Below are 125120 nucleotides of genomic sequence, written 5' to 3'. Positions count from 1 at the left end.
GGGAATGAAAAAGTTTTATTTTAATGATGAAAGCCAAGATTTTGCATTTTCCTCCCTTAGAAAGTATCTGGTCTAATGTTGCTGAAATGTGGCTTAGCTCACTTTAATCCAATGAAATGAATCGTAGCAAAGCCACACCATTCCCTGACTGGCAGCTAATTCCTCCACTGCATACGTGGACTTTCTGTTGGCCTTCTGTTAAGGGAGACTAACAAAATAATTGGATCTGACCGAACATTCTGTTAATGTAACAGGCTGGCGATTCCTCCTCTGGTTTACTTAATTCTGTGTAGAGGAGGTAGGGAGCACACCTCTTCTGTGGTCAGGAGTTCCTTTTTGAAAAGATCTGTCCATTCAACTAAAGTAGTTTGAAACCCAAAGTCGACTGACCTGTGCATCTTGTGGGAAACTTTGTCCTCTATTAATTTAAAATTGTTCACATTGGATAGGACCTCAGAGATTTCCAGAGTTGAAATAGAGTAGTCTTTCTTAAAGGTTCACTTCTTGCAGAACTCATTGGAGGAAGATAGGAGAAAAATAGGAAAAGCCCCCATCCTGAAGGAAAGAAATTAAAAAGTCTAACTAGAAGCAATGGCTGTAGCTACTTACAAAGCCTTTTTTTCCTAAACAGACAAATGTTAAATTATAACTAGTGATACTCAACATGGGTCTCAATGAGGATGAAGAATAGGGCTTATGTCTTGGAGCGGTATCCAACATTCAGCCCATGGGCCCCATGCAACCCAGGATGTCTGTGAATGCAGCCTAACACAAAATTTTAAGTTAAAACATGAGTTCTTTTTGGGGGAGGGGTGGTTATTGTATATAATGTGTGGCCCAAGACAACTTCCCATGTGGTGCAGAGACACCAGAAGTTTTGGGAAAAAGGTAGGCTTTAAAGGAAAGCAAAAACTTGGCATTGACTCCCCTTTTTTATGCATATTTCTTATTGCAACCATTCTCTCCATTTCCTCTTGCCCGTTCTATAAATATATTTGCAGCTGTAGAGCTTTTAATGTCCTAGAAGATGCGTAAGTATGTTGATTGCTATGGGTTGCACTCACCTAAGGGCAAATAGCATCTCTACAAGTATCAATTTCATTTTACGGTGGGGAGTTGGTGATTTATTTGGAAGCAAGCCTTTAGGAAAAAGACTACATTTCAAAGCTCTTGCCTCTCAAACCACGGATAAAGCAACCAGGCAGATTTTAGAAGCTTCGGGTTACTTCTCACCCCTACCCCTCACCAAAAAGGAAAAGTTTTTTGCCTTGTTCTTCATAGGCAGGGGCTAAGTGGTTATTTAGGTCTTAGTCTAATTCTGGAAAGCTCCCATAGGTGCACTCCCTACAATAAAGTTGATTACCAAACGGCTATTTGAAAAAGGCATTACAAATTCAAGGCAATGAGAGAAATGGAAATAGGTCTTGTTTCACATTCTTTTGCCTAAATGAATGCTTGTTCTTTTCAGCTTATAGGAAGGTCCTGAACTGGCAATAGAAGACCAGTCTTCTGTCACACCCAGATTTCCCACTCAGTTTGGATATATCTTATCTTTGGGTGGAAGTGTGGGTTGTGCAGTTTTGAAGACAAGCTGAGGAGACAGCTTCTGCTCCTTTGCGGCTGCTAATGGTTTGAATTTTTCTCCCCAAGTTGGATGCAGCGAGTTTACTTGGTGTTATTGCTGCCACCACATCTACACGATGCCTTAGTTCAGGATCCAAGGAGGCCAGAAAAAAAGTTTTCTGGATCAGGTGTATTTAAGGGATTATTTGCTATAATGAGCAATCATCACCTTTCTGGAGCTGGAAGGAATACAATTTGAGAAGAGGGACAGAGGTGGGAAATGTGCCTAGGTAAAGGCAGGAGCAGTGTAGAAATCCACTGCTGACATTCATAGACAAGTGCAGAAGGCCTAAAAAAAAAAATTCACTCTTCCACCACACCCAGCCTTTGCCCTCTCCCCGTTTCCACTTTGGAAAGTCTGAAGCATGCTGGAAAGCTTTTTTTCTTGCCCCTTCCTGAGCTCCCAATTGCTGGACCTCTTGCATAACAGAGCACTGAGTTTTTGATGTACTCCAGATGTGGAGCAGAAGTGGGGGTAGACTGTGAGGGTGGTGGTAGAGCTATAGTCCCCTGAGTGCTGTAACTGTGGGGACACAGGGAACAGCAGAAGCTAGGACACATTGCACAAAGCCTTTAGCATGGGGTCAGTCATCTGGTACCTGTGCTGGGAGGACAGAGAAAAGCTAAGAGTACTTAGCTTTTCAATAGCTTTCAATTCCTTGCCCCAGCATTCGTTACCTCTGTGACAGGATTGATTCCCAGAAATTCCTCCTAAGACTGTAAAGAGCTGGGAGTTGTGAGTTAAGTGAAAAGTCTGAGGTACCCCAGTCTGAGCTCCTTCCCTCAAATGCTGGGTCTTGGCACATAGGATACAACAGTTTTGGGTTTTTTTCTTTCACCAGAATAGCTTGAAAATTGCAGTTGTGAACTGCCTCATGCAAGGTGTCCAGAGTCAAAATACATTCACGAGGCTCAAACAGTATGAAGACAGGAAGAATAAGAGGCTCTCCACCGACCCCTCATAGCCTAGGGCTTTCTGGTACGCCGCACGCTGGAGCTTGTTCTGTTGGCCACCGCAGGCAGCTTGGAAGCCGATCCTTCCCCTCCCCCTTCGTTTCCATTGCCTAGCTCTGGTGAGCTCCAGCCTGCAGCGAGGGGGCGCCCCTGCTAATGCTAGCCCTGTCAGTAAGTGACCAAAGATTCCTACAGTTCAGCCTCCTGCGGCTCCTCAATTAGGGAGAGAGGGCACAAACTAAAGATACCGAATCTGAACAAGATTTGTCCATCCCAAAGAGGACCAGTTATTTTCTGCTATCTGTGCCAGCTTGGGGTTTTTCTGCTCCTTCCAGTGCGAAAGAGTCTCTGGAATCCCTCTAGAGTGTGTTAAAGAGGTTCAGTCTAGCTGAATTCAGCTCCCTAGGGCCTCCCCAACCAGTCTTCTGGGGCAAGAGCTGGCTTTGCAAGGTAAGAATCCACTGTCAGTGTAGGATTTCAGGGTGGGGGTGAGGGTTGAGATGAAGAATGACTTCAACCAGACTATTTCTAGGCTCCTTTTAGGTTTTTAGTCCCCTCCCCTTTTCTTCCTTATTAACCCCCTACTCATACAGAAACCTCAACTGCTTATAGGATAGTGTGCTCAAGTGTTTCTACAGCTTGCATCCCAATTGTAATCTGGCAGGTTAGGGTTGGGGTGGAACTACATGGAGTTTTCTTGTGCTTTACAATTTTCATGGCACTGTAATATCTTCTTACACCTATCCTTAGAAAAATCCGTGAAGCCTGATGTGCAGGGCTACCAACCCCCATTTGCAGCTCTTCGTGGTGGGGCTTGGAAGAAGGTGAGAAGGGGTGACCGGCCAATCTGGGTACCCGCAGCAAATATTCTGGAGGGGATATTGTATGTTGGAGGGCTGTCACTGTGAGGTTCACTGGGGGCCAACGGAGGATTCAGGAATCGAAGATTAAAAGGGGGTGGGGGGCGCTGGGAGAGAGAAAGACAGAAGAATGTCAAAACCACCTCAGAAGAGCCTTAAAGCCCTGACCGGTGTTGCTCTGTTGGTTGGGCGAGGTCGGGCAAAGCAAAGTGTCGAAGTGTCACTTGTTCGATTCCGGGTTGGGGCACATGCCTGGGTTGCAGTTTCGGTACCTGGACTGGCGCGCACAAGAGGCAACCAATGTGTGTTTCTTCCCCTCTTTCTCCCTCCTTTCCCCTTTCTAAAAATAAAATAAAAAGAAATGGTGTAGGAGGAGGACAGCCTTAAAGCCTACGAGTGGAGGGTGGTCTAAGACTCCGAAGGGGAGGAGGAGGGGGAGGGGAGGAAGAGGGGGAGGGGAGAAGGGGTGTGTGTGTGTGTGTGTGTGTGTGTGTGTGGTGGCGGTAGTTGAGAGTCCAGCTGCAGAAACAAAGCCGTCACTGTACTGGCTGGGTGTGTATGTGTGTGGGACGGGGGCGGGGCTTGCTCCTATGAGAAAGCTCGGGTGGAGAGTGGACCTTAGGCTCCAGCCCAGCAAGGGCGTCTTCTCTGGCTGGCCTGGAAGACCGGACGTGGGGCAGGGGACGGGGGCGGGAACTAACCTGGGCGGGACCTACTCTCTCCACCTACTCAGCGGGCTCCCGGGGAAAAGCAGCAGTATCCTGAATCTGAGGCCGTGGCAGCTAAGCCAGACAGACTAAGGGACCGGTGTCCCCTTCTCCCCCGAGGTAATAATTCTTCCCTCTACGCCTTTGGGTCCCGTTTGCTACGCGGCTGGGACTGGATAAGGAGAAGTTCCAGGCTTGACGAGAACCCTCAGTTAAACTCTGGGTCGGGGGCCCCAGAAGAAACCCTTGGGGGAGGAGGAGGTGCCTTAGGTGAGGGCATGGGTACGAAAGGGACTTGCGGAGAGTGGGCTCAGCTGCTCTCCTGCGAACTGCATGCTTTTGCTATCCCGCGCCGCCGCCAGAGGGAGCCTTCGCGCTCTCCCCCGGGTGGAGTGACGCTGATACGACCCCATCAAGATTCTTCTGAGGGTACCCAGATGAACTGCTGGACACTCGCGGGGTCCCTTCTATCTGAACTCCGAGCCCCCTGTCTCTTGCCGACCATAGGACTGAGAACTCTGCACCCGGCGTGCCGATGGCGGGGTAGCGGATGGGAAGCCCTGGGACATCTCCGCTTCCGTCCCGGGCCCAGCAGCCTTGATGGACCGGGAAGGGGTGAGGAGCTGGGCTTGAAAGCATGGATGTCCGGGAGGGGCTCTTGGGCGCATCTGGAACTGACATGGCCCTCCGAAGCCCCACGTCTTTCGGGAGGCCGGAGGGGTTGTGGGAATAATGATTCCCAGCCCCTTTCCCTGCGCCCACGCTGTCTGTATTGGAATCCCCTGCGGAGTTCCTTGGAGCGCGGCCTCAGCCAGGTCTTCCGGGCTTCTCCCACAGAGGGTATTGAGGGCGGATGGTAGGACGCGGAGGCTGGGTGCTGGGAGGGGCCTCCGGGCCTGGGGTCGCAAGGTTACGGCGGATGTTTCCGCCCAGGTGGTCGTGAGCTGGAGTTTGGCTGGGAGACCGCGGGGCCGGCGGACACTCGGGGCGCCGGGCGGGGCTGCATTCTGGACCCGTTAGCTCAGCGGTCCCGGAGGCTGACTCATCGCAACTGTCACAAACAAACAGCTCCCCACCACGTCAGATGTCCCAAAAAGCAGAGAGGCACAGCGCCAGGCCTGCATCACCCACGCACATGCCACCCGCCCCCAGTCTCATCGCCCTGACTTGTGAGGAACCCTTCCTCACACACACCCAGAATTCAGCACGTTCCACACCCTGTACCCAGAGCAGCCCTCAGCACCTGCTGCTCCTGCGCTCACTCAGTTCCTGCTCACACGCAGCCCCTACGCCACTCACAGTCACTACGCCACTTGGCAGCACCCTTACACACGCAGTTCCTCATACACGCATCTCCCTCACACGCATAGTCCTCCTTCGAGGCTCTCTCTCGCTCTCTCCCTCTCTCTCACACACACACACACACACACACACACACACACACACACACTGCCGCTACACCCGCAGGATCCTGCCCGCAGCTGCTCCGAAGGAAGCGGGCGGTGTGTGGGGCCACCCGTTTCTCCCGCGGCACAAACAAGTGGCTTCTTCTCCTCGCTCCGCCAAAGAAAAGGCCGCTTGTCTAGCGGCAGCGGGGAGTGGGCCGGCCCAACACTGTGGCCTTGTCCCACCTGGCGAACACTCCGCTCCGCCCGCGACTGGGAGACCGGCACTTTCCCCGCCCCGCCTCCACTCCCACCCCCACAAGAATAAAAGTCGGAATCCTAACTATGCTCACGTCTCCCTCTCCGGCTCCACGTCCTCTCAGCTGCACTCGCTCGCCCACTGCGGGGACACTGGCTGCCCTCAGCCTCCTCTGCCTTCAGCGCCCTGGGTCTCGCCCCGGTTTCCCGCCCCGGGTCCCCTCCACTGCTTTCGGTGCCCTCTGGTGCTTCCCCAGGTCCTTGACGATCCCTGTCCTCAGTCGCCCCTTTTCTTTCCCCTCCCCCGCTCTTTTTACCTCATCCCTCAGCCTCCCGCTTCCATTTTCCCTCCAGATACCTCCTCTCCACCTCTTTCTTCCCAACCTCCCGCAGACCTCTCACTTTCCTTGCCCTTCAGTTCTCTCCGCCCCGGGTCTTTCTTCACTCCCTCTGGGCTCCCACCCTGCTCCGACGACCTGTCCCCTGAGCTTCCAGCCTGTTTCTTTCCATTCCGGACTACTACTTCTGTTGGCCACCCTTCCCTGAGGGCGAATGTGTGCTTGGAGGGTGGGGAAGGGGCGGCGGGCCACAGTCGTTTGACGCCCGGGGCGAGACTTCGGCGGGCCTCCGGGCCACAGGTGAGGGCGGAACGTCTTCGCAGTGGCTCCGCGGAGCGCTCTGGCTTGGGTGCCCGGGAAGACCTTACGTCTGCGGCCCGGTTTGGAGCCTGAACCTTCTCCAGTGCCTGTTGGTTCCAGACCTTTTCGGTCTTTTCCCGGGCCTCCTTCCAGCCTCGTTCGGGTGCCGAGACCCTAGAGCGGTGACTCTGGACGCCCCAGTCGGCGGAGACGGCTGGGGACCCGGTGGGGGCTATTCTTTCCGCGGGACGAGGAGGCAGGAGTGGCCAGCCAGGAGCGGGTTCCCCTGCCAGCGCCCCGGCGCCACCCCACACGGGGCCCACCCTGTTGCACGTCAATTCCAGACACCCAGGCCTCTGCCAACGCTCCGCGGAGACTGCTGCGGTGCTTCCCTCCCGCCTGTCTTGCTGAAGAGGTGGACTCACACAGCAAGAGGCTTTTTTTTTTTTTTTTTTTTTTGGCAGGGGGCGGGGCGAAGTTTCCCAGAAAGGCAGCGGAGATGCACGGGGAGAATAAATCCAGCCCGGGCTGATGGGTAGCGGCGTCCGACGGAAGCCGGGCAGCCACAGGGGAACGCCTGGTCGCTGCGCTGCTTCGTCCTGCAGGCAAGGGGTGGGGTCCGGGGACAGGGCGCCCCCAGGTGGCGGCTCTCTAATCCCTTTGTCCAGGTACCCCGTAAGTAGGTTCTCGTGTATCTTTCCACCCTACCTATATTAGGTTTCCGAGCTTGGGCCACAGCCTTGCACATTCCAATCTGTACATCTCTTCTTATCTTCTCTGTCTCTCCGTACACCTCTCCCCACATCTGTCCCTTTCATCTCTTTATTACTTTCTCTACTCTTATCTAATCACTCTCGTTCCCCTCAGCATTATCTCTTTACAGTCTCTATCTTCATTTGAAAAAAAATATTTTTTGGGGGTGTAAATAAATGAATACACCCACAGCTGCATCGCAGGGTATAATGACTTTTGACAGGTGAAGAAACTAAGGCTCTCAAAGGTGAAGTGACTCGTTCAAGGTTACAAAGCTCATAGTAATAACTAGCAGTTTCATTGAGGTGTAATGTATATACCATAAGATTCACTTAATTTAAGTGTACATTCACTTAAAATTCAGTTATTTTCACTATATTTACAGAGTTGTGCAACCATCATCACAATTTAGTTTTAGAACATTCCTGTCAGGCAAAAAAAAAAGAAGAAAGGAAGAAAAATTTTATGCTCATTTATTTGTCACTTTCCATTCCAGGCAAGCACTAAATCCATACAATCTTATTTTAAATAATTATTCCAGCTTTATAGAGAATGACGTGGCAGAGACAAGTTAAGTAACTTGTCCAAGATCTCAAAGCTAATAAATAATAAAGAACAGGGTGGACATTAAATGATGATGGCTTTCCTTCACCATTTTTGTTTTGTTTTCCTTATCCCCTCTTTTACATACACTCCTAATTTTCAACCCGTTGTCCCTTGCTTCTCCTCCATCAGAGAATGCTAAGGGATTTCCCTGAGTGGAAGGAAGCAGTACATCAGTCTTGGTTCCTGGAAAATTTTTCTGTTGCCAGTCCTGAGGAGGTACCAGGTCAGCTTGGTTCTTGGTGTAGGTTAATGGCCTTTGCCTTCTCTATTCTTAGGCAGACTTGGGATGGACCCCAAGCCCTGTTCTTGCTTGGCCTCTCTTCTATGAGCTTGGGTGGAAATGGTGATGGAGGTGATGTAGTACAGACCTGGAAGGGTGGAAGTTGGGTGGGTAAAATTAGTAATTCTGTGACTAAGGCCCTTGGGCCCCACTGCCAGGGTCAGACACTCCTTAGAATGCTGACTCCTGCCTCAACTTCCTCTCAAAGTCAGCTGGTAGTTGGCTGGAAGAGAGAATAGAGGGAAATCTTGCCTTCAGCCATATTTTTCTCAGCTTTCCCCAATAACATTTCTGCAGCAAATTAGAAGTTCTCACATTAGCAAGTTGATCAAGAGATGAACATGTAGGCACACATTAGTACACAAAGGTCCTTCTTCTTATTTCTCGGGTACTAAAAATGTGAGCCAGTGTGAAAGAGTTCAAGTTCTGGCTCTGGAATCTATTTTACTTTTTTTTTTTCTAAGGACCTATGCTTTCTATAGCACTAAATCAGGTTAAGATCCCAAAAGTCCTATATTCCCAGTATTAGTCACCCCAGTGGTTTGTCCACCTGTCCTTCCTTCCCTCCTTCCTTTCTTTCTTGTTCCTGATTGTGTAGGGGCGAGATTGCTTTCTGGAGAAGAGAGAGTGCAGAAGTTGAGCCCTGTAGAGATAGCAGGAATGGTTGAATTTCTCTTTTATTTTTTCCCAGCAAATATTTTTTAATGTTCCGGTTGAGTTTTTCTTTGGTCTATTTTAAGAAAAGATCCTGGCCCTGGCCAGGAAGCTCAGTTGATTAGATGATTGTCTTGATACACCAAGGTTGCAGGTTGGATTCCTTGGTCAAGGCACATACAAGAATCAACCAATGAATGCATAAATAAATGGAACAAAATAAATTGATGTTTCTCTTTCTCTCTAAAATCAATAAATAGCCCTAGGTGGTGTGGCTCAGTGGATTGAGTGCCAGCCTGCGAACTGGGCCTGTTTGCTTCCCAGTCAGGGCACATGCCTGGGTTTTGGGCCCTGTCCCCAGCTGGGGGTGTGTGAGAGGCAACTGATCAATGTATCTTTCACACATTGATGTCTCTGTCCCTCTCTTTCTCCCTCCCTCCCTTCTCTCTAAAAATAAATAAATAAAACTTTTAAAATATATAATCAACAAATAAAATTTTTTAAAAAGAAGAAAAGATCCTATTGAGACCCCCTGGGAAAAGAGACAAAGGGAGAAGAAGAAGAAAAGGAAAGGTTGGGGGCTTCTACCTTGGCCCTGCTACCCACTGGGCAGCCCTCTGACTACTCACGTCCTTGGAGAGGGGTGCCCTGGATTCACCTTTCCCCACTAAGGTAAATTTTTCCCACCCTGCTTACAGTTGCAGATGTCTGAGGATCCTCAGCTAGCTGTTGGGTGTCAGAGGCAGGAAAGCACAGACGTATAGGTTGGGCCTTATAGGGCTTTTTGTGGTTACAGCGGCAAGGGCCAAGAGGGATATGGTGTGGTGTCCATGCTGTGCCTGAAGATATGTCAGTACCTTCTCCCAGAAAACTCCTGAGCCTAAGCATGCTGGAAATGATGATGACTGGTGCTGTCCCTGCCCTGACAGCCCTATCGCAGAGCCTACTCCATTCCCTTTTCTGCCCTGGTCTCCCCACCTCACCTGCTTTCCGCTATGTCCCCAGGAGCTCTAGAGACCCGGGACCATGAACACTCTGAATAGGAACCAGATAGGCCCTGGATGCAAGACCCAAGCCATGTTGCAGGTGAGTTGGGTTGGGGCCATGAGGCAAGAGGGCTGTTAGTGATGATGAGTTTGGTTCCTCTATCCACCCATGATCCTAGTCTGAGAATGAGAGGAGCAGTTCTTCTCTGCTCTTCCCCAGGTCCCAAGCCTATTAACAGCTAAGTCTTTATCTGAATTAGGTGAATTGGTTTACCCAGAAAATACCCTTTGAAAGTCAGAAAGGGTTTACAGATTAACCCTGCACTGTATTTCTCTCCTCAATCCATGCTTCTGCCCTCACTTGTGATTTAGTTAATGGCGACAAGCACTGGCTAAGTGGATTGCCACAGACAAGTCTACAGGACAAGTCTTGATTGGCCCTCCTCTACAGCACCCCCTTCTCTTACCCCGTGCCTTCCCACTTCACTTACTTTCTCCTTGTTTCTGTCTTAATAGACAAAAGGGGTAGTTAAGCCAAGAGTTGAGATAAATCCGGTGGGACAAGTTAGTGGCCTAGATTCAGATATAACTACACTTCAGTGGAATAATGCTCTGCGCAAGATTTTTGCTAAGCCTTTTGACACCTTAAGAGCCCTTTGGAGAGGGCAAGTGCTGGAGAGAGTGCTGGTGTGACTGGAACTAGTGTAAAGTGCTGGTCTGGAGTCTCTAATGGTACTCATCTCCCACCCCCACTGACTACAGAAAGGACCCTTGGACCTGATTGAGACAGGCAAAGGACTTAAAGTGCAAACAGACAAACCCCATCTAGTGAGCCTGGGAAGTGGACGACTCAGTACAGCTATCACCCTTCTGCCGCTGGAGGAAGGTAGGTTGAGGAGTGGTCCACCTGCCACTCCTCCATCCTTATAGACATTCCTGCCCTGGGGTCCAGGCATGCATTGGAGCCCTTCTACTATCTGCTGGCAGTGTTTATCTTCCCCAACTGGGAGGTAGTGCCACCACCAGTTTGCTTCCCTTGTCTATGCCTCTCCAGACTGCCTGCCGTCTTTGGTAGATAATTTGGCTCCATGACTAGGATTAAAGATCAGTGTAGAAATAAGGAGGAGAACACTGAAACAGGAGAACATATTGCTCGTAACAACCAGTATGGCCAAGAAGAGTGGGGGCCTGAGTCCAGGGCAATGCCTGGCATGGGAGAAGATACCAGTGGAAAGTGGAGAGATGGAAGTAGGGGACATACCTCCCAAGCAAGATAAGGCCCTGGCACAGCCCCTTCACTTTGCAGCTTCTACCCTTCCTCTCTTCTGTCCTGGTTGCACTTGTCTGGATAACACTACATTCCTCACATTCTTCAAATACCAGTCCTAGGGTCTGCTAGGGGAGGGTCAGAAGCAGTGAGGGAAGAGGCTGCACTGAAGGGAGAGGGAGTGAGGGAAGGCAAGGGTTGTAGGTGGCAAAAGGGAGGGAAAGAAGAAAGAAAGAGGGAAGAGTACCATGAAGGAGACAAGGGACTTAGGGAGGGAGAGTTAGAGGAACTCAGGGAAGGTTTGCAGAAAAGAAGTTCCCCTTCTTTACTCTATGGAGCCTTCTGTGCCCTCTGGGCCTTTCCATCTTTGGTCCAGAGTTTTCTCTGCCTGAGAAGAGCTTCTACCACCTACTGTTTCCATCAAGCTCAGGGGCCCAAAAGGGGTGGCCAGTGGTGAGAAATGATTCTCCCTGGAGTAGGAGGCAGAAATATATTTCCAGTGTGGCTCTCCTTGCCCTGTTCCTGCCTCCTCAGGCCGGACAAACCCTCTAACTGAGCCTTCCTTTTGTCTTTAGGGAGAACGATGATTGGCTCTGCGGCCAAGGACATCACACTGCAGGGTCCAGGCCTGGCTCCTGAGCACTGCTACATCGAGAATCTGCAGGGCACCCTTACCCTCTACCCTTGTGGCAATGCCTGTGCTATTGATGGGCTCCCTGTCCAGCAGCCCACCCGGCTCACTCAGGGTAAGGTTTGATACCTCCAAACAGAGGGGGCCTCTGTTTAAAAGTTTGTGCATGATAGGTGCTGGGTAAGACTGCTGTGGTGGTTGCCATGGTAACTATCTCAGTGGCCATATTGGAGGTGGGGTGTTTAAGTGCATCTGATATGCCTAAACATCCCAAAACCTTCTGGCATCTAGGCTTGTCTTCATCCTGCTTTTCTTCTCTGATCACTTCCATCTGTCCTCCCTACACCACAGGGAAAGAAGAGGTTCCAATTCCTGGTATCAAAGGGCATAGGGGTGGTGCAGTGCTCATTAGTAGTTGCTAAGGGAGAGGAATTAGAGCACTGGTGAGGTGAACAATGGCATTGTACCGTGATGCCAAGAGGGAGTTGTCGTCTGAAAAGCTATAGGGGTGGGGAGATGAAGACAATACCTCCTGGTGGGGATAGGGAAAGGCAAAATCTGATGGCAATCTCAGGACATACCCACTTTTACTAAAAAACTGTTAACAGTAGTTTTTGGGTCATGAGTATGGTTATCACCCTATTTCCCAAAGCAGTTGGCCATTTCACTGTTGTAAAGGAGCTTTAAAAACTGGGCCCCTTGTTATTATGGTGACCAGGCAGGTAAGGGGTTGGCCCTGGTAGCACTTTGACAGAACAAGTGTGTTTGCCCTGGGCATCAATATATATGGTGAATCATCACATTAGGGAAATGAGAAAAGCAGATTTGGGTTGGGAGGGTAGAGGTGGGATTAACATGAGGATGGAAGCTTTGGGCTAAGCCTCACTCTGAGCAGGAAGACTGGTGTTCTGGAATCATTTTCTGGGGACTCTTATCTCTTATTAGCTGGGAGCTCCTGTGCAGTGGAAATCCCACTCACTGCACTGTTTCCATCTCTCCTTCTGTTCGCATCCCTTAGAGTCTCTTTATTTTTATTTTTCTTAATCCTTAGTTGAGGATAAGTTTATTGATTTTAGAGGGAGAGGAAGACAGAGAGAGAAACATCTATGTGAGAAAGAAACATCAATCAGTTGCCTCCCATACACACTCTGACTGGGAATCAAAGCCATAAACTTTTGGTGTGTGGAAAGATGCTCCAACCAACTGAGCTACCCAACTAGGGCCCCTTGGAGTCTCCTTACATGCCACTCCCTTCATGCATGACTCAGGAGACCCAGCCTTTCTTCCTGCCCTTGGGAGTGTCATGGGGGCGGGAGGGACAACTGATTTCAGGGAGTCAGGCCCACCAGCAGCAGCAGGCAAACCCTTGTTTCCTTCAGGGCTTCAAGGTCTCTGACTCTGAATAAGAGGAGGAACCCCCATATGTCCCCTTGGGACATTGGCTGTGATGCCACCTGGTTGCTGATAGTCTTCTTCAATCTCAAAGAGAGCATCTTCCCCAAGATTTGGGTGCGTGGAAGTGAGACAGAGCATCAATGAGAGGTAGGGGCAGAGTTCAAAGAAAGCTAGAGAAAGCTCAGCCCTTACTCCCCCGGCCCCAAATCCCTCACATTCATGGGCAAGACCATTCTTCTCCTATGTTATGAGCAGGATGGAGAAACCAATGTTCTGTGGCTTCTCTTGACCAGTCTTCCCAGTGCATCATTTAGCTTCCTGAGAAGAGGAACAGCCTGAGCCAAGATGGAATTCTTAGGCATTTCCTGTGACACCCCCTGCCCTGACTCCCAATTCTTCCATAGCCAAAAGCCCACCCTGCCAAGTATGTACCCTCCCACTCTCTTCTGACCCTAACCCTTTCTCACCCTCCCATCCCTATAGCCTTCTTGTCTAGGTTAGCCTGTCCCAGAGGCTTGGCAGCATGGGGAAGGGTAGGCAGAGGCACAAAGGAATGGGTGTTTTTTTCCCTAGCACTCCCCCTCCCCTGGGCTCCAGGAGCTGAGGGTTTCCTTGTCTCATCTCTGGAGCAAGGCATCAAGCCCAGCCCTGCCTGGCCCCACTCCGGACATTCCTGGGAGTGTGTTTCCCTGGAAACTGAATGACTCTGGGGTGTATATGCTATCTCTGTGCATCTGTGTAACTGGAGTTTGTTTATGTATCTCCGGATGTGTTTGTGACTTTGCACTTGTGTATCTCTGTTTGTTTCTTTCCTTGTGTTCAGAGTGTTCCTATAGATCAGAGTGTTCAAGAAGGGGGCAGGAGTGAATTCAGAACTGATGGTACCTAAGTATCCATGTGTGTATTCTTATGTGTATATGAGTACTTGGCCACCTGCCTATCTTTGGGCATATGTGCAAGAGGATCATTTTCCCTGTCTTGTTCCCCTGATACAGCCTTGTAGAGAGGACCCTCATCTTTGAAAAACAGAGGGCTAACCTAGAAATAATAAGGAGCCCACTCTGGCTGGGCCAGGCCTTAGATGGATCATTCTGGGCACTGTGCTCAGCCCTTGGCAACTTAGTGAGGCACACAACATGACTGGCAAATAGTGATGGGCTCTTCCAGCAGGAATATGCCTGGGTCATGGGAGAGACAGGCAGAAAGCAGATGCCAACCTTTAGCTAGAGCTATGGACATGGGAGCCTGAAGTGAGAGAGCCAGGGAGCTCTTGATTCCACTCCTGTACCTGGGTTTTTTGGCACATCCTGTGCTGCCTTCTCTACAGAGCAAGAGGTTGATCTGGGAATAGGACCAAGGAAATGAGGAGGAACTTCAATCTGCTCTAGGCTGCCCTACCCTGGGACCACAGGGCCAGGCCACATGAAAGATCCTGGAGGGAACTGAGTAGGGGAGGGCCCAGAAAGCCACACACTCAGGGCCCAGGCTGTCTAGACAATAGGTCCTCATCTACTGCAGCATTTGTTGCCAGACCTTGTCTCCATGTTTCCTTCACTCCCTGAGCCTCTCATTGGTGGGTAGAGGCTTGTGTGAGGGCCATCATGGGAAGCTCCCTGGAACATGGCTGGGGAGCCAGAATTCCTGGGTTATCTAGCTGCCTCCCTCTGGAATCCAAGACACTGAACCTTTTCCCCTCCCACCCACAGTTATTTCTTCTGTAAAATGGGAGAGAAGTCTCCAACTGTTCTCTAATACTGATAAAGATCTTGACTAATAAAGCTCAGAGGAAGGAGAAAAAAAAAGCAAAAGCTTTGAGCTCCCCACTTCTTGTACCTGCCTCCTGCCCTATATCTCGCTGGTGAGCATCTTCTGTGTCTGTCTGGGTCTGTCTAGCTGGCCATCACAGTTTTTAGACTGATGAATCACTCTTCCTGAGGAGATTTTCTTTTTAAAGGCTTCCCCTGTTTTGCATTTGCCTATATATGGTCCTTCATTTTTCCTTCAAAAGGGGAATAAGATGCACATGCATATGTGAGCGTGTGAGCCTGTGTATGGCAGTGTGGGTAGGTGTTCAGTAAGGGTAGAAAGATCACTTGATTATTCCTCTAAGGAGGCTGACTTTTGATTTCAACCTGGAGTCTCTCCAGGGACTGAGTGAAAGGATATTTGTGCCTGAGTGAGTATGTAATAAGAGGGGGGTTGGTGCCCATGGGGTTGTATGTGTGAGAATAAATGTGTGTGAGAGACAGGGCATGTTTAACTGGAATGTTTGTGTGACTCAGAGTGTGTGTATCTTAAGTGGTGTCTGTGTGAGCAATTGTTGATGTATTTCTGAGAGCAAGTATGTGGGGCTGTGTGAGCTCTGAGCATATCAAGTGTGTCTGAGATGTCTGAGAAAACACAATGTGTCCCTTATAGTTCTGTTGTCCAGAGGTCAGGTCCCTGGAATAAGAGGTACTCTGGGCCCAGGCTGGGTGGTAGGTGCTTGCCTGGCCCAGAACCTCAGCCTGCCCCCAGGGGTTCCAGAGGCAGGTAGCACTGTATTTCCCAGATGGAAAGGGCTATGGACATGGGAGCCTGAAGTGAGAAAGCCGGGGAGAACTCTGCTGGGGCTAGCACAACTGGTGGCTGTGGTTGGGAGGACCCAAGAAAGTGGGCTGGCTTAGAAGGGGCAGTGTTTTGATATCACTTGGGTTGTAGGGATTGGTGAGCTGCTGGGAGTATGGGGAGCTGGGATGGCAGAAGTGTTTAGGATGGGACAGGAGCTGGACTTAGTGCTGTCACATTGCCCAGAGCACTGCCTTGGCCTGAACTCCCAGCCCAGGAAGGACCTTGTCACACAGCAGACAGGGACAGAGCTAGACCTTGTGACTTAACTGGATCCCTCTGAGTTCTGTTCTCCTCTCTGACATATGGACCCATGGAATGTCAGAGCTTATACATTCTGCAGTTACGGAAGCCAACCTCCTCATTCTGTAGATGAGGTCAGAGGGTGTGACTGGCCCAAGGTGACCAGCCATGCAGGGGCTGATTTGGCCCTATCCCAGTCCTCTGGGAACTTCTTATCATAGAGGGCTCTCAGTGAGATCCCGTTTATTCTCATTCTTGCCTTCTGGCTCCTTACCCTCTGGTCTCTGTACCTACCTCTCACCTTTTCTTCTGTGGCTCCCCTTAAACCTTTCCACCCTGCCCTACTTCTTCTACTCTTGCTCCTGGCGCCAGAATCTGGAGCCCACACCCTCCCTGCATCTTCCCGCCCCGCCCTCTCCATCTTACTCCCCTCTTTTCTCCTCCATCACTTCCTCTTCCCCTCCTCCGCTCTTTGTCCCTCCCCCTGGCTCCCTTCCCCCAACGCTGGTGGCCTGTCTGCACCTCCCCGGGCATTGGTGGCGGCTCGCTGCCTGGCGGCTAACTGCTCCGATCCTGGAGCTGCTGGCGCGGGAGGTCCGCACCCCCTCTGAAAGGCCCCGGTCGGGCCGGGACCTGGAGGGTTCCAGCTAGTGGGAGCCAGCGGTCCCGAGGGCCTGCTTCGGCGGTGAGTCCTCAGCCTGGGCCAGCCGCAGACAGACGTGGAATAGCTCGGGCTGGGAGGGGGTTGAGCAGGAGCAGTGGGGCCTTGGAGCCCCTCTTTGGGAGCTTGATTGAGCCCTGGCATTTCTGAGTGCGAGGTCTGGGTGTGGGGCCACTCCTCAGTGGGGCAGACCTTATCTTCCCCAGCACTGGGTATATGGGACCTGCCTCTGGATGGGGGTGAAGGGTCCTGGTTAGGATGAGGGGAACCTGTGTTATGGGCTAAGAGGGGTCTCTGATGGAAAGAGCTAAGACCCTTCCTTCCATCTTCCCTTTATCCCAGTCTCCCTTTGGCCAGTCCATTCTATTTATGCAGCCAGCAGGGCAGTGACTGTGGCTCTGTGAGTGTGTGAGCAGGTCTGCCTGTGCCTGTGTGCCTGTTTCTGTGAGTGTGTGTGAACCTGTGTGAGAGTGTGTTTGTGTGTGTTGTTTCCCCTCTGCATTTCAAGAGAGAGGATGCACCCTCTCCTTTGCCCTGTTTTTTTTTTTCTTTTCCCTCTCCAGATGTGCAGCCGTACCACCCATCTGCACAGCACTGGGCCCTGAGCCCCTTTAGAGATGGGAGGCACTGACCAAACTTTGCCTGGATGAGAAGGGATTCTTGGGTTTCCTGAATAGGCTGACTTTTGGAAATGTGGGGCAGGAGAGAGTTGAGAGGAGGGTGTTTCCCAGAAATAGGCTGGCCAAGCCCCTGAGGGCATAGGACTAGAGTTGGGGCAATTACCAGGGCCCCTGAGTGCAAATAGAAAGTTAATTTGGGCAGGAGCTGGGCTACTCTCAGTCCTGTTGCCCTCCTGCCCCCTCTATTAATACAGATCCAGTTTTGCAGCCTGGCATCACCTATTTATAGGCCAGAGGCAGCATAGCCACACCTTCTGTATGGAGGAGGGTGAGGGACAGAGAAGGGGGCAGGGAACTCACAGCTGTAGGAGCTACAGCTAAGGGTCCCTAGGTGCCCACAGCTTCCTTGGGTGGGCCTGGCACTGATGGGCTGGAATCTGTTCAGACTTCCCACCTCCTTCCCAGATTGGACTGTGTGATCAGGCTCCTGATTCCCCTCCTTGGGTCGCCCCTCCCCCCCAACCGCCTGATTCCCCAATCAATCTAGGATTGAGTGGGTATGTGTAGACCCTGCAAACTGGCTGAAAAGAGGGGGAAGGGCCTGGCAGGGCTCTTTTTAAAACAGCTGTGGTTGTAATTAGGTGGATGGATGGTTAGCTACTATTTATTCTGGTTATGATTACTCTGGGGTCAGCTCCTCTGACTGGTGGCTTGTCAAGGAAGGCTCTCCCTCTCCTAACCAGCCATTAGCCATTAGAATTGCTGCTGGTGCCTCCCTGCCTGGGAGGGCCTGTGGGTGTGCCAAAGAAGTAGGTGGCTTTGTCCACTGTGGTTATCTGCTAGGGGCTTTGCAGTCTGCTAGGTTTCCCCACCCCCGTGGCAATGCCCTGGGTTCCAGCCACAGGCTTCTCAGTGGGGGGCCTGCTAAGGTATCCAGGTGGCCTGGGATGCCCCATGCCCTTGCGGCCTGAACTGTCTCAGCGTCTAGGAATGTAGATTTCCCTGCCAGTCTTAGCTTAGACTGACATGAAGCTTGGGGTGCCAGGTGGTACCAGATTGGACAGATAGAAGGAGGCTGGGGTTAGGGGATAGAGGTGTGAACAAATTGGAAGGGTGGGTTGTAGGGGTCTCTGGCTTCTCCAAAACTAGTGTCTTTCGAAGGAGTCTGCTAGCACCTGTGTGGCCAGGAGGAGGAGCTCTGCCAGCTACGCTTCGGTGTCTCTGGGCACACTTGCTGCTGTGCATGCTTCAGGTGCCCCTGGCTACATTTTCTGGCTCCTGCATACCCTCCCCCTTCCATGCACTCCCACTTCCTGGGCAGGACTGGACTTGTGTCTATTGCCTGGGAATGTGCTTGGCTTAAGCTGGGCCCATTGGCTACATTCCAGGGGAGAAGTAGGAGCAGGAGGATGTCAGGCCAGAGGGTACATTGTCAGAGTAAAAGGGTGGTAGCCACTCCCACTGTTGGAGTCAGGAAGCAAATTTTGTACCCTGGGGGCACCATGGTTTTTCTCTGTGTCCTATCTCAGAGTCTTTTTGTGATCCTAGAAATTACTGCCTCTCAAGCTTACCCTTCCATCCAAGAGGCACAAGTACATGTCAGGTTGGGGGACAAGAGTATCTATGTTCTCTGAAGAATTTTGTCCACTTGCAGAGCACTTTCATATGCACTGTCTTAGCTGCAATGTCAGTGGTATTGTCCTCATTTCTCTAAAGACAAAACTGAGCCCTGACTGGCATAGCTCAGTGGATTGAGCGTGGGCTGCAAACCAAAGTGTTGCAGGTTCGATTCCCAGTCAGGACGCATGCCTGGGTTGCAGGCCACGGCCCCCAGCAACCACACATTGATGTTTCTCTCTCTGCCTCTCTTTCTCCCTCCCTTGCCTCTCTAAAAATAAATAAATAAAATCTTTAAAAAAGAGAGAGAGAGAAATGGACTCAGGGGGTGAAGTGACTTCACTTGAAGGCACTTTTTCACAGCTAGTAAGAAGAGTTAGGACTGGTACTTGGATCTTGGGACTCCTGAACCAGTGCCCTTTCCACTCTGGTCTGTGTTCTTGAGCCCTGCCAGTGCCTTTCTTAACTACAGGTAGGGTCAGGTGTGGATGGTGTGGACACTGAGTGTAGGTGGGGATGGCTCTTTGGAATTTGGGATGAACCTGCTAGTGGGATGAGGGCTGCCTTAGCCCTGCCTGCCCTTCCAAGCGTTTTCTTTCTCTGAAGGCTGCATGTTGTGCCTGGGTCAGTCCACCTTCCTCCGCTTTAATCACCCAGCCGAAGCCAAGTGGATGAAAAGCATGATTCCAGCAGGGGGCCGGGCTCCTGGGCCCCCCTACAGTTTTGGCCCAGGTAGGTACCCAGTTGGGGCAGGAGGCTGGGTTGCTGGTACCCCCTCAATTGTCTTCCTCCTTGCCCACTCCAGCCATGCTTGTAGTGTCAGGGCAGGACAACACTCATGATCTGGGCTTTCTGCCACCTGCCATGGGCCACTGGTGGAGAATGCCAGGCACTTTGGCCACTGGGAGAGATCCAAGAAGTGCCGCTCAGCTGGAATTGGGGAATCACAAGTCTGAGAGATGGAGGACTCTGCCAGCTCGTGTCCCACTGCTCTGGAAGATGTTGCCTCAGTGTCTGGGACCTTGGTCCTCGTGTGTCACCACAATGGAGCCTTGCACTTGCATGTGGCCTGAGGTTGGCAGAAGGAAGCATTAGGTTGAATCTGGGAAAGCTCTGGTGGTTCCTACCTGTTGGTGATCATGTCCTTGGGCCCTGTCCCACCCACTGCCCTGATATGCCAGTTGATGACTCAGTGGAGCAGCCTGTTTAGGTTCGAATTATTGACCCCCATAGGAGAGTTGGTGATTATCTCAGGGAACCGGCACAGTTCCCCTCAGCCCAGCTGCCTAGGATTTGGGATACAGACCAGGAGGCTGCCAGTGGGTCTACCATCCCAGACTTTGCATAGGCATTCAGATGGCTGTGGGATGGCAGGTATCAACATGGTATTGGAACAGGTGGACATGTATGGCAGAACACCTAGCAGGGTGATGTCAGTGGCTTAATTGGATAGTCTGGGGATCTGAGGAAAGATGGGTGGTCACTGGGATCACCAGTGTCCATGGTAACCCCTCTGACTGTTGTCCTACACAGTCCTTACAATTTTGGACCCAAACTCAGTCTTGTAAAGGTTTTTCTGTCTATTTCTCTACCCCCCAGTTTGTCTCGTGGGGGCTATGCCTGAGTTCCCAGTCCACTCCCTGGTTAGCTTTACCCTGCCCCACCCTAGCCTTGTCATGCCAACCCCTCATCTATTTGGGGCAGTGGTTCCAGCTACTCTGTTGGTTGACCAGGGCTGAGACAGGGCACAGGGAGGCTCTTGCTGGCGTGGCTTAATAGGTTAATTGGAGGCACTGAGCTGCACCTAGCTGCTGGTCAGCCTGGCTTCCAGGAACTAGCCATCAGTGCCAGACCCCTCACTTGCTTCTGATTAGACAAAGTGGTGCAGCACATGCCCCTCACTCATTCAGTCAGCCTTGGAGGCTTTGTGTGTGTTTTTTCATGGGTCTTGGCTACTGTGTTGGTAGCCCCTAATATCCTATTAGGTTGGGACCCCTCCTGGGGCTTTTTTAAAAAAAAAGATTTTATATATTTATTTTTAGAGAGAGGGGAAAGAAGGGAGAAATAGAGGGAGAGAAAAAACATCAATGTGTGGTTGTCTCTCTCACGCCTCCTACTGGGGACCTGGCCTACAACCCAGGAATGTGCCCTGATGGGGTTGAACTGGTGACCCTTTGGTTCATAGGTCGGCACTCAATCCACTGAGCCACACCAGCCAGGGCCCCTCCTGGAACATGACAGCTCCATAGCATGCCCCCCTCCGTTTTATAAAAGGTTCACCTGCCCTTCCTGAAGGAGAGATATAGGATGTTGGGGAAACCAAGGCAGGGAAGAACCTAGTCTTGGGGTGAGTACCTGGCATTATTGCTAACTCTGTCCTAAGTCATAAAATGTTAGAGCCAGAAGATTCCTACCCATCCTCTTCCTTTACATAAGGGAAAACTGAGGGCAAGTGACTAGGGTAAGTTTACACAGCAGGTCAGTGGCAGAGTTGGCACTGGAACCCAGGTCTCCTGGCTTCTCCAGAGCCTTTGCAGCCCAGCTTGGCTAAGAAAAGGTTGGGGAGGGCCTTTGCTTTTGTGTATATGGACCTCCCCAAAGTCAAAGACCAGGACCTGAGGCATCTTTGCATTTTCTTTTAGCAGAATCAGAAAGCTTGGTGAATGGGAACCACACTCCACAGCCTGCAAACCAGGGGCCTTTGGCCTATGCCAGCCATAGTTCCCTGGTGAGCTCTATTGAGAAGGACCTGCAGGAAATCATGGATTCACTGGTGCTAGAGGAACCTGGAGCTACTGGCAAGAAGCCTGCTGTAACTTCCCCACTTTTGCCTATGGCTAATGGTGGTCGTTACCTGCTGTCCCCCGCAACCAGCCCCGGCACCATGTCTGTGGGCTCCAGCTATGAGAACACCTCTCCAGCCTTCTCTCCACTCTCCTCACCAGCCAGCAGTGGAAGCTGTGCCAGCCACTCACCTAGTGGCCATGAGCCAGTACCTTCCATACCTCCGCTGATACCTGCTCGTTCCTCAAGTTACCATTTGGTTCTGCAGCCCCTACAGTCCCCACCTAGTGGTGGCCACTCCTCTGAGAGCCCTTGGCTGGGCAGGAAGGCAGGTAATGAGAGGCCTCTGAGCCCTGGCCTCCGGGGTCTGCTGACAGACAGCCCTGCATCTACTGTCTTGGCAGAGACCTGCAGAACCACTGAGAAACCCTGGCTGGGTGGGCAGCTGCCTATGGTGGCTATCAGCCTGAGTGAATACCCAGCTTCCAGTGCCCACAGCCAATCCCCCAGCATTCCTGGCAGCCCTAAGTTCCAGCCTCCAGTCCCTGTTCCCCAAAACAAAATTGGCACACTTCAGGACTGCCCTCCCAGCCCTCTCCGTGAGCTGCCAGGCACTGAGCGGGTGTTGACGACTAGCCCCTCACGCCAGTTGGTGGGCCGAACATTTTCTGATGGGTCAGCCACGCGCACCTTGCAGCCTCCTGAGAGTCCCCGCCTGAGCCGGCGGGGCCTGGACAGTATGCGAGAACTCCCTCCTTTGAGCCCATCTCTGTCCAGACGGGCTGTCTCCCCCATGCCCTCTCGGACCACCCCAGACCCCAAACGAACCAGGGAAGTGGCAGAGAGTCCCCGGCTCCGGCGCTGGGCAGCCCATGGGGCTTCACCAGAGGACTTTTCACTGACACTGGGGGCACGTGGCCGTAGGACACGGAGCCCCTCGCCCACACTTGGGGAGTCACTGGCACCTCGCAAGGGCAGCTTCAGTGGCAGGCTGAGCCCAGCCTACAGTTTGGGCTCTTTGACTGGGGCATTGCCCCGGCAGAGCCCCCGTGCCCGGAGGAAGCTCTCCAGTGGAGACTTACAGGTGCCTGTCACTCGAGAACGGAAAAATAGCATCACAGAGATCAGTGACAATGAGGATGACCTTCTGGAGTACCACCGGCGGCAGCGCCAAGAGCGGCTTCGGGAGCAGGAGATGGAGAGGCTGGTGAGTGGGTGCCAGGGAGGTTGTTGACCTCCAGTGCAAAGTCTCTACCAGCATGTGAGCAGCCAGCTGGCAGAATAGGAGGGGCCCAGGGACAGGCCTGGGCTTCTCAAGCTTCCCCCAGGATACACGGTAGTGACTGGCATCTCAAGATTCTGATGCCCTGAAGAACTTCCTTTGAAGTCTGTAAGGCTTTTATTTTAAATTCATACTAATTACACATTTAGTCTATAACACAGCTTTTGTTTTCATGTGTATACTTTCATGTTATTTACCTGAATACCTTGAAGCTGTAGGGAAACACATCATGTATATGGTTGAGGCCTTGCACTCTTCAGTTTGAGAAGCAGGTCTGAGGCCCAGAGAGCAGAGTGGGTTTTTCCTAGGCCACACAACAAATTACACAGCTGGGATTCAAACCCAAGTTTCCTGTCTTTCCAAGTTTTGTTCTTTGGAAAAGCCCCTGGTCCTTCTTTCTTGCTTCACTGTGGCATCTATAAATAGCTAGGAGCTGTTTACCTTGGCCTGTGCAGGATCATCTGGGAGTGTAGGTGGCAGAAAAGAGGAAGAGAACAGTATGGGCAGCCCCTGGCCTGATCTGGGCAGCCTGTGTGATTGTATGTGTTGTGGGCATTTGGGGCACAGGTGTGGCTCTGTCCTAGAGAGAGCATCTGAGCTGGGTGAGGGTTGGATTCCCAGAGAGCACAGGGAACTCAAGGGACTCTGCTGGTGTGTCCACACTTGAGCACATATACAACAGAATGAATTCTGCCCATTCTCTCTTGTGAGCAGAAGAATGAAGTTCCTGGGCAGGGCTTAGGAGCCCTGAGATTAGTTAGAGGAGGAGAATGAGAATTGAGGAGGTTTGTCTGGAGACCCTTTCGGAAGAGGTTGGGACAACTTTGAGTGAGGTAAAAATGTCAGGCAGTGTGTTTGTGTTGGGTGGGGAGAGATGAGTCAGGATCCCCAGTTTTCTTTTACTACATCTTCTCTTCACTGCCTAGATAATAAGGCTTGGCCCACTGTAGGGGCTCATTCTGGCGAGGGACCAGTGAGCCTGGCAGAAGCAGAGTGGTGGCTCAGCTTCTTCCAACTCCTCCATTCAGTTTCCCTACCCCCTCACATGAGCACACACCTCATCACTAGCCCTGACCTGCCCCACCTGCCACTTTAAACCTTGGAGGCTGCCCGCCTTGCCCCTCCCACCTCAACCAGGCTGCTTATCTGGGCACTGAGGTAGGGGTGGGGGCACTGGCCCAGCCTCCTGGGTGCTGAGGGTGTTCCTGTTTTAATTTTTATTTTTGCCATGGAATTGGGCAAACAACAGCAGGGAAGCTGGGTAAGTGTCTAGCGGGTCATGGCCAAATTGTACATGGTGGGATACAGCTGAGGTTGAGGGACCCTGGTGAGCCATGGGGGAGGCTGGGGTGTTATGAATGGGAAAGGAGGACACAGACCTGGAACATGATTTTACCTTCCTTCCTTTATATCCTAGGCCCTGAGAAATATATCTTGGGTGGGCTGTGTGTGGGGAGGGGCCAGACTAAGTGTCAGGGCCATGGAGCACTCACATGGGCCAGAGCATTTAAGCAGTCCACCCTGCTGAGAAGGAGCCAGGAGTTGAGGGCTGCCTGAGTGACTTGGAGTGGAGGTAGAGATGAGGAGGACCATGTCCCAGGTCTGCCTGGCAGGTGTATGCATGCTGAGTACTTCTTTGTGTGAGCTTTGTCAAGTCCCTATGGGCTCAGGGGTCTGTTTTCCAGCTCTGTGTCAGTGCCCACCTGTCTTTATGCTGGGCTGTGTTTACTGTGTAAGTGTGAATCAGTGTGCATTGTGCATGTCAGGGCTGATGTTTTTGTGTTTACCTGCCTGTTAACACAGGCCCAGGGCACATATTTTGTCCTCTGTCAGTGGTGTGTGGAGTGTCTCTAATATCTCCTTGTGTCGTGGATCGTCATGTATCCGTGTCAGCATGAATGCTTGAGTGTTTATCTGTGTCTCATTGTGGTCTTCAATCTGCTTACCAGTGTGTGTTCCCAGGTGCATCTGGGTGTGTCCTACACTGGGATGAGAAGGGAAAGGAAAATGGAAGACAGGAAGGGCTAGCCATGTGAGCAGATGACACAATAGCCTGCTTTCTCCTGCTCATTTCTGGGCAGTCTCATTCCCTCTGCCTCTTTAAACCTTGTGTGGGGTGGGGGGTGACTTTCCTGGCCTGATTCTGAGCCTCATGCCCCTAGTGTCCTAGTTCTCTCTCCTGGCAGGACACTGTGCTTGGCCCTAGCCCTGCTTCCTCCTCTTCATGCCCTGCTCTGTCTGTTTACACTTCCCAGGAACGGCAGCGCCTGGAGACCATCCTCAACCTGTGTGCAGAGTACAGCCGGGCTGATGGGGGACCTGAGGCTGGGGAGCTCCCCAGCATCGGGGAGGCCACTGTAGCATTGGCATTGGCAGGCCGGAGGCCCTCACAAGGCCTCTCAGGGGCCATTGTAACCTGTGGGCGGAGCAATGAGGAGCCTGGAGGTACCACCCAACGCCTGTGGGAGAGTGTGGAACGCTCAGATGAGGAAAATCTCAAGGAGGAGTGCAGTAGCACTGAGAGCACCCAGCAGGAGGTGGGATGTTAGTGGGTGGGCTGGGTGAGGGCTGTGGTTGGACCTTTCCAGGAGGCAGAGTAGGCAGGCATTTGTGGTGGTGTTAAGCCCAGTGATGGGAAGTGATTGAAGGATTCAGTTTGGGATGGGATCAGGTATGAGAAGTGTAGAAATGGGGCAAGGAAGTGAGGGAGGTATTGGTTAGTTTGCCAAGCTATAAATATGCTTTATTCCTGCCTTTCCTTGGACCCCACCCAGGTCTGGCCCTCAGCAGTAAACCTTTTTTCAATCCTCACTGGAGGATATATTTATCGATATGAGAGAGAGAGGAAGGGGGCAGGGCGGGGGGAGAGAGAAACATGGATGTGAAAAACATTGATCAGTTGCCTCTCGTTTGTGCCCCAACCAGGGGTTGAACACCCAACCTAGGTATGTGCCCTGACCCAGAATCGAACCTGTGACCTTTTGGTATAAGGGATGATGCCCCAACCAACTGAGCCATTTGGCTTAGTGGTAAATCTTTATGCCATTTAAATGAGTCTGTATTGCTCCCCATGCAGGGAGGGGAATTTGTTTTCTATGTCAGTCCAGTTGACCCTTCCAAGTGCCCTGAGGAATGGGGATCCATTCTGTTAGTCTCATCTTGGAAGGCTCTAGACTTCTCCAGTTGATGGCTTCCCTCCCTTCCAGCACGAAGATGCACCTAGCACCAAGCTCCAAGGAGAGGTGCTGGCCCTGGAGGAGGAGCGGGCTCAGGTGCTGGGGCGAGTGGAGCAGCTCAAGGTCCGTGTAAAGGAGCTGGAGCAGCAACTGCAGGAGTCAGCCCGAGAGGTAAGCCTCAAGGACTCTGACAGAGTGAAGGCCCCAGGAGTGGTGTGAGTCCAGCTGCCTTGACTGGCCTTGATGTGGACCCTGGTATTGCTCCCAGGCAGAAATGGAGCAGGCGCTGCTGCAGGGGGAGAGGGAGGCAGAGTGGGCCCTGCTGCAGAAGGAACAGAAGGCAGTGGACCAGCTGCAGGAGAAGCTGGTGACCTTGGAGACGGGCATCCAAAAGGAGAGGGACAAGGTAACCAACACATGGCCTCACTCATACTGGGAAACAGTGGCCTAGGAGAGAAGGAGAAATGTCTTCTCTGGGGCCCCTTACCCCACCCCTCGTCATCCAGCCTACAGACCAGGTGGTCTCTGTGCCACTCCAGGGGTAGGGACTTTGTCCTCTGTGGAAAGTACCAGCTTGGACATCACTGTGGGCTGGGCTGGTGTCTGGGGTCTCCTCTGTCTGGGTCTCTGTGCTACCTCTGGGTGCCTGGGTGTCTGCCATTCTGGATCCTTCATGGCCCTTCTAGGAAGTACCAAAACCTCTTCTTGGGCAGTAAGCACAGAGCTGAGGGACTGGTGTTGGAGTGTGATTCAGGTTTGGGTCCCTCCATCTGGAGAATCTCTCCAAGCATGCTTTATGTGCTCAGGAAGTGGTGTTTGGGAGGTGGCCCTTGGGACGCTGCTCCCTCTGAGCCTTCAGAACCTGTAGTCTCCCATTCCAAATGGTCCCAGCTCCCACCCCTGCCCATTTCAGATTTCGTGCTAGCCTGCAGGGGCCACTCCATCCCACAGGGGCCATGCCAGCCACACCCAAGATGCCCTACAGCGTGCCAAAAAGCTCTGAAGTGGAGAGGGGCCATCTATTTTTGGACTTGACAGTATTTTTCCAAGAATTAATTTTCCTCCTGCATTTTTTGAGAGTGTCTTTCTCCTTCCTTCAATTTTGAAGCTCTTAAAAATTCTTTGACACTCCTGTTTTTTTGAGCTTTGGCTTTGGCCCCCAAAACCACACTCCCAAATTCTGTGCCAAATTAACTCCATGCTTACCAAACAGGCCTGCACTAACGTCCCCCACTTTCCTCCAGTCACTGTTGTGGGCTCTCCGCATGCCCCTAATTGCCAGTGCCACCCAACTGGGGCTGAGCCATGCCTGCTTTTGCACTAACTCCATGGGCCCTTGGCCTCTCCCCTCTAATGCTGCCTTCTTCCTTGGCGTGGGACCCCAGGGTTTTGATCAGAGAGGAATAGGCAATGGGCACAGCTCAACTTTACTTAGTGGGGAATTAGTAGGGTGGGTACAAGGTTGGGGAAATGCTTGGCTGAGGAGCTTCTCAACCTCCATTTTCCAAATGGGAAGAGCTCCTCCCATTTGGAAAAGCCTGGGTGTTTCCTCCACAGACTGTTGTCCTCCAGCCATCCACCCACCTTCCCTCCAGAGCAGGGGGTAAGGAGGTATAGTTGTGTCATGGCTTGTAGAGGGCTGGGACAGGGACTCTCTGCCACTGCCACACTCTCTTCCCCTTGGGGCTTCCCAAATTCAGATACCTCAAGAAGACGCGGCCTCTCCTCCTCTCCTGCCCCTAAGTCATCTAGAACATAGGTTATAGTAAAGGCTGAGTCCAAGGATGGGGAAGTGCTTAGATTCCAGGACTGAACTGATCAGGTCTTCCTCTCCAGGGATGGGGTGGAATATATGGGTGGGTGGGGGCAGGGTTCAGCATAGGTACTCCCAGGTGAAGCCCATGGTTTCAGAAGGAACCTCATTTCTCATTTACCTGGCATTGCATGGAGGCCTGGACTTTATCACTTCTCTGGGCCCATTATTTGAGGTGGTAGTGGTGGTGGTCTCACTCAGCTTTCCTCTCCAGCCCCTAGCCCATAGCCCCACTCTGGCTTTGGAATCAGTAGTCATAATTTCTCCTCTGCCTGTCCTTAGAAGGGGTGACTCACCAGCTCCTCCCCTCCCTTCCCTGCCCTCAGAGGTGTCATCTCGGCCCAGACAGAGCCATCCACCTCCACTCTGTACCCATCCCCCACCTGTTTCCATGGCAACGCCTGAACTAATTGCAGCCCTCATTCTGCTGAAGTTCAGCCTGCTGTGCCAACACCCCACCCCCACCCTGGGCAGGAGGGAGGGAGGCCAAGGGTGTTGGGCTTGGGTCCCCTCCACTGCACTGCTGTAGCTTTATATCCTCAGCTCCTGATTCACACCCATCCCCTGGATTTAACCCTCACCATGTCCATCGTTTTTTCCCCAGGGTTAAATTTTGGTCTCTGGGCAGTGGAAGCGGAGGAGGAACAGGAGCTAGAAGCTCCCTATTTGTGATGTGGAACCACTTTTATAGCCTTGACTGCTTTGGAGAGAAAACAGAGGGCCTTTTCTTAGGACCTACCCAAATGTTTCTAGTTTAAGGGACTCCAAGAGACCAAAATTTCTCCCTGTGGTACACCATCCTCTGTACTTCTGAGGCCTTATACCTCAGCTCCTTGCTTCTTCCCCTCTTATTTCCCCTTTCTGCTCTTTTCTTTCTCCTTTCCTGGTTATTCTCTTCTATTCCTCGTCTTTTTTTCCTCTTCTCTCCCACCCCCATTCCCCACTCCCTGTTTCTCCCTCCCACCCTCCCTGCCCCCTCCCCATGGCCCCTGCTGCCTGCCAGGACCGGAGTTGAGGAGTGTGTGTTCTGTTTCTCCCCCTGTGCCTGCCCTCTCCCCCTCCCACCAACCAGGAGAGGGTGGAGCTGGCCACGGGACGGAGGCACCTGGAGGCCCGCCAGGCTCTCTACGCCAAGCTCCAGATGCAACTCGATAACTGCCCCGAGTCAGTGCGGGAACAGTTACAGGAGCAGCTGAGAAGGGTCAGTTTCACCAGCCCCCTTTCCCCAGCCCTGAGGGCCACCTGCCCGGATGAGAGGAGAGCGAGCGGTGGGACAGGACCACCTGAAGTACTTGCCAGGACACCAGGGTCGGTGCTTTGGTTTGGAGGGGACAGGGAAGGATTGGGGAGATCTGTTTTCTCCTTTCTCCTGCTCCAGGCAGTGATGCCTGTGGAAGGGGCAAAGCCAAGCAGAGGAAAGGGGGTTGGATGGGCACAGGTCATTCCCCAGTTTTCCCAGGTCTAGCCCCTAAAACTAACACCTCTGTGGCCTGGCCTTCCAGGCTCAGAGTGTTATTTTGAGCACAACCCAACCCCCTCTGTCATTGTTTTTCAAGGAGGCAGAGGCTCTGGAGACAGAGACAAAGCTCTTTGAGGACTTGGAGTTCCAGCAGCTGGAGCGGCAGAGCCATGTGGAGGAGGAGCGGGAGTTGGCCAGCCAGGGGCTTCTCCTGAGCAAGGCTGAGCTGCTCCGCAGCATCACCAAGAGGAAGGTGTGTCCTGCCCCATTCCCTGGGTGGGGTTGGAGGCCAGTGACCTGGGTTTGAATCCCAGTTGATGATCTCATGAATGTTAACTTCACCTCCCTGAGCTTCAGTTTCCTCATCATAAAATGAGAACAGTAACAGGCTGTTGTGAGAATTAAACCAAGATGATGTGAAGACAGTAGAGGATATGATCATAGTAAGCACTCAGCAAACTATGGCTATTGTTATTAAACCCTGACTCCCTGAGTCTTTTGTGGAAAGTGGATTGGGCTCACATTCTGAACTGGGCACTGGCTGGGCAGTGAAAGATGGAGATGGAGGAGGCTGAACAGTAGGCTTGTTCCTGCCCTTGCAGGCTTCTCTGTCTGGGATGTGTCCAGAGACCTAAGACCTAGATATTATTAGAGTCAGCCAGGGGTCCGAGGGAGGGCATCACCTGGGTTTCAGTCTTGGCTCTGCCCTGAGTCAGCTGAGCCACAAACCAAGGGGACTGGCTATTATATCTTGGCCAGCCCTGGATCTCCAGATGCTGTGATTGCTTCTGATTTCAGCCAGAGCAGGACAGGGTGGTGGGGCAGAAACATGTGTGTGAGTGTGGGGAGTAACGTTGGGAGGAGGCATATGTCAAGCAAGGGTTAGGAAGATGTCGAGAAGGAGAACTGGAGGAGGGCTCAGGCAGCTCACGTGCTTGTGGCTGAGATGTGTGTGTACATGCACACATGCATGCCTGTGCAATTTGCCTGGCTGGAGTGAGTGGTGGGAGGTGAGGACAGTGAGATCGGGGAGGGATGTCAAAAAGTAGTGAGTTGGGTGCTTGAAGACTAGCCTGGGTTTGGTGGGAAGTGGGGAGCTGCTGGACCACCCCCTGAATTCAGATCCCTTGCTTCTCTCGCTGAGCTGCTCTGCCTTATAAATGCATCTACTTCTGATGTGATGAAAGGAAGAAAACTAGCTTTTCCCGAGCACATGGGTATGTGTCAGGCAGCTCTCTTGTATTATCTCATGCTGACCTTAGGATGGTCTCCTAAGCCCAGTACTCTTACCTTATTTTAAAGAAATATCAATTTGTCATTCCACTTATTTATTCATTCATTGGTTGATTCTTGTATGTTCCCTAACTGGGGGGTCGAACCTGTAACCTTGGTGTATGGAGATGATGCTCTAACCAACTGAGCTACCCAGCCAGGGCTCTTACTCCATTTTATATACAGGATTGGGCAAAAAGTAGGTTTACAATTGTTCATATGGAAAATACTATAATAATTAATAATAATACAAAAATAAGCTGTGTTTTGCATTACAGCTATAAACCTACTTTTGCCCCACCCTGTACAATGAGTGCAGAGACTCTCTAGAATTGCCCAAAACTTCCCAATCTATAAGCTTCAGACTTGGAATGGGAACCCAGGCCTGCCTGGCCCCAAAGCCCCTGTTCCCTCTATACTATACTGCACTGGGTTTGGGAGTTGGCACTTCTCTGGCCTCTTTCTCTTTCCTTATGGAGAGATTGCATCAGGGAGCCTTAGATCAGCTAATCCCATCACTTCCGGTCACGGTGAGTATAAGCTCCAGGGAATTTGGGAGGGGTCAGCAGTATGAGACTCCTGATCCCTCATTTTCCATGCCCACCCCAGGCCCCTAGAAAATTAGAGTTCCATCACTGGGACCTAGGGGTCATATTCTTCCCTGTGCTTCTCATTAGCCTTGCTCCTCGTTAATCCTTGGCTTGCAGTTTCCTACCCACCCCAGTTTCTATCTACCCTGCTGCCCTGTGCTTCCCTGTCCTCTATAGTCTGTTTCAGAGTGGTTCAGAGTATGTCTTTGATGTCCAACAGATCTGGTTCTGCTCCTAGCTCTGCCACCTACCAGCTAAGATACCTCACCTCCTAAATATGTCAGTGTTCTGATCAGTAAAATGGGCATAAAGGCACCTGCCTCATAAGAGGGTACAAGGAGGTAACAAATACAAAGCATTTAGCAGAGTTCCTCGGTCCTAATAGGTTCTCACTAAATTGTAAACAGCAGATCTTGCTGCAAGGCTTACTGCCTCCTCTGCTTCAGTCTTTTCTTGGGCTGACCCCAGATTTGGGTCAGCTTCCTCCTTTCCTCCCTGTTTCCCATGTCTTGCTCTTTTTTTAAAAAAAAATTATTTTAATTGTTGTTGCAGTACAATTTTCTATCTTTTACTCCTATCCCAACCCACCCACCCTTTTTTTTTATTTTATTTTAATTGTTGTTGCAGTACAATTTTCTACCATGTCTTGCTTTTAATGGTGGTAGTTTAAGGCCATCTCTTTCAGGAAGTTTTCTTGGAGCTAACCCACCCATTTTTCCCAGCCTCCATCCTTTTCTCTCACTAACTTTTTTTTTTTTTTTTTAAGAACATGGATTTTGAGTCAGGCATTGGCTAAAGCCCTATTGGGGATGTGGAGATAGAAAAGACACTGGCCCTGATCTTGGATCTGACAACCTGGGTGGGGTGGTATTGATGGAGACATATATTCACAAGTAAGAGTAATACAAGGCAAATGGTGGAACAAAATAATCTGAGCACAGGAGGAACAGAGAAATTGAGTGGTAATCAAGGAACATGTTAGAGAAAAGATAACATTTGGTCTGGTCTTGGAGGATAAGTAAGCCCTTGATGGGTGAAGAAGACAGGAATAGCTCTTCTAGGGTAAGGGAACAGTTTAAGGCCTGAGTGTACGCAACTTCACAGCTGAATGTACAACATGGCAGGACTCAGAACACAGAGGGCTCAGAGTAGGAGGGAGCTGAAAAGTGTAGAGCCAGTTCTGGGATCCTTGAGTTCTGGTTTAGGAGTTTGTGCTTTATCCTAGGAGTAATGAGGAATCATTGGAGGATTTTCAGGAGCGATCTAACTTTACTTGTGGATTTTTAAAATGATTTAAGTAATGTATATTGTCCTTAGGGAGATCAGAAAATTCAGATAAGCAAACAAACAAAAACAAACCTCAAAGACCATTTAAACAAACCTCAAAGACCACTTCAGAAAGGTGTTTGTGGCAGTGTGGACTGGATCACAAAGCTGAGACAGTTGGAAGCAGGAGGCTGGTGAAAAAGTTCAGGCTAGGAAACCAAAGAGCCTGGACTTGGGTGGTGGCAGTGGAAGTGGGATGGGGGCAAAGGGGTAGTTGGAGACTGTTCAGTATCTGCAGGATTCTGGACTTGTTGACTGTGGGGTTAGAGGGGAGGGAGGTCTGGGGACTTGGGTTCTGGCTAGTATGCCTGGTGACACAGGGGTCACTGGTCAAGGCAGGGATGGGAGAAGGGGCTGACCACAGCAGCAACCTGGCTTTTCCTGGGGTAAGTTGAGGCCAAGCAGGAGAGCTGGTTGATTGCCTTCACCCAAGGCCAGGGTCTCTCAAAGTGGCAGGAAAGATAGCCAAGCCTCACCTTGGGCTCAGCCCTGTCTCTCCAGGGCCTGACTGACCAACCCCCTGTCCTCCAGGAACACCTGGCAATCCTGGACAGTCAGGCTGGGCAGATCCTGGCTCAGGCTGTGCAGGAGTCGGAGCGCCTGGCCCGGAACAAGAATGCCTCCCTGCAGCTGCTGCAGAAGGTAGCTCAGCTGGGTGGGGAGGGCGGATGGGGGAGGAGGAAGGTAGTGCAGGATTCCCCCCTTGCTTGGTCTTCCTTGCTGTCACTCCACTCCTTTTTGATTCTCTGCCACTTTGGACTTGCAGGAGAAGGAGAAAGTGACTATGTTGGAAAGAAGATACCACTCACTCACAGGAGGCAGGCCTTTCCCAAAGACCACATCGACCCTCAAAGAGGTAACATGGTTGGTTCAGCCCAGTTTCAGGCCCAAGGGTTCTCCTGGGAGGCTCTGGAGCAACATGTGGTACTTTCACCCTAATGGCTGAGATTGAGTATGGGGACGTTTCCTGAATGGGACAGATGCAAATTGGAATGGTCCTGAGGTCTGGGACCCTCTATGGCTACCAGCTACTTCTGTTTAGTTACCTTTCAGGCTTCCAGGAGCCCACTGATCTTACTATTTTTGATGGCTGAATACATTGTGAAGAGGATGGGGTATTCAGAGGTTTGAAAAAGGCCAGGGCTGGGCAGACTTACCTTCAAGGGGAGCATAGGGTTCTACTGGTCCTGATCTTAGAGTCCCTGGGCCTTGGTCTAGAACTAGGCTCTTAGTTCAGAAGTGGGCATTTAGAAAGAATGGCCCGTTAAGCCATTCTTTCCTGAGTTTTTTCATGCCTGGTGTGTGAGTTCCAAAGAGGACATGCCTAGTTTTCTGCACCCTTTCCTTTCCTCCCTGCCTCACTGCATGAGCAATTTAGGCCTGGGGTGAGCCTAAATGGAATGGGGTGGCTGGGCTGAGTATGAGAGCTAAGATCCCTTACCACGTACCCTTTCTATAGGCTGAACTGCTCATCTCCGAGTCCTCAGAGAATGAGCTGGGGACTGCAGCTCTGGGCCTATTCCCAGGGTCATCTAAGACTGGTGCCTCCTCTGTCCCTTTAACCCCACCTACTTTCACTCAGCTCTGCCCCAAAGCACAAGAGGTAATCATAGCTAACTGCTTGCTCTGCTGTGTTCACTGCCTGTCTGCCTGCTTGCTGAGCTTTTGCCTAGAGCTTCTCTCAAGGGCCCAGCTGAAGGGTGTGTAGCAATAATCCTTTGGCCAGAGTTTGTAAGTTTGAGTGAATGTCTGTGTGTCTGGGCAGCCACTAAAAAATCAGAGTATCAGTTTGCATATTAATTTGTGTGTATTCTGCATGCCATTTGTCAGTTTTCACAAACACTAGACCCTCTAGCTCATTTTCATTTTCTGCGACCCCTGGAGGACAGTTGGCCTCTGGAGCTAGGCCAGAATGGGCTCCCCCTGGATAGGGCCAGCTCAGGACCCTGTGCTTTGATTCAGCATGCATTTTGGACAAGATCGGGCACATTGAGGGTGGTATGGCCGTAGACTCAGCGTGTATCTTAGATGCCTGCTATGCTCCCAACACCTGGATAAGCTCAGGGCTCTAAGGATATGCTCAGTAAATATGACAGTTCTTGGCCTTCCAGCCCCCAGTGTAATGTGCTAGCATCTTTCCAAGTCCTAACCCTTGGGCAGTGGCCCATTTTGCTTTTCGCTGCTTCTTGCCAAGGCCTCTTTCTCAGAGCCCATCTTGTTCAAGCCCTAGAGGTGTTTCTACCCTCAATCCTTAGAGCCACTGCTCTGGTAGATAGAGTGCAAGGCAACCCTCTGGAATGGTGTGACTGGTGTTTGATGCTATGTGTGTGTGCCCCACTGGGGGTGCCCAAGGTGTTGGGTCCTGGTGGGTTCTTGGAAGGCCCTTCCTAGGCTTCTTTGCCTGCCCCTAGCCCAGGCCAAACCCAGGGATGGGCCTTCAGGGTCTGCTTGGAGCAGGACCTAGATGCCAAGGCAGCCTCAGAAGTGAATGTCAAGAAGAGCCCACACACACTAGCTCTGCCTGCCCTTTTTTTGGTCCCTTACTGCCCCAGATACTTTGGGTATCTGGTACCTGGTTAAACCTGTTAACTTCTTCTCTGCCTCCCCTCCCTGCCCACTGGGCACCCTTGGAGTATGAGTCTGGCAGAGGTTCTCTAGCTGTGCTCTGCTTGGACCTCCTAGGCTTCTGCCCCTCCCCACCCACCCCAGTCTCTCCCCTACCCCCAACCTCCCACATGCTCACCCAGCCCCTTCCTGACAGGGAGGTATCAGCTTGTGCCCAGGGACTTCCTCATGGATGCCCTCAATTTCTCCTCAGGCCTGGGTTGGGGGCAGTGAGGGAGAAGGGCAACTGGCATAAAGGAGGCTGGGAATGGTTCTCTCTCTTCCCTAGGGCTCAGGGGTTTTCTCCAGCTCCTGACAGCTCACACAGGAGCAGGTCTTCTGCTGTAGCACTAAGGCATCCTGTTGAGAGGCCTCTGGCTTCCCTGGGTTATGCAAGCCTCCTCTGCTTTGCGCTTCCTACACTTGCCCTTCCCTTGCCCATGGACAATACCATCTCTTGGGTTCCAGTCCCATGAACTTCTTGTATTCCCTCCTGTGTCCTGGCCTTCCTCCAAGTGTGTGATGCTTGAGTAGCCAAAGGCATTGTGGGGCACCTTACCTGTGCCTACAGCCCCTGGGCCAGGCCTGCCTCTCTGAGCCCCTGCCTCCCAGGACCTGGCTCCCACCACCTGCCTTCCTCCCATTCTGCTTTCTTCCTTCTCCTTTGCTTCTCTCACACCTTCATCCAAGGTTGGTGGTCTGTGTGTTCCTGCCATGCCCAGCCCATTACTGTCTCTGTGTTTTGCCACTTCTCTCTTATCTTCCCAGCTCTAGGCCAGCCCCAAGGGATGGGTCAGTGCCCTTAGCACATTCACAACAACTGTTTTCTCTTCCTTCTCTGTATGTTCTTTTTTCTCCCTTCCTTGCCTGCTTCCCTCACCTTCCTGTCACTTTTTCTGATAATTGCTTTCCTTTAACCTTCCTCCAATCTTCCCCTTTCTTCTCCCTTTTTCTTTCCCCCCATTTCCTGACTTTTCCTCTCCATCCTTCCCCTCTTGTACCCTGTTGCCCTCCCCATGCTCTCCTCTAGATGGAGAAGCTGCTGTTCCCTGCTGTAGACTTAGAGCAATGGTACCAGGAGCTGATGGCCGGGCTGGGGACTGGCCCCACTGCAGCTTCCCCTCGCTCCTCCCCCCCGCCTCTGCCTACCAAAGCTTTTTGTCAACTGCAGGTAACCTCCTTCTTTACTGCCCATCCCTCCCCCATCCTTGCTCCTCACCTCTCTGGGTACCTCCTGCCAATCCATTAGTCACATGGGCAACCTTAGATTGTTGAGGGTAAGTCCAGCCAGGGCATCATGGGGTCTCTGGACCCTGAGATGGCAGTGAGGGTTTCCTCATGGGCAACCATCCTGGCATTTTGGGTAGCTGGAGAGCCAGTTTCATAAGTCCCAAGGTAACATGATTGACTGTCCAATAGGGAGGGTTTGGGAGCACTGGTCAGGTTGAGACCTGTTTGGTGCTTTGTGTGGGTTAGACTACTGCTGCTCTGTTCTTGGCAGTCCTCAACCCCAGAGCTTCTCACTCAGTTTGGGGACCTAACACACTCTTGAGTCTGTTGCACCCTGTGAGAACTGCCATCATTCTGCTCTCCTGGTCTTTCCAGGGTTGACACTTGTAGGCAGGACAGAGAGGGACAAAGACTTTGAAGTGATAGCCCTGAGGACATGCCTAACCTTGAGTCTCAGAGTTGCCATGGAGGGCCTGGGCCTACCTGAGCCTGCAGCAAGCTGCTGACCAGAGGGTTGGGAAGGAGTATTTGGATAGTCTTCTCCCCCAGGTTTCACTCCACTGACCTGCTGCAGTGCCTAAGACCCCACCATTCAAGATTCAGTCCTTGAGTGATGGCATTGTGCCTCTAAGACTGATCTGAGCTGAAATTCCATATTCCCTTTGGGAGGAGTTCGTTTCATGTAATGTGGGGCACCTCTCCTTGTGCCCAGCTGGTTAGAGATTTTTTATGTGTTTTGATTCATTTAATCACCACAGGACTTTGAACTAGATATTGTTAACGTTTTACAGATCAAACACTTGAGCTCAGAGAAGATAAGTAATCTACCCAAGACAACACATCTAGGAAGTAGCAGAGCCTATGCTGATAATTAAGGGTTCTTAACTCTGAAGACCATATCCACCAAACATTAATGCTGTGAATGAGCTTGGCAGTTACTCAGTCTAGCCATTCCCACTCCTTTTCCAAGAAGGAATCTAAGGCCCAGGTTGGGGAGATGCATTGCCCAGGGTCACACAGCATGTTAGTGGCAGAGCTTGGACCAGAGGGAACCTTGTCCTCCAGTTGGTCTTCCGTACAACTCTTCCTAGGCAATGTGCATGGTTCCACTTACAAAGTTCTCTCTAAGATGTAGAATTGGACCAGGGATTGCCCCCAAAAAGAAAAGTCTGGAAAGGAGGCTAGGCAGCTGCCAATATCTGCCTATTGGGCTGGCCCAGGAGGCTCAATGTTGTTGTCAACTAGAGACAGAAGCCTGGTACCTGAGCAATAACTTGGATCCCAGCCTATGAGACCAGGGGCGAGGGGAGGGGGGTCACGGTGGTAACCGTGGGGGAGCTGGGACTTACCAGGCAGTATTTCTTCCCTCTAGGTTTACCGCTCCAAGATGGATGGGGAAGCAACCAGCCCTCTGCTCCGTAACCGCAGTGGTCCCCTTCCCTCTTCCTCTGGCTCTTCCTCCTCCTCTTCCCAGCTCAGTGTGGCTACCCTGGGTCGTAGCCCCTCCCCAAAGGTCTGAGGACAGTGGGTGGGCTGTGTACATAGGAGGATGGTGGTGGTAGGGTAATGGAGACTCCTACAACGGGGAGAGGCCAAAGTCACCCATGAAAGTCTTGGCGGGGGTTCTTTTGAGCCTCATGTCCCATTGTTCCACCTCCCTCCAGGGTGCTCTACTCGCCCAGAATGGCACAGGAAGCCTTCCTCGCAACCTGGCAGCCACACTGCAGGACATTGAGACCAAGCGCCAGCTGGCCCTGCAGCAGAAGGGTGAGTGGCTGTAATGCCAGCCCATCTGCTTTCCTGGGGGCCCTAGATATCTGCCTCCCTTGCCTTCCCCCATATCTCATTCATGCCCATACCCTTCACAGCATGTTTTTCTTTCATTGGGACCTAGGCAAGAGCAGAAAGGATTTAGATTATATACCTAAAGGAGACTATAGGGTTTTGGAATCAGGAGGCTGAGATCTTTCCTAGAGGGCCCAGTGAATAAAAGGAAATGGTTTTTGACCTGAGTGGGCATATGTGTTGCCCTGTCTGGAGACAGGGGGATGGACTTGACCTCCGGAACTGGTTCCCTAAGGCATTATCTCTGGAGACCCAGGAGTCCTCGTTGCTGGAATGTATTTTGGTTGTTTTGAAAGCCCATGTCTGTGCCTCTGTTTCCTCTCACTCACTCTGTGCCTCTCTACTCTGCCCTCTGCTGGGGTCCCCCACACCAGTTGAGTTGTTTCCTGCCAAACCCCTCTTAACTGACAACCCAGCAGGTAGACTGTTGATCGCTGAGGACATTGCTTTGGCCAGGCAGCCTTTGCCCAGGCATCTGCATGATGTATTCTGTCCAGGCCCCCACTGCCCATAGGCAGGCTCCCAGGCTGAGCTGGGGGGGGGTGTCTGGCTGCCTCATTCCTTGAACTGAGCTCTCTGCTGCCTCAGCTGTGCTCTACCTTTTCCCCTTCCTTCTTTCCTGCTGCTGTTGCTCTTATTTCTGCATTGCTGCTGGCTCTGCATTGATATCCTGGGTGTTCATGGGGCTTCCACCATCTCTTCATTTTCCCTTCCCCAGGGGGCAGGGTGGGTGCATGTGTCCCCACTTATTCGTGCCTTTGTTGTGAGCTGGAGCCCCCTGGCCATCATGCTGCCTGGACACCACTTGGCCAGGATCAGTGCCCTGTGTGGGCTCAGGATGCAGAAGGGACGCTAAAGCCAGACTGTGCCGCTGTGGCTGGATGGCAGGGCAGTTGGCCCTGGAACTGTGGGGGGCTTCAGGGAAGCTGATGGGGCTGGTGTGGGTGCCCAGTGTTAGCCTCTTCCTGCTCGATTCTTCTCTCTGTCTGTGATGCTGCCAGTGTCCTCCCCACACAGCTGGGTTGCCCCCTGTGACTCCCACCTATTCCTCCTTTAGGACAGCAGGTAATTGAAGAGCAGCGGCGGAGATTGGCTGAGCTGAAGCAGAAAGCAGCAGCTGAGGCTCAGTGCCAGTGGGATGCCCTGCATGGGCCATCCCCCTTCTTGGCAGGCCCCTCAGGCTTCCCCCCACTCATGCACCACTCCATTCTGCACCACTTGCCAGCTGGGCGGGAGCGTGGGGAGGAGGGTGAACATGCCTACGACACACTGAGCCTGGAGAGCTCTGACAGCATGGAAACCAGCATCTCCACAGGAGGAAACTCAGCCTGCTCCCCTGACAATGTGTCCAGGTACCTGACCCCCACCCCATCCCGCCTGAGGTGTCAACTTGCACTCCCCCACGATGGACCTACCACCTCTCCCAGATGCCTTTTCAGCAACTTGATGCACCCACTCTTTTTCTTTCTCCTCCAGTACAAGTGGCCTGGATACCAGCAAGATTGAGGAGATGGAGAAGATGCTGAAAGAAGCTCACGCGGAGAAGAGCCGGCTTGTTGAGTCAAAGGTAAAGTAGATCTGGGCTTCAGAGGCAGAGGCGATGGGGCCTCAGTGCTGCCTTCTACTTGCCAAGGGCCTGAGTTTTATCCCAAGCCTTTTCACCCACATTATCATTGTAACATTCCCTTGAGGAAAAAAGGCGGGGATGTGGAGGCTTGGTGAGATTTGTGTTTCACACCTTGTAGGGAAAGAGGAGGCAGCACAGTAACCGTTGTCCAACCATGAATTTCCTGAATGGGATCCTCTGGTCATTGTGTGTTTATTTCTGTGGATGTTTTTGTCACCTTGGGAATTTTGGTTCCTGTCTACCTGAGTGGCTGGTCATTCCTCTTGGGGATGGTTAGGAAAAGCACCAACTGAGAGTTGAGGAATAGGGATAGAAGAGAAGGCATCTGCCAGATGTCCAAGCCAGAGCAGAAGTGCTGGCTTGGGGGACCTTGGGGAGCAAGTGGGTGCTGAGGGAAGTCATGTCTCCTTCAATGACCTGGAGCTGGGACACACCAATGAGAGACCAGTAGTTTATCCTGGACGCAGCCAGTCTGAGGAAACCCAGGCCTTAGGAGGAGGTTAGATAAGGGATCTGTGGAAGCTGTTCTTTCTCCACCAACTGGTCAATCCTGCATCTTTTGAGATGAGAGAGTAGAACCTGGAGAGCAGGAGGTAGCAGCTCTAAACACCAGGGAAAAAAGGCTTTTAGTTGTAGTCACATTAGAGGAGTATAAATTTTTAAGCATCTATTGGCAAATGGGGAGGAAGGAGATTTTGCTAAGTTTTAAGCTGGGAAGACTTGCCAAATGGAAGTTAATGGTATAAAGGTCATTATCATTGATTAAGACACATAAAACATCACTGAAATGCTCTGTATTTAATGATTTCTTTTAATGACTTTTAAGATGTTTTAATAATGGCTTTCATAAGTTCCTTCCCCCCCCCAAATTTGTAGTTTAAGTACCATTGTTTCTAGTTCGGAGTTTCAAAGGGCCTTAGTGATTAGGGAAGGACCACTGAATATATTCACTGTCAAAAAAAGTTGTTTAGATAATGTCTTAGGAATTCAGATAACAATTACAAGAGACTCATTTATTTATTGAGTGCTTCCTCCCTGCTGGAGTCAGTGATGGGCACAGAGATCTTATTTAATTTTTATTGTTCTAATAGGAATATGCATTCTTGGCCCCATTTTACAGGTGAGGCAGCTGAGGCTTGGGGAATTTAAATGATTTTGTCAGGGTTCCACAGTTCACATTGGTGGCTGAGCCAGGATTTGAAGGCAGGGCCATCTGACTTTAAAGCCTTGACCCTTACCAGCAAGGTCCTTGGAGAGGTTTTTTTGTTTTTTGTTTGTTTGTTTGTTTGTTTGTTTTTTGAATGCTCACCTGAGGACATGCTTAGAGGGGGAGGTAGGGAGGGGGTGGGAGGCAGAAACATCAATCAGTTGCCTCTCCCATGACTGAACCTGCAACTCAAGCATGTGCCCTGACCAGGAATCGGACCCACGACCTCTCAGTTAACTGGATGATGCTCCAACTAACTGAGTGTCACCAGCCAGGGCAAGGGTGGGTTTTGAGGATGATGCCTTTGAATGCCAGGCTGCCCACTAAGAGGGGCATCTCCTGTGGCTCTGCCCTCTTCTGAGAGGGGGAAACTGGGGATGGAGGAAGAGGGCAGCTGTGGGCACTGATCCCTGGCTTTGGTGGAAGGAGCAGGAGATGGAGCTACGGCATCAAGCCCTGGAGGAGGAGCGGAGGCAGCGGGAGCGCGTAGAGCGGAAGCTTCAGAGTGAGAGCACCAGGAGGCAGCAGCTGGTGGAGAAGGAGGTCAAGATGCGGGAGAAACAGTTTTCTCAGGTGAGTGGGCAGTGGGGTATGGTGGCTACTGGCTTGAGGGTGAGGCTGTGGAGGGGTAGAGACATTCTAGGGCATCTCTTCTAGGCTGTAAAAGCTGTTCTACTCCAAAAAAAGATTACTGTTGGCTCAGCACAAGCAGACTTCTACCTGAGACTCATTCAGTCCCAAGGAACAGGGGCTTGTTAAGCCCGTGTGTTTCTATATATGTGTATGTGTATGTTGTGAGTGGGTGGGTTGTGGGGACATGACAGGCTACCTTGCTGACATCTAGGGTCAGAGAATATGGACTGGATGGGCCTCTCAGAGATGGGAGCCAAGAGTCAAGTATCAGGGTGGCTCCCCTTGGCCTCTTTCAAGGGCTTCATCTCTGCTTCACGAGTCTCTGCTGTGCCTCCCTTCACTTCTCTGATGGCCTCCTGTACCTGGTGCTTCATGGCAGTCCTGACCTTCACTCCACCACACCTTTTGGCTCCAGGCCCCTCCACCAGCAGATGACCTGACTATGACTGTTGGTTATATCTCCAAGAGAAAATTATACTAGTTTCTTCTTGGGACAGGAATCCTTCCCTGTACAAAAGACAACTCTGGACTTTTTCCTTACATAAGAGACTTGAGCAGAATATTCAAAGGTAGCAGGAGAACATAGGTTGGGTAGGGAAATGTACCCATGTCTCTGGTCCCAGATCCTAGCCCTTGTGAGAGCCTAAGGGACTCAGACAGGCTGTTCCTTATATTGGGTTTCCATAGACCTCCCCAGGGTAGGGGTCCCTTGGGATCTACTGCCAGTAGTCACCAGCTATCACAGGTCCCCGACTTCCTGTGGTGCAACAACATAAATTCATAGGAGTAGGCTGCCTCAATTAGGTTTGAGAATTTAAAAAAATAATCAGATACTGTGAGTTTTACCTCTGTGCTTAGAATCTTTGTCAAATGCCTAATTCCCCTCTCTGTCTGTGGCCACTTTGGGACTCTCTAGCTCCCTCTTATGGAACTGAGGCATTGCTGCAGAGGCCAACAGTGTGCTATGGGAAGTGGGTAGAGTCAGCCCATTTTGGAGGTACGCCCTGGAAGTTGTTGGTTTTGTAGTATAAGAATTTTTTTTTAAGATTTTATTTATTTATTTTTAGAGAGGGAAGGGAGGGAGAAAGGAGAGAGAGAGAGAAACATCAATGTGCGGTTGCTGGGGGCTGTGGCCTGCAACCCAGGTATGTGCCCTGACTGGGAATCGAACCTGCGATGCTTTGGTTTGCAGCCCACACTCAATCCACTGAGCTAACAGCCAGGTAGCTCAATCCAGCCAGGGCTGTAGTATAAGAATTTTTGAGGTGGAACAAACTTTACTGATTTTGTGGTTCAAAGCCTTTGTTTTACATATAAGAAAACTGAGGCCCAGAGAAGGGATATGACCCAGACAAGGTCCTTAGGAAGTCAGAGACCAGATTTCCTATTGGGTTTTTCTTCCCAGAGCCTGTTCATATGTGGCCTCTGGCTTTATTCCATTTAGCCCAGGAGGGAGAAGAGGGGCAGGGACAAGACAAGTATGGCTGTATCTTGGTCATAGGTGGGGAAATGTAGGCATAGAGACACTCAGCAGTTTGCCCAAGCCTGGTCTGCCCAGCACAGACATGCTAGATCTCTGCTTTTGCCACAAGCCCTATGAAATTAAAGTGGCAGCATGGGGGAAGGGAGGGAGTAATGGCAGGAGTGAGGATTGAAGCCTAGGGACCTGGACAAGGAAATGATGGGGAAGAGAGGAGACTCTGCTGACCCTTCCCTCTGCTCCCAGGCACGACCCTTGACCCGCTATCTGCCAGTCCGGAAGGAGGACTTTGATCTGAAGACCCACATCGAGTCCTCAGGCCATGGTGTCGATACCTGCCTGCACGTGGTACTCAGCAGCAAGGTACTGGCGTGAATGGCCCTGGTGTGCTGGGGACAGGCTCCTGTGGTTAGAGGCTCCTCCTCAGTCCTCAGAATAGTGGCCTCAGTTCCTGACCTAACACCAGAGGTCTCTGTCCCAGGACCTGGTATTCTGGCTTGAAGAAATGTTGAGGATAGCTCCCTGTCATCCCCCACCCCCTTGCCGCCCTCAATGAATACAGGCACAAGTGATGAAGTGATGGCACTTATGTTGCTGCTTAGGGAAGAAATGTTTAGGGGCTGTGCTTTTGGGTCCTTCCTTACTTCTGCTTCCCACCAGGTCTGCCGAGGCTACTTGGTCAAGATGGGCGGCAAAATTAAATCATGGAAGAAGCGCTGGTTTGTCTTCGACCGGCTCAAGCGTACCCTTTCCTATTATGTGGGTGAGTTCCCACATAGCTTCCCTAAAACCAGACCCCTGGGCTCTGTCACCTAGGACAGCTGGTCTTCTGGAAGGATGCCAAGCTTCCAAGTTGGGGGGCAAAAGGCTTGGCTGGGTCTTATCCTTCTCCCCATCCTCCAGAAAATGTACAGGGTGTACCTGGTTCACCTCCATTTATTTGTTCATCCATCGATTTACTTGGCAATTACTATGTATCTAATAAGGTCTAGGCATGGTTCTAGGTTCTAGTGATAAGCAAGATGGCTGCAGCACTCTCCCTTGGAACTTACTGTCAGGGAGGCAGGTGGTGAACATGAACAGAGAGTTAAAACATAGTGGATAAGCTGTAGGGACGCACAGACACTGTGACTGCACAGAATCCTGTGGATTTCCCCTTCAGCAAGTTCCCTCAAAGACTCCAAGACAAGCAGTTGAGCGTTGCCAAGGTGTGCTCAGGACAACCTTGGGGTCAGGCCCACTGGCCTGTCTTGCTCCCTTCACTCTCCCAGCTTAGTTTTCCATGCCTGGAATTCCCTCTGGACTTAGAATATGGGGTGCTCTATCACCCCCTAGTCAGGAAAGGCTGGAGTGTGCTGTGGGAACAGCCGGTCCTAAGATCCCTGTGGCTCAAAACCACTGAGTTTCCCTTCTTCTTCTTGATGCATGTTGTGTGTTTTGTGGGTGGTGGGGGATCTGCTCTGCAGCAATGTTTTCTTTGCTTTAGTACATGCCTTTCTGGAACATCGCTGGCTGCCATGGCAGAGAGTAAAGAGAAGTCTAATTGGGCCTTGCATTATCATCAGATGCCTCATCTGGGTTTGTCCAGCCAGTCACCCAGTCCCACATGACCACAAAACCAGGAAGAACAGTCTGGCTGGGAGCCTGAAAGGAAAGGGCTAGAGAGTTTGGTGCTGGAGAGGCCCAGGCCTAGAGAGCCCTGCTTTCTCTCCCTGGACCTCAACCAGGTACCATTCCCTCCTAGAAGTCTTCCATGAGCACATGGCCCCTCCATGTGGGAAGGCAGGAGAGGCAGAGGTACAAGTGTCCCCATGTTTACACCTGGGCTGGGAACAGACTTTGTGGGGATTGAGAGGAACAGGCCTAGGGAAAAGCTTCATTTTAGGCATGTGAGATTAAAGCACCCCAAGGACATCTAGGCTTAAGATAAAGGTCAGGATCAGAGGCAGAGTGAAAGTTGAATCTGTTGGAATAATAATAATAATAATAAAATAGCAGATCATCCTTATTGACCACTTATATGAATCACATGCTATGCTGAGTACTCTACATGTATAATTTTATTCAATCTTCATAATAATCTTTGGGAGAAGCACTGTTTCCATACCTACTTCACAGATAAAAAAAATAAAGCTTAGACACTTCTGGATAAGATGGTGGCAAACACAGTTCCTGTACTCACACAACCACAACAAAATTACAACTAAAATATAGAGCAATCGTCACTCAGAGCCATCAAATATCAAATTGAATGGAAGTCTGAACCTGACAGCTACAGAATTAAAGAAACCACATCCATCCAGTCTGGTAGGAGGGGTGGGAACACGGAATGATCTGGTCCCTCACCCACGTGTGATGGATAAAAATTTGGGAGGGTTATCTCAGGAGTGAGGAGTCCCAGCCCCATACCAGGGCCCCCCAGCCCAGGGTTCCAGTGCCAGGAAGATAGGTCCCCATAACTTCTGGCTGCAACCACTAGTGGGGATTGAGTTGGTGGAAGAAACTTCTGGAGTCCCAAGAGGTTCCCCTTAAAGAACTCACACATAGACTTAGACTTATTCCCTCTGAGCTCCAGCACCGGGATAGCAGCTTGAAAGGCATGAGTGACATATAGGGAGGAACCGAAGTGTCAGTATCAAGGCAAGAGCTGGGATACAGCTTTCTGCCAGACTGGAAGGGGGGCAGGGGCCACTGTCCCTTTTATGAGCCCTCCCCCAACAGCCATAGAGGCAGCAGGCTGGTGCCATATTGGAGACTCCATGAACCTGGCTAACACTGTTTGCCCCACCCTGGAGATCCCCTGAGACTGTCCCACCCAATTTATGGACCCACCCAAGCTGTTTTACTATATGAATGGCTGGTCTTGGCTTATGCTTCACAACATCCTAAATCCTCTCAAACAAGTAACAACTGGCTTCAACCCCTAGCCCCTTAATGAGTGGTCCCAGGTCTGGCACTAGCCACAGCCAGCCTAGATTCACAGCTAGGCTTTGCCTGGGAATCTCCAAGCCCAGCACAAGTAGCAGCCATCTCAGATTGCTTTATAGCTCAGGCAGGGTGGCTCTGGGCAGAACACAAGTGGGCTGACATTGGCCTGCACCACCCAGGAAACCCCAGAGCCTGTGTACCTAGTGGACAGCTACAGATCACATCAGAGCACCACCACCCTGCTCCTGCACAGCTGATCCTCCACAGAGGGTGGAGGTTGGTGGTCAGTGATCCCCACTGGTACTTGCAGCTAACTGGTCTGGGTAAATTCTTCCTACTGATCTGCCAATGGTAATCAAGGCTCAACTACAAGAGGGGGGTATACTCAGCTCACACAAAGGGCACACCTTGAGTACCCAGCTTGGGTGATAGGGGAGGCAGTGCCACTGGACCCTACAGGGCACCTACTACATTAGGGCACACTACCAAGACAGGGAGTCACAGCAGCTCTACCTAATACACAGAAACAAACACAGGGAGGCTGCCAAAATAAGGAGACAAAGAAACATGGCCCAAATGAAAGAACAGAACAAAACTCCAGAAAAATAGCTAAACAAAATGGAGATAAGCAATCTGTCAGATGTAGAGTTCCAAACCCTGGTTGTAAGGATGCTCAAGAAACTTAGTGAGGACCTCAACAGCATTAAAGAGATCCAGTCAGAAATGAAGGATATACTAATTGAAATAACAAGTTACAGGGAAACAACAGTAGAGTGGATGAAGCTGAGAATCAAATCAATGATTTGGAACATAAGGAAGCAAAAAACAACCAAGAAGAAAAACATCCAAAAAAAACAAGGATAGTGTATGCAGCCTCTGGGACAACTTCAAGCATTCCAACATTCACAAAATAGGAGTACCAGAAAGAGAAGAGAAAGAGCAAGATAATTGAAAATCTATTTGAAAAATATTGAAAGAAAACTTGCCTAATTTGGTGAAGGAAATAGATATGCAAGTCCAGGCAGCACAGAGAATCCCAAACAAGATGGATACAAAGAGGCCCACTCCAAGACACATCATAATTAAAATGTCAAAAGTTAAAGATAGTGAGAATCAAAAGCAGTTACTTATCTATAGGAGAATTTCCATAAGCCTGTCAGCTGATTTCTCAAAAGAAACTGCAGGCTAGAAGGGATTGGCAAGAAGTATTCAAAGAGATGAAAAGCAGGGATCTATGGACAAGAGTGCTCTACCCAGCAAAGCTATCATTTAGAATCAAAGGGCAGATAAAGAGCTTCCCAGACAAGAAAAAAACTAAAGGAGTTCATCATCATCACCAAACCATTATTATGAGATGTTAAAGAGACTTATTTAAGAAAAAGAAGATCAAAACTATGAACACTAAAATGGCAATAAATACATATCTATTAACAATTGAATCTAAAAAACAAACTAAGCAAAGAAGAAAAACAGACAGAATCATGGATACAGACAGTGTTTTTGATAGCTGCCAGATGGGAGAGAGACCGGGGAAATGGGCGAAAAGGTGAGGGGATTAAGAAGTACAAATAGGTAGTTACAGAATAGCCATGAGGATGTCAAATACAGTGTAGGAAATGGTGTAGCCAAAGAACTTATATGCATGACCTGTGGACATGAACAATTGCCTGAGGGAGTACGGGTGCTGGGTGGGTGGGGTGGGGCAAAGGGGGAACAACCAGGATAACTGTAATAGCATAATTAATAAAATATCATTAAAAGGCTCAGAGAGGTTAACTAAATTGTTCACAGTCTCACAGCTGCTCAGAGGCAGAGCTAAAATTGAACCTAGACCATTAGAAAAGAAAAGGCAGAGAGAGAGGGCTGCACTATTGTGAGGAAGGAGGGAAAAGAGAGACCAGCAAAGGTAGAAGGGGCAGGAGGCAGTAATCTACATGCCAGGTGCTGAGCTGGTGCTTGGCATACATGACCTTCCTTTTATGAAACAAAAGAAGACTAAGCTTAGACAGGGGTGGTAATGGAAAGAAGTCAGCTAAAGGAGTGGACATTTGTAAACAGGGGTGTCTAGTGGTGGTGGGTGCTGTAGGAAGGCCAAGAATAATTTGGAATTAAAGGCCATTCAATTCAGGCATTGGAGCCTGACAAGAGAAAGGCTTCTGCTGTATACAGGGGTGGGAGCCAAATTGCACAAGATCGTGGAGAGGTAGGTGGTTAGGAAACAGAGGAAGGATTGAGTTGCTACTTACAGTGAAGCAAGGGAATGGAGAGAATGGCAGGGGCCAGGGTGGGGCTGGGTACTTGTCTTGAAGAGGAAGTGTTGAATGGAGGTTGGGCCTGTGATAGGATCAGGGCCCTGGATTAGTGTTACTTGCCAGCACCTGCCTTGAACTTGCCATTCTCCCTGCCTTTGCCTGGACTTTCCTTGTACCTACTTGATAGAATACTCCTTTCTATTCTATAGAGTCCAGATCAGATATTACCTCCAATGAAGCCTTTCCGGGCTCCATCTTTCTGAGACTGGTTCCTGTCTTTCATTGTATAACTCCTGTGTTATACAGGGTCTGTCTGCCATGTGACATCAGCCAAGGGGCATATTGATGCAATAACAGATGCTGCATGGTACGTGCCAGCTCTGCTGCACACTTTGAACGTGTTCACTCAATACTCACAACCACCTGTGATACATAGCTGTCCTCTTGGACACCCAAGTCATGCAGTTGGTAAATGCATTCTTTCCCACTAAATTATAAGTGCCTAAGAGAAGGATCTCTGACTTTTCCCTGTATCCCAGTGCCTGGGTCTCATTCATTTAACTCATTGACCACCTACTGTGTGCTAGGCATGTAGTTGGTGTTGGAGGAGGCAGATCTATGAATTGCAAGGAGGGTTCAGACTCAGCCTGAGTTCTGTAGAGGAGCATGGATGCTGTGGGAGCACAGTGAGCATAGCCGTACACTAGAGTGGTGACATTTGCAATGGGTTTTCAAGATTACTTAGGAGTTTGCCAAGGGAGTGGGCTGGAGACCATTTCAATGTATGCACAACACACTCTTAAGGGAATGTGAGAAGCTCAGCGTGGCCAGACAGAACCTGGGGTTGGTGTGGGGAGGGGTGTGAGACTAGGCCAGAGGAACATGTTGGCACCAGCCTGTAAATAGCCTTGGCCAAACCAAGGAGGCAGCAGGTTTCCAGTGAGGGAGCCAGCAGAGAAGCTTGTGAGCTGAGGCAGCAGGATTAGATTTGCTTTAGGAAGCTGACCCCCTCAGCATTAGGGTGGTCCAGGGGCATGTCAGGAGGCTGCAGCAATGGCCCAGGGTAGATGACTGGGGCTTGAAATGGCACATGGGATGGGGGAAGGTGCATACTGCGAGCCACCAACCATCTGAACTTAGTGATTGTATGTTTTTCCTTCATGCCTCAGGCTCGCTGTCTAGGATGCCAGTTGTAGTGCCTGGACAGTTTGCCTTTGACAGTGCCCTGTCCCTCCCAACCAGAAGTCATCCTGCTGGTAGTTTACCCACCTTCTTCCTGCCACCCCTGCCTTCATATGCTAAATACTTTCTTCTTTTTTTAAATATTAGAATTCAATAGGTGAATGCATTCATATACTTGAAAATCAAAATATATAAAAAGGTTTAAATTGAGAATTATGCCCCCACTCACTGTAGATAACCACTTTTATTGCTCTTTTGTGTATCCTTCTAGTGCTTTAGGGGAATATAAACAATGCAAACATGTATTCTTACTCCTTTTCTTACACAAAAGGTAGCCTGTAATACATTCCTTGTTTTCCTGCTAATTTTCTACATCAAATATATCTATGTCTAGATATTTATATCTGGATATATTGTATAGATTTGTTTCTGAATTTATATGTCAGTTATTTGTACATTATTCTATATAATAGCTGTCTGGTATCCCATCATGTGGTACACTATAATTTGTGAGTCTCCATCTGGTGGATATTTGGGTTGTTTCTGGTATTTTGTGACTACAGATATTGCTGCCAGAAACGATCTTTTAAGTTTGTTATTTTGCACATGTGTAAGATAAATTTTCCTAAGTGTAATCATTGGCTTAAAGGACAAACAGCAATTTTGGTAGGTATGACCAAATCACCTGTACAGTTTGCAAGTTTATATACTCCCACCTGCCATTTATTAGACAGCCTTTTCTCTACATACTTGACAAAAGTGTGCTGTATATCTTTTGTATGTTTTTGACATTCTGATAGGTGAGAAGCAGTATCTCAGTGGAGTTCTAATTTGCATTCTCTGTAATTCTGTGTGAGCCTGAGCACTGATGTGGGTTCTGTTTGGGAGCCCTGGGAATCACCCCATGATTTCCCCAGGTGGAAACACTCCATGGCAGTGAAGCTTGGCCTGAAGTACGACAGGCCTCCTCAACCTGGTCCTTATTTTCTTTGCAGACAAGCATGAGACAAAATTGAAGGGGGTCATCTATTTCCAGGCCATCGAAGAGGTATACTACGATCACCTGCGCAGTGCAGCCAAGGTGAAGGGGCAGAAGGGACCGGTCATGGGGAATGGGTGGGCTCTATGGCAAAGGCCTCCAGCCTGCCCTCTTCAGAGTCTCAGACCCATCCCTTCCTCTCTTTGTAAACTTTTCCTTCTTCTATTCTCCCCTTCCCAGAAGGTTTTTCAGCTTCACTATGGTGACAGAAGTATCCCTTCCTATGTACAGTAACTAGAACTGCTGCATATTAACACCTTCATACCCCAGTTGCCTCTGACCCTTTACTCTCCCTTTAACCCTCTTTCTTTCCTTAGGCCTGAGGGAGGAGTGAAGGTGGATTGCAGAAAGCAGGATGCCCCAGTAGGCTCGAATTTGGCTGGCTTGCCTCCTTCTCCTAAGATGACAGCACGATGTCTCCCAAATGGGGGTGGGCAATGCAGAAGGGATGACTAAAAGCGGGCCTTTGAAGACTAGATTTGGTAGAGAGGATTGATAAATAGGAGATATTTGAGCCTGGTTATCTGCCTCACTGCAGTATAAGTCAGCCTCCCTCTCTCCAAGCCTCAGATGCCCACTCTCCCTGATCTCTGGGGTCCTAGGGCTCAGCATAGTACTTGTAGCTTTTTCCATCTGCCCCTCTTTTGCAGAGAGAACTCTGATCTTCACTGGAACAACCCTTTGTGTCTGATTTCTTTTGACATTCTTTTATGTCTGGGGGTGTAAAGGAACAGTGCCCCCACCTGGCATAATATGACCTTGCCAGGGCCCAAGGATTGCCAGGTGTAAGGAGGGGAATATCTCAGCCTGAGGCCCACTTGACTGGTTGTGACTAGGTTTTAGGCCTATGTAGGACTCAGCCCTTAGCTCCAGGTTGTCTTGGACAAAGAGGAGAAAGTACAGACCAGGAGGCTGGGCTCCTGGAGAATGCTTGTGAATGTCAGGGGTGAGCCCTGTTTAGACTCTCCTCTTTCTCTCCGCAGAGCCCGAACCCAGCCCTGACCTTCTGTGTGAAGACCCATGACCGGTTGTATTACATGGTGGCCCCATCTGCAGAGGCCATGCGCATCTGGATGGATGTCATTGTCACCGGGGCTGAGGGCTACACTCAGTTCATGAACTGACTGTTGTGGGCCTCCTGGACCCATGCCTGACCACCTGCTACTCTGCTTGCCCCTGGAGACAGAGTAACACCCTGGGCCCCAGACCTCACTGGGTGCTTCCAGAGGCCCTGGGAGAGTAGAGCATAACTGGTGCTTTTGTATAAGAAGAGTTTGCAATGTTCTCTAAGGAGCTCATTCTGGGAGTTTCTGAGCTTGAGCTTCCTAAAGAATCAGTCAAGAGATCAAAGGTAGGGAGGGGGCTTTATAGCCTCCTGGAAGCCGAGCACTTGCAATAACTCTTCAGGGTCCTGTGCTCCTTGGCCTGTGTTCTCTTTTGTAAAGGACAGTTATGGTACCAGAATTGGCCAAAGATTCCCTCTTGTCTCAGCCCCCTTTGCAGGAGCATTGGGGCTGAGCAGTACCACATCCAGAGTGGGGCAACAGCTCAGGCAGTTTCTCTCTCAAACCCTGCTCTTACCCCTTTGTTTTCCCACATCCATATTTTTAAAAAAGATTTCATTTGTTCATTTCCAGAGAGAGGGGAAGAGAGGGAGAGAGACTTCACTGTGTGGTTGCCCCTTGAGTGCCTCCCACTGGGGACCTGGTCTACAACCCAGCCCTGACTGGGAAGTGAATTGGGGACCCTTTGGTTTGCAGGCCGGCACTTAATCCACTGAGCCACACCAGCCAGGGCCCGCATTCATATTTTTTATTACCTTGCTCAAGGGTCAGAGACCAAATTTTATCCTTGAGGTTTGGGCCCCATCCCCTTTTTGCAGACCCATCGCCATGGTCACCACTGTAACTGCTTCATTGCCATGGTTACATACTAATTTCGTTGGCTCCATAGCTCAGCAGCTTAGCCCACTGCTTAAGCTGTGGGCCCATGTGAGGGTACATGTGCCATCGTCTCTCCAGCCCAGGCTGCTGGGCATCTCATGCTGTGGGGAAGGAACTGAAAACCTCCCTGTACCAGCCTGTGTCTCTAGGCCCTGATGTACAGCCTGCTGGCCCCTTGGGCGAGCCCTCTCCCTTCCACTTGTGCCTTTCTTAGAGCCAGAAGGGATGAAACCAGGGTATCTAGATCCAGAGAAGTGATATGGATGATTGAGAAAGCTAGAAGGGCTGAGTTTCTGACAGGGACAGAGGACTACTCCATGAGAAAACCTGAGCAGGAGAGGAGCAGCAGAGAAGGAAGGCCTGGAAGCCCAGCTTCCCTACTTCAGCCACAGAAGGATGATGAAAATGGAGAGCAAAGGACTAGGCCTCAGTAGTCTGGCCTCAGTCCTTCCCGCCTTAACACTAATCCCACCTCCCTGCTCCCTTCTCCAGCACTGGGCCATGGTTGCTGGGTCCAGGCTGGGTGATTTGCAATATTTGTAAGCATCTCAGCAGAACAATAAAGCATTTGGAGTATGTTGCTGGGAGGCCAAGTTGTGTGGGGCACTGGGCTGGGGTACATGGTGTAGAAGGGTCAGGTCCTCCCAACAGAGTAGAATTTCCACTTTATTAAAATGTTCCAGGAGGGACCCAAGGCCTAACCCATGACCTCCAGGTTCCTACCCTGTCCCCATCCACTATGACCAAGGATGGGCGGGACATATAGGAGGGCATGGGGTCTCCAGGGATGGAGAATGAAGAGGCAGGAGAAGGTAAGGACTCATGCACAGGTTTAATGAGGCAGGAGCTGGAGCCAGAGGAGCACCTGAAGGCAGAGGGGGCAGTGAGGCCCATCACTGTGGCAGCAGGCTAAGCAGAAGGGCAACTGTGAGGCAGTGGGGCTCCAGGAAAGCTGTCTGGGTCCCTGAACTCAGCCGGTCACCATAGAGATCCAGGAGCATCAGGACCACTCCATTGGTCCAGCCAAACCCCTCCTGGAGAGAGGCATGGCCAGTGGGGAAAGACCCTTGGGGAAGGCCCCAAGTGCTGTTAGGTACTTGTGTGGGATCTCTACCCAGAGGCTCTGGCCCTGCCTAGCTAGTTCCAGGGGTACCAAGGAGTACCAGTCAGACTCCTCCCTGTGGATACACATGGGAGGAAATGGAGGCTTAGAGGGAAAGGTCATGGTCAGTTTGTGGGGACAGCAGGGCCCCCCAAATCCCTGTAGGATGTTGGCCCACTCACCTGAACTTCATACTCCCCTCCGCCACCGGGTTGTCCACCATTGCTGATGTCATACTGGGGACAAGAGGACAAGTTCTAAGGTCAGTACTATCCCTAGCCCCCCTCCCTCCCCCCCCATCCAGCCCTCTAGGAGGAGCAGGAAATGGGAGCCCTTTGGGAGAAGGGGCTGTAGTCTGGCGCTTACCCATGCAGTGCCCAGGAATAGCCACTGGGTGCCGCCACTGTCCCGGGACCTGGGCTTTGCAAGGCCTGCGAATTCCCCGCCTCACCACAGGTAGGAGTACTGCTGGGACTGGGCTCAGGGCCCGCTCACCTTCTCATACATGGCTGCCTTTTGGGAGTAGGCATCAAAGTTGGTTCGGATCCAATTCTGCGCCAGCTGGAAAGCTACTTCCTGGGTCCGGGGTGAAGGTGACTTGGCCAGACCTGAACCCCGCCCCGAGGCAGGACCCTGAACCTCCAGAGCCCCTGACCCAATGGGCTCAGAGGCCTGAGCCTCTCAAGGAGGAAAGGAGGCCCAGGCCCTGCAACCTCCTTTCTGGGACCACAGGCGAACCTGCTCTAATCCAGGGCCTGGTTTTGGAGGGAGAGGAGGGCTGATTCTCCTGACAAGTGGAGGTGGGCATAAATGTTTGCTGAGCAGGAGGCTGAGAGAGCGGAGGAGTCAGAGAAAGACCCCCCACATCCTTTGTTCACAACTCCCCAGTACCAGGAAGGCTGACCCTCTACACCAAGGCGGTAAGGTCCTGGGGTATGTCCCATCCCTGCCTCCTACCTCTGATGACCAGGTCCTGGAGGGGGGCCCAGGCATTGGGGAAGTCCCACTGCCGGCCCGTTTTCCGGAGAGATGTTGGGATTCCGTATCGATAGGTCAGTATCTGGCTGTCCTGCAATGTTCCAGACATCACTATAACTGTGGGTGGGGGCTGGGCCGGGAGCCAGGAGGCTGGGCTTTCCTAAAGCCGGATGTCACTTTCCTGGGCCTTCTCTTCTTGTCTCACACCTGCCCCCTGGTGGCTACAGTGGGACCATCAGGCTAAGGCACAGGAGGGGGTGGCTGACACTTGCCAGAGGTCACTGCTCAGAGTCAGGGAGAGAGCAATGGTGCTGCCCCCAGTGTAACAACGTGCCCTGCTGCCCCCTCACCTCCAGGTATTTCAGAGCCTTGTCCACGACGCCTGGGTCAGAGAAGCAGCCCGCCCAGAGAGGAGCAAGGTTGGATGGGTAAAACTCTCGGTTCTTTTTCCTGTTTTCAAGGTCATAGTCAAACCAGACACCTTTCTCTTCATCCCAAAGGATGGCCTTCAGGGCAGCCAAGCGCTGTTCCCGCAAGTTTCTGTACTTCGTGGCTTGAGAGTCATTCCCTGCAGTGGCATTTGGTTTAGATGGAGTAACCAGGGCTCCTATCCTTGGGCCCCATGAACTTCCAGAGGTCTAATACTTTGGCATCCTATTGCTATCCCCAAGGTCTAAGGAGACATGCCTACTTATAGCCCACCACATTTTGGGCTTCTAGGACCTGGAATTCCCTGAGCAAGTGGTCCTTTATAGCTCCCAGGACCTGCACTGTCCTGTCCCCAGATTCATCCTTGGTAGAACACTGGCTGTATGGATTCCCTAGCTCTGAGGACTCAAATGTGCAGCTGTTTGGAAGAGGAATCATGAGATTTTGGATGTGTGGACTAAGGGGTCCTTTCATAGGCCCTAGAAGGCCTTCCCAGTAAGAAAAGGAGGGGAGTGAAGATAAGATAAGAATAGACCCCATTTGTACTCCTGCCCTGCCTACACTGGGGGTGCAGTATTGAGCAGGCTAAATGGTGGAGGGATTTCACCCAAGTCCCCACTTCCATCTCCGTTGCCAAGGCTGAGGTAGAGACCCAAGTCTGACAAGCATACCCTTCCTCCTGCTGGCCTGCTCACCCAGGCTGGTGTAGAAGTTGCTCATTAGCTCCTCTGCCTGGCATAGGAAGGCATTGAGGTCAACAGGCACAAGTTTACTGGTTCGGATACTGCTGAGCAAGTCGGGGTTTGGGCCTCCAATTAGCCATCGTGAAGAGAAGTCCCAGCCAGACTCAGCCCCAGCCTTGAGCTCAGCCCACAGAGCCTCCCGATTCCCTGTGAGGACAGACAACAGCACCGAGAAGACCAGGGCCTGACACCACAGCAGGCACCCAGCTCCATCTGGCTACCCTCGTGCTGCTGCTACTCACCTTCAGGCAGGGTGTCTGCCAACTCAGCATCTTTACTGTAGGACTCTGGTCTGGCAAGACAAGAGTGGACATCTGGCACAGGGAGGCTCTGAGCCCTCTGTGCCTGTGCTGAGGATAAGCCCTGTTGACTCAGCAAGCCTTGGACCCCACAGCCCCTGGATTGCTCATGGCTTCCAGTCTCACCTTCTAAGAGGGAACCTAGGTCACTTGCCCTCCTGCCCAGGGGCCTGGTGACAACTGAACAAGAGTGAATAGATAAGATATTGAGAGGCTTTCCCCACAGTTCCTCACCTGGGTCCCCCATAAGGGACGTAATAGTGATTCAGGATGTAGCTCTTTCCCCCCAAGTTCACAGAGATGTTCCTGTTCTTAGTCCAGAAGTCCAATTCCAAGGCAAGGGTCCCAATGTTGTCCCTGGGGGGGGGGGGCAGCCGGGCACCACCTCAGCCTAGGCACACCTCTCTATTCCCACCCTGGGAGGTCTTAGGTATGGGGAGCCTGCAGCACAGCACGAGGAGAGGGTGCCCACCATAGGAAGGCAGTGTCATTGGTGTAAGTCACATAGCGGTCCATCATGAGGGTCAGGAGTGGGGGCTGGCTGCGCTGCAGGTAGTACACTCGGGCCCCATTGGGGACATGTCCATATCTGTTGAGAAGGAGACTTGCTGACACGCCCCTGCCCAACCATCATAGCCAAGGCAAACCCAGTTCCAAGCCCATGGCACCTGCCTCTCCTGCACCTGGCCTGGAGGTGCCAGGTGCCCACTTACATTTGCACCAGGTCCAGGAAGTTCTGCAGCATGCCCTTCACTGTCTCAGGCATCTCAGAGAGGAGCAGACCCTCCATCACCCAGTAGGAGTCCCTGGCAAAAGGGACAGCTCAGGTATCCCAACCATGCACCCCACTCCCCACCCTCTGCCCTGCATACCCAGGCCCCATCAGTGTGGCCCACCCCCACTCAGGTGACTCCACTTGCTGGTTCTGGGCTCCCCACCACTCTCACCCCTGCAGCTGCTGGCTGCTCACCAGTAGTAGAATTCCAGAAAGCGCCCGCCAGGCACAATGAAGGGGTGCTGAGAGTAGATCAAAGAGAACCGCTCTGGGTGGTGGAGGACCTCTGGCTTCACCTGAAGTCAGGAGACAAGGCACAGGGAGCCTAGACCCCCCACCCCCCTTTCCCAGAGCCTGGAGGCCAATGGAGGCACTGGCAGCTGTGGGCTTTGGAGCCAGGAAGCTTGGACTTGGGATTGGGCTTGGGCTTAGGCTCTGCTGCTGCTCAGCCCTGTGGGCTCAGTCAAGGACTGGCTCTGGGAACCTGGACTGCTCACCCCCACGGGCAGGCCTCTGAGTCCCTGCTGTGCTCCGATGGGGACCCCGGGCTGCGACACTGTGGATGGGGGAGAGACATTCACACAGACTATGAGTCTTGTGAAGGAAAAGGGCTAGCGGCTTCACTCTCAAGGGGAGCAAAAAGCCGTGGCCTCTGCCATGACAGGCCTTTATTTCCATCTCTGGGCACATTACATGATGGTCCTCATTATTATCCCCATTTGGCTTTAGGTGGTTACATTTTACAGAAAGCTAAGGAGCCAATGCTGCTAATCACATCAAAGAAGAGGAATATTTGCAAATGAAAAGGCAAAAGTGGTTGAACCAGTTACACTCATCCTTGGAAGGTTTAGCATGGATTCTAGGAAGTTACTTTGCAGTAAATGTTTGCTACAAATCAGGGTGAGGGAGTTTTTTAGCAATAGCAAGACTCAAAGTGGCCTAGGCACATTGCAGGCCTGATTCCCCACTGGAGAACCTATCCGTGGGCGTGGGTCCTGTGCATCTCCGAGGGGGAGCTGGGCCCACACCACGGAGAACGTTCTCCTACAGTGCTCTATGGTGTGCAGGAGCCCCGACAGCTCAGCCTGGCACCAGCAAGTACTCACCAAGCAGTGGCCACTACTAGGACCCAGGTTGGGGACCATTTCCACCAGCTCCTCAAGTCTCTGCTACCACCACCAAGCCAGGCCCAGAGACTCAGGACCCCCCACTCTCTGGCCCAGGTCCCTTTCCCCAGTGAGGTGGATGTGGGTGAACATGGCTGAGGGAGAGAGCAAGGTAGGACCAGAGTGGAGCTTGCTGTGTGTCTGTGTCAGGTATTTCTCTGTTCCTTCTCTGCTACTTCTGTATGAGTGAGTAGGCTTTAGCAGGAGAGAGGTTTTCAGGGGGGCAGTGGAACGAGGCTCAGGTTTCCTTGGGGGCTGGCTGAGGCAGCAGCCCACACTAGCGAAGGAGCCCAGAGTTTCATCCTGCCTGTGGATGTCAGGGCTCTGACACCTGGGTGTGAGGACCAGTGCTGTGCAGCCTTGGGCAAATCACTGCTCTCTCTCTGAGCCTCAGATAAAACAGACAAAGTGCCAACAGAGGACTGTGCCGACCACAGGGCTGGGCCACAATCAGCAGTAGCAATGATCATTTCTGAGCAGAGGTGTGGCCTCGGGAGCTCAAGGAAGAGAGAGTTCTGCAGGACAGTGAACAGTTTGTTACCAAGTGGTGTTAGAGACAGGACTGGGCAGTGAGGAGATGGCAGAGTAGGCTAGGTTGGCCTACGGGGAGGCTGGGAGGGCTTCTGGGAGGAGGTGAGGAGTTACAAGTAGATGTTCCCTTGCTCCCTCTTAGAAATTCTTTCTAGAGAGGTATTTTTCAAGGACCCAAGGAGTGGGAGGCTGTGTTCTCAGGAAATGAGTCCCAGTCTTTGCTGTAGGGGCAGGGTGGGCACCAAAATGGCACATCCCTCTCTCAGGCCAAAGACACTTTTACCTTCTTTCCCAGCTTCTTCCAGAGTTGGTGTAGCTGGCCTGCCCATGATCGCAGCTTGGAGTCTGAGATCTTCTGTAGGAACCGGGGGCTGGAAGGATATTGGCCTGGCAGGGTTCAGGAAGGCAGCCCCATTCAAAGGGCTCTCTCCTGTTTCTTGCCCAGAGTTATACCTGTCTTTCCAGTCTTCAGGGATCCAGGGCTGCAGCTCCTGCCCCACTGCATGGAAGTGTTCTTGGAGGAACACCTGCAGCTGATCGGCGGGGATGCTATGGTTGTGGGTGTTGACCAGCTTGTTGAAGTGCTGCAGGACTTGATCTTGGCAACAGGCACAGGGAGGGATCAGTGGAACCCCATGAACTCTCCCTGATCAGATGCCTCTCTGCCTGGCTTTGCCCCTACCATCTTTGGTGGAAGATTCAGGAGAAGGCAGGGCCCCCAGGAGCCTCACCTGGAGCTGAGGACAGTGGCATGTCCACAAACTGCTTGTCGTCCTGGTAGAGTTTGGCCATCTGAACTTGGTGCAGGAGCTCCCCATGGCAGTAAATCTGGCTGCAGAGAGAATTGGGAGGGGGGAGAATAAAAGTTAGAGTCTGGGGCATATTCTCTGGACTGAGAAGAGTTGTGTGTGCCATGTGTGTGCACGTGCACATGTGTGGTAGGGGTTTATGGGTGGTGGCACCATACACGGCTGAGAGAAGTAGGAGGGTCTCTGTGAAGTAAAGGACCTGAACAATTACCTGAGCCCACTTTGGTTGTTAATTTGAAACAGTATGACATACTCAATGGGAACAATGAGGTTGCCACTTTAATAAGTGACACATGAGAATAAAATGGACCAATTCTCTGTGCAGTTGCCATGTGAAGACCCAGTTAAAAGCCTGTGAGTTGCTCCCAGTGGCAATTGTTGAGATTTTTGGATCAGAAAATTTCCAGCTGTAAGATACGGTATGTACCATTTGGGATACAATCACTAGTTTGCTGTTGAGTGTTGATTGAAACTACCTCTATGATTAAAGGACATAAAGTGTTCCTGAAACCTGAAATACCTATTATATCTTGGGTGATATCAGAGAAACACTGATAAAGAAGGCAGTGCCCCCAAAGAGTTCCTTAATAAAATTGAAATGGTTTGCACAGGAACACACTACTTGGTGAATGCAAAGGGGAACATAAAAGCCGGTGGCCTCTTTTCCTGCAGGGCTGGGACCCTGGAAGGACCCGAAGAGCCACCAGTAGGTGCCCAATTTCTAGTAGTGAGCAATCTCTATTGACCAAAACAGCTACTTAGTTTACTAATGGTACTTCCAAAGTAGTACAAACAAAGTATCTTGTTTGGAAGGCTACTGTACTCTGACGGACTGATAGAAAGCTTTGGCAAACTTAAGAACAAATCAACTCAGTGTGCTGAATTGCATGCTGTTTCCTTTGCAGTGATGGAAGAATTGAACAATAAAAGCTGCTGGGTTTAGGTTTTTATTGACTCATGGACAGAGGTCAATGGCCTGGCAGATAGGCTGTGACAAATTGAACCATTAAAGAAATGCCCATATGGAGCATAACCCAAGGAGATCACTATGGGAATTTAGGGGCACATTAAAGCAGCTTCACATACCTGATTGTAGATGAAAATGCTTAAAATACTATAAAATACTATATTGGAACAGAAGATACTGTACAAATTTGAACAGCTCATAGTTCCAACAATGGGCCAAGAGGTATCAAGTTAAATGAACATTAATGTGACATATGTCCTCAGAGTGATGGCTTAATAGAAAATTGGAAGAGGCAATTGAAACATTTGTTGTCCTAAATGGGGAGAGAGAAAAGCATGAAGGACTGGCTTGCAAAATTTCATGTGTGTGCTCCCATTCAACATGTGGAGGGGAGGTCAAGGGAAAGTCCCTACTGGATAGTCTTCTCTGTTTCTGAGGGACTCTGAGGAGAGGTTACTGATAAGACTATACAATTGTTTTCCACATCATTTGGATTTACTGTTTTACTACCTGATGCGGTGGTCCCCAGGACCAGGAATATACCTACAAGTGCCAGAAGGAGGGATGATCCCTAAGCAAGAAAATGTAATTGTACCTTTAAACATTTATGTCAGAATTCCTGAGGGCCTGATGGGGCAGGCCATGCCTACAGCCCATCTGCCTGAACCAGACTGTCAGTGAGTGCAGTTACATCGCCTAGTAATAGGAATAGCCCCTCATCCTGGACCTGTATAACCCTATCCTATCAATGGGAGGGGACTCTAGGGGAGCACTGCTGGCACCTGGATCTGTACAGTGGCCAAACCTTGTGTTTCCTCCCAAGGTAGAAATGTTTAGTAAACATCAGTGACAAGTAGAAGGACTACTAGCTGGGGGTAAGGAGATGATTAAATGGGTATGCAACAAAAATGGGAAATCCAGTATTACATTGGTGCCTAGAAGAGAGGATCAGAGGAAGGAGATTAATACTGTCTTTAGAATGGTTATAACAGATGTGTGAAATTGTGAAGCCATTTGTCCAGAAGGTATTCAGCCATGTAATATGAAAAACTGAGACATTTATTGAAGAAGATATAAGATACAAGAAACATTGTACACAGGACAATGGCACTTCAGTCCCCTTCAAAGTAGGCATTTTGGGACCTCACACAGTTCTCCCAATGACCATCAGCCCTGTTGTATTTTACTGAGTCTCATCGATGGCCTGAAATTTCTTCCCTTTCAAAAGGGATTTTAGTTTTTGGAAAAGCCAGAAGTCCCAGGGTGCCAAATCAGGGTTGTAGGGAGGCTGAGTCACCTGGATGATTTGATGTTTCACCAAAAAACTCTGCACAAGACACGATGTATGAGTCGGAACATTGTCATGATGAAGCTGCCAATCACCAGTTGCCCATAGCTGTGGCTTTCTTAATCATCTGAATAGTTTCCACCGAGGAATGTTTAAGCTTAATGTAAAATTTGATGCAGATCTTTTGTTCTACTTGCTGTCATTTTGAATGTGATGGCCAGACAGTACACACGCTCACTCAAAGGCATCCTCTACCCTCTACCCTCACTGACTAGTACAGTGAAGTGGTTGTTGCTCACACATGTGCATTCCAGTCCTCTCTCCTTGGTTGCCAGGTTATGTTGATGTCATGCAAACTGTTCTCATTATATTAATAATGGCTGGACTTTTGGGGGACAGACATGGTATGTTTGCTGTGAGCCCACTTGCCTTTGGAACCTGACAAAGTTGAATAGAGGCCTGCAGTCCTGAGTGTCATTGCTCTGGGGGATATTTTCATATTAGGATATGATGATTAGCTAGACTAATCGTTGACGACTAAAGAGAACTCTAGGAAAATGCCAGTGTCTTTTGACTCTAAGTTTTCAGGTTACTGGGTGAGAAAAGTCCAGTCTAGAGCAGGTGTATGTTTCTGTAGGACACACTGTAGCCTTCTGTAGGACTGAGTCTCCTAACATCAGTCCCCCTTGCCAGCTGTATGCACGTCATTTCCCCCAGAGAACCTGCCTGATAACCATCTATAGTCTGTCTCTCTTGTTGGTGCATAGAACAGTTCTTATTAGATTTTGTGCCTCAGAGAGTACAGGTGGAATATATTTAGATCCACCCCACTGCTGCATTGCTGCAGGCTCCTGATGTCCATTTAGTTCAGGAACAAAAGTGGCTACCTCACAGGAGTACACTTGCTGGCTCCAGTTACCTTCTTTTCTTCTAAAGGATTATTTATTTTTAGAGAGAGGGGAAAGGAGGGAGAAAGAGAGGGAAATATTGATGTGTGGCATGCCTCTGGCATGCCCCCTACTGGGGACCTGGCCTGTAACCCACACATGTGCTGGGAATCGAACCAGCAACCCTTTGGTTCACAAGCCAGCATTCAATCCACTGAGCCAGACCAGCCAGGGCTCCAATTACCTTCTGATCAAAGAAGGGGGTTCTTCTGATAGGAATCAATGTCTTCTATTTTACTATGTCCCTGACATTCCCATAGTGATTTCCATGGGACTGTGCAACATAAGGGCATTATTTTTATAGACCAATTTTCCTTTGCCCTTCTGCCTGACCATATGACCAGGTCATAGGACATTGACTGAGAGTAGGTAAAACCCAAACAAAGTAGCAACCAGTTTATAATTCATGTAATTCATCTCACCAAACAGGTTTGATTTTATCATCTTTAATCAGAGTGGCAGCCTTCCAAAGAGTATGTTCTCTGTTCACCTTGGCACTGCCATCCATAAACCATCAGCTCCTTTCTGGTCAATTGAGAGCTGTTTATTGAGTACTGTCCAAGTGGCAATAGAGTCTGGCAGCTCATCAGGTTGTTCCAAAGTCAATCCTGGGGAAAAGAGTACCTGCTGCGGAATACACTGAGTAGCTCTACATTCCCCTAGTAGTATGTCCCTGCATAGACCTGTTCCATTTTATTATGGAACACTTCTGGGCACTGCCCTCCCTCCTGGAGCATTTATATCACTCAATATATTATGGGTAATTCAAGTTTCAAAGTGATCATAGGAGCAGTTTCAATTAATGTCTGATAGCATGCTACTAATTGCCCCTCAAATGGAAATTGTCAATTCTTTAGTCCAAAGTCCCAACAGTCATGCTGGGAGGTGCCCACAGGTTTTTGCTGTACTCCCAGTCTGTGCTGCACAGGAGGCTACAATCTACGTGGACTCTGACAGCCTTACTGATTAATCATTTGCAATGCCCAGTTAATATTGCTCGACAGGCAGATTTACATGCCTTTTGTTTTATAGTACTAGATAGTGGAAACATTCCCTGGTCAGGCACAATATCTATCCCTGTAACACATTCAGGTGAAACAGATGCAATCACTTCACGTAACTGTTTAAACATACCAGTTTTTATCCATACCACCTTTTAACCTTAGTTCTATCAAACCTTGCATTCTGAATTGTGACCCTGTTAGGACTTCACCAACAGGTTTCATTTTACAATACTGGGTAGGAGAAGTGTTCCCTACATTTGGATGAAGGAGAAACAACCATGTGACATAACGTCTGTTCAAACATTCCAGATTTCATCTGAACTTTTATCTTAATCTTTTCAACTTTTGCATTCCATTATCCTCTCAATCTGATTGTAGCCCCTGTTAGGGCATCACTAGTGGCTTTTGGTACCACAGGGCACAGGGTTTTCATGTCACAGAGTCCAAGAAACTTCTCTAATCTCCAACCATTTTGCCTACTCATATGCCTAAAGCTTTGAGATCTAAGGGACTCTGACCCTCTCATCAATCTTTATCCTGATTAAATTTCAGGACAATTGTCCCAGCAGACTGGAGGTCAGGTCTCTTATTGTCCTCTTTGCTTTGCTGTTTTCTAAAGTTCACCAAAGGAGGGAGAATAAAGCAGATTCATTTATGGCCCTTTCATTTTGGGGGGTCTCCCATTGGTATGTACACTCAACCTCTAAGAGTGCTGCATTAAGATTTTTGTTTTGACCCTGTAAACAGCTGCTTTATTCATCCCACTTCTTAGTAACTACTTAAAGATTTCTACTCTGCTGGGATGAGTCTCTTGACTCTCCCCTTGCTCTGTGAATAAAGCAAACATTTCTTAATAACCATTTAAAGAGGTCTCCCTGCTGGGATAAGTCCATTGACTCTCTCCATTGTCTATCCTAACAGTTTTCAACTGGTGTGCCTCAAGAATTTTTAATACATGCAATACCTGACTATTTAGTCAGGGGCACTGACCTCTGTTGCCTTAGGATGTCAAATAAAAAATGACAATAGCCCACACAACAATAGTCATCCAATGTGAATGACTGAAAACTATAACTAATTTTTTTTTGTCAGATTGACAAAAAAGTATTTTAGTAATTAGTTTATGTGTACCATGAGATGAAAAGAAAGTTGAAAATCTCTGGTCTAACCCATTCTCTTCTTTGTTATTTGTTGTTTCAAAATAACTGTTTTCTTGGGAAATGGATCTGAAGCCACTGGCAGGGGTCCTGAGATGGGAAGGTGAAGTTTGGACTGGTCGGAATCTAACCTTGGCCCATCTGTCACTTTCAATTTTGCTATTATAGGAAACATTAACTGATTATTTTGTATTTTCTTTTTATTTTAAGATTTTATTTATTTATTTTTAGAGAGAGGGAAAGGGAAGCAGAAAGAGAGGGAGAGAAACATCAATGTGTGGTTGCCTCTTGCACGTCCCCTGCTGGGGACCTGGCCCGCAACCCAGGCATGTGCCCTGTCTGGGAATCAAACCAGTGACCTTTTGGTTTGCAGACCTGTACTCAATCCACTGAGCTACACCAGCCAGGGCCTGATTATTTTGTATTTTCTTATGTATCCAGTGAGTCAACACCCTAGGAGTTAGATCCATCATCTTTAAATTCCATTGGTAACTTTTTTTAAAAGATTTATTTATTTATTTTTAGAGAGGGAAGGGAGGGAGAAAGAGAGAGAGAGAGAGAAACATCAATGTACGGTTGCTGGGGGCTGTGGCCTGCAACCCAGGCATGTACCCTGGCTGGGAATCGAACCTGTGATACTTTGGTTCATAGCCCGCACACAATCCACTGAGCTACACCAGCCAGGTTCCATTGGTAACTTTACCTTTAGTAACCAATCACAGCACAACTGCTTTTTCAAACCATGGGTGACCCTGTGGCCATGCAGGAATTAAAGGTTTCTCAACCCCTTCCTTTTCATCTTGCTCTTTCCAAGCCACGTGTTTCAGTGAGTCAAGGTCATTCTAGTAAATCACATGTTTTCTGACACCAACTGCAATATTGCAATATAATTCTGGCACTAATCATTTAGCTCAGACACCAGCACCAGGTCAAGTATACAGTCCCCAATATGACTGCCTTCATTCCAGGCACCAGTTGTAAGTCCAGGAGTCCCCAAGCTACCCCTATTTCTGACCAACTGGCTACAACTTCAGGTATTCACACAAACCCCTCAGGTTTCATATTTTGCTCTGCCAGATAAGCCTTCTTTTAACTGGGGCCTTAGGCCATGCCAGATACTTATGCTAACAGTGTGACTTATGTTGGGGGCCAAGAAATACCCAGTGTCTCTTTAATCTTTAGAGACTTGGAGACTGAGTAACTAAGGTCAGTCATGTGGATACTCCATCCCTCTGTAGCTGGCCCCCAATAAAATCTGTGGAAAACAAGGTCCAGATGAGCTTCCAGGTTGGCCATACTTCATGGATGTGGTCATGCACTATTGCTAGAAAAATTAGGTGTCTGTATAAATCCATTGGGAGAAGACCACTGGAAGCTTACATTTTTTCTCTCTTGGACTCTGTCCTATATGCCTTTTTTTCCCCCCAGTCCTCACCTGAAGACATTTTTTTTCCATTGTTTTTAGACAGAAAGGAAAAGAGAGAGAGAGAGAGATATCTATCAGTTGCCTCTCATATGCACCTGGACTCGGAATTGAACCTACAACCTAGGTATGTACCCTCCTAACTGGGAACTGAACCTGCAACCTTTTGGTGATGTGACAATGCTCCAACTGAGCCACACTGGCCAGAGTCCAATATGCCTTTCCTGATTTTAATCTGTACTCTTTCACTGTAATAAACTGTACTATGGATATAACCATTTGGTGAGTACTAGGAAATCCCTGAAGCTGAGATGGGCTTAGGGACTCCTGACAGTCTTTTGTCTATACTTTTGGCAACCAACTTGATCACACAGCCTTTTTGAAATTCCTATTACAACTTCTCAGGATAAAATCTATGAATTATCCCAGACATGTCCTTTCCTTTTATATTCCAGAATCAATCATCAGCATTTGATCAGCTCAACCTCCAAAATATGTCCCATATAGAACCACTTCTTACCTTTCTGGTCCTGCCAATGAAGCCCAAATGCTGGTCCCCTCTTTCTTGGAGCCTCTGCCTCCTCCAGCCTATTCCCACTTCTGTCCCAACCACATAGGCCTTCTTCCTGGTCCTTGAACAGTGACCTCAGGGCTTTTGCACTGCAGTTCCCATGCTAGACTGTCTTCTCCCAGATCCACACAGTATAGTTCTTTCCATAATTGTGCTCTAATGCCAGTTTCTCAAAGACACTTTTCCTACCCTTCTATCTGAAACATTCTCTATTCACCCACTCCCTTGAGTGGTTCCCTAACTTCACTTCACTTTTAATTGTGCTTCTATCACTATTTAGCTTCTATTTTCTTGCTTATTATGTAAGGTTGATGAAGGCAAAGGCCTCATTTTTCTTATTCACTGCTGCAGCCCTAGAAGGCATAGTGAAAGCTTGATAATCCATATTGACAAAGAATGGATGACGTCCTGTGAGTCTGGGAGGTAGGACAGGGCCTCTTGCCTTTATTATTTGGAGGTAGAAACTGTGGCTCTGGGAAGCAGTTTCTTGTCCTTTGTCACAGAAATCAGAGGTTAAACCCAGGATCTCCTTTCAGTTCCTTATACCCCATTTCACTTTGAGGCTAGGTAAATTAAGCAGAACATTTCCTAGAACAATCCTGAGAACAGTCCTGCACAGTTCAAGGAGCAGCTTGGAGGGAGGGTAGGAAGGAAGGCTCGCGGCAGGCTCTTCCACTATGCATAGGCCAACTTCAGGCAGGATCTATTTCTCCACACTAGAGGTCAGTGCCCGGCAGAGAGCCTGCTATATGAGAAAACCGAATTTCCTTCCCTTCCCTCTGAAAGTCTGACCCCCAGTGCTTGAGATCTCATCTCAGCCTCTCTGCTCCATCCCCCGTTGCCTCCTCCACTCCTACCTCTCACAGGGTGGGGGTAGAGCCTGCTGGGACCCCAGCCCCAGCCCTAGCCCCAGCAGAAGCAGCAGGCACAGCTCCCAGGTCTTCTCAGGCATGCTGGCTATGGCTGCAGCCAAATGAGCGAGCTCAGGCACCTCCTGCCTGCTGGGGCACAGCTTGACTCACTTGCCCCGCCCGAGCAGCCAAAGTCCACATGTGAGGTGTGGTCACCTGAGGGGTATGTGTGCCTGGTTTACATGTGGTCTACTTGTTCACAGAAACCACCCCACCCCCAATTTTGTACTTTTTCTCCTCTTCTGTTTCTCAGTCTCAACTAGTATCACTTCTCAGGCCCCTTCCTCAGGGTCATGTGGTTGGGGAATAAGGATGGGGGAGTGGGCACCTAAGGACAAGGGACATAATTAGGCCACACATCTTTGACCAAGATGCCAGTTGCTTGGATGGCCCCAAGACCTCCACCTCAGAAGGTTACCATTTCTTTAACATTTTAGCCTACCTCAAGATTCTGTCCCACATGTAGTGTATAACTCAATTTTATCTACAAGAAGTGCTGTGGGACAGCAGGAGGGCACAGCCATCCCTTCTGAAGAAGAGTCAGGAAGACCCAACATAGTGGTGACATTTGCAATGGGTTTTCAAGATTACTTAGGAGTTTGCCAAGGGAGTGGGCTGGAGACCATTTCAATGTATGCACAACACACTCTTAAGGGAATGTGAGAAGCTCAGCGTGGCCAGACAGAACCTGGGGTTGGTGTGGGGAGGGGTGTGAGACTAGGCCAGAGGAACATGTTGGCACCAGCCTGTAAATAGCCTTGGCCAAACCAAGGAGGCAGCAGGTTTCCAGTGAGGGAGCCAGCAGAGAAGCTTGTGAGCTGAGGCAGCAGGATTAGATTTGCTTTAGGAAGCTGACCCCCTCAGCATTAGGGTGGTCCAGGGGCATGTCAGGAGGCTGCAGCAATGGCCCAGGGTAGATGACTGGGGCTTGAAATGGCACATGGGATGGGGGAAGGTGCATACTGCGAGCCACCAACCATCTGAACTTAGTGATTGTATGTTTTTCCTTCATGCCTCAGGCTCGCTGTCTAGGATGCCAGTTGTAATGCCTGGGCAGAGTTTGCTGTTAGGGTAGAGAACAAACCAAGGCAAGGAGGGTGAGGGAGACAGGTCTCACTCATTAATTTGGTAGTCCTGAGCCCAGTCAAATAAGATTGCCAGGTGTTCCAAAGGTCACAAGAGAGACTACATGATAAGCCAGGAGGAGGGGAGCCTTGACATTCTGTGTGTATCATTTCTACTATCTGGGAAAGGAAACCTTTGAAACTTATGTTAATGCCATCATCCTGAGAAGGGAAGAGGATGGGGAGCTTGGATGCTGACTGCGCTGCCTGCATATAACCCTTAAAACTCTAATGGGCGAGGCACTCAGACTAGCTGTGTGCCCGCTTTCAGTGTCATGTTCAAGTGTATTTCATAAATAAACTCACCACCTCATTGGTGGTGAGTTTATTCTGTCTCTCACCTGAATTCATTCTTGAGAGTGAAATGAGAACTGAGATGGGGAAGCCCTCTAACTTGGGCCTTCCTGGTACCATTTGCCACTAGATAAGATAGCCAAGGCCCTGTGCTTTCCTTTCACATGTCCCATCCCTCTGCACAGGAATAGTCACCTGGGCTGGTAGTTTGCCCACTTCCTTCTTGCTACCCCTGTCTCCAAATGCTAAATGCTTCTTTCTTTTAAAACAATTTTTTAAATTGTTGTTAAGTACACATAACACAAAATTTGCCATTTCAACCATTTTAAGTGCACAACTCAAATTAATTTACTGTATATCACATCCACAATGTTGTGCAATTATCACCATCATCTATTTCCAAAACTTTATTTTACAATCCCAAACACACATTCTGTAAGTATTTAGTGATAAGTCCTCAGACTGCTCCCCATACAGCCCCCGGGAACCATTATTCTACTTTCTGTCTTGACAAATTTGCCTATTCTAGGTATTTCATATAAGTAGAATCATACAATATTTGTTCTTTTGTGTGTGGCTCATTTTATTTAGCATAATCTTTTAAAGGGCCATTATGTATCAGAATTTCATTCCTTTTAAAGGCTGAATAATGCTATTGCATTTCACGTACATACCACATTCTGTTTATCCATTCATCTGTTGTTGGACACTGGGTTGCTTTCAACTTTTGGCTATTGTGAATAATACTGCAATAAACATGGGTATAAAAATGTCTTAGAGACCCTGCTTTCAGTTCTTTTGAGTATATATCTAGATGTGGAATTGCTGGGTCATATGGTAATTCAATGTTTAATTTTTGAGGAAGCACCAAACTGTTTTCCACAGCAGTCAGACCATTTTACATTCTTAGCAACATGGTACAATGGTTCCAGTTTCCCTATTTTCTTAAACACTTGTTATTTTCTTATTTATTTATTATAATTTACTTTATTGTTGTTCAATTACAGTTGTCTGCATTTTCTCCCGACCACTCCCCCTTACCCCAGCCAAACCCACCTCCCTCGCTTGCTTACGCCCTCCCCCTTGGTTTTGTCCATGTGTCCTTTATAGTAGTTCCTGTGAACCCTTCTCCCTGCTGTCCCCTCCCCCCTCCCCTCTGGCTATTGTCAGATTGTTCATTTCAATGTCTCTGGTTATATTTTGTTTGCTTTTTTCTTTTGTTGATTATGTTCCAGTTAAAGGTGAGATCATATGGTATTTGTCCCTCACCATCTGGCTTATTTCACTTACCATAATGTTCTCCAGTTCCATCCATGCTGTTGCAAAGGCTATCCTTTGAGCTCCTTGGCCGGACAATTGTAGTTGTTTTAAATTCTCAATCTGACTTCCGGCAAGATGGAGGCATAGGTGGACGCACCGTACCTCCATGCACAACCAAGATTAGAACGACAACAATTTACAGCTAGAACAATACCCAGAACTGATAGAGGATTTATCTGAATGGAAGTCGGACAGCCAAGAAGTTGAAGTAGACCCGTACATCCAGACTGGTAGGAGAGGACGAGCTGGGCGAGCATGGGTCGGTGGCACGTGGAGGTCAGGGAAAAATTGGCGCAAAATTGGCGCAAAAGCCATCCGGTGCGCAAGAACTCAGCGGTGGTCCCTGAGTATGCAAGCTGCGCCTAGCGGACCCAGTGAGGCAGCGATTGTGGACCAGGGCAGAGCTCGCAGCCTAGGATCCCAGAGAAGGGTCTGAGATCCCAGGAGAATGGAACTACCGCCATTGTTTCCTCCCGTTCCTGCTCCCGCCCCCACCCCTACATATAACGTCACAATCTAGCGACTGGGGTGCCCAACCCCGGTGAACACCTAAGGCTCCGCCCCCCACCGTAACAAGAGCGACCAGAACAGAAAAAAAAGAAAAAAAAAAAAGGAGAGACAGGGAGAGATATGTTTCCAACAGAAGAACAGATCAGTACCCCAGGACTCATCCTTTTGAGCGACCGAGAAATAGCCAATCTATCAGATGCACAGTTCAAAACACTGGTGATCAGAAAGCTCACGGAATTGGTTGATTTTGGGCGCAAATTAGATGAAAAGATGAAGGTTACGATAAAAGAGATGCAGGAAGATACACGGAGGAGAGCCAATAGTGAAGGGAAGGAAACTGGGTCTCAAAACAATACAATGGACCAGAAGGAAGATAGGATCAACCAAGCAGGAAAGCATGATGAAATAAGAATTCAAAAAAATGAGGAGAAGCTTAAGAGCATTCAGGACATCTTTAAACGTTCCAACATCTGAATTATAGGGGTACCAGAAGGGGAAGGGGAAAAGCAACAGATTGAGCACGTATTTGAACAAATAATAAAGGAGAACTTCCCCAATCTGGCAAAGAAAATAGTCTTCCAAGAAATTCAGGAAGCTCAGAGAGCCCCAAAGAAGTTGGACCCAAGAAGAAACACACCAAGGCACATCATAATTACATTAGCCAAGATGAAAAATGAAGAAGAGAATCCTAGAAGCAGCAAGAGATAAGGGGACAGTAACCTACAAAGGAGCTCCCATCAGACTATCAACTGATTTCTCAAAAGAGACCTTACAGGCAAGAAGGGGCTGGAAAGAAATATTCCAAGTCATGAAAGACAAGGACCTACATCCCAGATTGCTCTATCCAGCAAAGCTTTCATTTAGAATGGAAGGGCAGATAAAGTGCTTTTCAGATAAGGTCAAGTTAAAGGAGTTCATCATCACCAAGCCCTTATTTTATGAAATGTTAAAGGGACTTATCTAAGAAAAGAAGATTAAAAAAAAACATGTATAGTAAAAGGACAGCACACTCACAATTATTAACAACCACACCTAAAGCAAAACCAAAAGAAACTAAGCAAACAACTAGAATAGGAACAGAAGCACAGAAAGGGAGATCACATGGAGGGTTAGCAGCAGGGGGGTGGGAAGAGGAGAGAGGGGGAAAAGGGATAGAGAATAAGTAGCATAGAATGTAGGTTGAAAATAGATGGGGGAGGGCAAGAATAGTACGGGAAATGTAGAAGCTAAAGAACTCATAAGTATGACATATGGACATGAACTAAAGGGGGGGAATGTGGGTGGGAGAGGGGGTACAGGGTGGAGGGGAGTGAAGGGGGAAATGAGACAACTGTAATAGCATAATCAATAAAATATATTAAAAAATAAAATAAAATTCTCAATGTAATACTTGCTTCAGCAGCACATATACGAAAATTAGAATGATACAGAGAAGATTAGCATGGCCTCTGTGCAAGGATGACATGAAAATTTGTGAGGTGTTCCATAAAAAAAATTAAATTAAATTAAATTCTCAGTCTAATAGTTCCAAGATCTCTGCTAGATCTGAGCTTGCTCTGATACTTTTCCTATCACTTCAAACTGTTTTCTTCTTTGCCTTTTAATATGCCTTATATTTTTTTGTTAAAAGCTGGGCATGATATACTGGTCAAAACAAACTTAGTACTGGTTTCTGCATGGGTTTTTGCTTGTGAGTTTTTTCTCTGGTAAGTTGCAATTCTGTGTATTCTCCTGTCTCTCCAGTTTTGGGGGTGGCAGTTTTCCCTGTGATCTCAATTCTCTGAAAAACCTGAACTCTCTGAAAGAGTTGTTAATTTTTGATTTGCTCAGTTTTTAAACTGTTGTTCAGAGATCACTCTGATGACTTCCAAGCTGGGCTAGAAACTAGAAACACTCATTTGATTCTTTTAAAAAAAATAATTTCTATTTCTTTCTTTATTTTTTTTATTTCATGCAACATTATCATTATACTTTACTTCTTTAATCAGTTCACTTTAGTTCTTTGGACACATTTTTAATGACCACTTTGAAGTGTTTTTGTTTAGATCTAACATTTGGTCTCTCAGGCAGTTTCTCTTTTCTACTTATTTTTAAAGTGTGTGTGCATACATTCCTGTGTCTTTATACATCTTGTAATTTTTGGCAAGAAATGGACATTTTAGATAATATGGACATTTTGGGTACTGGCTACCCTCTGCCCTCCCCTCCTCCTACCAGTGTTTTTAAAAACTGCTGCTTGTTTGTTTATTTGAGGAGTTACTGGCTAGATTATTTCAGTGAATTCTATTTCCAACCTCAGTGTTAAGCCGGATGTTGCTTCAGAGTGGAGCACATCTTTGGTTATGCCCACAGTCACCATAGAATGACTGTGGTCTTACCAAAGCTTTCTTCCCTTCTCCTCCTGAGTACTTAGCTGATAACATATATGTCAGCTATTGTTCTATTGCTTTCAAAAGTGCCTAAGGACATACAATGATCTAGACTAATACATTCAAGTTTGAACTCCTTAAAATGAATGGTTCAAAAGCATAGTTTGTGAGATTTGTTCTGAACTCACCTCTCTGCTCCCTTCTCCAGCACTGGGCCATGGTTGCTGGGTCCAGGCTGGGTGATTTGCAATATTTGTAAGCATCTCAGCAGAACAATAAAGCATTTGGAGTATGTTGCTGGGAGGCCAAGTTGTGTGGGGCACTGGGCTGGGGTACATGGTGTAGAAGGGTCAGGTCCTCCCAACAGAGTAGAATTTCCACTTTATTAAAATGTTCCAGGAGGGACCCAGGGCCTAACCCATGACCTCCAGGTTCCTACCCTGTCCCCATCCACTATGACCAAGGATGGGCGGGACATATAGGAGGGCATGGGGTCTCCAGGGATGGAGAATGAAGAGGCAGGAGAAGGTAAGGACTCATGCACAGGTTTAATGAGGCAGGAGCTGGAGCCAGAGGAGCACCTGAAGGCAGAGGGGGCAGTGAGGCCCATCACTGTGGCAGCAGGCTAAGCAGAAGGGCAACTGTGAGGCAGTGGGGCTCCAGGAAAGCTGTCTGGGTCCCTGAACTCAGCCGGTCACCATAGAGATCCAGGAGCATCAGGACCACTCCATTGGTCCAGCCAAACCCCTCCTGGAGAGAGGCATGGCCAGTGGGGAAAGACCCTTGGGGAAGGCCCCAAGTGCTGTTAGGTACTTGTGTGGGATCTCTACCCAGAGGCTCTGGCCCTGCCTAGCTAGTTCCAGGGGTACCAAGGAGTACCAGTCAGACTCCTCCCTGTGGATACACATGGGAGGAAATGGAGGCTTAGAGGGAAAGGTCATGGTCAGTTTGTGGGGACAGCAGGGCCCCCCAAATCCCTGTAGGATGTTGGCCCACTCACCTGAACTTCATACTCCCCTCCGCCACCGGGTTGTCCACCATTGCTGATGTCATACTGGGGACAAGAGGACAAGTTCTAAGGTCAGTACTATCCCTAGCCCCCCTCCCTCCCCCCCCCATCCAGCCCTCTAGGAGGAGCAGGAAATGGGAGCCCTTTGGGAGAAGGGGCTGTAGTCTGGCGCTTACCCATGCAGTGCCCAGGAATAGCCACTGGGTGCCGCCACTGTCCCGGGACCTGGGCTTTGCAAGGCCTGCGAATTCCCCGCCTCACCACAGGTAGGAGTACTGCTGGGACTGGGCTCAGGGCCCGCTCACCTTCTCATACATGGCTGCCTTTTGGGAGTAGGCATCAAAGTTGGTTCGGATCCAATTCTGCGCCAGCTGGAAAGCTACTTCCTGGGTCCGGGGTGAAGGTGACTTGGCCAGACCTGAACCCCGCCCCGAGGCAGGACCCTGAACCTCCAGAGCCCCTGACCCAATGGGCTCAGAGGCCTGAGCCTCTCAAGGAGGAAAGGAGGCCCGGGCCCTGCAACCTCCTTTCTGGGACCACAGGCGAACCTGCTCTAATCCAGGGCCTGGTTTTGGAGGGAGAGGAGGGCTGATTCTCCTGACAAGTGGAGGTGGGCATAAATGTTTGCTGAGCAGGAGGCTGAGAGAGCGGAGGAGTCAGAGAAAGACCCCCCACATCCTTTGTTCACAACTCCCCAGTACCAGGAAGGCTGACCCTCTACACCAAGGCGGTAAGGTCCTGGGGTATGTCCCATCCCTGCCTCCTACCTCTGATGACCAGGTCCTGGAGGGGGGCCCAGGCATTGGGGAAGTCCCACTGCCGGCCCGTTTTCCGGAGAGATGTTGGGATTCCGTATCGATAGGTCAGTATCTGGCTGTCCTGCAATGTTCCAGACATCACTATAACTGTGGGTGGGGGCTGGGCCGGGAGCCAGGAGGCTGGGCTTTCCTAAAGCCGGATGTCACTTTCCTGGGCCTTCTCTTCTTGTCTCACACCTGCCCCCTGGTGGCTACAGTGGGACCATCAGGCTAAGGCACAGGAGGGGGTGGCTGACACTTGCCAGAGGTCACTGCTCAGAGTCAGGGAGAGAGCAATGGTGCTGCCCCCAGTGTAACAACGTGCCCTGCTGCCCCCTCACCTCCAGGTATTTCAGAGCCTTGTCCACGACGCCTGGGTCAGAGAAGCAGCCCGCCCAGAGAGGAGCAAGGTTGGATGGGTAAAACTCTCGGTTCTTTTTCCTGTTTTCAAGGTCATAGTCAAACCAGACACCTTTCTCTTCATCCCAAAGGATGGCCTTCAGGGCAGCCAAGCGCTGTTCCCGCAAGTTTCTGTACTTCGTGGCTTGAGAGTCATTCCCTGCAGTGGCATTTGGTTTAGATGGAGTAACCAGGGCTCCTATCCTTGGGCCCCATGAACTTCCAGAGGTCTAATACTTTGGCATCCTATTGTTATCCCCAAGGTCTAAGGAGACATGCCTACTTATAGCCCACCACATTTTGGGCTTCTAGTGTTACAGAACAACAATAAGGGGGGGCCTTGGGATGATATGCTATTACTGAAAAAGAAAAGCCCCCAGGTCTGTTATGTCCACCGTCTATAGGAAAGATGTCTTTCAATGCCAGAGATTCATGAAAAGGAAAGGAAACATTTATTTAATGCTGTACAGATTTAAAGTAGTGACCTAATGACTTCATCAAAACCCCAAGTCCCTTAAAATACCCGCAAATACACAGTCCTTCCTTTCCCCCCTTTGCCCAGTCTGGGGTACCATCTCAGGAAAGCAAATAGAAGTCCACGGCTCTGGCAGCCCCCGGTTCTTCCCAGTAATCCATCTTGGCTGGTAGACCTCCCTCGATTCCTGGCACCCTCAGCTGTGTCGCTGGGATCTCTGCTCCAGCCACATGGTCCTCTCTCTCAGGGCCACTGGAGTCCCCACTCAGCCAAAACCACGTGCTTCTCTCCTCAGTGACTGCAAGGAGAAGGGTCGCTACTCTGCCAAAGCTGAGTGGTGGTTCTCTGCTAAAGCCGTATCGTGATTCTCTCTTGCAGGGCTGCGGGAGTCTCCACTCTGCCAAAGCCACGTGGTTCTCTCTCCCAGGGCTGCTGTGTCGGTTTAAATCCCTGTGCCAATCTTCCTCTGCAGCCCCATTTCCGACTCCTCCCACACTTGGCCTTACAGGCCAGAACTCATATCCTTCCAGCTTTACTGGGCTGCCATCATGGGTCTGGGCAGGTGCAGCCCCACGTCAAGGAGTTAATCATCTCTAAGCTCTCATGCAGGTGCTGTAACTCCGGGGACCTGCCCCCCAGTTACGTCTTGGTGGGGAAGTTACTTCCATTCCCCTGGCTCAGAGCATGGCCACAGCTATTTAACATACTTATGCAACCAGTCAAAGGTTAAATGACCACACCAGAGGTTAGCTGCAAAGCTGCTGCTATGGGAAACAGCTCTCAATGGCCCTGCTCCATTTGTCCCTTTCCCCAACCCACACCTGGGGGTGGTGGTGAGGACATCCTAAAATCTGGACACCTTGAGATCTGGACCCCATTTCATATGCCCATTTGGGGTCCCCCCTCTTGGCTGCACCCTGTAACACTAGGACCTGGAATTCCCTGAGCAAGTGGTCCTTTACAGCTCCCAGGACCTGCACTGTCCTGTCCCCAGATTCATCCTTGGTAAAACACTGGCTGTATGGATTCCCGAGCTCTGAGGACTCAAATGTGCAGCTGTTTTGGGAGAGGAATCATGAGATTTTGGATGTGTGGAACAGGGGGTCTTTTCATAGGCCCTAGAAGGCTTTCCCAGTAAGAAAAGGAGGGGAGTAAAGATAAGAATAGACCCCATTTGTACTCCTGTTCACTGTCCTGCAGAACTCTCTCTTCCTTGAGCTCCCGAGGCCACACCTCTGCTCAGAAATGATCATTGCTACTGCTGATTGTGGCCCAGCCCTGTGGTCGGCACAGTCCTCTGTTGGCACTTTGTCTGTTTTATCTGAGGCTCAGAGAGAGAGCAGTGATTTGCCCAAGGCTGCACAGCACTGGTCCTCACACCCAGGTGTCAGAGCCCTGACATCCACAGGCAGGATGAAACTCTGGGCTCCTTCGCTAGTGTGGGCTGCTGCCTCAGCCAGCCCCCAAGGAAACCTGAGCCTCGTTCCACTGCCCCCCTGAAAACCTCTCTCCTGCTAAAGCCTACTCACTCATACAGAAGTAGCAGAGAAGGAACAGAGAAATACCTGACACAGACACACAGCAAGCTCCACTCTGGTCCTACCTTGCTCTCTCCCTCAGCCATGTTCACCCACATCCACCTCACTGGGGAAAGGGACCTGGGCCAGAGAGTGGGGGGTCCTGAGTCTCTGGGCCTGGCTTGGTGGTGGTAGCAGAGACTTGAGGAGCTGGTGGAAATGGTCCCCAACCTGGGTCCTAGTAGTGGCCACTGCTTGGTGAGTACTTGCTGGTGCCAGGCTGAGCTGTCGGGGCTCCTGCACACCATAGAGCACTGTAGGAGAACGTTCTCCGTGGTGTGGGCCCAGCTCCCCCTCGGAGATGCACAGGACCCACGCCCACGGATAGGTTCTCCAGTGGGGAATCAGGCCTGCAATGTGCCTAGGCCACTTTGAGTCTTGCTATTGCTAAAAAACTCCCTCACCCTGATTTGTAGCAAACATTTACTGCAAAGTAACTTCCTAGAATCCATGCTAAACCTTCCAAGGATGAGTGTAACTGGTTCAACCACTTTTGCCTTTTCATTTGCAAATATTCCTCTTCTTTGATGTGATTAGCAGCATTGGCTCCTTAGCTTTCTGTAAAATGTAACCACCTAAAGCCAAATGGGGATAATAATGAGGACCATCATGTAATGTGCCCAGAGATGGAAATAAAGGCCTGTCATGGCAGAGGCCACGGCTTTTCGCTCCCCTTGAGAGTGAAGCCGCTAGCCCTTTTCCTTCACAAGACTCGTAGTCTGTGTGAATGTCTCTCCCCCATCCACAGTGTCGCAGCCCGGGGTCCCCATCGGAGCACAGCAGGGACTCAGAGGCCTGCCCGTGGGGGTGAGCAGTCCAGGTTCCCAGAGCCAGTCCTTGACTGAGCCCACAGGGCTGAGCAGTAGCAGAGCCCAAGCCCAAGCCCAATCCCAAGTCCAAGCTTCCTGGCTCCAAAGCCCACAGCTGCCAGTGCCTCCATTGGCCTCCAGGCTCTGGGAAAGGGGGGTGGGGGGTCTAGGCTCCCTGTGCCTTGTCTCCTGACTTCAGGTGAAGCCAGAGGTCCTCCACCACCCAGAGCGGTTCTCTTTGATCTACTCTCAGCACCCCTTCATTGTGCCTGGCGGGCGCTTTCTGGAATTCTACTACTGGTGAGCAGCCAGCAGCTGCAGGGGTGAGAGTGGTGGGGAGCCCAGAACCAGCAAGTGGAGTCACCTGAGTGGGGGTGGGCCACACTGATGGGGCCTGGGTATGCAGGGCAGAGGGTGGGGAGTGGGGTGCATGGTTGGGATACCTGAGCTGTCCCTTTTGCCAGGGACTCCTACTGGGTGATGGAAGGTCTGTGTATCATCCAGCACATGCGAGAACCAATATCGGAGACTTTCAGGGGTTCAAAGATGTTATTTTATTGGCCAAGTTTAACCTGCGCAGGGGTGAACTCTCAAAGTGTCCAGTGACACAGTGCCCACAAGGAGCTGCAAACGAGAGCTGCGCCGAGCGCGTACAACTACGTTCTTATATAGGGGCGGGCAAGCAAGCGTTATACAGAAGCAGACGTGGCAGTTAGCAATTCGCTTACAAAGACCACACGCGGGAATTTCAAACCAAGCATTTTTGCATAAGGCGGGAAGCAGGCTGTTTGTTCATTAACCTAGTAATCTCCTGGCTCTAGCTAGCTAGTTTTCTATTTTCTCATTAAAAACTACAAAGCATTGCTTATCTAGCCTACCCAGGGGAGAGCGTCTGCTAGACACAGGATGTTTGCTTAACTGTAGTTTGCCTCTTTTATCAGTTCCTTTTAGCTACAATGTGGTTCTTGTCTATTAGAGGAAATTTAGTTCTTAATTTCCTTATTCCCAACAGTCTACTCCTCTCTGAGATGCCTGAGACAGTGAAGGGCATGCTGCAGAACTTCCTGGACCTGGTGCAAATGTAAGTGGGCACCTGGCACCTCCAGGCCAGGTGCAGGAGAGGCAGGTGCCATGGGCTTGGAACTGGGTTTGCCTTGGCTATGATGGTTGGGCAGGGGCGTGTCAGCAAGTCTCCTTCTCAACAGATATGGACATGTCCCCAATGGGGCCCGAGTGTACTACCTGCAGCGCAGCCAGCCCCCACTCCTGACCCTCATGATGGACCGCTATGTGACTTACACCAATGACACTGCCTTCCTATGGTGGGCACCCTCTCCTCGTGCTGTGCTGCAGGCTCCCCATACCTAAGACCTCCCAGGGTGGGAATAGAGAGGTGTACCTAGGCTGAGGTGGTGCCCGGCTGCCCCCCCCCCCCCCCGGGACAACATTGGGACCCTTGCCTTGGAATTGGACTTCTGGACTAAGAACAGGAACATCTCTGTGAACTTGGGGGGAAAGAGCTACATCCTGAATCACTATTACGTCCCTTATGGGGGACCCAGGTGAGGAAATGTGGGGAAAGCCTCTCAATATCTTATCTATTCACTCTTGGGAACCTAGAGTGAATAGATAACTCTAGGCCCCTAGAGTTATCTATTCAGTTGTCACCAGGCCCCTGGGCAGGAGGGCAAGTGACCTAGGTTCCCTCTTAGAGGGTGAGACTGTGCTGGGGACTTGTGTTCTTAGGAAATGGGTCCTGATCTGTGTTCTGAGGGTGGTGTGGCTGGTATTACCCTCTCTCAACTCTATGTCATGTGGCTATACCTTATAAAGACTCTCTCAAGTCTGCAGCAGGTACTGCCCAAAGTGGGAGAGGTAGTGATGAGTTGGGCACAGTGCCCTGGGTTGCATCTCTCAGAGGTCTCTCAGAGGTCAAGGGACAAGCCAGACTGCAAAGGACAAATGAAGCTGGCAGGACACCACCATGACCCGGGGACTAGGGCCTACAGAGAGGGGAACAGAACTCTGTCCTGGCAAGGGGAGAGGAGGACACCACTATGGGAGGACTCAGAGGAGTGTAACTATGTTGGGGCTTGCTTCCTGCAGCTTGACTACCAGCCTATGCCCTGCAGCATTTCTCCTGCATCCAAGGGTACTCCTTTGAGAGGGCCTGGAGCTAGAAAAGGGCTCCTCAAGTCCCTTCTCCCTACTCCTCTGTTCAAACCACATCCATGTGTGGATCAAACACACTTGTTTTTAAACCTTCAGTTGCCTGAAAGATGAGCCTGGCTGAGCTGGTCCTGAGGACTGCATGCATACACGCTGGGGCTCCTGAGCGCTTGCTCTCAGATCCTGCATGCTGCCGCATTTCTGCATATGGCAGCAATTTCTGCAGAAAGGGTTTAGCAGGTGCATCTGGGCCACGCACTAGCCTGCTGTTGTGTCTGTGGTTGCCTCTTCCCACCCAGGCTGCCCAACCTCTTGTTCTCACCTCAACCACTGTAACTTCCTCTCCTTGTGGAACCAGGGCACAGGGCCAGGGGCTCCTGTCACCCTGACTACTATGCATCTCCCTGGTAGGCTAAGGGTTCCACTGCCACAACCAGTATCAGCCAAATCCAGATGCTCCCTGGTGACCCTCTCAAGTTACATACTCTTTCTCCTGCACAGGCCCATCATTAATGGGATTATCAATGTTTGTAAATCACCTGGAGAGACTTTTGAAATAGAGCTGGATTCCAGGAGACCCCACTGTGAAGACTGAGGTGAACTGGAAGCTATTTCTGTGTGAAGTTCTCTACTGCAGAAGGTAGTTGGCATAAAGTAATATGGGTTCCTTATTTGCTAGATCTTCCATTTTTCAAAGTAAGGTAGAAATACATATTTTAATCTATAATATCCCAATTTTTAAGTGTTGCAATGTCCCCAATTCTGACTGTAAATCTCAAAGTGATTCCTGTGTGCATGTGCGGAGTGGTGAGGAGGAGACTTGACCCCACTACAGGGCCTTCCCTTCTCCCTGAAGTGTTCAGGGCTCCACCCTTGAATGAAGCTTCAGCCTGGGTGGGATGTGGGCTCTCTGTTTGGTGCCCCTCTTTATTGAGGTCCTCTGTACATATTGATATCCTTAATATAGAGAAATCTCTTACAAATCCAAAATTCAAGAAGCACCGGCACACTTGGAAGACATCTATAGAATAACTATGGATGATTGATAAACATAATGTTTATTTTGTTCTGGATCTGGATCAGGCCTCAACCCATAAGGGACAGCCTGGCTGTCCCTGAGTGTTAGTTCCTTGACCTCAGATGTCCTCCCCCAAGTCTCAGCACTCAGGTTGTCTCGAGTGAGACAGACTATTTATTTATTTATTTTTAGAGGAGGGAAATGGAGAGAGAAAGAGAGGGAGAGAAATAGCAATGTGTGAGAGAAATATTGGTTGCCTCTCATATGCACCCCCACCAAGGACCAAACCCACAACCCAGGCATATATCCTGACCCGGAATTGAACCAGTGACCTTTCACTTTGTGGGATGCCACCCAACCAACTGAGCCACACTAGTCAGGGCTGCCCAGATTTTTTAACATGTGTTTGAGTAATTCAGCTCTGGGCCCCAAATTATGTCCTCACTCAGCAAAAGCTCAGCAACTTGCTAGACCTACCATCCTTGGAGAACAGCTGGTGGTGGTGTGGTTCTCATTGCCTTACCCCAAAGTATTTCTTTGAGGAAGAAGTACTAGTTTCCTTCTCAGTGTACATTCTCAGGGTAGCAATGTGGCCATCATTAGAAAAAAAAAGTTGATTTTCCAGGCTCCCTTGCAATTAGAGGTGGCCAGGAAACCAATTTTGACAAGTGAAATATAAATGGAAGTCCCTGGAATGGGCTCCTGGGAAAGTTTCTTAAAAGGGAAAAGACTTAGCTGGCTTTGCACTTTGCCTTTGCCCTTTGCCCTCCCCACTCCTGCCTGCACTGAGCATAGGTGAAGTGCTTGGAACTGCAGAGGACACTTTGCAACCACATGGCAATGAACCTGAGGCTAAAAACCACAAGCTTAAGAGGGCAGAGCAGAAAAGGGAACCCTAGTGCACTGTTGGTGGGAACGTAGAAACATTGAAATAAAGAACAAACTGACAGTAACTGGAGGAGATGGGGAGGAGATAAGGGGTGGGGGGACCCAAAAGGGAAGGGTCATCAAGGAACATGTATAAAGGACACATGGACAAAGCCAAAGGGGGGTAGGATAGAGGGTGGGAGGTGGGGACACACAGGGCATGGGGGAGTGGTGGGAGGAAACTGGAGACAACTGTACTTGAACAACAATAAAAAAATAAATAGAGGGCAGAGCAGAAAGTTGGAGAGAGACTGTGTCCTCCATGGCACCTTAGAGTCACAACAGCCCTGGGCTCCCATTATTTGCAAAAAAACAAACCCCTAAGGCACTGGTTTTCAGATTTCTGTCACTTTTGACTGAAAGGCTCTAACAGGTCCTTCTGAGGCCTTCTAGTCTGTACATTTTCCTTCATTCCCATTACATGTCCAGCAATGTTCTAATGTCCCAGTAACAGGGGTACTCCTGCCTGCCTGACCTGACCTCAGTCCACCTCTAGGTATAAAGGGAAGACCTATCATCTATCTATCTATCATCTAAATTTGTTGCCATTTGTAGCCATTTATCAGGTAGTGCTAGGCAGATGCTCTGACCACCCTTCTCACAGCCTTGCCATTGGAAATCAACTCCAGATCTTAGACTTCTTGTAAGTGGTGGTGTAAATAGTTCCTGGAATCTCCTCTGGAAGTGAGTCCAGTCTGGTGCATGACTGCTGAATGGAAAGTCACACTTCTAGCTTCTAGGGTGCTGGCGACACTCTATTTCATGACCTGACTGCAAGATGTCTGCTTTACAATGATCTCTTAAATTGCTATACAACTTCCCTGTATTGTGCTATAGTTCATAATAAAACCTATTTGAAATCTAAGAAAGATCCCATCAGCCTGCGTGGTTTGGCTCATTTGGACAGGAAGGGCTTAGGGACTGTGATGACTGTAGGCAGGACTGTGGCAGCAGCCTGAAGATCCACCACGTGATAGATGCAGGTCCTCAGGGCAAGTGGGCTCTGACAGACCCATGGAACTCTAACACAAAGCTGTGTGTCATTCTTTCTCTTAGAATAGCTGCACACCTGCACATAAGCAGTTTCTGTTGTGGTTCAGTGAAATGGCAGCGAGGTACAAGCTCATCTTTAACATGACAGCCCTTCATTGCTGTGAAACTCCTGCTGCACTACCCACTCACTTTCCTCAATCAGTGCTGCATGCAAGTGTAGGAACCCAGGGCCTCGGGGGCTTCTGTGTCCAACCAAAGGGCTATGGACCTATGACCATCACCCCACCCACTTGGACCCACTGCTGAAGCCAAGGCTGCCCCTGAGTGGGGTTTCAGACACTAATGCTAGGTCTGCCACATTTGGTTTCCATGAGTGCAGGCAAGTCATGCGATCTCTTTGAGCCTCAGTTTCCTCATTCAAGAAGTGGGGCTGATAATATCTTTTTTAGAGAGTTATAAGGCTTAGATGATATATTTTAGGTACACAGATAGTTAGCCAAGGGTAGCACCTGTTTTGCTAATGGGCAGAGATGCCCCAGGTAACTCCATTCCAGCAGTGAAGGGTCCAGCAGAAGACTATTCATTCCACCCCACTGTGCAGACCTCAGATTGTGACAGGATAGCAAGAAGCTAGGAAAAGTCGTGGGCAAATGGAATAGGGAACCTGAGACAAGAAAATTAAACAAGGCCTTACAATTTGAATGACCTACAGCCAGCAAGTGTGAATCACAAGACCTCATCATCTCAACCAAGAACACTTGAGAACAAATGGTTCACACCTCTCCTCCCTAACCAGAGATACATAGCATAAATCACCCTGGTCAGGGGCATAGGTAACACCCAATTAGTGTCGTTTTGCCAGCCAAACCCAAGGACAGATGAAGTCAGGGCAACAAATAACAAAAGCTCCATTAAAGCCAGATAGACCCGAGATGAAAATAAAACAGTAAAGCGGGCCAAAGTATAATCTCAAACTCCCTTAAACGCTCAATTTTATGTATTAGCATATTAAAAACACACCTGGAAAGCTGATAGTCTGAAGAAATCCTCCCCTAAGATTCTTACCCTTAGAAGAGAGAGAAAACTGTCAAAACAAAGGACATCAGTGCAGGTTCATTCTAGAGCACACCCATGCCCCTTCTCAAGCATGAACATATTACTTCCTCCTAAATGTTAAGTGTCCCCATAAGACTTGCAGCCAGGAGGGCAATAGACCATGTCAGTTTGTCCTGGGCTTATCCTTGGTCTTGTCTGCAAAGTCCCCTTTTTTCTCCGACTTTCCAGTGAACTAACAACAGCCACACCTTGGCTTACTCCTTTCCTATAATGTTTCTAGGTAGTCAAAGCAGAGCACTGTCTAGGCTCTGTATTGTTGCTTCTTCTACCATAAATTCTTCCTTTGTTTCACTGTCTCCAGTGTTTTTTTTAGGATAGGTTTTATTGATTTTGAGAGAGACAAAGAGTGAGCGAGAGAGAGAGAGAAAGAGAGAAACATCAATGTGAGAGAGAAGCATCCATTGGTTGCCTCCCATATGCACCTCAGTGGGAATTGAAATCACAACCTAGGTGTGTGCCCTGACTGGGAATTGAATCTACATTTTGGCGTATGGGACGATGCTCCAACTAACCAAGCCAACTGGCCAGGGCTCACTGCCCCTGGCTTTAATAAATATATCCTCAAAATCACCTGGACTCACCCTGCTGGTCCAGTTGGTTAGAATGTTGTCCATACACCAAAATTTGTGGGTTCAATTTCCAGTTATGGTACAAACCTAGGTTGCAAGTTTGATCCCCATTTGGGGGGCATACAGGAAGCAACCTATCAATGATGTTTCTCTCTTTCTCCTTTCCTTTCTCTAAAATCAATAAACATATCCTCAGGTGAAGATTTTTTTTTAAAAAAGTCACCTGGACTCTTGTGCTTTTAAATCTTTCCTACACTAGGTTAAGAACCCACATACCACAGGCTGGCTCCAGGCCAGTTCTTGTCCAATAACAATATCACATAGCTGACAAACTTTCCCAAGGGATTGACAGAAGGTATATTTAAGGGGCCATTAGGCATAGAGAGGACCTCCTTGTCAGTCAATCACTACAGGGCTGCTTCTTCAGGACTGCTCATACTCTGAACCTTGTATAACACAAATCTGTGGCCTTGAATAACTGAAGGTCAGACAAGCAAAGATCAGCCTGAAGGCAACAGAATAAGACTGTCCTGTGGTGTCTTGCCACATTCTGGTGTGAGTTCAGAAGAGCCTCTTGCTTGGCTCAGCCAATTTCACAAGTATGAAGATGGGAAAGAGGGACCCACTCAAAAAAGCACATCCAAAGGACTTCAGTCAGTACAGGAGAATGAAGACTCTTGTCAGAAACATGGGGACTTCATCATAGCAAACTTGTCTCAGATGAGGGTAGAAAGAGGGATTCTCATTATTTCTCACAGGGAAGGACAGGCCTTTGTCAGGTAATGCTAAGCATGAACATCAATCACATTCCTCACAGCCTTTCCAGTGTGGAAATCAATTCCAAACCCCAGACTGACTTAGGCAACTGCTCCCTGCAAGTGCTCACATAGTCAGGCCAGCATGGTCTGAGACCACCCAGGGAAAGTAATGCTCCACGTCTTCCCATAGAGGGCAGCCTGTAACACCCACAGCTTCTGTAGGTGGCTAGAATGCCTTCAATGGCAGCTTCTCTGCCCTTCTACTCTTGTGGATTCTTGCAGGAAAGATTGGTTTGGTCAGCCTGAAGAGGGTGGGCCTGGAAGTATCTTCTGATGTGGCAACTTCCAGGTTCTGCTCCAGACTTGGCAAATAAGTGAAGGCTGCTCAGACCACATGAGGGTGGAGGAGCTTATTCTTAGGATGGAGACTCATTGGTATGTATAAGACAGACAGGCCTACAGCACAGCACAACTCTTATTTAACAAGCATACAAAATATCCTGTTCCTTCAGATTATGAAAAACTGAAAGCATATTGAAAAGCTTAGAGTATAAATGTAAGGAACATAAGTATGCCTACCACCTAGATTTGTCCCACTTTCTTCAGATTTTGTTTTTAGAACTGAAACATAACATGTCCAACTGACATATCCTGTCCATCCTTTTCTGCTTTCACTCTCGCCTCCTAGGTGAAATTTCCCTCCTAAATTCACAGTTGACCATTCCCATGCATGTCTTTATACTTTTACCATACATATTTACAAATTATGTATAGCATTGCATTGCATGTTCTTTTTTTATTGTCATGAACATACATAACATCAAATGTACCATTTTCACCATTTTTAAGTGTATGATTCAATGGTATTAAATACATTCATGTTGTTGTGCAACCATCACCATTATCCATTTCCAGAACTTTTTCATCTTCCAAAGCTGAAACTCTGTGACCATTAAGCAATGACCCTTTTATTCCCCTCTCCACAGCCCCTGGCAACCACCATTCTAATTTCTTTTTATTTTTTTGTTAAAGATTTTATGTATTTATTTTTAGAGAGGGAAGGGAGGGAGATAGAGAGAGAGAGAAACATCAGTGTGCGGTTGCTGGGGGTCATGGCTTGCAACCCAGGCATGTACCCTGACCAGGAATCAAACCTGTGACACTTTGGTTCACAGCCCACGCTCAATCCACTGAGCTATGCCAGCCAGGGACCATTCTACTTTCTATGAATCTATGGTTCTTTCTATAAGTGGAATTATATAATAATTGTCCTTTTGAGTCTAGTTTATTTCACTAAGCATAGTCTCTTCAAGATTTATCTATGTTGTACCATGAGTATTTCCTTTTAAAGGCTGAATAATATTCTCTTGTATATATATATACAGATGCCACATTTCGTTTATCCATTTATCTGCTGATGGACATGGGTTGTTTCCGCATTTTGGCTATTACAAATATGCTGCTATGAATATGAGTGTACAAATATCTGTTCAATTACTTGCTTTCAATTCCAGAACTAGAATTGCTAGATAATGTGACAATTGTATGTTTAATTTTTTGAGGAACCATTGTGTTGCTTTGCATAATTTAAAATTTTATGTGCAGGATATTATGCAGTATCATGTGCTATTTGCCCTATGTTTATGAGACAGGCATGTTCAAACAGTAATGTAATCTAAGAGTCAATGTATTTTCACTACAAAGTATGGTTATTATTTGGATTTATTTTATCTATTTTGATGTTTTCATTTGTTTGTTTTCCTTCTTTTTTTTTCCCTGCTCTTACCAAACTTATTGAGCCTTTTGGTCAATAAATCCAGGAGCTGGTTCTTTGAAAAGAAAAACAAAATCAACAAGCTTTTAAGCAAACTCAAGAAAAAAAGAGAGGACCCAAACAAACAAAATCAGAAATGAAAGGGGACAGGTTACAACTAACACCACAGAAATGCAAAGGATTGTAAGAAATTATTATGAAAAACTATATGCCAAGACATTTGAAAGCTTGGGTGAAATAGACACATTTCTAGGCAAATATAATCTCCCAAAACTGAATGAAGAAGAAGCAGAAAGCCTGAAAAGACCAATAACAGCTGATGAAAGTGAAGCAGTAATAAAGAAAATTCCCAGAATACAAAAGCCCTGGACTGGATGGTTCACAAGAGAATTTTACAAAAATTTTCAGGAAGAGCTAACCACTATCCTTCTTAGACTATTCTAAAAATCCAAGAAGACAGAAGACTCCCAAACTCCTTATGAAGCCAGCATCATCCTAATTCCAAAACTAGATAAAGACACAACAAAGAAAGAAAACTACAGGTCAACATTGCTGATGAACATAGATGCTAAAATCCTCAACAAAATATTGGCAAACCACATCCAGCAACACTTTGAAAAGGTCATACACCATGATCAAGTGGGATTCATCCTAGGGATGCAAGGATAGCACAATATTCACAAATCAATAAATGTAATACATCATGTAAACTAAGCAAAGACAGAAATCACATAATCATATCAATAAATGTGGAAAAAGCAGTTGATAAGGTACAGCACCATTTATGATAAAAAAAACACTCATCAAAGTGGGAGTAGAGGGAGAATACCTCAACATAATAAAGGTCATATATAAGAAACCTACAGCTAACATTATACTTAATAGGCAAAAACTAAAAGCTTTCCCACTAAGATCAGGAATAAGACAAGGACGTCTGTTTCACTACTTCTATTCAACATAGTATCGGAAGTCCTAGCCACAGCAATCAGACAAGGAAAATAAATAAAAAGCGTCCAAATTGGAAAGGAGCAAACAAGACTGTCATTGTTTGCAGATGACATGATAGTGTACACAGAAAATCCTATAGATGCTACCAAAAAACTACTTGACCTAGTATGTGAATTTTGAAAAACAGCAGGATTCAAAATTAAATCCAGAAACCAAAGGTATTTTTGTACACCAACAATAAAATATCAGAATCAGAAAACATGGGAAAGTCCCATTTGCTATAACAACAAGAAAAATAAAGTACCTAGGTATAAACCTTGCCAAGGGGGTAAAAGACCTATACTCAGAAAACTACAACATCAAAGAAAGAAATTAAGGAAGACACAAACAAATGGAAGCATATACTATGTTCATGGATTTGAAGAATTAATATCATCAAAATGTCCATACTACTCAAAGCAATTTATAGATTCAATGTAATACCTATTCAAATACCAATGACATATTTCACAGATACAGAACATTTCAAAAATGTATATGGAACCACAAATAACACTGAACAGACTCAGCAATTTTGAGAAAGAAGAATAAAGTAGAAGGGATCATGATACCTGATATAAAACTATATTACAAGGCCACTGTAATCAAAACAGCCTGGCATTAGCATAAGAGCAGACACATGTACAAATGGAACAGAATAAAGAGCCCAGAAATAAAACCAAGTCTCTATGGTCAATTAATATTCAATAAAGGGGGAAGCAGCATAAAATGGAGCAAAAAATCCTCTTGAACAAATAGCATTGAGAGATCTGGACAGCTATATGCAAAAAAATGAAACTCAAGCACCAACTTACACCATACACATAAATAAACTCAAGATGGACAAAAGACTTAAATATAAGTTGCGACACCATAGAAGTCCTAGAGGAGAACACAGGCAGGAAAAACTGAGATATTCCACACTGCAATATTTTCACAGATACATCCCCTAGAGCAGGGATATAAAGGAAAGAATAAACAAATGAGAACTTATCAAAATTAAAAGCTTCTGTACAGCTAAGGAAAACAGTAGTAAAATGAAAAGGGAACCAACAGAATAGGAACATATATTTGCAAATGATACCTCAGACAAGGGTTTGATCTCCAAAATATATAAAGAACTCACACAACTCCACTCCAGGAAGACAAACAATCTAATTTAAAAAATGGGCAAAGGACCTGGACAGAAACTTCTCCAAGGAGAACATATGGAGGACCCAGAGACATATGAAAGGATGCTCAGCATAACTAGCCATTAGAGAGATACAAATTAAAACCACAGTGAGATACCCTTTTACACTGGTCAGAATGGCCATCATAAACAAATCAACAAACAATAAGAGCTGGTGGGGTTGTAGAGAAAAAGGAACCCTAATGCACTGTTGATGGGAATACAGACTGGTGCTACTGTGGAAAACAGTACAGAATTTTCTCAGAAAACTAAAAGTGGAACTGCCTTTTTGATTCAGCAATTCCACTGCTAGGATTATATCCTAAGAACCCCAAAACACCAGTCCAAAAGAACCTCTGCACCCCAATGTTCACAGCAGCACAATTTACAATAGCCAAATGCTAGAAGCAACCTAAGTGACCACCAGTAAATGAGTGGATAGAAAATCTATGGTGCATTTACACAATGGGATACTATACAAGAGAAAGAAAGGAAGAACTCCTACCCTTTGTGACAGCATGGATAGAATTGGAGAACATTATGCTAAGTGAAATAAGCCAGGCAGTGAAAGACAAAACCATAATATCTCACCTATAAGTGGAAGAAAACAAGCAAGCAAAATATAACCAGAGACACTGAAATGAAGAACAAACTGACAGTAACCAGAGGGGAGGGGGCAGAGGGATAATGGGGGAAAATTAGGAAAGGGATGTCAAGGAACATGTATAAAGGACACATGGACAAAGCTAAAGGGGGTAGATTCAAGTGTGGGAGGCAGGGATGGGTGAGGCAGGGGGCATGGTGGGGTGAAAATGGAGACAACTGCACTTGAACAACAATTTTTAAAAAGTTACTGAGACTTTAATTTTTTTTTTTTAGTTTTAATCATTCATTTCTTTTCTTGGAAATTATAGATTCCATTCCTATTCTTTTTAAAAAAGGTTTTATTTTTAGAGAGAGGTGTTAGGAGGGAAGAAGAGAGGGAGAGAAATATCAATGTGTGGTTGATCTCGTGCACCCACCACCGGGTATGTGGCCCATAACCTAGGCATGTGCCTTGACTGGGAATTGAACCAGTGACCCTTTGGCTCACAGGCTGGCACCCAATCAACTTAACCACACAAGCCAGGGCTCCTTTCTATTCTTTAGAGCTTATCTTTGCATGCTTTCATGTACACTCTAACTCTAAAGTTAATCAGAAATTCAGTTATCCAGCCAGGTAGCTCAGTTGGTTAGAGCATTGTCCCAATATACCAACACTGTGGGTTTGATCTCTGGTCAGGGCACATATAAGAATCAACAAGTGAATACATAAATAAGTGGAACAACCAAATGATGTTTCACTCTCTCTCATTAAATTCAATAAATGAAACTTTTTAGAAAAGGTTAAATACAAAGAAAGAATATTAAAAGCAGTAAGAGAAAAGCAGTTAGTTACCTATAAGGGAGCTCCCATAAAGACAGTCAGCTGATTTCTCAAAAGAAACTGAAGGCTAGGAAGGATTGGCAAGAAATATTCAAAGTGATGAAAAACAAGAATCTACAACCAAGATTACTCCACCCAGGAAAGCTATCATTTAGAATGGAAAGACAGATAAAGAGCTTCCCAGACCAAAAAAAAAAAAAAAAAAAAAAAAGCTAAAGGAGTTTATCACCACCAAACCAGTATTATATGAAATGTTAAAGGGTCTTCTTGAAGAAGAAGAGGAGGAAGAAGAAGGAAGAGGAGTGCAAAGGGAAGAAGAGGAAGAAGAAGAAGAGGAAGAAGAAGAAGAGGAAGAAGAAGAAGAAAAATGAAATGTCAATAAATGCATATCTATCAACAATTGATTCTGAAAAACAAAATAAACAAACAAGTAGAACAGAAACAGAATCATAGACACAGAGAACATTTTGATGATTGCCAGATGGGAGCAGAGTCCAGAGGAAGGGTGAAAAACGTGAAGGGATTAAGAAGTACAAACTGGTAGTTGTAGAATAGTCATGGGGATGTAAAGTACAGCATAGAAAATAGAGTAGCCAAAGAACATATATGCATGACCCATCGACATGGGTAGAGGGGGGCAGAGGGGGAAAACTGGCACAACTGTAATAACATAAACAATAAAATATAATTTAAAAACGAAATTCTATTATCCTCTTAAGGAGGAAGGGTCTTTGGAACACTTTAACTCTGATCACCCCTCCCATCGTCCATATTGTCAACCAGCATTTCAGGTCTGTCTTATTTTGATGCCTCTGATTCATTATCATTGCTGTTGTAGTTTCCACAATTAGTGCTTATATGCATTTACCCACATGGTTACCAATTTGTTCTTCATTGCTTTTTATATCCCACTCCTTCTGAATTAAGTTTCTTTTCTCTTAAAATAAAAGTCTTAGCAGCTCTAACACCAACAATTATACTAAGGTAAACTATTAATCTTTGACTGAAAAGGTCTTTATTTCACTCTCACGCTTTGTAGTGGATTGTCAACAAAGATGGCTACTAACAGTTCTGACTGTTCATCTCTGTAGTGCACATGTCACCCTTCCCATTGAGAGCTGGAGTTTATTTCTCCTCTTTTTAGATGTCAGCTGGCTTTGTGACTTTCTTTGACACATAGAATGTGCAAGTGACACAGTACCACATCCTGGCTTAAATCTTAAGAGACTTGGGAGATTCTACTTTCACCAGCCTGGGAACTAGCCACTGTGAAACTAAGTCCAATTGCCCCACTGGAAAGCTGGGGGAGCCTGGGAGATGAAAGGTGACAAAGGGAGAGAGAGAGGCCCAGCCAGCTACCTTCAGCTGAGGCACCACACATGGGAGGCTATCTGGGGTCTTCCAGCCCTAGCTGAGCCAACCCAGCCAAAGCACCGCATACAGCATAGACAAGCTGTCACCATTGTGTCCTGCCCAGTTACAGGACTGTGAGCTAAGAAATGGTACTTGTTTTAAACCACTGACTAGATTTTGGGGAGATATGTTATGCAGCAATAGATAACTGAAACACTCTTGAATGAGTTCGTTTTTGTCAGCACCTGGAATTTAGAATTCCATTGACTTCTGTCTGCTATTGCTGCTATTGAAAACTCTGCTTTCTTTCTTTCTTTTTTTAAGATTTATTTATTTATTTTTAGAGAGGGAAGGGAGGGAGAGAGAGAGAGAGAGACAGAGAGAGAGAGAGAGAGAGAAACATGAATATGTGGTTGCGGGGGGCCGTGGCCTGCAACCCTGGCATGTGCCCTGGCTGGGAATCAAACCTGCGACACTTTGGTTCGCAGCCCACACTCAATCCACTGAGCTACGCCAGCCAGGGAGAAAACTCTGCTTTCTAATTGTTTTTCTTTCTCAAGTAACTTTTTTTTTTCATTTTAAAAGAACTGAGATATAGTTGACATATAACATCATCTTAGTTTCAGGTGTACAACATAATGATTGAATGTTTGTGTACAGTTGACCCTTGAACAACATGGGAATTAGGAGTCCTGATCCTCCATGAAGTAGAAAGTTGGAGTATTGACTTTTCTGTTCCCAAAACTTCAGTCATCCCTCGGCGTCTACAGGGGATTGGTTCCAGGAACCCCTGCAGATACCCAAACCCACAGATGCTCAAGTCCCTTATAGAAAATAGCATAGAACAATGCATAGTTGGCCAGCCCTCTGCCTCCGAGGACTCTGAACACAAACAGAAGATACTGTTTGAATCCGTGGTGCAAAACAGGAATACAAGGGGCCAACTGTGTACTTATTGAAAAAAATATGTGTATAAGTGGACTTGCTCAGTTCAAACATGTGCTGTTCAAGGGTATAGAGATGTATCAACTATATATAGGTGTATCATACTTTATTTAACAATTCATAATTTATTTAATAATTCTCTAATGCTAAATACTTAATAAGCATAAAAATGTAAGTTTATTCCTTTTTTTTCCTATAACAAACAATGCTGGAGAGAATGCCCTTGTATTCATATCCTTATACACAGTAGCAGTATTCCTTAGAATAAATTCTTATACACAGAATCTCAGGGCCTAAGGGGTCACAAAATGTTAGGCTCTTAATACAAATTAGGTAACATTCTTTTTGAATAACAAGAGCTGAGTTTTTTGCCGCTGGATTGTGTAGCTGAGGACAACTGTCATGTCATAGAAGTGAAGCAGCAGTGGTTAGAGATAGTGGGTTATGGTTGTGATGATGTACTAGTTCTCACTTGGAAGTCAAATAGCTACCCATGCCCTGAAAGGTGTATGCCTGTGGTCCTGCATCCTGCCCCTTAGAAGCAGAGGGAGAGTTTGTGTCTTTAATCCCACATGTTCACATGTCTTGATTGTGGTGAAGCAGAGAAACAGAGAGCTGTCATGTGGCAAAGGCCACAGCCTTGCTATTGTCATGGAGCACATCACATACCTACTTGAGGCCCCTAGTTTTTATTCATCCAGAATTTGTGTGACTTCTAATGCGTGAGCTGGGAGACAAAATGACCTCTGATAGACCCCCAACAGAATTTCACTGTGTCCTTGAGGGGTGACCAAAGTAATAACTTCCAAGCAGGATGGATCACCAGATTTTGTGGATCTGAAGCTTAAACAGAGGGCCCTCTTTGAGAAAAAGATTCAAATTATAAATACAAAATTAGGTGCAGGGCCATTGTGGCAGGGCCCTGGGGCTTAAGTGTCACAAACTCCACAGAAGATCTTCCTGTGCCTAGAGTCCAGTTTTGTTTGCTTGTGTCCAAAGGTATTAAATATTTTCCCTTCTTGTCCTTTATAAGTGTATTACAATTTAAGAATTTGTTCAGGCCTTCACTAAAATAGTCATTTTTAGCAAAATTTCTCCAATTTAACACTTTCCTTCTCAAATCACTAACATACATGACAGAACACAAAAGATGCCAAAGCCCACTAGCCTATTTGCTGTGTGGAGCTTGCACACCAAAGAGAGTGATGGGGCAATGGGAGGTGGTCGGATACTTCTAGAATTTGAGTCTGTCTGCACTAAGCACTGTGCCAGGTGATTACATTGTCTTATTTCACTTTTTTTTTTGCCTACCATGAGACAGACTCCCTGAGGAGCTCAGTAGCTCCTATTAAAGGGGGTGAAATGCCAGGACACCACAAGTTGAGGTTCAGATATGAAACTTGTTAGCAGAGTAATTTTGTTGTAACACTCACTGCAAGAGTCATTCTCTCAACAGGAAATAGATGGCACATTCAAAAATAAGAATTTGAGGAGGGTTTATTTACAAAAGAGATATGGGTGTCAGGGGACCACAGGGATAGTGCAGCAACCCAAGGTTAGTAGCAGTCAAGCATTGGCACCAATGAGGCTTGAGGGGGTGGTGGAGGGGAAATAGCTACTGGTATCCATAGGGAGAGAATTATACCTCAAGGCCACAGAAAGAGAAGATGTGATCATTGATTGAAGGACACGACCAGCTCTCGGTGGGGGGGGGGGGGGGGGGGCGGAGAAAGAACCTGATCTTACTCTCTGTTCTCTCTGATCTATTGTGGAGCTCTGCCAGGATGCAGTATGGACAGGATGAGGACCACAAAGGTTAGCTTTTTGGGGCAGAGAGAAGAGCGGAGAAGGTGACAAGGGGGAGGATCTAGAAGGGTAAACACTAGGGAAATGGTACAGCCTACCCCTTTGGCCCCTCAGAATTCACTCCAGACTTGCTCAGGGGAAAAGCTTGGCTTCCCAACATAAGGGGCGCATAAAGTCCCACCAGCTATTGTATCATTGTGGGATGACCTTAACTGGTTATACTCCCAGGTGAAATCACTATTGATCCTCAGATAAGGTAACAGGTAAAAGAGGAAGAAAAAAACCAACAATTACAGTTCATGAAATATGCCTGCTACAGTCCCTATCTCTACAGCTGGCCCCAAGGCCAAGGTAATTCTAGATGCCTTCCTACACTTTCCATTCTCTGTTTTCCTTAACCTCTGCCAGCTCCCTTCTGGACAGGGTTCTTTACCTAGTGGGGTGAACCTGAATCTTTATTCTTGTAAGCTCTTAGCCCTTGGCTGCCTTATTTTTAGGTTGCCATAGTTTTCTCTTAACCAGGACTATTGCCCCAGAAGTGCCCCTCATTCCAGACCCCTCATGTCCTCCTTGTTCCCATTCAGTAATGCCGTAGTAGCCAGGATCAATTACTCCACCTGGTACTCTGGCCCCTTTCTTTGCCTGTTGGTTCAGTGGCATGTGGACCCATAAATGAGCTGGGGTAGTTTTAGCTTCCCATTCATCAGAATCATGACTGTGTTCCTTGGTAACAGTTATTCTTCTCTGAGTATCAGGATCTCCAACACACCATCAAGGTTGTAGGGAGATCGGAAGCAGAACTTTTTCTACTGAGTTGTTAGGAATGATAGTGAAAGGAGCCTTTCTCTTCTCTACTTCTTGGTTCTTGTACCCACACATCCCATCTTGGGAAATACAGTGCTGCATATTGGTTATTGACTTAAGGCATATACTGTATATTGTAGGACAGCACTCCAATTTTGCAGATGTTGTCTCTCAGCAAATAATTTCATCATTGCATCTTCTAGGGGTCTCACCGAGACCAGGCACAAATCATGAGTTTCACTGTAATCAATAAACAATGTTGACAACTGGTACAAACCTCCCTGAAAGTCATCAGAGCCATAGTTACAAAGCAACACTATTAACCATTATGTTTCATGCCTTGACCAAGTGTTGGTGCCATGCAACTACTTTAGCTAAAGAGCTCAGGCCAATTCCAGGACTGTTGAAACTGACCTTTACAGTGTACTGCTACTTCATTACCTGGTCATGAGGAACTCCCATGAAGCCCTAGGCGAATGTAGGCAGCACTTTAGAAGGTTGCAGTAGCTTAGTTGAGACTTTGTGATCATCTAGTCATGGCCACAGATACATGTGGTTCTTCAAAATATTCGATGACTTTTTAGGCCCCATGGCTCACTGGGGTAACTGCCTTTACCTTGTCTCCATGGTTAAGCACCTGGCCTTTGCTACTCAGTGTCCATTATTCCCATTTAAATTAGGGAACCCAGTTCCAACATCTCCATCGTCATCTCCAGTGGCTATCACATAACTCTTTGAGGATCTGGTCCTTGTCTCACCAGTTCACTTCTCAGTGCCTTAGTATGGGGTTTATCTTTCAGCCCTACCAGAGAGTACAGGTTGGGGAGGCAAAACAGGTTGCAAGTGATAGATCCATTCCAACACACTTATTTCCTGGAGCCTTAGGACTCCTTCCCTGATGATTTTATGTCAGGGAAGACCTGGCATTTGGACTTCATTGATTATAGACCAGTGGTTCTCACACTTTTCTGTACAACATACTCACATGAAGGGCTTTTAAACACAGATTGTTGGACCACTTCCCCATAGTTTCTGATTCAGGAGGTCTAGGTTAGAATGTGAGGATCTGCATTTCTAACAAGATGATGCTGATACTAAGCTAAAGACTACACTTCAAAGTTCTTAACTACTGCTGTGGGCCACCAAGAAGTCCAGGCTTTAATTAGCCAAGTTAGCAAATTACAAATGCTCTTCAAGGCTGGTTCAACCAAAATATGCACTCATGTCATTGAATTCAGCTTGTTCAGGTCTTATATTCCTCCTAGTCTAACATGCTGATCATTCACTCCCATGTGTATCTCTTCAGGTTCTTGTTAACAGAGATTAGCAAGATCTTGTAACTCTTTGGTGCCTAACCAGGTCTTGTGCCTCTCTGAATGGGTTATGATGGAGTCTAACTCTCAGCATGGGCCTAGAGTTGATGAGAGCAGAAGCCTGGGGAGAGTCTTACCAGTTTGTGAGACAATTAGCTATCACGGATATGGCTATTTAAAATCTTCTGTATACAGAATAGTTTACTCGTTGGCAGGTAAGGTTGAGAGGGGTAGGGAAAGTGGGGGTGGTGTCTTTTGGGGAATTTGAAAACTCAGAGGTTTGTTATTTATTTATTGGAGATATTTAGACATTTTATTGGCCTTATAACGTTAGAATCTGAAAGGGTTCCCATCCCAACCTGGATCTTGGCTGGTTCTACTTCACTACCTGTTGATGTAATGTATTTGGCAGCTTTCTCCAGGAAGTAGATCAAATCCACAGATGACATATTGGGCATGGGGACACAGAAATCCATGCCAGTGAGCTTCCCATTCATCTCAAGGATGGCCTTGCCCACAGCCTTGGCAGTGCCAGTACAAACAGGGATGGTTTTCTGGGAAGCACCCTCATCCATCACACCACAGCTTCCCAGAAAGCTCCTTCATGGTCTTCTGGGTGGTAGTGATAGCATGGGCTATAGTCATGACTCCCTCCATGATACCAGGGGGGCCAAGCAGTTGGTGGTGCAGGAGGCATTGTTGACTATCTTGAGGGAGTTGTCATACTTGTTGTGGTTCACACCCATCACAAACATGGGGGCATCTGCATAACGGGCAGAGATGATGACCCTCTTGGCTCCACCCTTCAGGTGAGCCCAGCTTCTCCAAGACAGAGAAGACACCAGTGGACTCTATAACACATCCAGCACCAGCATTACCCCATTTGATGTTGGCAGGATCTCACTCCTGGGAGATGTAGATAGATTTTCCATTGATGACAAGCTTCCCATTCTCAGCCTTGACTGTGCCTTTGAAACTGCCATGAGTATAATCATATTGGAACATGTAGACAATGTATTTGAGGTCAGTGAAGGGGTCGTTAATGGTGATAATATCCACTCTGCCATAGTTGAAAGCAGCCCTGTTGACCAGGTGCCCAATATGGCCAAATCATACTCCAACCTTCACCATCATGTGTCAGGGTTGTGGCTGGCACTGCACAGGAAGAGAGGGCTGTCTGTCAAACAGGAGGCACAGAGAGCCTATTCCTATAAATATTCTTAAACTTTGTTTCAGGATGCAGTTATGTTATTTGGAAAAAGTAGATCCTTTTGGATCTTGCTTTTTAAGATTTGTTACATGGGACAATGTCAGTGCTCATTCTAATTATTTCTGATTACTGAGGCAAGACCTTTCTGAGTACTCTACCCATGAATCATGGCATTTTCCATTCTGCCTGGTGGGAACAGGTATTATTACCAAGTACATGTGAATGTTGGACACTATTCTTAATTCTTTTGGATGGTTCTTTCTGTGGCTTCAAATAATTTCAGTACATGCTTAAGCTAATCAGTGCTCAAGGGGGACACTCTACACATCTTTGGAGGGTTTTTTCTTTTTCCTCTTTGCAGCTCTCTCCTCTATGGCACTCTGTGCTGCATGCTATGTCTGCATGGTCTTCCCAGAATGTCAGCTCTGCTTTCTCAACTTAGGTAGTTTGCTGAGCTCCACTTGGATTCCCCTCCTTCATCATGGCTGGGAAATTTTCTTAAGGAAATAAGATGGGTGATCACAATCATAGGTCTCGTCTTTTTAAAAATTATATTTTATTGATTATGCCATTACAGTTGTCCTGATTTTCCCCCTTTGCCCCCCTCAACCTAGAACCTTCACTCCCTCAGGCAATCCCTCAACTCTTGTTCATGTCCACAGGCCATGAATGTAAGTTCTTTGGCTACTGTCTTTCCTATACTGTAGTTACTTTATATGCCCATGGCTATTCTGTAACTACCTATTTGTATTTCTTAATCCCCTCACCTCTCATCCATTCTCCCACACCCCTCCCATCTCTTTATATTTAACTTTCAGCATTTTAATTACAATGTGTCTAGGAGCAGGCTTCTTTGCATCCATCTTGTTTGGGACTCACTGTGCTTCTTGGACTTGCATGTCTATTTCCTTCACTAAACTAGGGAAGTTTTCCATTATTATTTTTTCAAATGGATTTTCAATTTCTTGCTTTTTCTCTTCTCCTTTTGGCACCCCTATGATTTGAATGTTGGGCCTCTTGAAGTTGTCCCAGAGGCTGCATACACTATCCTTGTTTTTTAGATTCTCTTTTCTTCTTGTTCTGATTGATTGTTTTTGCTTCCTTATGTTCCAAATCATTGATTTGATTCTTGGCTTCATCCACTCTACTGTTGTTTCCCTGCAAACTGGTCTTTATTTCAATTAGTATATCTTTCACTTCTGGCTGGATCTTTTTTTATGCTGTTGAGGTCTTCACTAAGTTCCTTGAGCATCCTTACAACCAGTGTTTGGAACTCTACATCTGACAGATTGCTTATGTCCATTTCACTTAGCTCTTTTTTTTGAGTTTTGATCTGTTCCTTCATTTGGGCCATGTTTCTTTGTCTCTTCATTTTGGCAGCATCCGTGTGGTTGTTTCTATATATTAGGTAGAGCTGCTTTGACTCTGTGTCTTGGTAGTGTGGACTAATATAGTAGGTGTGTTCTGTAGGGTCCAGTGGCACAGACTCCCCTACCACTCAAGCTGGGTACTAGAGGTATGTCCTTCCTGTGGGCTGAGTACACCCTCCTTTTGTAGTTGAGCATTGGTTGCTGTTGGAAGGTCAATGGGAGGGATTTACCCAGGCCACTCAACTTCAAGAACTGGCTGTGACTACTTATCAATAACCTCCACCCTCCATGGATGATCATCTGTGCAGGGGAAGCATGGTGATGCTATGATGTGGTTTGTAGGTGACCAGTGGGTGCACTGGCCCTGGGGTTTCTCAGGTAATTCAGGCCAAGATCAGACACTACCTCTGTTTTTACTGGGACCATCCTTCCTGAGTTATACAGAAATCTGATATTGCTGCTACTTGCTCTGGGCTTGGAGATTTCCAGGTGAAGCCAAGCTGTGAATCTATGATGCTAGTTCCAGACCTGGGGCTCACTGAGGCCAGCTGTTGCTTATTTGAGAGAATTTAGGAAGTTGTGAAGCATGAACAAAGACCAGCAATTTATATGGAAAAGCACCTTCATAGGTCTGTAAGTTGGGTGGGGCAGAGTCTCTGGGGATGACAAAGTCTGGTCAAATAGTGTTAGCCTGGTTGATGGAATCTTAGATAAGGCACCAGTCTGCTGGAAATGTAGGGAGAGGGCCCAGAAAAGGGACAATGGTCTCTGCTCACCTTGATATCAGACACCTCAGCCTCCCTCTACATGCTACTGGTGCCCCTCAAGGTGCCACATGGTGCCAGAGCCCAGAGGGAGTGAGTCTGAGTAGGTGAGTCCATGTGTGGGTTCTTTAAGAGGAACTTCTTGGGGTTCCAGGAGTTTCTTCTACTGATTCAAACCCTGCTGTTTTTTGCAGACAGAAGTTGTGAGGACTTATCTTCCTGGCACTGGAACCATGGGCTGGGGGCCTGGTGTGGTGCTGGAACTCCTCATTCCCAAAATATCCCTCCCAAATTTTTATACATCATACATGGATTTGGCAGCAGCCTGTTCTGCATCTGTGCCACTCCTACAAGTCTGGATGGATGTGGTTTCTTTAATTCTGTAGTTGTCAGACTTCCATTTAACTCAGTTTCTGTCAGTTTTGAGTGATGGTTGTTCTATATCTTAGCTGTAATTTTGTTGTGGTTGTGCAAAGAGGCGAGCCATGTGTCTGGTCTTTTTTATCTTCAGGTTTTACTGTCTTTCATGGCCTAGTGTCCAGTGTCTTCAAAATTGGTGCTTTATATATTATGCATGGTTGATTGTTTCAGGAAAGGGAGTAGAGTTGGTCACCATTGCTCCATGCTGGCAGAAAATGAAAGTCCGAAGTCCTCTTCTCCATCCACTATACTGGAATGTTCCTAATTGCATGTTTATAGCTTTTAATTTATTTTATTCCCCTACAGTGGATATTATATAACAGGAATTTGTTATAGGAGGTAGACTTACTCCAGTGGCTCTCAAAGTGTGGTCCCTAGACCAACATCATCAAGTATCAGCATTACATGGGAGTTTGTTACAAATGCAAATATCTAGGCTCAAATACAGATCTATTGAATAAGAAGCTGTAGAGATAAGACTCAGCAAATTTGTTTTAATAAGCTCTCCAGGTGATTCAGGTGCATGCTTAAGTTTGAGAGCCACTATTTTACATAATTGGAGATGTGGGAAGTAATGGTCCAAATGGGAGTGTTAGAAATCTAGGAGATAATTACTAATTGGCCTTCTTAAACATTAGCCTAAGTGAACAAGTTAGTGTTTTCAGGGAAATCTGGAAGTGAGACACATAAATTGCTGGAATGGGATGACACAGGGGACTAGTTTAGAAGACTGTTGACATTCACTGTTATGCTCTGTGAATTCACAGCAAATGGTCTGGGGTTCCTGTAGGTCAACCAAGCCAGAAATAAGAAAGTGAGGTGGACATGACGCATGAGAATCACGGCAAGGAAAAAGAGCAAGGGGAAACTGGTATGTTCTGGTACATCCCTCTGTGTCTCATTGCCTCTGACCATAACGACCTTCAGATTATAATGCCTGTTGCTGCAATTCTACCTCCCAAATATTCTTCAAATTTTCTTTTGGCCAACTCAGATTCTGAGCCAAACAGAGAAGGGGATTTGGGGAAGTTTAGTTTTAGTTTCGCCAAGTTAATATTACAAATCCACCAAAGTAGAACTTTACAAAACAGAAGGTTCTAGGAAATGTAGTACTGGATTAGGTAAGTGGACAAACTACAAAACCCCAACATTCCATCCATGTTAATCTGACATTTAGCCACATCTTTAAAAAACATATTTAACTTCCAAATCAAGAATAGTAAAAATCATGCTTCTGATTAACATACAGCATTGTCCCTCAAAAACAAATAAACAAACAAAAACCAAAGAGAAAAACAGAAACATGCTAACCCCCTCTACAAAATATGATACAAATTTCTTTATGTCATTTAATCTGAAGGTTATATTCAAATCTTTTCTAGTGGGTCAAATTCACCTTTGAACTATATTAATACATCTTATCTTAGATCATAGGAGAATGAGAGAAGAGGAAAAAAAAGAAGAATTTGTTGATATATACCCACGCACCCAGGCATCACCACCAGAAGAGCCCAACAAATTTATAATAAAATAAGAAAAAAAATGCTCAGCTATAGTTCTCATTTCTATAGCTGGTCATGTGGTCATAAATGGTATCTATCACTTTCTTTCTACTTTTCCCACTACCTATTCCATATTTCCTTTGCCCTCTGCAAGTACCTTGGGTAGTTTTGATTGCTTGCCTGGCAAAATGACCCAAACCTTTATTCTGGAAAGGTCTGGGCTATTACTAGTCCAGCTTGCACTAAGTTGTTATAGCTTTTCATGAACTTTGATCACATTCTATGGTAGTATTGAGTACCAGCCCCACAAGATCTACTGCATTCCAGACATATTCTTTTTATGTAATCACAACCCAATTTCACCTTTCAAATCAGGATCAATTACCACATAGAGGCCTGTTGGTTCATTAGCGCAAGAAGGCCAAAGTAGATTATTTGGATTTCTGGCCAAGATGGGGGCATAGGTGGATACACTTTGCCTGCTTGCACAAACAAAAGAAGGATAACAAAAATTTTAAAAAGAAATCAATCAGAACTTCCAGAAGATTGAACTCTATGGAACTTTGGCAACCAAGATATTAAAGAAGAAATATTCATCCAGACAGTTAGGAGGGGCAGAGACGGGCAGCCCAAGTGGAGAAGACTTGTGGAAATGCAATGGCTGGTGGTAGAGGGGGCAGTCCCACATTTGCATGTGGATAAACTAGGAGGAACAACTGGGGAGTGAGACAGGCTGTGTAGCCCAGGGCTCCAGAACAGGGAAACAAAACCTCAGAGCCTCTGACTGAAAAAATCTGTGGGGATTGTGGCAGTGGGAGAAACTCTCAACCTCACAGGAGAGTTCCTTGCAGAGACGCACAGGATCCTAGAATATACACAAACATACCCAGAAATCAGCACCAGAAGGGCCCAATTTGCTTGTGGGTAGTGGAGGAAGTGACTGAAAGCTGGCAGAGAGCTGAACAAGCAGCATTGTTCCCTCTTGGACCTCTCCCCCACATATAGTGTCACAACACTGGATGTGGGTTGCCCTGCCCTGGTAAATACATAAGGCTCCACCCATTACTATGTAACAGATGCACCACAACAAAAAAATATGGCCCAAATGAAAAAACAGATCAAAGTTCCAGAAAAAATACAACTAAGCAATGAAGAGATAGCCAACCTATCAGATTCAGAGTTCAAAACACTGGTAATCAGGGTGCTCACAGAAATGGTTGAGTATGGTTGCAAAATAGAAGAAAAAGTGAAAGCTATGAAAAGTGAAATAAAGGAAAATTAACAGGAAACCAATAGTGACAGGAAGGAAATCAGGACTTAAAGCAATGGTTTGGAGCAGAAGGAAGAAATAAGCATTCAACCAGAACAGAATGAAGAAACAAGAGCTCAAAAAAATGAAGAGAGGCTTAGGAATCTCTGGGACAACTTTAAACGTTCCAACATCCAAATCACAGGGGTGCCAGAAGGAGAAGAGGAAGAGGAAGAAATTGAAAAATTATTTGAAAACATAATGAAAGAGACCTTCCCTAATCTGGCAAAGGAAGTCCAGGAAGCTCAGAGTCCCAAAGAAATTGGACCCAAGGAAGCACACACCGAAGCACATCATAATTATATTACCCAAGATTAAAGATAAGTAGAGAATCTTAAAAGCATCAAGAGAAAAGAAGAGAGTTACCTCCAAAGGAGTTTCCATAAAACTGTCAGTTGACTTCTCAAAAGAAAATTTACAGTCATGAGGGGCTGGAAATTAGTATTCCAAGTCATAAAAGGCAAGGACCTACATCCAAGTTTACTCTATCCAGCAAAGCTATCGTTTAGAATGCTAGGGCAGATAAAGTGCTTCCCAGATGAGGTAAAGTTAAAGGAATTCATCATCACCAAGCCCTTATTATATGAAATGTTAAAGGGACTTATCTAAGAAAAAGAAGAATATGAAAAATATGAACAGTAAAATGACAACATTATCACTTCATGGCCTTTTGGCTAAGATCAAGTGCAGCAAAATGACAATAGACTTACAACTATAAATAACCAAACCTAAAAAACAAAAACAAAACAAACTAAGCAAATAACTAGAACAGGAACAGATTAACAGAAATGGGCATCACATGAAGGGTTATCAGAAGGGAGGGGGAGGAGGGAGAATGGGGGAAGTTACAGGGAATAAGATGCATAAATGGCAGGCACAAAATAGACAGGAGGAGGTAAATAATAGTATGGGAAATGGAGAAGCCAAAGAACTTATATGTCTGACCAATGGACATGCACTAAGGTGGGTGAATGTTGATGGGAGGGGTGATGTAGGGTAGAGGGGAATAAATGGGAGAAAAAAAGTTGACAACTGTGATAGCACAATCAATGAAATATACTTTTAAAAATGAATAACACATTAGAAGAATGGATCAGTAACCTGGAAGACAAAGTAGTAGAAATAAAATAATCAGAGCAGGTGTAAGAAAAAAGAATTTAAAAAACCAAGGTTAGTTATAAAGTATTCTGGGATAACATCAAGAGCTCAAACATTATAGGGATCCCAGAAGAAGAAGCAAGGAACAGAAATTTTATTTAAAGAAATAAGGACTGAAAACTTTCCTGATTTGGGAAAGGAAACAGCTATCCAGGTCCAAGAAACACAGAGTTCCAAACAAAATGAACTGACAGAGATCTACATCAAGACATACTGTATTTGAAACAGCAAGAGTTAAAGGTTTTAAAAAAAAGTTAAGGGTAAAGAAACAAGCTTGAAGGAAATAAGAGTAAAACTAGTTACATATAAAGGAAACCCTATAAGGCTGTCAGCTGATTTCTCATTAGCAACTTTACAGGCTAAAAGGGAGTGGCAGGACATTTTTAAAATGCTGAAAGAAAGGACCCTAAAACCTAGAATAATTTATCCAGCAAGTTTCTCATTCAGAATCAAAGGAGAGATAAAGAGACTCCCAGAAAAGTAAAAACTAAAGGACTTCATCTCATTTATTCAGCTTTACAAGAAATGTTAAAAGATCATCTTTAACTAGAAAAGGAAATAAGAAAATATGGAATTCCAGTGGCAGAGTAGGTAAACTGTACTTTCCTCATCCCATGACCACATCAAAATTACAACTAAATTATAGAGCAACCATCATTGAAAACCACCTGAAGACTAAACTGAACAGAATTCCTATAACTAAAGATATAAAGAAGAAACCACATTAAGACAGAGGGCAGGGTGGCTGTGCAGAATTTGCAAGTACCATACCCACAGTGTGACAGCAAAGAATCAGAAGGAGCCATGGCTAGGTGGCTCACTTCTTTGGAGTGTTGTCCTGTGCTCCAAAATGTTGCAGGCTTGACTCTCAGTCAGGGCACATACCTGGGTTGCAGGTTTGGTCTCAGGTTGGGGTGTGTGTGAAGCAGCCAATTGATGTTTCTCTCTCACATTGATGATTCTCTCCTTCTCTTTCCTCTCCCTCTCTCAAATCAATAAAAACATAGCCTCTGGTGAAGATTAAAAAAATAATCAGGAAAAATATTTTGGCTGAAGAGAGGTCCCTCCTAATGAGTGTGATGTTGCAACCCCATACCAGACCCCCCAACCTGGGGCATCACTTCCTGGAAGAGGAGTTCCCATAATATCTGGCTGTGAAAACTAGCAAGGGTTGTGTTTCAGAGAGACAATGGACTGCATGAGTGTGCTGCAGGTCTGAAAGGACAGCAGTTTGCAAAGTGTCAAGGGCATATGAAGAACTAAATTGACTAACTTCAGGTCAAGAGCTGTAAGGGCAGGGTCAGAACAATTCTTTCTGGGGACAGAAATGCTGGCAGGTGTCATTGTTCCTTTATTGAACTCTCCCTCCACCCAACCAGTCTGGCACAAGTGGGCACCACATCTGAGCTCTGTATTAACCTGGCTAACACCAGTTCATCCTGGGGATTCCCTAAGTCACTGCCCTGCCCAACTCACCCACCCAGCTGGCTGGAGCCTCTTCAGGGCTTTTCTGCACAAGTGACTTGCCTCAGCCCGTGCTGCAGACTTTTCCAAAGTCCCTGAAAGGCCACAAACTTCAAATAAGCAGAAGCTGGCCTTGATGTACCTTGTAGCTCTTTCTAAGTAGCACCAGGCCCAGCACAAGTGTCAAGGGGTCTCAACTGCATTGTAACTCCCATCAGGTGGCCCCAGGCAGGACATAAGTGGCAGGCAGTCTTGACTTGGAATGTAGCTTCAACTAAGGGGTCACAAGTCAATCATAAGTGGTATCTCTCCTCAGCACATATCATGGTGCCCACAAAATGGTCCCAAACCTGGCACAAGTGGCAGCTGTCCTAGGTTCACAGTTTAGCCTCTCCCAGGTATGTCCAAGCCTAGAGTGAATGGCAGCCAGCTGCAGATATTTTGTAGCTGTTACCAAGAGGCCCCAACCTCAGTACAAGTGGTAGTCGACATTGGCCTGGACTGGAACTGCTCCCAAGATTGGACACATCTGGTGGACAGTTTTAGATCACACCAGAGACCCACTCAATCAGGTCTATTATAACACACCCAATGGGTGGACTTGGTTGACAAAAGAACCCCACTAAATTGACTCCTGTTTCATGAAGTCAGCCCCACACACCCGTTTGTCAACCATGTCATGGCCAGCCCTAATGGTCAGCTTGAGGGTCAAACCAACACACTGATATGCCAAAAGCAATCAAGGCCCAACTATGGCAGGAGGGCACACACAATACACCACTCAGTTCAGGAGACCAGGGAAACTGTACCACAGGGTCCCACAGGACACCTTCTACCTAAAACCACTCTGTTGATAGTAGGACATGTAGTAGATATATCTAATACATAGAAACAAACAAGCCAAAATGTGGAGACAGAGAAATGTCCCAAATGAAAGAACAGGGGGAAAAAAAACAGAAAAAGAACTATACAAAATGGAGACAAGAAATCTATCAGATGCAGAGTTCAAAACATTGGTGATTAGGATGTTCAATGAACTTAGGGAAAGAGTAGATGAACTTAGAGAGAACTTTAACAAAGAGGTAGAAAACATAAGAAAAGACTGTCAGAAATGAAGAATACAATAACTGAAATAAAGAATGCTAGAACAACTATAAAGCTACAACAAAGATTAAAAGATGAAAATAGATCATGTGTAATTACAACAATGAATTAAGGAATACACACAATCATCCATATACAAAAGAAGTAAACAATAATGAGAAAAACATAAATGTGAAAAGGGTAAGAATTGTAGTTATTTTAGAATATGTGTAAACTTCAGCAACCATCAACAGTGGATTTGATGAAGCAGGGAATTGAATCTGTGATCTGAAAGACAAAATAGTGGAAAACATTCAAACAGAACAGCAAAAAAAATCAATGGGGATAGTTTAAAGGACCTCTGAGACAACATCAACTGCATCATCAGTCACATCACAGGGATACCAGAAGGAGAAGGGAGAGAGCAAGGGGTTGAAAACGTATTTGAAGAAATAATGACTGACACTTTCACTAACTTGATGAAAGAAATGGATATACAGTGCAGAGTCCCAAACAAGATATACCCAAAGAAGTCAACACCAAAATACATCATAACTAAAATGGCAAAGATTATAGACAACAAGAGTATCTTAAAAGCAGCAAGAGGAAAGAAATCTCCCATAAGACTATCAGTTGATATTTTCAATAGAAACTTTGCAGGCCAGAAGTGAGGAAAGGCAAATACCTATAACCAAGATTGCTCTACTCAGCAAGACTATTATTTAGAACTGAATGAGAGATAAAGCATTTCTTAGACAAGAAAAAGCTAAAGGAGTTAATTACCACTAAACTAGTATGACAAGAAATGTTAGGACTTCCGGCAAGATGGAGACATAGGTGGACGCACCGTACCTCCACGTACAACCAAGATTAGAACAACAACAATTTAGAGGCAGAATAACACCCAGAACTGACAGAGAATTTATCTGAATGGAAGTCGGACAGCCAAGAAGTTGAAGTAGACCCATTCATCCAGACCGGTAGGAGGGGTGGAGACGATCAGCAGCCGGGCGCGGGTCGCAAGCTCAGAGAACAGGGAGAACTGGGTGCATAGGCAACCGGGAGCGCGTAAGCCATCTGGGGCACGCAAGTTTGCAGTGGGTGGCGCACAAGATCCCAGAGTGTGGACCCTGAGTACACAAGCGGCAACTGGTGGACCCAGTGAGGCTGCAATTGTGAACCAGGGCAGAGTGCGCAACCCAGGACCCCAGGGAAGGGACTGAGATCCCAGGAGAACGGAGCTACCACCATTGTTCCCTCCTGCCCCCGCCCCCACCCCACCCCCACCCCCACATACAACGTCACTATCTAGCAACTGGGGTGCCAAGTCCCAGTGAACACTTAAGGCTCCGCCCCTCACCGTAACTGGAGCAATGTGTCTCAAACAGAAAAACAGATCAATGCCTCAGGGCTCATCCTTTTGAGCGACCAAGAGATTGCCAATCTATCAGATGCACAGTTCAAAACACTGGTGATTAGGAAGCTCACAGAATTGGTTGATTTTGGGCACAAATTACATGAAAAAATGCAGGTTACCATAAAAGAGATGAAGGAAGATGCACGGAGAACCAATAGGGATGGGAAGGAAACTGGGACTCAAAACAATAGAGTGGACCAGAAGGAAGAAACAAACAAACAAACAAACAAACAGGAAAGAATGAAGAAATAAGAATTCAAAAAACAAGAAGCTTAGGAACCTCCAGCACATCTTTAAACGTTCCAACATCCGAATTATAGGGGTACCAGAAGGAGAAGAGGAAAAGCAACAGATTGAGCACATATTTGAACAAATAATAAAGGAGAACTTCCCCAATCTGGCAAAGAAAATAGTTTTCCAGGAAATCCAGGAAGCTCAGAGAGCCCCAAAGAAGTTGGACCCAAGAAGAAACACACCAAGGTACATCATAATTACATTAGCCAAGGTAAAAATGAAGGAGAGAATCCTAGAAGCAGCAAGAGATAAGGGGACAGTAACCTACAAAGGAGTTCCCATCAGACTGTCAGCTGATTTCTCAAAGGAGACCTTACAGGCAAGAAGGGGCTGGAAAGAAATATTCCAAGTCATGAAAGACAAGGACCTATATCCCAGATTACTCTATCCAGCAAAGCTTTCATTTAGAATGGAAGGGCAGATAAAGTGCTTCTCAGATAAGGTCAAGTTAAAGGAGTTCATCATCACCAAGCTCTTATTTTATGACATGTTAAAGGGACTTATCTAAGAAAAGATGATAAAGAAAAAACATGTATAGTAAAAGGACAGCACACTCACAATTATTAACAATCACACCTAAAGCAAAACCAAAAGACACTAATCAAACAACTAGAACAGGAAAAGAACCACAGAAATGGAGGTCACATGGAGGGTTAGCAACAAGGGAGTGGGAGGAGGAGAGAGGGGGAAAAGGTACAGAGAATAAGTAGCATAGATTGTAGGTTGAAAATAGATAGGGGGAGGGTAAGAATAGTGTGGGAAATGTAGAAGCTAAAGAACTTATAAGTATGACACATGGACATGACTAAAGGGGGGATATGGGTGGGAGTGGGTGTACAGGGTGGAGGGGAGTGAAGGGAGGAAAATGGGACAACTGTAATAGCGTAATCAATAAAATACATTAAAAAAGAAATGTTAAAGAGATTTAAAAAGAAAAAATAAAAATAGAAATAGAAAAATATAGGGAAGAAGTAATTTCTCACTGACAAAAGCAAACAGTAAAAGCAGTGGATCAACCAACTATAAAGCTACAACAAAGATTAAAAGATGAAAATAGATCATGTGTACTTACAATAAAGTAAGGGATACACACAATCATACATACACAAAAGAAGTAATCAATAATAACAAAAACATAAATGTGAAAAGAGTGAGTAAAAATAGCAGTTATTTTAGAATATGTGCAAACTTCAGCAACCATCAATTCAAGATGGACTGCTATAATCATGGCTTGATATATATGAAAAACATGGTAACCACAAGCCAAAAATCTAAAAGATGTACAATAAATAAATCTTAACAATATTTCTATGTTGTCATCAATATATAAAAGAAGAGAGCAAGAGAATAAAAGAAGGGACAGAGAAGAACTATAAAAACAATCAGCATTTCTAGTCAAGATATCAGCATTAGTGAATGTGGTACTCTTGCTTCCTCCCACAATCACATCAGAATTACAACTAAACTTCACAACAACTATCACTGAGAACCGCCTGAAATCTAGCTAAACAGAAGTCTTATAACTAAGGATACAAAGAAGCCACTGTGAGACTAGAGGAAGGTGCAGAGGCTCAGAACATCCACATGTGGTAGTTAGAAATTTGGAGATATATCTCAGCTGCAGTGGTTCCATCTGAGGGATAAGGAGTCCCAAACCCTACATGAGGCACCCGAGCCCAGGGTTCCAGTGCTGGCAAGAGAAGTCCCTATAACTTCTTGCTGTAAAAACCAGTGGGAATTGTGGCTGAGGGAGACAGAGTGCTTCTGGAGTCCCTGGCATTCCTCTTAAAGGGCCTGCACACAGACATACATGGAGGCATTGGCTGTCAGCTCCAGTGTGGGGTCAGCTGCTCAAAAGGTGCATCAGGGATTTACAAGAAAGAAATGAATTGTCTGGCATCAAGGTAAGGGATGAAGATCCAGCTTTCTACCAGACAAAAGTGCTGGCAAATACAATTGTTCCTTTGCTGAGCTGTCCCTCCAAAAAGCTGGCACCATATCTGAGATACCATCAACCTGGCTAACACCATTTTCTCTGCCCTAAGACCCTTCCCCATTCAATTTTCAGAACCACCTAAGATATTTCCAGTTCCTTTTTCATGCAAACAGCCAGTCTTGGCTTAAGCTGCAAGTTTTTCTAAAATTTCTCATATAAGCACCATCTGGTCTTAACATGCCCCATACCTCTTGCTAAGTGACCCCTGGCTTGGCACTAGCAACAGCAGGCCTTGGTTAACAGCTTGGGTTCTTTTGGGCATCTCCAAACTCAGCACAAATAGCAACCATTTACAGGTTACTATGCTGGTTGCCTCAGGCAGGGAACAGGTGCCAGCTGATTTTGGCCTGAATCTCCCAGGAGTCCCCAGAGCAAGTGCACCCACTGTCCAACTATGGATCACACCAGAACACCAAGAGTGACACAGTCTAGGGGTGAAGTCATCAGGCATCAGAGTCTGATGGGGTAGGTCTCAGAACAGCAGCTCCTCCACTATGGTTGTAGCCAGTCCTTTCAGCCAGTCAACCTGGGGGCAAATCCCTCCTATTGATGTACCAACAACAATCAAGGCTCAACTACAACAGAAGGGTGTATACAGCCTACATGAGGTGGTACCTTGAGTACCCAATGTGGGTGACTTGAGAGATTGTGTCATTGGGCCCTACAGGACACCTACTATATAAGACAGGCCACTCTACCAAGACAGAAGACATAGTTTCTACCTAATTAACAGAAACAAACACAGGAAGACAGCCAAAATGAGGAGTCAAAGGAACATGTCCTAAATGAAATAACAGAAGAAAACTCCAAAAAGAAGAGCTAAACAAAATGCAGACAAGCAATCTACGAAATGTAGAGTTCAAAACACTGGTTATAAGTATGCTCAGTGATCTCAATGAGAACTTCAACAAAAAGATAGGAAGCATAAAAATGGAGATAGAACACACAAAAAAGAACAAATCAGAAATTAACTGGGAGGGTGGGCTGGCATGGGAGTAAAATACAGAAAACTGTAACTAAATAACAATTAAAATGAAATTAAAAATTTTTAAATATATTTTATTCATTATGCTATTACAGTTGTCCCATTTTCTCCCTTCACTCCCCTCCCCCTGCCCATCCCCTCCCATCCACATTCCCCCCACTTTAGTTCATGTTCATGTGTCATAAGTTCTTTAGCTTCTACATTTCCCACACCATTCCTGCCCTCCCCCATCTATTTGCTACCTATTGTCCATGCTACTTATTCTCTATACCTTTTCCCCCTCTCTCCTTCTCCCACTCCCCTGTTGCTAAACCTCCATGTGATTTCCATTTCTGTGGTTCCACTCCTGTTCTCTTTGTTTGCTTAGTTTGCTTTTGTTTTAGGTATGGTTGTTACTAACTGTGAGTTTGATGTCTTTTTTTACTGTTCATATTTTTTATCTTCTTTTTCTTAGATAAGTCCCTTTAACATTTCATATAATAAGGGTTTGGTGATGATGAACTCCTGTAACTTGGCCTTATCTGAGAAGCACTTTATCTGCCCTTCCATTCTAAATGAAAGCTTTGCTGGATAGAGTATTCTTGGATGTAGGTCCTTGCCTTTCATGACTTGGAATACTTCTTTCCAGCCCCTTCTTGCCTGCAAGTTCTCTTTTGACAAGTCAGCTCTGACAGTCTGATGGGAACTCCTTTGTAGGTAACTGTCCCCTTAGCTCTTGCTGCTTCTAGGATTCTCTCCTTCATTTTTATCTTGAGTATTATAATTATGATGTGCCTTGGTGTGTTCCTCCTTGGGTCCAACCTCTTAGGGACTCTCTGAGCTTCCTGGACTTCCTGGAATTCTATTTCCCTTGCCATATTGGGGAAGTTCTCCTTTATTATTTGTCCAAATAACTTTTCCACTTGTTGTGTTTCCCCTTCCACTTCTGGTACCCCTATAATTCGGATATTGGAACATTTAAAGGTGTCCTGGAGGTCCCTAAGCCTCTTCTCATTTTTTTGAATTCTTGTTTCTTCATTCTTTTCTGTTTGGTTGTTCCTTTCCTCCTTCTGGTCCCCTCCATTGATTTGAAACCCAGTTTTCTTTCCATCACTATTGGTTCCCTGTGCATTTTACTTAATTTCTCTTATTGTAGTCTGCATTTGTTCATCTAATTTATGGCCAAAGTCCACCAATTCTGTGAGCATCCTGATCACCAGTGCTTTGAACTGTGCATCTGATAGGTTGGCTATTTCTCGGTCACTTAAAAAAACTGGCTCTGGGGCTTTTAACTCTGTTTGAGCCATCTTTTTTATTTTATTTTTTTCCTCTGGTCTGGTCACACCTGTTACATATGAGGGGCGGAGCCTTAGGTGTTCACTAGGGCAGGGCACCTCAGTCGCTAGGTTGTGACGTTGTATGTGGGGGTGGGGTCCGAGAGGGAACAGTGGCACCCGCTCTGCTCTGCTCTCACCAGGGCTCCAGTCCCCCTTGCCACTTCCCACAAGCAAATTGGGCCCTTCTGGTGCTGGATCCCAGGCAGGTGGGCTTGTGCACTCTCTCGGACTCTGTGGGTTTCTCCAAGGAGCCTCCTGTGAGGCTGAATCTCCCCGCCTCGACTTCCACAGGTGTTTTCAGTCGGTGCCTTTAGGCTTTGTTTCCCAGTGCTGGGTCCCTGGGTTGCTTAGTTTGTCTGCACGTAAATGTGCGGCTGCAGATAGCCAGCTGCCTTGTGTGCCTCACTGGGTCTGCTCGTTGCCTCCCACGCCCAGGGTCTGCCACCAGTCCTTCAGCTGCCCCTGCGCATCTGGGGTCCGCCAAATGCTGTCTGTGCCCTGAGCGCCCGCTTCTGCCAGCCACTGATTCTTCCTGCCGGGACCACTTGACCCCTCTCCCTAGGCCTCTGATTCTGCCCCTCCTTACCGGACTGGATGTATGGTATTCAGACTTCTGTTCAGTTCATTTCTCTCTGTTCTGGTTGTTTTTTTGTTTGTAAATTCTTGTTGTCCTTAGTTTTGGTTGCACGAGGAGGTACAGTGAGACCACCTATGCCTCCATCTTGGCCAGAAGCCTCAAAATAAAATTTTAAAAAGGAAATGAAAAATACACTAACTAAAATGAAGAGTAACAGTACATTACAAGGATTCAACAATAGAGTAGGTGAAGCAGAGGATCAAATGAGCAATTTTCAATAGAGGAATCAGAAAACACCAAATCAAAATGACAAAGAGAAAAAAGAATTAAAAAAATGAGGATAATTTAAGGAGCCTCTAGGACAACTTCAAGTTGTCCTAGTCTCACAACATACAAATCATGGGGGTTCCAGAAGAGGAAGAGAGAGAGCAGGGATTGAAAACCTACTAAAAAAAATAACAACAGAAAATTTCCCTAACCCAGTGAAGGAAATTGACATACAAGTCCAGGAAGTGCAGAGAGTCTTAAACAAAATGAACCTAAAAAACTCAAGAGACATCATAATTAAAATGCCAAAGGTTAAAGACAAAGAGAGATCTTTAAAGCTGAAAGAGAAAAGCAGTTAGTTACCTACAAGAGAGCTCCCATAAGATGGGTAGCTGATTTCTTAACAGGAACTGCAGGCCAGAGGGATTAATTGGCACAAAGTATTCAAAGTGATGCAAAGTAAGAACCTATAACCAAGATAATTCTACCCAGCAAAGCTATAATTTAAAATCAAAGGTCAGATAAAGAACTTTCAAGATAAGAAAAAGCTAAAGGAGTTCATCACCACCAAACTAGGATTGCAAGAAACTTTTGATCTTCTTTAAGAAGTAAAAGAAGAAAAGTTTTATGTATATGAATAATAAAATGGCAATACATATGTATCAAAAATTCTTTAAGTGCAAATAAATTAAATGCTCCAATAAAAAGTCATAGCGTAGCTGAATGGATAACTAAATAAGACCCACATAGACTTCTGGCCAAGATGATGGCGCAGGTAGACAAACTGTGCCTCCTCACACAACCAAAATAAGGACAACAACAATTTAGAAACAAAATAACAACCAGAACTGACAGAAAATTGAGCTGTATGGAAGTCCGACAACCAAGGAGTTAAAATAGACACATTCATTCAGACCGATAAACCAGGCAAAACTGGGGAGTGAGACAGACCTCGCAACCAGGGTCCCAGCGCCAGGAGATAAAGCCTCAAAACACCGATTGAAAACCCTGTGGGGGTTGAGGCACAGGCAGAGACTCCCAGCCTCACAGGAGAGTTTGTTGGAGAGACCCACAGGGTCCTAAAATGTACACATGCCCACCCACATGGGAATGAGCACCAGAAAGGCCCAGTTTGCTTGGGGGAAGCAGCAGAAGGGACTGAAACCCAACAGAGAGTGGACCAAGTGCCATTGTTCCCTTTCTGACCCCTCTCCCACATATAGCATCACAACCCAGAGATGTGGGTTGCCCCACCCTGGTGAACAATTAAGGCTACACCCTTCATATGTAACAGGTGCGACAAGACAAAAAAAAAAAAAAAGGCACAAACAGAAGAACAGATCAAAGCTCCACAGCAAATACAACTAAGCAACCAAGAGAGAGCCAACCTATCAGACTCTCAGTTCAAAACACTGGTAATCAGGATGCTCACAGAATTGCTGAATTTGGTCGCAAATTAAATGAAAAAAAAATGAAGGTTAAGCTAAGTGACTCAAAGGAATGCACAGGGAACCAATAGTGATGGGAAGAAAACTGGGACTCAAATCAATGGAGTGGACCAGAAGGAAGAAAGAAACAACCAAACAGAAAAGAGTGAAGAAATAAAAATTCAAAAAAATGAGGAGAGGCATAGGAACCTCCAAGACATCTTTAAATATTCCAACACCCCAAATATAGGGACACCAGAAGGGGAAGGGGAGGAGCAACAAGTGAAAAAGTTATTTGGACAAATAATAAAGGAGAACTTCCCCAATCTGGCAAGGGAAATAGACTTCCAGGAAGTCCAGGAAGCTCAGAGAGTCCCAAAGAAGTTGGACCCAAGAAGAAACACACCAAGGCACATCATAATTACATTAGGCAAGATAAAAATGAAGGGGAGAATCCTAGAAGCAGCAAGAGCTAAGGGGACAGTTACCTACAAAGGAGTTCCCATCAGACTGTCAGAGCTGATTTCTCAAAAGAGACCTTGCAAGCAGGAAGGGGATGGAAAGAAGTATTCCAAATCATGAAAAGCAATAATCTACATCCAGGATTGCTCTATCCAGCAAAGCTTTCATTTAGAATGGAAGGGCAGATAAAGTGCTTCTCAGATAAGGTCAAGTTAAAGGAGTTCATCATCACCAAACCCTTATTATGTGAAATGTTAAAGGAACTTATCTAAGAAAGAGAAGATCAAAAACATGTATAGTGAAATCACAGCAAACTCATAATTATTAACAACCACACCTAAGACAAAAACAAAAACAAACTAAGCAAACAACTAGAACACGAACAGAACCACAGAAAGGGAGATCACATGGAGCGTTAGCAACAAGGGAGTGGGAGGAGGAGAGAGGGGGAAAAGATACAGAGAATAAGTAGCATTGATGGTAGGTAGGAAATAGAAAGGAGGAGGGCAAGAATAGTATGGGAAATGTAGAAGCTAAAGAACTTATTACATATGGACATGAACCAAATGTGGGGAAGGGGGGTGAAGAGGGTGTGCAGGGTAGAGGGGAATGAAGGGGGAGAAATGGGACAACTGTAATAGCATAATCAATAAAATATATTTTAAAAAAGACCCACACATATGCTGTCTACAAGAAATTAACATCAGATTGAAAGACACACATACTGAAAGAAAAGGTATGCAAAAAAGTATTTCATGAAAATTTAATCAAACAAACAAACAAAAAATCTGGGGTAGCAATATTTATACCAGACAAAACAGACTTTAGAACAAAGTCTATAACAAGACACAAAGAAGGACCCAGAAATTTTACTTCTGGGTGTTTATCTGAAGAAACTCAAAATGCTAAATTGAAAAGATACAATTGGAAGATGGCTGTGAGGTACGTGGGAGCAAAGCCTGGTTCTCCCTGTGCCCAGCTGGAACACCTAGCTGATTTTCTGAGGAACAGAGTGAACAGCCAATGAAATCCCAGCTTATATGAAGTTTGGAGGCAAAAAATTGCAGAGGACATTGAAAAATGTACAGTGAGGAGATTACACTGGGATGGGAAGGTCCCTGGGAATTGTGCTGGGACCCAGGCTGCTGTGGCCCCTGGCATGACACCTGCCACAGGATAGGGAAGGAGAGTTAGATCACTGGCTCCCTCCCTTACCAGAGCAGGGAGGGCAAACTGGCACCAGAAGGGACCTGAATGCTGGAAATTGCTTGGGGGAATAGAGAGAAAGTGGGAGACACATGGAGGTGGTACACATCTGCTGTGACTGTGGACGCTGGCACCAGAGAAACTGGGATGCCAGGAAACACCTGTAGAAGGGGGAAGTTGGGCTGTGTCGGACCCTGATTCCCATAGTCTCCAGACTGATTGGAAAGTGGGACTGTGTGAAAAGCCATGCTCTTGTTGGGAACTTCGGGCAGCTGCTTTGTAAGGAACTCTCCAGCAGCGGCTAATGCAACTTGAGGGTGATTTCAGCTGTGCACACTGAGTGAGTGGTTGAGTAGAACCACGTACCCCACTCATCTGTCACTGTGCACCCAGAGATAGTAGCTGAGCTGAATCCTGAACCCTGCCTGTGTCACACTGAGCACCCAGAGTGAATGGCTAGGCAGAACCATGTACCCTGTCTTGGGCTCGTGCCAGAGATGGACTCACGCTGTGAGCAGCTGAGTGACTGGTTTGAGCCTGGCAGCTCATGGAAGACCTGGGCCAAAGGCCAGGAAACTGTGAGTATTGTGACCCAGACCTGGTCCCCATCCTCTCAGAATGAAAGGAAGGGAGAAAAGCGAAGCCCAGCTCCCCTCTTCCTGTGGCATCTAGGAAGACCAGCAGAACTTGCTGAACAGGTTTAAAGTCAGTCAGCAGGAGGCTTATTATTATCTTTTTTTTTCCTTTTTGGATCCTCTCTCTTTTTTTCCCCTTTAATTTTTCTTCCCCCAAGTGAGACAATAAGACTCAGAATTACAAAGGGTCCAGAGACAAATTGAAAGGGGGAGCACAAGGATAACCCCTAAAACTGAGAAACTGAGACAAATGTCACATTGCTATCCCACAGAGCAGGCATTTTGTGTATGTGTATTATTATGATCTTGTCATTATTTTTTTTTACCATTTTTACTTTATTAGTATTTTCAATTTCTCTTCCTTATGTTTAATTTTCCTCATTCTATTTCCCTGTTTAATTGCATTGTTTGACTAGTTTTCCTTATTCTGTCTTTATTGTATTTTAATTTTCCTTCTTTCACTTCACCCATGTTCCAATAACACACAACTCTTGAGCAGGCACTTTCTATTCTGGTTATCCAAATCACACATTTCTTGTCATAATATTGTTGTTCTAGTACTACTGTAAATAGTTGTTCCATACAATTGTACATACTACACAGCAACCCTCCCTGATCTTAGCCCACTTCACTTTAATCTTGAGCATTATTATTGTTGTGGCTAATTCTATTCTCTCTCACACTATGCCTACTTTCTATCCTTTACTCTCACTATATCTCATCATCTAACCTTGCACAAGTGCTCTGTTTTCTGGATTTGGCTCACAATCCTTCTCCCTTCTAACAAGAGTCTTATCTCTTTTACAAAAAGTGGCTAGTTGCATGAAATATCACAGTTAATGGTATACTTATCCAAAGAATCTCCTATCTCTTCTTCACTTGCTTGTACTTTAAATCCCATAAAATACTCTCCTGCTATCTTAATTCATTTTGCCTAGCACCTGCCACTGATCACATGCAAGAATAGGTGGGAGCTGCAAACATCGGTATACCTGCTGGAGGAGAAAAACCACCAAAAAACAAACCACCAAAAGGTAAAAACCCAAGTACAACAAGAGAGCCCACACAAACAGAAGAAAGGGCAAACCTAGAGCATCCAGACAAGGTGATCAGAGACCACGCCACTGAACCTTATAGAATTCCCACCATAGATGTTCATCCAACAAAGACAGCTAGCAAAGTAAAACATAAGGAAGCACAGAAACAAATAGTCACCTAAAATGAAGAGACAATAAAAGAACATGCAATCAAAAGGAATATAAGACTCCCCACTAAAAGAGCTAAATGAAATGGAGGTGACCAAACTATCAGATATAGAATTCAAATTAATAGTTATAAAGATGCTCAAGTAACTCACAGACAACTACAAGGAACTGAGTGAGAACTACATCAGCATGAAAAAGGAAATAGAAACTATAAACAAAAACCAGGAAAAAATGAATAATAAAATCTCAGAAATAAAAAATACATTAGAAGGAATTACAAGCAGGCTGGATGAAGCAGAAGGTTGAATCAGCGAGTTAGAGAACAAGGTAGAAAAAAACACTCAGAAGGAGCAAGAAAAAGAGACCCAGAAAGAACAAACAGGTGGTAAGGGCGCTGCAAGACAACATGAAGTGTAACAATATCCATATAATAGGGATACCAGAAGGAGAAGAAGAAGAGCAAGAGATAGAAAACCTGTTTGAAAAAGTAATGATGGAAATCTTCCCTAATTTGATGAGCGAAAAAGTCACACAAATCCAGGAAACACAGAGAGTCTCAATTAAGAGGAACCCAAAGAGGCCCACTTCAAGGCACATCATAATTAAAATGGCAAAATTTCAAGACAAAGACAGAATCTTAAAGACAGCAAGGGAGAAACAGGAATTTACATACAAGGGAGCCCCGATAAGGCTAGCAGCTGACTTCTTGATGGAAATGCTCCAAGCCAGAAGAGAATGGTGAGAAATATTCCAAGTAATGAAAGCCAGAGGCACGTAACCAAGATTACTCTACCCAGCAAGGCTCTCAATTAAAATGGAAGGTCAAATAAGGAGCTTCCCAGACAAAAGAAGTCTAAAAGAATACACCTCCATGAAACTACCTCTGCAAGAGATGCTAAAGGGGTTGCTTTAAGAAAAGAAAGGAAGAGAGAGAGAGAGAGAGAGAGAGAGAGAGAGAGAAACAGGCATGAAAAAATGGGAATGAATAAGTATCTATCAATAATAACCTTAAAGGTAAATGGATTAAATGCCCCCTCAAAAGACACAGACTAGCAGAATGAATAAGAAATCATGACCCACACATATGCTGCCTACAAGAGACCCACCTCAGAACAAAAGGCCTACACAGACTGAAAGTGAAGGGCTGGAAAAAAATATTTCAAGCAAATAGACAGGGGAAAAAAGTCAGAGTAGCAATACTAATATCAGACAAAATAGATTTCAAAATAGGGGCCATAAAAAGAAACCCAGAAGGTCACTTCATAATACTCAAGGGAAGAGTCCATCAAGAGGACCTAAACATTGTAAATATATATGCACCCAATATAGGAGCATCCAAATACATAAAGAAAATCTCAGAGGACTTCAAGAAAGATACTGACAGCAACACAATTATAGTAGGGGATTTTAACATCCCACTGTCAAAAATGGATGGATCTTCCAAACAAAACATCAACAAAGATATTGTGGCATTGAATAATGTCCTAGATGAAATGGACTTAACTGATATATATAGAGCCCTTCTTCCCAAAGAAGCAAAGTACACATTCTTTTCCAATGCACATAGAATATTGCCAAAGACAGACCACATGATGGGACACAAAACAAGCCTCAACAATAACAAAAAAATTTAAATCATATCAAGCATTTTCTCTGATCACAAGGGACTGAAACTAGAAACCAACCTCAAGAAAAAACTCAAAAACATTCGAACTCATGGAGATTGAATAGCATGCTATTAAACAATGAATGGGTCAAGAAGGAGATCAAGGAGGAAATCAAAATGTTTCTGGAAACAAATGAAAATGAACTCACAACAACCCAAAACTTATGGGACACAGCAAAGGTAATCCTGAAAGGGAAGTTCATAGTGATACAGGCCTATCTAAAAAAAAAAAAAAAAAAAAAAAAATATATATATATATATATATAGAAACATTTCAAATAAACAACCTAACCCTACACCTACAAAAACTCAAAGAAAAACAATGAAGACATCCCAGAGCAAGTAGAAGGAAGAAAATAACAAAGATCAGAGCAGAATTAAATGACATAGAGACTAAAAGCACAATTGTAAGGATCCATAAATCCAGGAGATGGTTCTTTGAAAAGAAAAACAAAATCAACAAGCCTTTAAGTAGGCTCATCAAGAAAAAAAGAGAGAGGACCCAAATAAACATGACCGGAAATGAAAAAGGAGAGATTACAATAGACACCACAGAAATACAAAGGACTGGAAAAAAATTACCATGAAGAACTATATGCCAAGAAATTTGAAAACCTGAGTGAAATGGACACATTTATAGGAAAATATAATTTCCAAAACTCAGTGAAGAAGCAGCAGAAAGACTTAACAGACCAATAAAGGCTGATGAAATTGAAGCAGTAATCAAAAAACTCCTGACACACAAAAGCCCTGGACCAGATGGCTAAACAGGAGAATTCTACAAAGCATTTAAGGAAGAGCTAACCCCTATCCTTCACAGGCTATTTCAAAAAATCCTAGAAGATGGAAGACTCCCAAACTCTTTTTATGAAACCAGCATCATCTTATTTCCAAAACCAGATAAAGACACAACAAAGAAAGAACACTACAGGCCAATATTGCTGATGCACATAGATGCTAAAAACCTCAACAAAATATTGGCAAACCACATCCAGCAATACATTAAAAAGATCATACACCGTGACCAAGTGGGATTCATCCTAGGGATGCAAGGATGGTACAATATTTGCAAATCAATAAATGTAATACTTCATATAAACAAAAGCAAAGACAAAATTCACATGATCATATCAATGGATGTGGAAAAAGCATTTGATAAGGTACCACACCCATTTATGATAAAAAAAAAACACTAATCAAAGTGGGAGTAGGGGGAGCATTCCTCAACATAATAAAGGCCATAAATGAGAGACCTACAGCCACCATCGTACTCAATGGGCAAAACTAAAGGCTTTCCCACTAAGATCAGGAACAAGACAAGGTTGTCCACTTTCACCACTTCTATTCAGCATAATATTGGAAGTCCTAGCCACAGAAATCAGACAAGAAAAGGAAATAAAAAGCATCCAAATTGGAAAATAGGAAACAAAACTGCGATTGTTTGCAGATGACATGATAGTGTTCATAGAAATTTCTATAGACTCCACCAAAAAACTGCTCGACCTAATAAATGAATTTGGCAAAACAGTGAGATACAAAGTAAATATTCAGAAATCAAAGACATTTTTTTTACACCAACAATGAAACATCAGAAACAGAAATCAGGAAAAACATTCCATTTGCTATAGCAACAAGAAAAATAAAGTACCTAGGAATAAACCTTGCCAAGGAGGTAAAAGACCTGTACTCAGAAAACTACACAACACTAAAGGAAGAAATTAAGGAAGACACAAATAAATGGAAGCATATACTGTGTTCATGGATTGGAAGAACTAACATCACCAAAATGTCCATACAAAATGGACATACTTTAATGTCCAATAAAGTATCTAGGAATTAACCTTGCCAAGGAGGTAAAAGACTTGTACTCTGAAAACTACACAACACTAAAGGAAGAAATTAAGGAAGATACAAATAAATGGAAGCATATACCGTGTTCATGGATTCGAAGAACTAACATCACCAAAACGTCCATACTACCCAAGACAATTTGTAGATCCCTATTAAATAGGGATTTGTACAATCCCTATTAAAGTACCAATGGCATATTTTACAGATATAGAAAAAACATTTCAAAAATTTATAATGAACCATAAATGACCCCAAATAGCCTCAGCAATTTTGAGAAAGAAGAACAAAGGAGGAGGAATCACAATGCCTGATATAAAACTATATTACAAGGCCACTGTTTCAAAAGAGTCTGGTACTGGCATAAGAACAGACACATAGATCAATGGAACAGAATAGAGAACCCAGAAATAAACCTAAGTCTCTACGATCAATTAATGTTTGACAGAGGGGGCAGAAGCACAAAATGAAGTAAAAATAGCTTCTTTAACAAATGATGTTGGGAGATCTGGATGGCTACATGCAAAAAATGAAACTTGACCACTAATTTACCATACCAAAAAATATACTCAAGATAGATAAAAAACTTAAATATAAATTGTGACACCATAAAAGTCCTAGTGGAGAACTTAGGCAGGAAAATCTGAGATATTCTATGCAGCTATATTTTCACCAATACGTCCCCTGGAACAAGGAAAAGAATAAACAAATAGGACTTTATCAAATTAAAAAGCTTGTGCGCAGCTACAGAAGACATCAGCAAAATGAAAATGGAATGAACCATATGGGAAAATACATTTACAAATGATACCTCAGACAAGGGTTTGATCTCCAAAATATACAAAGAACTCACATGATTCCACACCAGGAAGACAAACAATCCTATTAACAAAATGGGTAAAGGACCTGAGCAGATACTTCTCCAAGGAGAACATACAGAGGGCCCAGAGACATGAAAGGTTGCTTAGCATCACTAGCTATCAGAGAGATGCAAATTAAAACCACAGTGAAACACCACTTCACATCAGTCTGAATGGCCATCATAAACAAATCAACAAAAAACAAATGCTGGTAATGTTGTAGAGAAAAGAGATACCCTAGTGCACTGTGGGTGGAAATGCAGACTGGCGCACCCACTGTGGAAAACAGTATGGAATTTTCTCAAAAAAGTAAAATGGAACTGTCTTTTGACCTGGCAATTCCACTGGGGGTTATACCCTAAGAATCCTGAAACACCAATTCCAATGAACCTATGCACCCCAATGTTCATAGCTGTGAAATTTACAATAGCCAAGTGCCGTAACAGCCTAACTGCCTATCAGTAGATGAATGAATCAATAAATCATGGTACACTTTCACAATGGAATACTGTGCAGCAGAAAAAAGAAGGAGCTCCTACTCTTCACCACAGCAAGGAACTAGAGAGTATTATGCTAAGTGAAATAGGCCAGGTGGTGAAAGACAAATACCATTTAATCTCTCCTTTAAGTGGAACCTAATCAACAAAACAAGCAAGCAAAATAGAACAAGAGATATGGAAATAAAGAACAAATTGACAGTAAACATAGGTGAGGGAGGAGGGAGATAATAAGTGAAGGAAGTGGGAAGATTGGAGTTCTGCCAAGATGGAGGCACAGGCAGAAACCTGCATACAACCAAAAGAAGGATAACAACAAATTTAGAAACAATATACAACCAGAATTGCCAGAATAGCAATCTTCATGAAACTCTGACAACCAAGGGGTTAAAGAAACACTCATCCGGACAAGTAGAAGGGATGGAGATGGGGAGACAGGCAGCTGAGTGGTTGGAGAGGACCTGTGGTAAGGTGGCAGACTGTGCAGGCAAGGAGGGGCTGGTTCACTGGGAAAATAAAGACTCAAAACCTCTAGCTGTAAATACTGTGGGGCTTGCAAAGGTGGAAGAAATTCCCAGCCTCACAGGAGAGTTTGTTGGAAAGTGGGGCTAGACTGGAGCAAGCAGCATTGTCCCCTTTCTGACCCCTTCTCCACAGACAGCACCACAACTCAATGAAGTGGGTTGTCCTGTCCTGGTGAATACCTAAGACTCTGCCCCTTACAATGTAACAGATGTGCCAAGACAAAGAAATATGGCCCAAGTGAAAGAATAAATCAAAACTCCAGAAAAAGAACTAAGCAATAAGGAGATAGCCAACCTATCAGATGCAGAGTTCAAAACACTGGTATTTA

The 125120-nt window shown here is 46.9% G+C and overlaps 3 protein-coding genes and 1 non-coding gene across 22 annotated transcripts; 2 read left to right on the top strand and 2 right to left on the bottom strand.

Annotated features, from left to right (window-relative positions):
* The first annotated feature begins 4148 nt into the window (after positions 1 to 4148).
* Positions 4149 to 52997, top strand: PHLDB1 (pleckstrin homology like domain family B member 1). 17 transcript variants are annotated; one of them, XR_004903795.1, is made up of 24 exons: positions 4149 to 4264; positions 9724 to 9804; positions 10467 to 10590; positions 11547 to 11717; positions 19352 to 19477; positions 21388 to 22736; positions 25067 to 25348; positions 26018 to 26158; positions 26256 to 26393; positions 28873 to 29001; positions 29357 to 29512; positions 32979 to 33089; positions 33214 to 33303; positions 36082 to 36222; positions 37654 to 37794; positions 37946 to 38048; positions 39184 to 39478; positions 39603 to 39693; positions 41387 to 41533; positions 43320 to 43436; positions 43734 to 43836; positions 50431 to 50516; positions 51458 to 51958; positions 52027 to 52082. XR_004903795.1 is itself a non-coding variant. In XM_036028450.1 (23 exons), the coding sequence occupies exons 2-23, from the start codon at positions 9745 to 9747 to the stop codon at positions 51596 to 51598; spliced, it is 4239 nt and encodes a 1412-aa protein (XP_035884343.1). In that variant the 5' UTR covers positions 4149 to 4264; positions 9724 to 9744; the 3' UTR covers positions 51599 to 52997. The 17 variants fall into 17 exon arrangements, 16 of the variants coding, with proteins under 16 accessions (XP_035884343.1, XP_035884344.1, XP_035884341.1 ...); XM_036028450.1 differs by having other exon boundaries at positions 21391 to 22736; positions 51458 to 52997; XM_036028451.1 differs by having other exon boundaries at positions 41393 to 41533; positions 51458 to 52997.
* A 236-nt stretch (positions 52998 to 53233) lies between these two features.
* On the bottom strand, positions 53234 to 67574 carry LOC114498565 (trehalase). Of its 3 annotated transcripts, none has more exons than XM_028514525.2 (15): positions 67464 to 67574; positions 59172 to 59272; positions 58894 to 59038; positions 58724 to 58811; positions 56939 to 57039; positions 56682 to 56774; positions 56441 to 56557; positions 56203 to 56325; positions 55912 to 55961; positions 55622 to 55816; positions 54848 to 55065; positions 54477 to 54588; positions 54015 to 54127; positions 53702 to 53755; positions 53234 to 53451 (listed from the first exon to the last, which is right to left on the bottom strand). In XM_028514525.2, exons 1-15 carry the CDS (start codon positions 67556 to 67558, stop codon positions 53311 to 53313), a joined length of 1746 nt encoding a protein of 581 aa, XP_028370326.1. In that variant the 5' UTR covers positions 67559 to 67574; the 3' UTR covers positions 53234 to 53310. The 3 variants fall into 3 exon arrangements, with proteins under 3 accessions (XP_028370326.1, XP_035884353.1, XP_035884354.1); XM_036028460.1 differs by having other exon boundaries at positions 53364 to 53483; XM_036028461.1 differs by lacking the exon at positions 54015 to 54127 and having other exon boundaries at positions 53414 to 53451.
* A 4581-nt stretch (positions 67575 to 72155) lies between these two features.
* Positions 72156 to 72258, top strand: LOC114501087. The gene has a single exon (XR_003684861.1). It is a non-coding gene; the product is annotated as a U6 spliceosomal RNA (small nuclear RNA).
* A 1408-nt stretch (positions 72259 to 73666) lies between these two features.
* Positions 73667 to 77438, bottom strand: LOC118501442 (trehalase-like). The gene is made up of 6 exons (XM_036029975.1): positions 77380 to 77438; positions 75282 to 75543; positions 74911 to 75022; positions 74449 to 74561; positions 74135 to 74188; positions 73667 to 73884 (listed from the first exon to the last, which is right to left on the bottom strand). Exons 1-6 carry the CDS (start codon positions 77436 to 77438, stop codon positions 73744 to 73746), a joined length of 741 nt encoding a protein of 246 aa, XP_035885868.1. The 3' UTR covers positions 73667 to 73743.
* Between the last annotated feature and the right edge of the window lie 47682 nt (positions 77439 to 125120).

Source organism: Phyllostomus discolor, chromosome 6 (genome assembly GCF_004126475.2).
Source record: "Phyllostomus discolor isolate MPI-MPIP mPhyDis1 chromosome 6, mPhyDis1.pri.v3, whole genome shotgun sequence".
Classification (NCBI taxonomy): Eukaryota; Metazoa; Chordata; class Mammalia; order Chiroptera; family Phyllostomidae; genus Phyllostomus; species Phyllostomus discolor.
This window is presented reverse-complemented; position numbering and strand designations above follow the sequence as displayed.

Excerpts from the sequence above, each read along its gene's own strand:
- PHLDB1 (XM_036028448.1), top strand. The coding sequence starts at position 9,745 with ATGAACACTCTGAATAGGAACCAGATAGGCCCTGGATGCAAGACCCAA. Across the intron at positions 9,805-10,466 it reads AGACCCAAGCCATGTTGCAG|AAAGGACCCTTGGACCTGAT; the intron begins GTGAGTTGGGTT and ends CACTGACTACAG. Across the intron at positions 43,437-43,733 it reads ACGTGGTACTCAGCAGCAAG|GTCTGCCGAGGCTACTTGGT; the intron begins GTACTGGCGTGA and ends GCTTCCCACCAG.
- LOC118501442 (XM_036029975.1), bottom strand. The coding sequence starts at position 77,438 with ATGGCTGAGGGAGAGAGCAAGGTAGGACCAGAGTGGAGCTTGCTGTGT. Across the intron at positions 74,562-74,910 it reads CCAGGACCTGGTCATCAGAG|GTCTGGCCAAGTCACCTTCA; the intron begins GTAGGAGGCAGG and ends GGCGGGGTTCAG. Across the intron at positions 73,885-74,134 it reads GAGGGGAGTATGAAGTTCAG|GAGGGGTTTGGCTGGACCAA; the intron begins GTGAGTGGGCCA and ends GCCTCTCTCCAG.
- LOC114498565 (XM_028514525.2), bottom strand. The coding sequence starts at position 67,558 with ATGCCTGAGAAGACCTGGGAGCTGTGCCTGCTGCTTCTGCTGGGGCTA. Across the intron at positions 56,558-56,681 it reads TTCCTGGACCTGGTGCAAAT|ATATGGACATGTCCCCAATG; the intron begins GTAAGTGGGCAC and ends CCTTCTCAACAG. Across the intron at positions 53,756-54,014 it reads AGGCAGCCATGTATGAGAAG|TATGACATCAGCAATGGTGG; the intron begins GTGAGCGGGCCC and ends TCTTGTCCCCAG.